This window comes from Ascaphus truei, chromosome 1, assembly GCF_040206685.1.
Source record: "Ascaphus truei isolate aAscTru1 chromosome 1, aAscTru1.hap1, whole genome shotgun sequence".
NCBI classification, from domain to species: Eukaryota; Metazoa; Chordata; class Amphibia; order Anura; family Ascaphidae; genus Ascaphus; species Ascaphus truei.
Window position 1 is genome coordinate 248,169,996 of NC_134483.1, and position 140,853 is coordinate 248,310,848.

Sequence of the window (140,853 nt, forward strand, 5' to 3'; positions counted from 1 at the left end):
TGCTGAGATGTGTGTTCAGCTGCTAGCTGTAGCTCTTCCTCCAGCGAGGCTCTGGTTATGCTCAGTGTGGCCTTCAGCTCCTCATGCTGTTCTTTGGGGACACACTGGGTACTCAAATAATCTTGCAGCATCTTTATTTTGTAGGCAGTCTGGAAACTTTCTTCCTGCAGAACTCGCTGCTTTTCTTCAGCATTCACCCATTTCTCCTTGGTGTCCTGCAGATGTGTACGCAGTTCTCGCAGCTGACTCTGCCGCATATTTTCTGCTTGTGTGCGCCGCTCCAGGGAGACACGTTCTTCTTGCAGCACTCTCTCTGCATTCTGCAGTGCTGTCTGCACATCTAACTTTTCCTGGGCCAACTGTTTCTTCTCCTCTCCTAATTCATGGAGTTTCTTATCTCCTTCACTGACTTGGACATAGAGATTCTTGCACTCTTGGGTTACAGTTTCAAACCTGATATTTAACCCTTCAAAGATTTCTCTTAATGAACATAGTTCTGTGTTGAAGTGGCAACTCTTCTCCTTAGAGGCTTCCAGCTCTGTAGTAAGCCTGTGAACCTCTTTCTGAGATGCTTCCAGTGCTGCGTCAACTTGAGCCATGAAAGTCTGGTACTGGGCAGAATCAGCGTAGGCCTTCTCCAGCTTACTTGACAAGATCAACCTGTCATTCTCCAACTGATATTTTTCTTTTTCCCAGTTACCCTCTGCTTTTTCCAGCGCTAATTGCATCCTTGACTTTTCTTCTATCAATAGCCTCTTCTCCTCTTCTGATTCATGGAGTCTTTTATCTCCTTCACTGGCTTGGACAGAGAAGTTCTTACTCATTTGGTTTATAGTTTCAAACCTACTATTTAACTCTTCGGAGGCGTCTCTCATAGAACGTATCTCTGTTTTCAAGTAGCATCTCTCCTCCCGAACGACTTCCATCTCTTTTTTGAAGTAGCAAATCTCCTCCTGGGAGACTTTAAGCTCTGTATTAAGCCTGTCAATTTCCTTCATAGAGATTTCCAGGAATTCGTTACTTTTAGAAGCGAGGCGCCGATTTTCAGCAGCATCAGCATATGCCTTCTCCAGCTCACCTGACATGACATCCAGGTCACTCTTCAACTGGTGCTTTTCTTTTTCCTGGAGAACACACTTAGCAATTGCTGAGGAAAGAAAGCTCTGTAGTGCAGCGTTGGCTTCTTGCTCCTTATCTAAACGTCCATAAAGACAATCAATCGCTTTCTATGCAGCTTGAAGCGTCTGAGTAGGGGCATCTTTCTTTTCTTCCACTATTCTTGGGATACGTCTGTGAGTTGCCTTAAGCTGCAGCATATCTCGTTCATCAAATGCAGACTCTGAGGTTAAATTTTCATTCTTAATTCCTTCTGCAACTTCCACAGTAATGCCTCCCTTCTTTTTCTTCTTCTTCTTTGCTTTGAGAAGTTCTGAAGAATCAGTGGTACTGTGTTCACATTTACTGCTCAAGACTGTTTGAGTGGGAGCCATAATTTCAGACATGGGGAAACCACACTTCCCAAGAAACCAGTAAAGAGGAAATGTGTTTTTAAAACAGAAGCATTAGAATGAACAGCAGGAATATTAGACACAGAGAGACACAAGATAGGAGAGGTGACCTTTTGAGACTTTAGCATCAGTCACAGAGATTTATAAATGCAAGGAAAAAACATAGACAGAGAAACCTGTAGTTATATCTGAATCTTTAGGCATCAGGCATAGGGATATCATATAGACCAGGGCTGCACAGCCCACGGGCTGCATGCGGCCCGCCTGGCCTCTCTGTGTGGCCCTCGATGAGATTTAAAAAAAAAAAAAAAAAACTTTGAAAAAAAAAAACTTTGAAAAAAAAAAAACTTTGAAAAAAAAAAATGGCAGCGATTCCCCGCGGTCCCGGCGCGCATGCGCAGGGCCCGGTCCCGCTCCTTGCTCCCTCTCCCTCCCCCCAACTCCCCCCCCCCCCGCTCGCAACGGGACGGAGGGGGAAGTCACAGCCAGCTGAGCTCTTCTGCGGCCGCCCCCCCCCCCCCTGATCCGAACGTGGATATGTGCAGGGGGGTGAGGTGAGGTGCAGGGGGGTGAGGTGAGGTGCAGGGGGGCGAGGTGAGGTGTAGGGGGTGAGGTGCAGGGGATGTGATGTGCAGGAGGGGGGGATGTGATGTGCAGGAGGGGGGAGGGTGATGTGCAGGAGGGGGGGGGGTGATGTGTAGGAGGGGGGGTGATGTGAGGTGCAGGGGTGATTGGAGGTGCAGGGGGTGATTGGAGGTGCAGGGGGGTGATTGGGGGTGATTGGAGGTGCAGGGGGTGATTGGAGGTGCAGGGGAGTGAGGTGCAGGGGATGTGATGTGCAGGAGGGGGGGGGTGATGTGCAGGAGGGGTGATGTGAGGTGCAGGGGGTGAGGTGCAGGGGTGATTGGAGGTGCAGGGGGGCGATTGGAGGTGCAGGGGGGTGAGGTGCAGGGGATGTGATGTGCAGGAGGGGGGGGGGTGATGTGCAGGAGGGGTGATGTGAGGTGCAGGGTGTGAGGTGCAGGGGTGATTGGAGGTGCAGGGGTGATTGGAGGTGCAGGGGGGTGATTGGAGGTGCAGGGGTGAGGTGCAGGGGATGTGATGTGCAGGAGGGGGGGGTGATGTGCAGGAGGGGTGATGTGAGGTGCAGGGGGTGAGGTGCAGGGGTGATTGGAGGTGCAGGGGTGATTGGAGGTGCAGGGGTGATTGGGGGTGAGTGGAGGTGCAGGGGGTGATTGGAGGTGCAGAGGGGTGAGGTGCAGGGGATGTGATGTGCAGGAGGGGGGGGGTGATCTGCAGGAGGGGTGATGTGAGGTGCAGGGGGTGAGGTGCAGGGGTGATTGAAGGTGCAGGGGTGATTGGGGTTGCAGGGGTGATTGGAGGTGCAGGGGGGTGATTGGGGGTGATTGGAGGTGCAGGGGGGTGATTGGAGGTGCAGGGTATGTGATGTGCAGGAGGGGGGGGGGTGATGTGAGGTGCAGGGGTGATGTGAGGTGCAGGGGGTGATTGGAGGTGCAGGGGGTGATTGGAGGTGCAGGGGGTGATTGGAGGTGCAGGGGATATGATGTGCAGGAGGGGTGATGTGAGGTGCAGGGGGTGAGGTGCAGGGGTGATTGGAGGTGCAGGAGAGAGTGATGGGAGGTGCAAGAGAGAGTGATGTGAGGTGCAGGGGGGGAGAGTGGTGTGAGGTGCAGGGGGGGAGAGTGGTGTGAGGTGCAGGGGGGGGAGAGTGGTGTGAGGTGCAGGGGGGGAGAGTGGTGTGAGGTGCAGGGGGAGAGAGTGGTGTGAGGTGCCGGGGGGGAGAGTGGTGTGAGGTGCAGGGGGGGAGAGTGGTGTGAGGTGCAGGGGGGGAGAGTGGTGTGAGGTGCAGGGGGGGGAGAGTGGTGTGAGGTGCAGGGGGGGGAGAGTGGTGTGAGGTGCAGGGTTGGGAGAGTGGTGTGAGGTGCAGGGTTGGGAGAGTGGTGTGAGGTGCAGGGGGGGGAGAGTGGTGTGAGGTGCAGGGGGGGAGAGTGGTGTGAGGTGCAGGGGGGGAGTGGTGTGAGGTGCAGGGGGGGGGAGAGTGGTGTGAAGTGCAGGGGGGGGGAGAGTGGTGTGAGGTGCAGGGGGGGGAGAGTGGTGTGAGGTGCAGGGGGGGAGAGTGGTGTGAGGTGCAGGGGGGGAGAGTGGTGTGAGGTTTAGGGGGGGGGAGAGTGGTGTGAGGTGCATGGGGGGGGAGTGGTGTGAGGTGCAGGGGGGGAGAGTGGTGTGAGGTGCAGGGGAGGGAGAGTGGTGTGAGGTGCAGGGGGGGGAGAGTGGTGTGAGGTGCAGGGGGGGAGAGTGGTGTGAGGTGCAGGGGGGGAGAGTGGTGTGAGGTGCAGGGGGGGAGAGTGGTGTGAGGTGCAGGGGGGGGAGTGGTGTGAGGTGCAGGGGGGGGAGAATGGTGTGAGGTGCAGGGGGGGGGAGTGGTGTGAGGTGCAGGGGGGGAGAGTGGTGTGAGGTGCAGGGGGGGGAGAGTGGTGTGAGGTGCAGGGGGGGGAGAAGGATGTGAGGTGCAGGGGGGTGGGATGTGTGTGGTGTGCAGGGGGAGATGGGGGTATGAGAGATAGATGGGGAGTATCGCAAAGGTTGATAGTGAGGGGTTCTGGGGGAGATATGAGGATGATGATGAGGGGTGCTGGAGGAGATATATGATGATGATGATGATGATGATGATGATTTTACCCGTGCGGCCCAATTTTTTTTTTCCTTGGAGCAGTTCGGCCCTTCTCGCTTTACGAGTTGTGCAGGCCTGATATAGACAAAGAAAACCTGCAGTTGAATCTGAAACTTTAGATATCAGGCATAGAAATATCATAGACAGCTGGAAACTAATACAGAGAAAACTTGTAGTTAGATCTGAAACTTTTGACATCGGACATAGGAATATCAGACAGAGAACCCTGCAGTCAAATCTGAAACCTTTGATATCAGGTGTAGGGATATCATATGTTGCAGAGAAACAAACTTTAGGGGAACTTGCAGGTAAACCTGAAACCTTAGAACCAATCATATGAAAAACTATAGATGCAAGAAAATCAAAGCATGCAGCAACAAAATAATGGGAGCACTTTTGTCTTTTGAAATGGGGACCCTGTGAACAGCAGTGGTCCAACCAGGGAAAGCAGTAAATCAAGGTAACCGTCTTAAATAGAAATGTCTGAAAATCTGCAGTGGCCCACCCACAATGCAGAGACAATTCTTGTCCAGGTAATGAAAGTCTGAAAATAGCAAAAACAGGTACTGCAGGGAGGGGTTTTTTTTTTTTGTAAAAGTGAATTCTTCTCAGGGAGAAAGTGGCACAAAAAACCCTGCAGAAACCTTTGCAGCAACAAAACCTTCAGGATCCCAACTGGGATTTCAAAAAACAAAAAAAAAAGTACTTATCTTCCTCCAAGCGGATGGGGTCTGCTGAAGCAGGAAGGCAGAGAATCTGTTCCAGCGAGATCCAGAAGTGGCCTTTGCTTTCTGTCACGGGAGACTCCTGTGGCGGGTAGGATCTCGGTGGCCGGAACAGCACGAGCGTAGTAGGGGTCACAAGCAGGGGTCCGAGGCAGGCGGCAGGTAGCGAAGTCAGGTACAAGCAGAGGTCCGAGGCAGGCGGCAGGTAGCGAAGTCAGGAAACAAGCAGAGGTCGGCAACGAGGAGACTGGAACAGGACAGGGGAGCAAGGACAGGTCTGGGGGCAGGGACTGAGAACAGGAACAAACAGGGACAAGCCAGATTACCAGCAAGGGCTTTTACTGTGAACAGACTTCTATAATACAGGTACAGAAACAGATCAGGAATCAGAAGCATGTGCATTAGGAGTCTGACTTCAAGCAAAGGCAAAAGCAACAGACAGGAAGCACGCTATAAAGGACAGAGACAGGAGCAACAAGAAGACAGACAGACAGACAGACAGAGGAACCCAGAGCCAACAGAAGGCAGCAGCACACCCAGTGGACAAGGAAGCTATGGCTAGGCAGGAGGTCTAGGCGACCCTGACAGCCTACCCCAACATCAGAGGCATCAACTTCTAAAGTAAACGGATGTTGGGGGTCCGGGTGAATGAGAACCGCGACGGATACAAATACTTTTTGAGAAGATCAAAAGATTGAAGGGGTCTGCTCCTTTCTTGGTTAATTCGGTCGAAGGAGCCACTAGAGAAGAAAATTTTTGGGTGAATCGACGATAATAATTAGAAAATCCAGGAAAGTGCTGGACAGCCTTGAGGGTAGTAGGTTGAGGCCAATCCAGAACTGCTCTGACCATGGCGGGATCCATGGTGAGACCAGTGTCAGATATAATATATCCCAAAAAACTGTTAATGTCTGATGGAAATTACATTTTTCGAGTTTGGCAAAAAGTCTATTTTCGCGTAACCTGAGAAGTACCTGTTTAACGTGAGAGACATGTTCCTGAATGGATTTAGAAAAAAAAAAGGATGTCGTCGAAATAGATGATTACAAAGGAGTTGAGAAGGTCTCTAAAAACTTCTTTTACAAAGTCCTGAAACACAGCTGGGGCATTGCATAGACCAAAAGGCATGACCAAGTACTCATAATGTCCGTCCCTGGTGTTGAACGCAGTCTTCCTTTCATCACCCTGGCGGATCCTGACAATATTGTAGGCACCACGTAAATCTAATTTAGAGAAGATGTTAGCTCCTTGTAATCGATCAAATAATTCAGAAATGAGAGGTAGAGGGTAACGATGGAGGAGGAAGTTCAGGTGGGGGACCCCACCAAAGATGGCGTGCCCTCCCGAGGGAATGATGACGTCACTTGCGGTGGCCACAGCGGAGCCCACCGGGAGCATCCGTCATCGCAGCTGATCAGTACCAGTCTGTCCCAGGAAGAAATGGACAGGTATCGGCAAGCGGGGAAGAATCGAGGCAACAAGAAGAGTGGTGAGCCTGCTCTGCCCAACGTCACAATGGGTCATGGCATTGCCAAGCTGTTAATTATGATACCACAACGTAAGAACACTTCCCCATTCCCTTTGCTCAAGGCCACTGCCCCTATCCCTGCCCCTGTCATGTCTCCCTCGGGGTCCCGATCGAGCCAAGGGTGGTCTGGGGAGTCACGGGACACGTCGTAGGAGTGGCCTGGGTTGGCCATGGACTGGGGGGACTGTTTTACGTCTGATGAGGGATCGGGGAGGGAAGTAATACCTGCTGTGACACCCCCAAAAATGAATCCCACTAATTATACCCATATTGTAAGGGAGAGGCCAAAACGTTATGGGACTGCCAGTCGTTCAAATACTACATCTAGTATCTCTTCTGGTGGAGAGACTGAGGGGTCTGAGACTGCATTAGCAGTAAAGAAGCAGTCCTCGAAGCATAGTACCAAGTGGTGGGCTCCGTTGTATGAGGGGTATTCTGAGTGGTTAGACCGCACCAGATTTATATTAATGCGGGGAGATGTAGTTGATCACTGGTGGGATGTGGGTGAATACTCGACTGAGGAAAGCCATGAGGAGTTAGTGAGGAGGTGGGATGAAATCCAGAAGAGAATAGTCATCCCAAAGGGATCATCTATACTATATGATCTCATTGCTCCTGAAGAACCACTGTCTTGGGTCCTGCCAGGCAAAGCAGGGAATAAGAAGCTAGTGAGGATCAGCAGGGCTGAGAGGGCCATAGTAGCGAGATATAAGCAATCTCATGGGTTGGAATATCCATATGTTCCCGAGCCTCTAATGCAGGAGATAGAGGACAATCGGGGTACCTGGCTAAGGGAAGCAGTGGAGGACTACCTCAAGTCCAAGTCTAGTTACTCTGAATGCAGAACAGAGGATAGGATATGTTATTTGATGAGGATTTGGAGTGTTGGGCGAAACATTTACATGCATAAAATGGAGTATAGACCAGAAAATGGGCCGCCTAGATCATACAGTATTACAATAATTAATCACAACGGGCGAGAGGTAAAGAAGCCTGAACCCAGACATTACTATTGAGGTTTGGATTCTCCTAGGGAGTAATCCTAGTAGTATCCTATCTGTCGTAATATGGTTCTGGATACAGTAATGCGGTTATGGTGATTAGGCATTATGTTGAATTATGTATGGTGTGTGCCAATGTATTTTTGTATTGATGATATTGTTGTTCTTGTATGTTTTGCAGTTGGCTGTTTGAAGGAAGGCTCCGCAAATTTAGGACCAAGTGGGGACCATTGGATCCACCAGAGGGAGATGGTAGCCCTGTGTAATTTTGGGGTTACATGCCTCTCTCCTCCTGTGCAATAATCACTGTTAAAAGGGCAGGTTTCTCAGAACATCCAGGGGGATCATATAATGGGTAGAGAAAACAAAACAAGATACACAAATATAAGTGCAGACGTATTGCAATAAGTGAATAGATGTGGCAGTGTCTTGGCTCATATGGCTGTACTACTCACAGGACTAAAGTGTATATATAAGCAGTTGGCAAATAGGGTTGCCACCCTTGATGGTATAAAGGCACCGGACCCCCTATCGATACTCCGTCAGCATAAACCGCATGTATAAAGAGAGAGAAAACTACATAGTGCGATCAATAATATAAACTTTATAAAAAATGAATGGGTAAAAAATGCGCACTTACAATGTGCTAATATAATAAAAGCATTGGTCACAAATTGTGAGTAGGAGTTGTCCCGAGCAGCTCACCGCCTCCCTGGGTCATCAGGCTGAATGCCACGGCACTGTATCCACGATCGGAGCCTCCCTCTGTGCGCCCGTCTGATCCTCTGACGTCACGGCTGCAGGTTAGGTTCAGCTACGGGTCGCCTCCAAGACCAAAATAGGTCTGCTGGTTTCCTCTCTGAGAGGTACTGGGGCACCATATGATCCAAAAAGCGACTTGCTACGACCTATGGAGCCGGAGTTACACAAATGCACATTAAATCATTTTTCATTTTAATACAAAAATCTCCGCTAAAAGAAATCTCAGCTTTTCACTAAATCCCCATTGAAAACAACGGGCTCCGCCGCCATGGGTTTCAATGGAGCAACTCTGCCGTTGTAGTCAATGGGGTTTCCTACCATAGACTTTCAATGGGGAACCGCCGCCATTGAAGTCTATGAGAAAATCCACAAATCTTTACAGTCGTCCATACTCCGTCTGGTTGGTCTGAGGGGGCTGGAAATAGGCATGCATTAAAGCCGGAACCTTGGCTACATGTCACCCAAATCCCATCCCTCTGGGCATTCCAGAACCGGAGATATGGACATACACATTTCAACTTTTTACACTTAGTCATTTTTTCACCATGCAGCTTTTCCCTCATTAGAATCAATGGTAAAAGCCCCGAACTTTCAAGGGGTCCATACTCCGTCGGGTTGGTCCAAGAGGGTCAAGGATGGTTCTGCAGTGATGCCGGAGCAGTGACTACAGATACCCCAAACCTTGATCCTCTGGTCCCTCCGGAACCGGAGATATGGATTCCTAAAATTCAGCATTTCACACTTAGTCATTTTTCTGAGCCGTTTCTGCCGCCGCCGGCAAAGCCTATGGCGTGACCCACTCTATCTGGTTCGACCCTTATCGGGGGTCCAGGATTCGGGGACCCGGTTGTGGTCGAGTGGGGGAAGCCTAGGAACTAGGGGCAAAAAGAATTTTATTTCTAGGGCCCCCAGAACTGTTTATTCCCACGCTAATTGACGTTGAACTTGACTCAAGTGATTTTAACTCTTTTAAAGGACATTGTTTCCGCTTTGCGGTTAAGCGGTTTGGAAGGCAGCCAACTCATTCCTGAAAAGCTCTTTCGAGGGTTTCTCCATTGAAGTCAATGAGCCCATAGACTTTCAATGGGAAACTGCCGCTCTCCCTCTCGGACGCCATCTGCTGGTCTTCTCAGGAACCGGACTTCACAGCAAGGTTCACCATTAAAAAGCATTGAGCCCTAATGGCGGCTTATGGGAACCTGCAAAATGGTGCCTGAAAAGGCGGGAAAACTTCACAAAGAGCTATAATCATTAAAGGACTATTAACCCTTGTGCTCCCGGATGGATTCTAGTGTGTGATGCAGACACTGACTAACACAGACATTACAATGGAACAGGGGAACAGGGGAAAATACAGTTACAGGTCATAACAAGGGTTAAATCACATTTCTGGACCTCAGTCCAGTTAACCCCTTGTCTCCCTGGTGCGGTCAGGAGTGGCCAAATGGGGTGCAACCCCTTTAATACCGGGCCACCCCCTTTCTCCCTCTACACTGTGCTCCCCCCTTTTTTCTGTGTTCCATTGCTACTAAGGGTCATGGATAGATTCTGTTGGGGTCCGAGTCACAGGAGGGCATCACAAGAGGACATGCATTCCAACAAGGCTGTATTATACCTTTATTCATTTACTGACTCACACCTACACCACAGAGAGATAGCGCCCGGGTACTTTTCCACCTCTGATAATCCTTGCCAGAAGACCACAGGTAGGGCTACATCGTTCCAGTCAGTTTCAGCAGCAATAGTCCTAAATTCAAGAGCATATCTGGCCACAGTGCGATTAAGTTGAGACACGTGGAAAAGAGCAGATGAAGCAGATACCTTACGGCCGGGTGTATCAAACACCGTCCGGAACTCCTTGGTGAAGGCAGAAATATCCTCGGTAAGGTCGGATCTTCGCTCCCAGATGGGAGAAGCCCAGGCAAGGGCATCATGTGTAAGGAGAGACATGATATATGCCACCTTGGCACGAGGAGAAGTGAAGCGTGAAGGATTCATTTCGAATTGTATAAAGCAAAGATGAAGGAACCCCCGGCATTCATGGGGATCACATCCATATGCGATTGGGGGTTGGTAACCGGGGTTCTTGAGAAACATGAGGAGAGGAAATGGTGGCAGACTCATGAATTGCAGGGGCAAAAAGAGAGCGAGTATCCTGAAGAGCGTGAGTGAAAGTATTAAAGTTCTCCCTCAGGGAACGCAGGTTTTGGTCACTAGCCACGATTTTCTCCTCAATACTAGCAAGGTAGCTTGCGTGTGTGCTCAGGACTCTTCCTACCTCAGCGGGGTCGAAGTTTGTTTGGCTGAGCATACTGTAACGTGTAGCTCACCACAAACGACTCAGCAATAGATCTCTTTAATAAAGCACTTCCAATGTGAAACATGTTAGAGGATTATCAGCACTACTACTTTATATTTTTTAACCAATAAATAACTTTTTGGTCACCACGTCCTAGCTTTGCTATTTTGGCTGTGTACCAGCTATTTCTATTTGGATCTTTCCCTTCATCTATTCGTGCCTGGGAGCACGAATGGCGGGAGTCATCGCAGTGAACCATGAGGAGTTTAAAAGTGAGTTCTTCAACATTATTGTGCTTTAGTTCTAAGCCAGTTGTTTTGCCTGCTTACCTTCTCCATATCTGGTGTGGATTGACAGCGTCGGTAGTTCTGCTCTTGCGGGAAACCCGCGACTGTCTCCCCCATCTGTGAATGGGGTTTGGCTTGCATATATCGTCGCATACTTTCACGATCACACACAGTGTGGATACACTGCGCTATCCGTTTATGGACTCATATGATCAGGGCCGCCAACAGAAATCATGGGGTCCAGCACATACAGGGCTGTAGCCCGACATGGGCGCCTGGCCCAACTTCCAAACTTCCAGCACCGGCAGCTCTCCCCCCCCCCAGCTCTCTCTTCCCACCCCCCACAGCTCTCTCCCCCACCGCAGCTCTCTTCTTCCCCCCCTCGGAGTGCTCTCTACCTCCTCCCTCCCCCACAGCTATCTCCCCCCCAGCAGCTCTCTTCACCCCCCCCCCCCTCGGAGTGCTCTCTACCTCCCCCCTCTCTCACAGCTATATCCCCCGCAGCAGCTCTCTTCCCGCTCTTTCCCCCCCAGCAGCTCTCTCCCCTCCTCCAGCAGCTCTCTCCCCCCCACGGAGCACGCTCTCTCTCCCTACTCCCCCACAGCTCTCCCCCCCAGCAGCTCTCTCCTCCCCTCGAGCAGCTCTCTCCTCCCCTCCAGCAGCTCTCCCCCCCAGCAGCTCTCTTCCCGCTCTCTTTCCCCCCCAGGCAGCTCTCTCCTCCCCTCCAGCAGCTCTTTCCTCCCCTCCAGCAGCTCTCTCCCCCCCAGCAGCTCTCTTCCCCCCCCTCCAGCAGATATATCTCCCCCAGATACACAAAGCCTGCCCGAGCTCTACCACCAAACATTATAAATATAAACCTGCTCTTCAGTTTTGGATGAACCTGCTACACATACACTTATTTACTGCAGTGTCCCAGGCAGAGGGTGGGGATGGAAGGGGTTAACATAGGAGTTACACATTGCCAGAAGCTCCTCCCCCTCTTTTACAGTAACATTCAGAAGGGGGAGTGGTGCAGGCCTCTATGTCAGAGTGCGGGCCTCTATGTTGGGATTCCCCCTCAGAATCCACCTCTCAAGCTCTGCCCCTTTGAGATGTGCACCTGCTCCCCCCCTGTCCCTGCTTTTACCCTCCCCCCCACCTGCTTTTTTTTCTTTCAGACACGGGTCCAGCTGCCGACAGCCCTGGCGGCCGGGCCCCCTGACTCACCGGGCCCGGGACACCAACCCCGGCAGACCCACACTGTTGGTGTATAAAGATTTAACTGGACTATCATCACTGTATTATTTGTTTGTGTGGTCTTTTGAGCATAGGATTCTGGATTTGCATTAATCCTACCCACCAATTGATATTGGAAAGTAGTATTTTTCAATGCAAATTTAGAAACAATGTAATCAAAGAGTTGAATTCTCCAGCAAATGGAAATGCAGGGTCTCTATTTAATTTTGGATCCCTAAGACCAGGAAAACTGCCAGAGTTGTCCCAATCTTCAAAAGTGGGGACAAAAACACTGTCTCAAACTACAGGCCAATCTCCCTTCTCCCAATCCTATCCAAAGTCATGGAAAAATGTGTCCACTCCCAATTAAACGATTACTATACCAAGACAAATTTCCCTAGCCAATTCCAATCTGGCTTTTGCCCCAAACACTCTACCGTAACTACCCTGCTAAACGTTGCAATGAAATCCAGTGTGGAATGGAACAGGGACAAATCACTAGTGCAATTTCCTAGATTTTGCAAAGGCTTTTGATACTGTTGATCATGCTATCCTGATTAACAAACTCCAGAGCTCTGGAATAAGGAAGCATGCTTTAAACTAGTTTCAGTCCTACCTATCATGTAGATCCAACATGCGTCCATCTCAGGCTCTAACTCCAATCCCCTGGATATCACCTGTAATGTCTCGCAAGGCTCTGTTCTGGGGCCCCTACTCTTCTCAGTGTTCATCAATGATCTTCCCACAGCTTGTAAGGAAGCTTCAATACACATGTATGCAGATGACACAATCCTATATGCACACAGCCATAGCCTCTCCGACCTTCAACACATACGTCAGTCTGACTTTTTGAGACTCGAAAACTGGATTTACCAAAACAAACTGTTTTTAAACACTGACAATACTGTAACAATGTTTTTTGGGACCAAGACTAAATTTTTAAAGCTTCTAGTGACTGAGCTCCAGATCAGAACCAACGCTTACATCACCCTAACTCCTGTTACTAGTTTTAAATACCTGGGCATATGGTTTGACTCCCACTTAACATTCGGAATGCACATTGATACCCTGACAACCTAAACCTATGCCAAACTAGGTGTACTTTACAGGAACAAATCCTCCCTAAGCCTGCTGGTCAGAAAGCGTATCGCACAGCAGAAGCTAATGCCAATTATCGGTTATGGAGACATAGTATATGGCTCGGCACCCCAAACCCACGTTAGCAAACTTGACACCCTCTACAATTCAATTTGTCGTTTTGTTCTCCAATGCAACTACAACACACATCACTGCGAAATGCTCAAAGAACTAGATTGGTGATCACTCGAGTCTAGGCGCAATGTTCCCCATTCCTGTCTTGCCTTCAAATACTTTCTGGGCAAGCTACCCATCTATCTGAACAAGCTCCTCACCTCTACCACATGCAGCACTTATTATCTGAGATCAGACTCCAAAAGACTGTTCATGGTCCCAAGGCTCAACAAAGTATCCGGCCGCTCCTCCTTCTCTTACCGTGCACCCCAAAACTGGAACAACCTACCGGAGACTCTCACATCCACCACCAGTTTAAGTTCTTTAAAAACTAAGGCTGTCTCACATTTTAATCTGGTCTGTAACTATTTCATACGCCCATAATATATATATTATCTTTAACTGTGCACGCAATGTCTTGTATATTATGTATACCCTGTTCATTTATGTAACTATATTTGTAACCATGTATTATTTCTCATTTTAACTCTATGCCCAGGACATACTTGAAAACGAGAGTAACTCTCAATGTATTACTTCCTGGTAAAACATTTTTATAAATAAATAAATTGCATATTTCAAACTAACACTTCATTAAACATGTCAATTACTGAAGTGCAGTTAATTTGGACATTGTTAAAAAAAAAAACATCAAATAAAAATCTGAGCATGCACAAGTAAGTGATACAAACACCTAATTAGAGATTGTCTTGTCAACATTTTTCATGGCTAAATCTGAACCAAGAGAAATGAGTTAGCACGCTGCAATTTGGCTATATGCCACTGGACCATCTTAAGACCATCTTAAGACCATCTTAAACTAAAAATGGATGAGGGATGCTGTCAATGTTGGCAATATGTAGTGTAGAATCACAACATTACTATATTATATATGTATGTATGTACTGTATGTAATAAAAGTGGCAAATATATCAAGAAAGCACAATGAGAAATTGATGTAGTGTGGTGCTGTCAAAATGTCAGTTTGCATCAGTTTTGAAGAAATGTTGCCATTTATATTGCTTGATACTGTACATGTGGCTATTATGATTATGTTTCCGAATCCATTGAGGTCCACCTTTGTTAAACTGGGCAATATACTCATCCTCTATTTATAGGTTGATAGATCCAGGGGTAGTCAGACAACAAAAATCCCAGTGAAACATTTGCCAGTTAAAACAATAATGGTAGACAGCACACATGAAGCAAGGTAAATATGATATCATTTGCAGGGTGCAATAAGGAACAGCGAGAGGACCCCAGTTCCTCCCAAAACAATATGTAAATACACTGAAATGTTCCAGCACTCACTGACTATTGTAAAAATGGTCAAAAACCGGAATATGCCAAAATGTGAATTTTAATGAAAAAAGTGAAATCTACAATAAACCTGGAATAATGTCACGTCAGCAGGAAATACACAAAATGGACCCTAAGAATAGTGATGTGGGGAAACTAAGAAGTGAAAGGATAAAACAATGGAAAAGTAGGAGGGAACAACAAAATAAGGGGGTGAGTGGGTGGGTAACAAGGGGGCAACATTTCAGGGTAAGAACCCCTTCCTCAGGCCTGTTCCCTCAAGTCCAAAGGGACAAAAGGTACTTCCCTAGACCCTTATAACCTACACAGACCCCCTACATAGACCCATTACCTACACAGCAAGAGAGAGAGTGAGGATAATCCAGACCCTGACCAAGGACTTTACGGTTGGACTTTGTATCTCTTGAGAATTGTATCCTCCTACTAGAATCTGGACTCATTGAACTTTTGCCTTATTCTATTTCATAGCATTTTGTGTTTGGTTGTGCTCTATATTGGGGTTATAAGGGTCTAGGGAAGTACCTTTTCAGCCCCCCCCCCCCCCTTATTTTGTTGTTCCCTCCTCCTTTCCCATTGTGGTATCCCTTCCCTTGTATAGTTTTCCCACATTACTATTCTTAGGGTCCATTTTGTGTATTTCCTGCTGACGTGACATTATTCCAGGTTTATTGTAGATTTCACTTTTTTCATTAAAATTCACATTTTGGCATATTCCGGTTTTTGACCATTTTTACAATAGTCAGTGAGTGCTGGAACATTTCAGTGTGTTTATATATTTGCCAGTTAAGTCACACATAAGGAAAAATCCTTTCCTTACGCCAGTAGGGTCAATCACAATTCTCCCTGAATCCATTCTCTTCTCATGAGCTAACATAGGTATAAAGATGTAGGCAACATTATTGCTCCAATTGTCGTACGATTACGCTTTTATGCTTGCACTAGTTTTATAATAGTTATTATAGTTTAATAAAGTCGCGACTTACAAAATTGCGCAATTAATGTGCCTTACTGTAGGTTATCGCAGGGGTGCGCAAAGTCTTGGCCCTTCGCCAACCTGCCTGTTCAGCCCCAGTGCTCGTGCCCCCCCAACCTGGTATTCAGCGTCAAATGATGCCGCAGGGTCATTTGACGCCATGGTAACGCTGCAGGGTTATTTGACACTGCGTTGCCGTGTCGACCAAGCCATCGTAGAGAAGTTTGAGTAATATAAGGCCTCGCACGGCATGTCATTTAAATGCTTTGGGGAAGAGCATGGAACCTCTGTAACCGCCGTGCCCCCTAAACTTATCGCGCACCCCCCAGGGTTATGCTGGGGGAGAGATATGATGATGATGATGATGGGTGGTGGGGGAAGATATGAGGATGATGAAGGGTGCTGGGGGAGATATGAGTGATGATGAGGGGTGCTAAGGGAGATATGATGATTATTTTACCTGTGCGGCCTGATTTTTTACAAATATGTATTGGGGGGGATGGGGTCTTATAAAAATGTATGGGGGTGGTGGGGGTCTTTTTAAAATGTATTGGCTGGGGCGGGTATTTTTATTATGTACTGCACCGACACACTTTATTCGAGCAAATACCCAGTATGTACCTGACAGATACCTGGAATGCGCCGCTCCTCACCTCTGACAAGCCCCGTTGCGTTTGCCTTCCCAGCCTGGGTTCATGCCTGGCTGACGGGCGGCTGATCTGTTAAATGATAATGATTAGGATTTAATAGGCTGCAATGCTTCGCGTGTCTACCAGATGGCATAAATTCATGAATTGTAATGCAGTATATATATATATACTGTGCAGTATTGCAGCCAGCGGGAATAAAATGCTTCAATCCCTGCCTGGAAAATACCTCAATGCACTCGGGCAGAAAACAGTCACAAACCTCAATACACCCGGGTATACCCGAATTCGTGGGACTAGCCGAGCTCGAATAAAGTGTGTTGCCAGTGTATTGTGGGTGGGGTTACATGTATTTAGGGGGGTGGGATTTTTTGGTATGTATTTTGTGGGGGGGATTGAGTGCGAGTGGGGTAATTGACGGAAGGTAGGGGCGAGTGAGAGGAGAGAGGGGGTTAGGGAGTGAGTGAGGAAAAGAGGTAGTAAGAGTGAGATGCAGTGGAGAAATACAGTTAGGTCCAGAAATAATTGGACACTGATATAAGTTTTGTTATTTTGGCTGTGTACCAAAATAAATTCAAGTTACAGTTAAGTAATGAATATGGGCTTAACGTGCAGTCTATCAGCTTTAATTTGAGGGTATTCACATCCAAATTGGAGGAAGGGTTTAGGAATTACATCTCTTTAATATGTAGCTCCCTCTTTTTCAAGGGACCAAAAGTAATTGGACAGTTGACTGAAAGCTGTTTCATGGACAGGTGTGGGCTATTCCTTCGTTATTTCATCATCAATTAAGCAGGTAAAAGGTCTGGAGTTGATTCCAGGTGTGGCATTCGCATTTGGAAGCTGTTGCTGTGAACTCACAACATGCGGTCAAAAGAGCTCTAAATGCAAGTGAAACAGGGCATCCTTCGGCTGTAAAAAAAAAAAAAAAAAAAAAATCCATCAGAGAGATACCAGGAACATTAGGAGTGGCCAAATCAACAATTTGGTACATTCTGAGGAAAAAAAAGAACGCACTGGTGAGCTCTGCAACACAAAAAGGCCTAGACGTCCACGGAAGACAACAGTGGTGGATGATCATAGGATCCTTTCTATGGTAAAGAAAAACCCCTTCACAACATCCAGCCAAGTGAAGAGCACTCTCCAGGAGGTAGGCATATCATTATCCAAGTCTACCATAAAGAGAAGACTTCACGAGAGCAAATACAGAGGGTTTACCACAAGGTGCAAATCATTCATAAGCCTCAAGAATAGAAAGGCCAGATAAGACTTTGCCAAACAATATCTAAAAAAAGCCAGCCCAGTTCTGGAACAGCATTCTTTGGACAGATGAAACTAAGATCAACCTGTACCAGAATGATGGGAAGAAAAAAGTATGGAGAAGGCTTGGAATGGCTCATGATCCAAAGCATACCACATCATCTGTAAAACACTGGGGAGGCAGTGTGATGGCATGGGCATGCATGGCTTACAATGGCACTGGGTCACTAGTGTTTATTGATGATGTGACAGAAGCCAGAAGCAGCCGGATGAATTCTGACATGTATAGGGATATATTGTCTGCTCAGATTCAGCCAAATTCAGCGAAGTTGATTGGGCGGCGCTAAACTTTACAGATGGACAATGACCCAAAACATACTGCAAAAGCAACCCAGGAGTTTTTTAAGGCAAAGAAGTGGAATATTCTGCAATGGCTGAGTCAATCACCTGATCTCAACCCGATCGAGCATGCATTTCACTTGATGAAGACAAAACTTAAGGCAGAAAGACCCACGAACAAACAACAACTGAAGACAGCTCAGTAAAGGCCTGGTAAAGCATCACAAAGGAGGAAATCCAGCGTTTGGTGATATCCATGCGTTCCAGACTTCAAGCCGTCATTGCATGCAAAGGATTCTCGACAAAGTATTACAAATGAACATTTTATTATGTGTTAATTTGTCAAATTACATTTGAGCCCCTGAAATAAGGGGACTGTGTATGAAAATGGTTGCAATTCCTAAACGTTTCATACGATATTTTTGTTCAACCCCTTGAATTAAAGCTGAAAGTCTGCACTTCTATTACATCTCTGTTGTTTCATTTCAAATCCATTGTGGTGGCGTACAGAGCCAAAATTATGAAAATTGTGTCAGTGTCCAATTATTTCCGGACCTAACTGTACATGTAAGGCGGGAGGGGGGGAGAGTGAGTGAGATGGAAGATGTAAGGCGGGAGGGGGGGAGAGTGAGTGAGATGGAGGGGAAATACATGGGTAGAGAGGGTGGAAAATAGGGTGGGTTTGTAGGGTGTGAAATGAACCTAATATGTGTCAGTCAGATAGGGGTTCCCCTAGATTTTTTTAAACACTTCAAGGGTTCCTCCAAACAAAAATGGTTGGGAATCACTGCTCTACACTCACAAAATGCACATACAACACACACAGCAGCCCCCCCCCATCTACACCCACAAACACACACTGCAGCCCCCTGTAAACTCACAAAACTGCAGACATAAACACACACAACAAAACACACTCTGTAGCCCTCTTCCACCCACACACACACACACACACTGCAGCCTCCCCTCTTCACCCCCATACACACTGCAGACACACACACACCAACAAAACTGACTGCTCCCCCCCTCTACATCCACAAAACACGTAACGCAGCCCCACCTCTACACCCACTGCATTCCCCCTGTAAACCCATACACTGCAGACACACACAAAAAATACTCTGCACCCCCCTCCACCCACAAAACACACACACAGCAGACACACAAAACACTCTGCACCCCTCCTCTACACCTGTAAAAACACACACACTGAATACACACACACTGCAGCTCCCCCTCTACACCCACAAAACACACACACAACAAAACAGACTCTGCTGCCCCCTCTACGCCCACAAAATGCACACCAAAAGAAGACACACTCACCAATAAAACACTCAACAGACACACAAACCTTTTCCCTTCACTTTCCTGTGCGGAGCTCTCTGCAGGCAAGGGGGAGGGGGAGGGGGGAGTCAGTGCCTTGCTTCTGCCTCTTGTCCAATCACCTCCCCTGTCTAAGAGCTGATCTCACTCTTTGTGAATGAGAACTGGGAGCTGATTGGCTGAAAAACTTGGCAGGGTGCCAAAAATTCTGGGCCATTACTGAATAGATAATGCCCGGAATTTTAACAGCTATATAAGTAGTAATATTAGTGGCTACATGAGGAAATGTAACTCTGAGGGATCCCTGTAACGCTATGTATAGGAAAGGACCAAATAAACAGTTTGTATGTTGTAATGTGTCATACATTACTTTTTATATTTTCATCTCTTGTGTAACTCAGCAGCTACAATGTTTTCTGATATTACTAGGGCAACATTATCTATTGTTACAGTTTACAGCTCAAACTGCTGGAAACATAGGCAACAAATTATCATAAACAGGAAATTTTTGCAAAGATCTTGCACTGCTGGGGAGGTGGGTTAAAACCTGCTATAGAAATCAAAGGATGCTTTAAAACAAAAAAATGGTATTAAGAGATTATTAAATAATTATAAAAAAAAAACCAGTCTAATACTACATTTATACTGATTTAACCCCCCACCCCCATAAGATTTCACATGTTTTGCTGCTTTAACTATTCTTAACCTTCTGCAGTGCTGGGGGTACTTGAAATACATATTTTGCTTTGTTCAGCAAATAAAGAAAATACAAGTGTAAATGGTGACATTCCTATGCTTTGAGATCAGTCAAAATGATGACTAGTTCTATTCGCTGACCATGCTCATCAACACCATTATAACATCTCTTATTAGTTTCTAATGCCATTTGTAACCATAGTAACACGTTAAAAAAGTTATGGTGGGTAAAAAAGTTGCAAAACTCCACCACCATACAGTGCACAGCAAATAAAAATACCACTTGTGGGTACAGTTGCATGTCTCAGACAGGTCTGCAACCTTATCTTTGCCCTGGCTATGCACTACCAAATTTGCACCATACATATTATTATTATTATACATGTACAGTCATAAACATGATGTGATTCAAGGAGAAAGACAGAATGTGACAAGAAGATAGAAGTCATTTTAGTGAAAAAAAACTTTGGATTGCCTCATTTTAAAGCAACCATCCCGGGTTGCATTGCTTGTTTTTTTGACACCCTGCTTCAATCCTAAAATGAGCCCCATTCATTTCAGCTCTGGTGACCACATTCTTTGAGAGATACTTACCTCTGTACGGGTACCGGTATCTGCAGCCAGGAAACTGGTGTAACTTGTCTAACAAAATTGTGGCTTTTTAATGTCCCGCATCCTGCGGACCAATAGGAAGCTGTGATGTCATCAGTTGCAGATTCCTATTGGCACGCATGACCGGGACATTTAAACTTACTCAGAAATATCGGCAGCACCTAAGGAGGTAAGTATCTCTGGAAGCAGGGGGTCCCCGGAGCTGAAATGAATGAGATCAAGTCCGGAGTCGTCGTTCTGCTTCAATCCTATACAAAATACACACAAAAAACCCAAGCAATGCAACCTGAATTGCTTCTTCAAGGCCATCCAGATTCTTCAAAATCCGTCGTTGGGTCTCGGCCAAATGGAGTCTAAAGAGACAGTTGACAGATTCAACTTCAATCCGAATCCACAAGACGTCTTTACATGAATCTTTTCCACGGAGTATAAAGAAATCGAAACAGGAGGTAGAAATACTGCCACTCCCAGCCTAAATAGTATGTAATGTATAAATGTAGCAGCAGCAGCAGCAGCAGCAGCCTCAACCAAACCTTATGTAATAATTCTTAATTTCATATGTCATACATGTTTAAAAAAAAAAAAATTCAATACCACTAAATACCACATAGTCTGCTGAGGCTGTGCAACAACACAAAAATAAGGCTTTGCAGATTCATTCCAGAATATATATATATATTCTCCATTTTGGCTTTATTTTTGTTACATAAATCATGACACGGTGTAATATGTCATGTGTTGTTGTTCATCTGATATTGTATTTACCTAATTTGTAGACCTGCTAAGGAACAGATGATTGTTATTATGTCCTGATATGTAAAACCATGGAATTCAAAGAGGGTGTACTTTCTTTTTCACATGACTGTATATTAATAGATATAACCACAGCAAACTCATGGGTTTTGTAAAAGTTACATGTCATATTGTTGGACACTTGCCAGAGAGACAAGTACTTCCCAATTAAAAAGAAGCAAAGAAAAGCTTGTTTGGGAAGTACTAAAAGAGATAAAAGGCTATGAAATCATCAAGGAGTGGATACAAATGACAATTTTTGCATGCTCCAAATTGGTATGTAAAGAATTATCCAGAAGTTGGGATAAATTACGCATTAATAATGAATTCACAGCTCTCTGCCGTCCACAAAGCATAAACAACCCCTTCCTCTCCGAACTGTATGGTTTACAAACATGTAATTGAACATTTTATACTATATTGTTTTAGTGGTATATTTCTAATGAACAGCCCACAATAATATTCAGAAAGAAATTGGCTAGAAGGAACGCATGCAATTTTTTAATGCAGTATAAAGTTATTAAGACTTAAATCGAGGAATGAAAAAATGAATTTTTATGAAGTAATCATTTTTTTCTTTTGTGAGAGATGTCGTGGGATCCTTACCCACATTCTTAACCGAGATGTGAATCATACGCCATTTTGTTTGTCCTTTTCCTTTTTTAATTATTTCCTTAACATTAGAAGGAAAATAACATAGGTTAAATTAATAAAAAAATAAACATATCTGTATGAGGTTTGGCAAAATCCTTTGCGGGTTTTCACATTCCGGTTCAGGATTTTGCTCTTGCTCGCCCTCTGTGGCTGGATCGTCCATTTTTGCTCCTGACAAATTCCTTTGAAAGGACAGCCCTGTGAGTAGGAAGTTGCAAAGTTTCAGTTCATGCTGAGTACATGCAAAGCGCTTTCCTATTGTCTTCACGTTACCAGACCTGGCTCACATACCTCGACTAACCTTTGATTTCAGCCTGCCTCAACCTCTGCATCCACACCGACTATGCAACTCTGCTGCCAGCCCTGACCTTCGGCTTATGACTCACTACTCTATGAGGACTCTGTCCCTCGGCTCAGGTCGGTTCTTTCACCTTCCTACTTCAGCCCTGCGGATCCGTTTCCTGCTTGAGACGAGCATCGTTACAATCTGACAGGGGCTAATTACCCTAGATTTAGTGGTTCTGGATTTACAGAATAAGTCTGCTTCCATTAAAGGCAAATCCATGCAGTGCGTGCATCTGCTCAACTGAATGTGAAAAGTGAATTTTTTTTTATAATGTTCAGAAAATGGCTACAGGAATAATATAAAGTACATAATGTTTAGCTTAGGGCTCTTAAACCTTTAAAGATTGACAAGTGGAAATCACCTACTGATATTTTTAGGTAGAGAATGTAAAACAAGTAATAAAAAATTCTTCTTTACTTATGGTGAACCTAAGTATCCTATTGCCACTGGATGTTGTCACTGCCAAGAGCAGAGGTCCCCAACGCAGTACTCGCAGACCCTTGGCACCCACCAAGCCTTTTGTGGGTGCCTGCGACTGACTGGCCAACCAGTTGATAATACGGCGTAGATAAGGGGTCTCCAACACATCGATCACTAGGTACTGGTAGCTCGCCGGCTGCCAGTGAGTGGCTGACCACAGTGCCGCCGACAGCTGCTGCATGCCTCTCTCATATGCTGGAAGTCAGGTACAACTTCCGAATCCGCGAGCAGGACCGGTGTGGCACTGAAGGCCTCCCCCCAAGGTAAGTCTATTTTGTTGTGTGTGCGCACACACTAATTGGTTGGTGCCCACCACTCTGTCCTGAACTCTCAAGTGTGCCCTTGGGTACAAAAAGATTGGGGACGCCTGGCCAAGAGTATTAATAGAAATACTAGACACGGTTTAGACTAAATTGAAGCAGGAAAACGTGAAATCTTATGTTTTTTTAATAAATCAGTTCTGTAGTATTAGACAATACTTACTGCATTTAAAAAACAAAGTATGATTAAAAATGACATTAAGCGTTGAATACATTTTAAAAGATCATCTGAATTCTATAGCAGGTTTTAGCCCACCTCCCAAGCAGTGCAATATCTTTGCAACACTTTCCTGTTTGTGATGATTTGTTGCCAATATTCCCAGCAGTTTGAGCTGCAAACTGTAACCATAGACAATGTTACCTTACAATATAAGGATACATTGTAGCTGCTTAGTTACAGTGACTGAAGGATTGATTGAAACTGAAAGGCAGCCATTATGTTAGTCACACTCTCAGGATCTTTTGACATTTATAAGAGGAGCACCAAACGATTGCTAGTTTAGGTGAGAATGTAGAATTATACATTGCCACAGGCTTTACATATGCAAAGAAGAAGAAGAAAAAAAAGGGGGGAATGCAGTATTGTTGCCTTGAGAGGACAAGACATCATAATGGAGGAATGGTCCATACATAACTCATAGCAGATTGATGGAAATCTAATCTCCTTTATTCGAGTCTCAGGGCAAGATTCACTAAACCTTGATATTGCTATGTTAACATAAAAAATGGGAAATCATTTTTAAAATTATCGCCATATTAACCAATAATTATTTATTCATAAATGGGCTGCGATATCTATTTGCATACCTGAAAATTGTGTTGACTCTGCGTTAAATAACGCTATCGACACAATCAAGTGTTAATGCATAGAAATCTGTGTTAATCCACAATAGTGCTGCAATTCAAGTGGTGAGGGGTCACTTTTCAACTATGGAGAAGGAATGGTTCTGTAAAGACACTGACTGGTAACAACGATACGGAGTTTGAAGCAGGGGAACCTGGTTCAATTCCCGGTGTCAGCACCTTGTGACCTTGGGCAAGTCACTTTATCTCCCTGTGCCTCAGGCACCAAAATCATAGATTGTAAACTCTACGGGGCAGGGAGTGTTTATGTAAAAATTCCTATGTGCTGTGTATCGCACACTATACGGTAATTGTGAAGCGCTTTGAGTCTCATTGGGAGGAAAGCGCAATATGAAATAAAGTTATTATTACTATTGGATACAAAACCATATGTCGGAAAATAATGTAACGCCCTGATGCCTAAGACTACCAATGCATTTCAAAGGAATACCTTTAGGTTAAAATAAAACAAAAAAACACCCTACAAATAAAACACAAAAAGCATAACATCCATATGGGCAAATATTCCGTCTTTCGTAGCCCAAGAGGCCAGCTAGACATGGGTTCAACATTATTATGAATTTCTATAATCTATTCTAGGTTGGTTAGTCTGATCTTGACATGATATATGTAGGTGATATAAATTAGTGCTATTTTTTGGCGGTAACACGATATTGCCAGGTAGCGGAGTTTAGTGAATAGCATGTGAATTCCTCGTTTGCATACGAGGCTGTTAAAAAAATATAACACCTACATATTTCTGTGGCAAAAAGCCCGTATCGCTGCTTTAACGCTTGTGATATGGCTTTAGTGAATAGAACAATAAATAAAATTGCTGTTATATACTGATGCCAATTTTTTTCCATTCAAATCGACCTTGAGTGAATTCCCCCTAGTATTGAACTAGAGAGCAGACCGTAAAAGATATATTGTGCCTTTTAGTTTGTGTCTTTGTTACACAGGGCCAGCAGTCTCAGGAGGAGTGTTCTGAGTTATAAGAGGTAAAATCATTGGCTGGGTGATCTCCAGTGATGGAGATGAAAGAAAGAGAGACAGGAGAAACTGATTAGATGCTTTGCACCACTTGGTGTGAATCAATTCCTGGCAGTGACTGCATCATGGAGAGGTTAGTAGGCAAAGTTGACTGGAGAATCTGTCCTGGGAATTTTGTTGGGGACCTCTTATTTTTGTAGAATCTGGGAGATGCGTGTTCTCTGTTGATTTGTACCCGCATGTCCGCCTTGTGCACAGTACGGATGTGCTTCTTCAGGTTGCTGGGATGCCTGCAGCCCTTCCCGCAGATCTGAGTGACAAAACATGAATACAGGAAATCATTCGCAATCAGTCACAAAAAATATAAATCTCAGAATTACAAAGGCATGGTCAAAGGACACTTGTGTACTTGTGTTTTATGGGCTTCAAATAACTTGTACAAGTTTGACAAAAGCAGGAATTTGTATGTGATACATCTGGTAAACACAGATTTTATAAAAAGAAATGCCTGTCAGATGTAAGAGGTGAAGTAAATCCCATTCAAATGACTACGTCCTGATTAATACAGTATGTAAAAACAGTGTTAACCAGTCCTTCTGTATGCAAAATGTGACAATGACCTTAAACTCTGACTGTCATAATAGTTATAGTAACTATGTATTATCAATTGTTAGGCTACACATTTATCTACAATTGTGAAATATGTCATTAATTATTGTATGAACTGCTTTTTTGAAAGTCACTATTGTTGGAATCCTACCACTGTTTATAATGACTACACATGTAAATATAGGATTTCTATTCACGTCAGTATAATTACTCAATCTTTTGCACCATATTGCATTTTCGAACTATGAGGCTAAACAATAAACCAATCTTTAGGACATGCCAATATCAATATATACAGCTGTAAACACCGGTGTGCACGTGTAATCGTTACAGGTATACTGTATGCATACAGGGTATGCTGTTTATGAAGTACAGTAGTGTTTTCTTACAAATCCTACATTTAAGGTGGCACCTGAACTTCCATTTAGAACAAGCAAAGAATTCTGCATCACAAATCGCATCCAATTTGGTATTATTAACCACTTGCTTTGCAAGGATTTTTCATGACGCGTAAAGCAGCAATACATTCAAAATCCTATTTGTTTTCTTTATAAATCCATTGCATTAGATAATACTTATTCCATTAGTTTTTATGTCCCCACCCTACATATTCCTTTTTAATGTATTAAGATATATTCAAAATCCTTTATGTATTTTTTTAATACATCAGTTGTTTAGTATTAGATAATACTTAATCCATTTTTTATTCCCATCCCCATGCACTTTAATGAGTTTGAATGTATTAAAGAAACAGAACATTTGTTTAAAAAAAAAAAAGTTTGAAGCAGAGGATCTCCGAAGCTGAACCGTGTTAATTTTAGCTCCGGGGACACCCTGCTCCATGGGATTCTTACCTCCGTAGGGGGTGCCGGTAGCAGCTCTGCAGGTTTAAAGCTCCCGGTCACGCAGGCCAATAGGAAGCCGTCACACCTTCTTATTGGTCCATGTGATGTCGGAGCTTTAAATCCGAAAGGTATAAAGAACAGGGCTCCACGGATTTTAAATACACTATTTATTGCCAACAGAATGACTTGACGTTTCAGCCACACATGGCCTTTCTCAAAAGCAGAATTTTACTTCTGCGAAAGGCCATGTGTGGCCGGAACGTCAAGTTATTCTGTTGGCAATAAATAGTGTATTTACAATCCGTGGAGCCCTGTTCTTTATACCTTTTGCTGAATATTGGATTATCACGGAGAATCCTGAACCAGGAGCACCGGTATTTGTATCTTATTTATTTGATATATTTAGGTGTGCAGCAGTTTCCTTATATCAGGAGCATAACATCCGCCATTTCGATAGCCCCACACAGCCCAGCTGGAGCTGCTACTGGTATAACCCCTATGGAGGTAAGTATCTCAGGAAGCAGGGGGTCCTCAGAGCTGAAATTCATACAGTTCAGCTCCGGGGACCCCTGCTTCAAACTTATAACACTAAAATGTAAAAAAAAAAAAAAAAAAGCAGGATTGCTGCTTAGCGCTTCCTTTGGTTGCTATAGCAACCATTAACAAAAGCACAGCACATCCTTTTTTAAATTAAGTGGCCGATCGATTACGATTTAGAGAATGTATCAATTGTCAGCTTAGGTAATTACATTTCCTCAAAGCTACATCTATTAAAACAAAAATAAATGCAAACTGTGTTGCCACTTATGGTGCTAAAGGGATTCATTGCATTAACCAGTTCTATCCAAAGCCAAGTCCAGCCCAAATTTCTTTGGCCTTCAATACTCACTTTACAACGATAGGGAAGTTCTCCAGTATGGGTCCACGTGTGGCGTTTCAGTTCAGATATGCGGTGGAACGTTTGCATGCAGAAGTCGCACTTAAATTTCTTTATGCCGCTATACAACAGAGCAGGAAGAATCATGAAAGAAAACCGTAAATATCCAAAGGGCCATTCAACTTAATGTAGAAAATGTTAAATTAAAAAAGTCTTACAGGGTTATTGCAGTTTTTCCTCGAATTATGTTATTAAACACTTTTTTTACATATAATTATCTCTCTCAAACGTTTCTAAGAACTGGGGCCTTTAGTGATAGAACATTGAAATTACCTGTATATACAATTTTGCAATCGTTGCAAAGTAATTTTTTTAATTTCTTTAGTAATCATGACGCTGTACATTTTTACATTATGGGTTACAATTACATTGGAACAGTAAATTATTTTAAATATATTCTTGTTTTGTTTGCTTTGCTACACAGCTCTTTTCCAATGAAATCTGCAAATAATACTAATGGATGAAAGGAAACAAATGGAACTAAGGAGGTGGTTTTCAATCTTTTTTTTGTTAAGGAACCCTATAATTATATTGTGAAATTCAGTGGAACCCAAACCCTCTCTAATAGCGTGTCTGAGATCAGATGCATTGTAAGGAACCCTAACTCTCTCTAATAGCGCGTCTGAGATCACAGATGCATTGTAAATTCTTCTGTAATTGGTACAATTTTCATAGAAGGGAACCAATTAGATATGCCCAGGGAACCAAAAGGTTCCTATGAACCCCTGTTGAAAAACACTGAACTAGGCACTAGTAAGGCAGACATCCAGGACAACAATGTGAGCCAATCAGGCAGCTCCATGCTTGAAAGTTGATTCCATTAGACAACTCTAGTGGCAAGGCTATGAGAAGTTCTCACAATTATTCCCCTATATCTTATTACATCTGCCTTCTGCACTGTCCTATTTATTATGATGATGCATAGAAAGCCAAAAATCACTATGGCCAAGCTATTAGTCTTTAAGGGGCACATACATTAGAAAAACAAACCTTTTCAATGACATTGGCACTGTTTAGCAAATAAGGCTTTCTTACCTAAAATACCTGGGCACATTTTAAAATGCTTTAAAAAACAATTAAAACGACTTCATGGCATGTCCATGTTTTATAAAAAGGTTATATTCCTCCTTTGACCGAAGTGTATTAATGCCAGTGTCATGTTGAAGGGGTAAGGCTGCGGCCCTGCTGCCGCTGAGTTCGCTCATGCTTGAGAGCGGTGACGTCACTAACTCTCCAAGCATGAGCGCTCGGCTGTCCTGCAATAATTTTAGAGTGGGGTGGGGGGAGGGCGTGGCTATTAAGGGAGGGGGCGTGTCCTTGGCTGGATCTGGGCTTGTGTGTCTTTGTCCCTCCATTCTCTCCTTTCTACCCTTCCCTCCTCTCCCCCTTCCATCCTCTCCAAACCTTCCCTCTCCCCCTCTCTGCTCTCACCCCCTTCAACACCTCTCCACTCCCCCCTTTCACCTCTCTCCGCTCCTCCCCCTTCCACCTCTCCACACCCGCCCCCTTCCACCGCTCTCTCCCCCTCTCCACTGCTCCCCCCCCCTCCTCTTCCACCTCTCTCCGCTCTGTCTGCTAGCCTATACTGCCTCTCTCTCCCCATTGGTCAGAGCAGGGTTTCTGCGCTCCAAATTCAAGCTCCCTTGTCTCCCAAGCGCCAAGCTTGGGAGAGCTTACGTGCCTACGCACGAGCGCACACGCCGCATGAGCGGGGCCGTGAGGATCAAGATTGCTAGAAGTAAACTCGGCAAGCGCTGCGGGCTCAGTGCTAACGTGGAAGCAGCCTTATAGTTGGGTGAGCAGAGACTTGGGAAGCGTTTGAGTTCCTCTGAGTACTCCCTTTTGTCTGTCGCGGTGTGTTTAGCAAGTGCTTGTACAGCAAGAGCCCCATCTCTCCCTCCCCATATCTTTGTCTCTCTGATAAGGACCGAGTTGGAGAAGTGTAAAGAAAACACCATATTGACAAACACTTCTCTATTCAGTGACCACTAAGAAATTAAACTCATCGATTTCTATAAAAATGAACGCAGCAAAAATCATAGCTTGTTAGATTGCTTTAGCAAAGCCGATTAGACTGTTATTCTTTACAAAGGGTGTTTCTGTCCGGCTACGTGGGATTGCATCTTCAAGGCCTGATGAAAATGTAACCTTTGGAATAATGCTAAGTTCTAGTAGCCATATTAGTCATGGAGAAATGTAGATTTATTGTAGGTTGTGATGGCTTTTATGGGACTAGCATTAGAGGTCTTCATAGAGGTACTGCAATTATTGTATAATGTTTAGAGCTTTAGAAACCTTGTAGATTTCTTGTTCAAGTGCACAGTTTCTGACTTTATCTGTACCTGCAAAAGATTTTGTGGCTCTTGTAATGCTTGACGGCTTGACCGCAGAACTCACAGAGCTGAAGCAATGGCGGTTTCCCATTGGAGGCTTCTATATGTTTCACTCGGACGTGCTGTGTCAGATCATCTGCAAAAGAATGTGACACCATGTTTTAAAGTAGACAAAAATAAAAGCGGGTAATGCACACCAAAAGGAGGTACTAAAAAGGAAAGAAAATGTAAAAAGGAGACAAACAGCAACAGGGCACTACAAATACTGAACAAAAACATACAAGTGTATTCCTTACATGGCGTCAGACCAACATTTCTGTCCATTATGGCCTTCATCAGACTCAAGGCAGTGGTGATATGGAGTGATCAACTACAAACCATACTAATTAATAAATTAAATAATCGATAATTATAATGAGTTGGTGCAAACTGTGAACTGAAAGTGAATCAGTAAAATGGCAAGCTCACTAGATAGTGTGCTCAAAGAAAATTTCACTTAAATGCACACCACTAACAATTATAATTGAACTTTTAATAGTACAGTATTACTTAAAACATATATTACCGAGTGTGAGTGTAACAGTAATTAAAAAAATCAAGATAACAATAGTGAGACGAAATACTGTACCACTAGCCCCAACTAAATAAACACTCAGATACAGTATAATACAGTACAGTATAATACTTATCAGGTGGTAGGGAGTTAGAGGTAAATTCAGCGGTGATGAAAATAACCATCAAAGAACAGAGACAGAACTCAGTAATGCACCTATAAACACAGGTGATCAAAAGACCTCCATTAATAATAATTTTTAGGTCTAATAAGGTGCAACTGATATTACATTATACCATGGACAACCCTTTATCCCAAAGGGGGGAAAGGGATATAACAGGAGCAGTGTACTGCCTTAGAGAGTGTTGATTTATATCTAGTGTAGGTGGTTAACAAAGGTGACCATAAAATGGCAACCCCCTCACACCACTAGTAAATTACATTTAGCAGTACATAACCATCCATAAATAAAAAAGGATGACCGAATTTCAAGTTTTAATCCAGACTTACAAATAAGACTGTGATTCTGTCAGCCCTGCGGCTCGACTCCGCCCCCCGGGTGCGTCACACGCCACTACCAGGAACGCGCGCGGACCCCCTTCTGCACGCACACGCCGCGTCAGTAAGGAGATTTCGGATCCCCCTCCTCGTTACGTCATCACGGCGAGCAGGCTCGCCGGCAGAGTGGACGCCGCGCTCCTCATACACACGCACGCCACGCTTCTCATGCATGCGAATGTTGCGCGCCAGGTAATGGTAAGATTGAATTCAGCTGTGTCTCACTTGGTGTCCACCCAGCGTCCTCCTATCGGTTCTCTACCTATGTGTGACATCACTACTCCTGAGGTCTCCCTATTGGCTCCTGTTCCTTTTTATGCCCAATAAGCCCTCTGCTGATTGCTAAGCATAAACTATTGTCTCTGTGTGTTGCTTGCTGCATTGATCGTTGCCTATTAGTGTGCCTTCTCTGATCTTGTTGTGACCTCTGCTTGTACCTGGACTTCTCTCATCTGCATCCCTGGACCTCGGCTTACCTCTGGGCTCCCGCTCTCTCCTCTCCTTGACCACGGCTACGGATCACGACTACTCTTCTTTCTCCAATCCCTGACCACGGCAAGTACCACGACCTACCTACGTCTCCTATCCTGACCCGGCTATATGACCCTGACTCTGCAATCTGGACCTGGTCCCTCGGTTGTAGGCGGGGGTTGTAGCCTGGTCCCTCTGCCTCGCGGTCATGTCCAGTTTGTGCTGAGTACACGTGACAGATTCAGCACGGACTCTAGTATAAGTTGATCATAGAACCCATCATAAGGTGGCGCTAAGTAGACTTAATCTACCTCCTGTCATTAATATCAAAATAGTATGGTATGATAAACTAAATCTAAATGCTCTGATTCGTAACTCAAAAACTAAAACAGCTCCATAACGGAGGCTGATGACATCACTACGTAGCCCTACGCACGTTTCCCTCCAGCAACGGAGCTTCATCAGCGACATTTTTGCAAGTAGAAGAAATCGAAACTATTTAAAAGCATACATTGCCATGGTAACGCGATCGGCAACCTCAATAGCGCTTGCGCAGATTAATACATCTAGTATCACTGTAATTATACTAATGTGCATGCTCATAACGGGATACACAGATCGCAATACAGAAACAAAAGATCGCAATACAGAAACAAATATATATAAGGAGATTCAAACCTCTTATAGTCTACAAGGTAGTCGCGCAGCCTGTATACAGCCGATCATACAGATGCATTCTGTGCATGCGCAAGGAGATAGACAACATAACACTGATGTTAGCCTGAATGCGCATGTGCAGAGAAAATCTGCAGCACTCACAAATAGAAAAAGGTTATTTATTTCTCAGTAAATCATCAGGCAGTCAGACAAGCTCCAGAGCGACGTACGTTTCAGACCACAAAGTATTTTCTCAATCCCTGCAAATAAAAGAAACAGCAAATAAAAGACATTGCATTTCAATAAAAAAAATAACAACCTAAAAAAAATACACAATGAAATAAAATACAATCCATGTTTTTCTTACTTTTTATGTCTTCACCCACCAAATCCGACTACAGCATCAACTCCTGGTCCACAATGCAATGCTCCTCTAGCAGCCACGGTCCACCGGTAAATTCTTTAGTTATTTTCTTCATCTGTAAATTATAATCCATTTGGATTTCTTCTTTATCTTCATCTGTAAACTGTAATCTAATTGGGGGGAGATGTTGTCTCTTTGGCTTCTTGGCATCAAATGAGACAAGACAGGCCTTATATACATTTGACTGATGTCACATCCTCTTAAAAAATTGGCTGCCATCACATGATACTTCTCACCAATAGGATGACACCCAATCCTATTGGTTGAAGTACCATATGATGGCTGCCATTTTTTTTAAAGAGGATGTGACATCATCCAAGGATGATGTCACATCCATAATAATAATAATAATAATAATACAAAACTGTCACATGGTACTCCAACCAATCGGATTGGCTGGAAACCATTTGTCAGTCAAATGTGAGGCCTGTTCCGTCTCATTTGATGCCAAGAAGCTGAAGAGACAAATGTCTCCCCCTAATTGGATTACAATTAACAGATGAAGATAAAGAAGAACCCCAAATGGATTACAATTTACAGATGAAGAAAAGATTTAAAGAATTTACCGGTGCACCGTGGCTGCTAGAGGAGCATTGCATTGTGGACCAGGAGGTGCTTCTGTTGCGGAGTCGGATTCGGTGGGTGAAGACATCAAAAGTAAGAAAATGTGTATTGTATTTTATTTCATTGTGTATTTATTTATTTTTTTAGGTTGGCATTTGCATTGGCATTTTTAAAAAAAAATTGAAATGCAATGTCTTATTTGCTGTTTCTTTTATTTGCAGGGTTTTTTTTTTTATTGAAATGCAATGTCTTTAATTTGCTGGGTTTTTTTTTGTTAAAGTTGAAATTGAATGTCTTATTTTTGGTTCCTTGTGTTTTAGATTGGCAGGTTGCATATTGACTGGCATAGTGGTAGCTCATGCCTATAGGGCATTGGTGTGCCACTGCGCAAATCAGTGGGTAGAGGAGGTGGGGGTACTGGGCCAGTAGTTATTTTTTTGTTGGTGCCCACTGAAGAAGAGGAAGATGAGGACGGCTTTCATCCTGGAAGAGGTAAGTAGAACTTGAATTTACTATATGCCGCTGGTTAATGTTCTGGTTATGTTTTATTTTTTTAAATGGGCAAATGAGCTATTAGCCAGATATGGATAATAGGGATTCTGCCCATTACTGTACTGTATGTGTTGGGGGGGGTGTTCAATATATTCTATTGATGGTTGTATTGTAATGTTTATTGGGGGGGGGGGGGTTAACCCTTTCATTACCATAGCGGCTACTACTATTAAGGTAATGAAGGGGTTAACCCCTACCACAACCTTCCCGGTAGACCTAACCACCAACCCTGGGGCAATTACACCCTTCAATCACCCCCTCTGCCGCAATAAACAAGGTAGTCTTGCTTAACCCCTGCATTGCCTTAGTGGTTAGCCGCTATGGTGATTCGGTCGACAACAGCCAGCTTCAGATGTGCACGCGTACACACACACACACACACACATACACACACACACACATACACACACACACACACACACACACACGTTGGCACTACTTATTTTACAATTCATTGAATAAAGTACTTTTTAATTACTGGAACTATCAGGACTACTGAACTGCTTACTGTGGAGCAGTCTGCTCTCTCATGAGTACATTCTGTTTTTTAGTGCACAATTTCACTGCCTGTATTTCTGACCTTGCAGAACTTTTTATCATTATACTATTGATGACTTTGGGATTGAGTGCATTTCAACTCCCTCTGGTTTAATTAAAATTAACAAAGAGGTAGGTAGAAACATTACAAAAAATTATGATAGTGTATAAGAAACCCCATATCAGCATTGAGAACTCTTGTTTTAGTGTCAAAGAGCATTACACACAAATGTACAATATTTATTTTTGAGTCTTGTAGCATGGATACAATTGCTGCTTTAAAGATATCTGTAGTGCAGGATTTAATTTATGCAATTTCTCCCAGCAATAGAAAAATGTCCAGTTCAATCATTTCTGAACAAGTTATTGCATTAAAAGCATTAAAGGTGTTGTTTCCCTAACAATGACTCAAAAACAGCAAGCTTGACCCTACCTGTCTTTCTAACTATCGTCCTGTATCCCTCCTGCCTTTTGCCTCTAAACACCTTGAACATCTTTTATTCTCTCGCTTGCTCCCTTTTCTCACCACCTATTCTCTCCTAGTCCCTCTTGGGACGAGCATCCAAGGTAAGAAAAGTACCCAGGGTCCCAAGGGACTTGGTTTGTGGTGCAGGATATTCCCTGGCCACCTATGTGAGGTTGCATGTGGATAGCAAGGGCATCACCTCCTCCACCCCCAGTGTGTCTAAATACACACATATAATATATAAGAGAAACAACAAAAAACAATTTGAGTCTAAACCAATCTTTCTTTGCCTAGTTTGCTCTATCTTTTTCGTGGGGTTTTACTGTTATGCCTCTGCTATTAAACACCGGGGCTTAATGAAGCTGTCGATTTAAAATTAAAAAGGAACTGCAGTCCTTGGATAAATTCCAAATATCCTGGTTGGGACGAATTACCTCAGTACAAATGAACATACTCCCCAGACTGCTCTACTGCTTTCAGACTTTCCCTGTCCGTATCCCTAACCCTGAGCTCAAAAATATACAAAGCAGGATTTTCCAGTTTATCTGGAGGGGCAAGAGACCAATGGTTCCAAGATCAGTTATGTTCGCATCAAGGGCGAGAGGGGGCCTGGGAGTCCCTGATGTGCTAAAATATTACCAAGCCACTCAACTAAAACAAGTGGTGATCTGGAATAGCGACCCAGCTGCTGGCTTGCCATTGAAACCTTTTACTCAAGACCTACATCTCTAGCCTTGGCCCTGTGGGCCCCACGGCCAAAGACCCCAGATTTGGAGGGCTTGGCCTGGGATCGATGAGGTGCATGTGGAACATTTGGATTAAAACTAAAAAGAAATATGTATTGACGTCCTCTTCCTCGCAACTAACCTCCATTTTTAATAACCCTGACTTCCCACCCGGTTGCTCCCAAAGACAATTTATCCACTTTCAAAATACAAATATTAAGATAGTAGCAGATCTCCTGGAAAAGGAAAAATCCTCTCTTACCAGGAACTTCAAAGCAAATATGAGACTCAAGAATTTCAACATTTTAAATTTCTGCAAATAAGACATTTCCTCACAACAACTTTCCATAATGCGAACTTCCCTAACTTAGCACATTTTGAAACTCTCTGTAAAAAAGGCACCTACCAGAGAGGTCTGATTTCAAGGATTTACCTGGGAATGGAATCGTCCGTAACCACACCAGACCACAATTATATGTTGAAGTGGGCAGCAGACCTGAACGTAGAGATTGATGGAGATGACAGAGGATATCTGGGAATCGGCAGCCAAAACGTCAATTTGTACAACAATTAAAGAAAATATCTACAAAATATTAATTCAGTGGGATCCAACTCCTAGTAGACTGAGCCAGATATTCCCAGGAACTCCTGATCTATGCTGGAGAGGTTGCGGCCTCAGAGGAGACATGTTCCACATTTGGTGGACATTTCCATTTATTACAAAATTTTGGCCCATGATTCAAAATTTTATTATGGATGTTACAGAAATAAGAATTCCCCTGGATCCGTTAACTTTTCTTCTGGCCAAACCGATAGAACACCTCCCTTCACCTATGAAACGGCTGATCTCTTTTATTCTGACCGCAGTAAGATGCTCCATTGCAGCAGCAAGGAAAAAAATTAACCCACCCTCTAGAAGGACTGTAGAAAAAAGATTAAACAAAGTAATGCATATGGAAAAGCTAAAAGCTCATCTGAGACAAACCATGGAAGAGATTTATTGGACATGGGACACATGGCTCTAGAATTAAAAAAAAAAATACAAAAATCATTAAGGATTAAAGATTTTATGCTATTTAATGGAAATACGGATGTCCAGACCAGCGGACAGAGGCCCACCGGGGGATGTGCTGGACAGAGAGATATGGGGATATTCCCCTCCTGCCTCCCCTCTCCCTTCCTTAACCCCATTCCTCTCCCCCTCATCTCCTCCCTCACCCCCTTCTTCCCCCCTCAATACCTTTCCTCCCCTAACCTCTCCCCTTCCCACTCTCTTTTCAACCCTGCTTCTTCCTTCTCTGTCTCCCTTATACCTCCAAACGAGATTAACACTCCCGAATACCACTAATATACAGGAAAGTGATGAGCAGCGTTAGAGCCCGTCCAAACTGCTCAGAAATATAAAGCAAAAATAATTGTTAGCTATCAAAAACATCCGCTTTAAAATGAAGAACTCTCTCCACAATCTAATTATATCTCCCTATTGCTCTCTGTGAAAGAGAGGTGTCCTGTAAAATATGTCAGACTATGCCTTATCATTGTTGTAATAATTTGTGTTTCTATGTATTAAAAATTAATTAAAAATATTGGAAAAAAAATAAATAAATCAAAGCAAGGAAGACAAATACAGTTAGGTCCGGAAATAATTGAACACTGATACAAGTTTTGTTATTTTGGCTGTGTACCAAAATATATTAAAGTTACAGTTAAATACTGAATATAGGCTTAACATGCAGGCTATCATCTTTAATTTGAGGGTATTCACATCCAAATTGGAGGAAGGGTTTAGGAATTACATCTCTTTAATATGTTGCCCCCTCTTTTTCAAGGGACCAAAAGTAATTGGACAATTGACTCAAAAGCTGTTTCATGGACAGGTGTGGGCTATTCCTTCATTATTTCATCATCAATTAAGCAGGTAAAAGTTCTGGAGTTGATTCCAGGTGTGGCATTCACATTTGGAAGCTGTTGCTGTGAACCCACAACATGCGGTCAAAGGAGCTTTCAATGCAAGTGAAACAGGGCATCCTTAGGCTGCAAAAAAAAGGAAAATCCATCAGAGAGATAGCAGGAACATTAGTAGTGGCCAAATCAACAGTTTGGTACATTCTGAGAAAAAAAGAACGCACTGGTGAGCTCTGCAACACAAAAAGGCCTGGACGTCCACGGAAAACAACAGTGGTGGATGATCGAAGGATCCTTTCGATGGTAAAGAACAACCCCTTCACAACATCCAGCCAAGTGAGGAACACTCTCCAGGAGGTAGGCATATCATTATCCAAGTCTACCATAAAGAGAAGACTTCACGAGAGCAAATACAGAGGGTTCACCACAAGGTGAAAACCATTCATAAGCCTCAAGAATAGAAAGGCCAGATTAGACTTTGCCAAAAAATGTCTAAAAAAGCCAGCCCAAATCTGGAACAGCATTCTTTGGACAGATGAAACTAAGATCAACCTGTACCAGAATGATGGGAAGAAAAATGTATGGAGAAGGCTTGGAACGGCTCATGATCCGAAGCATACCACATCATCTGTAAAACACGGTGGAGGCAGTGTGATGGCATGGGCATGCATGGCTTACAATGGCACCGGGTCACTAGTGTTTATTGATGATGTGACAGAAGACAGAAGCAGCTGGTTGAATTCTGAAGTGTATAGGGATATATTGTTTGCTCAGATTCAGCCAAATTCAGCAAAATTGATTGGACGGCGCTTCACTTTACAGATGGACAGTGACCCAAAACATACTGCGGAAGCAACCCAGGAGTTTAAGGCAAAGAAGTAGAATATTCTGCAATGGCCGAGTCAATCACCTGATCTCAACCCGATCAAGCATGCATTTCACTTGCTGAAGACAAAACTTAAGGCAGAAAGACCCATGAACAAACAACAACTGAAGACAGCTGCAGTAAAGGCATGGCAAAGCATCACAAAGGAGGAAACCCAGCGTTTGGTGATGTCTATGCGTTCCAGACTTCAAGCAGTCATTGCATGCAAAGGATTCTTGACAAAGTATTAAAAATTAACATTTTATTTATGATTGTGTTCATTTGTCCAATTATATTTGAGCCCATGAAATAAGGGGGCTGTGTATGAAAATGGTTGCAATTCCTAAACGTTTCACACAATTTTTTTGTTCAACCCCTTGAATTAAAGCTGAAAACCTGCACTTCTATTGCATTTCAGTTGTTTCATTTCAAATCCATTGTGGTGGTGTACAGAGCCAAAATTATGAAAATTGTCAGTGTCCAATTATTTCCGGACCTAACTGTAGAAGGTTAAAACACTCATATGGTGAAGAAATATATTTAAAAAAAATGTGCAGTGGGGAACTGCTCCTTAAATGAAACCAAAGATTCCAAAAGTTAATCAATTAACTCCTTTCTATCAGTCTGAGTTAAAATACCATACAATCATCAAAATCAGTGTTATTAAATGCAGGATTACTGCTAATCTAAATTGAAGACAAACATACCCAATCCTACATCCAATGTGACAAAATACATAGTTAAATATTCAATGTTGGTATTCTCACGAGTAAGGGTCATTTAGTTAAACCCTTAGGCCAAAGCATTATAAGCCTGCAGCCACGTCACGGCATGACCAGTAAGCAGGTCCTAACACTACCTGTGAAGATTCTCAGTTACATCTGCTGGAGGGAGAATTACCTTAGTGGGTCTGTCCTGCACAGGATCATGAAAAAACCTGCTACGTAAAAAGTGGGGTGAGCTTATAAACCGGCAGGAGGGGCTAATAACCTCCAACCAACTGATACCAGGTGAAAATTAAAATTAATAACACACACAATCCCAGCAATCTCTAACCCTGATAAAGCACTTTGCGCGAAACATTTCGGTGTTAGCCTCGTACCTCCGTTTTTAAACATGATGGAATAAATTGAATATTTTTCAAGCAAGTCACCCTCTCTGCTTTTAATGTGCTGGTGGTGCTTCGTAGCATTTCTTTGATTTTTCCCTGTTCCAATTTCCAAATTAGCAAACTCCGATTTCCCAAATATCCAGTCTGACGTATCGCACCAGAGCAACAAGATTAAATATCCCTACATCTGGAAGGCCAAGACATCATCCTTCTTCTCTATGAGATTGTATTCTGGCAATATTGGCCTTGTGTTTCCTGTAATGCCAAATAACATTTGTGAAATATCTACGTACTTTAGAAACATCCTTCTTCCATAAAGAAGTCTGGGGAAAAAAATCATTTTAATTAAAGCAACTCTTCCGAACAGTGATAGCGGCAATTTCATCCACCTAGATAGTTCTGCCTCGATTTTAACTATGATTGGAATATAATTAAGTTGGTATAATTGTTTGTCATTTTAAAGGAAAACAGATACTTAGCTACGCGATAATGTCCTTAGCTACTTTAAATGGTAAATTGACCCACAGAGCATACATTGTTCACCGTTTAACCAGATCTCAGATTTGGTCAAGTTAATCTTGTACCCCACAAAGGACTGAAAGTCTGTCAGAGACTGCATGATGAGGTTGACTTGTCTGTATGGATCGTGGCAAAATAGCAACATGTAATCTGCAAATAAAAGCTAGTTTAAGTTCCCTGTTTCCAATCCTTAGGCCCGAAAGTATCTCTTGTAATCAGATAGCCAATGGTTCCATAGCCAAGTCAAAGAGCAATGGTGATAGTGGGCAACCTTGTCTAGTGCCCCTGCCTAATGAAACAGACTGGGAACAAACCCTGTTGGCAAATATAGCGGATGTGGACAGGGAATAAATTGCCTTAAGCGATTCCATCACATTTCCTCCCATCCCAAACCCAGACAGTATCTGAAACAAGGGCAGCTGAAAAGTCCTGAAACAGCAGAAATCTCTTCCCCTCGAATAGCGGTTCCTTGATCTGTCTGTAAGTTCTCAGCAACGCCAATTGGTCTAGGTCTCCTGTCCACCCCTCTCTGTGCCGATTCTATGTGCCCTTTCAATTTTCAGTGGGGATTGGCGACGGTCCATTTTTAATAATTTTGGGAGTGTTTCGGAGGCAAATTCAAAAGATCTGAAGAAAAAACCCTTTTTCTGAAACGTCCAAAACTTGCAAGTTATTTCTCCGGGATCTATTTTCCAGATCGTCAATTTTCATTACCAGGTGGGAGTTTTGGTTTCTTTACGCCGTGATAGATCGATCTTGCGAAGTAGAATGATCTTCGATACCTGAAATCCTATTTTCAGTGTTGACAATTCTGGACATTTGGTCAGAGATATTCCTGCCAGTTGTGTCGTGACCTCATCGAAGTTCTTATCCATCGCAGCAACATTTTTATCTATGATCTCTGTGAGCATGATCTTGATCGCATGTTGAAGTTGCCATTTAACATAATTCGAGATCAGAAGTTGCTGGTCTATAGGGCGATCCAGGCTTTTCCCCTTTTTGAACTTTGTGGTGCTCTTTGTGGCTTGGCAGAGCCCAGTGTGGTGAGAAACTAATGTGGTAAGGAGGGACGATAGCTACACTGCTTATTTTAGTGATTTACATAATAAGAACAGTTCAGCAGAGAAGAGAGATGACCCAATATTCAACGAAAGTACATATGTGTAAGTCCCGGGCCAAAGGGATGCAGACACAGCGCGCACGGATAAATCTTCACATTTTGCAGATCTACATTTAGTTAGACTATGTCAGCTAGGTTACAAATTGTAGTTCAGGGGCAGGGGAGGTAGAACACAGTGAGAGAGACCGGATGTATAAGTGAGATATTGAGGATAATGATAAACGTTGGTCCCAGATATTATATTGAGAGCAGAAGGGAATTGCTAAAATGAGAGAGAGGGCAGATCCAGAGATTATGCTGGGAGCCAGACTAGAAAGGGTTTTGGAGATGTATCTGTTTCCTATCCAGCCCATTGGGGAGGATCCAAGTCCCACATGTAGTGCATTGAATTTTCTCTTTTCGCATTCAGAGTAACACCACTTTTTATTTACAAACTTGCTATTCTTTTTAAAGTAAATGTGATTTGTTTTAAAAGGCATCTCCCTTTCTATTTTTTACACTATGTATATTGCTTAAATCTTTGTAAAAAAAATACTCCAAAAACCTTTGCCAATGTTTAATAAAGGAAACACTACATTTTATAAGCCAGTTCAACCGCTATTTATAAAAAATATAAGAGAACACTAGATCGCAATCTACAAATCAACCTTCACCTGGTTTGTTGCAGACTGCAGGAGAAAACTCCCTGAAGCAAAGGGTTTTGGGGACTACAACTGGAATCTTGTGGATCCCCAATTTGAGGACCTTCCCTGTACTGTTTTAAAATGTACTGTATTAGAATATCTGTTCTGTTGCATAAATGGATACTGATGTATAAATAAAACGTCATTTCATTTTGTTCTAGGCTACAATGTGTAGCTCTTGCAATGTAAACAATAGCCTTCATTTATGATATGGGAAGGGGCTGTAACCTAACTCCCATGAGAGCCCAACATGAGGACAGAGAGAGGGAAGTCATGTGGAATCTTCCCCCTTTTACAATTCACATACAATTTCACAGAGAGGGAAGATTCTTTACTATGCCAAACAACATTGTCACTTAGAGCACATTAAAAGACTTGCATTCACCAGAAGTGAATATCCCAGCCTTTGACAAATGGATTGGGCAGGGGTGGAAGGTTTCTTTGTCTTCGTGACTAAATGATGTCTGTAACAAAACCCCTTTTATTTCTAATTAGAATTCACCCTTTCACCTACCAAATGTTCTTCTAAGACATCTGCAGTTCTCAGATGAACTCCCGACACTAAGCATCTTGACAGCCTGTAATTGCCTTTTTTTGCAATGCAAAATGATTATTAACTTCTCAGTTCATTACCAAAGCAAATTTAATTCTTAAATATAGCAAAGAGGGCTGCTTATAACAATGAATTATTGTTTAAAGAGGCAGGGGGAAAAAAGTAGATTACATTGTGTTAGATGTGGGAAAATAAATAGTCTTTAACCTGGACAATATTTGACTGTGTCTAATTGCCCTTTGCCATGTACAGGAAAGCTGCTTTTCTAGAGCTTTGCAGCACATTTTTTGAATGTGAAACCATTAAAATTCTGCATCTTGGGAATCGTTAGGAGGGGAACAAGTGCAGACATTAAATCAAAATCTGAGTGAATTTTAGAAGAAGTCTAAAGGATACACATTACCACAAATGTTTATTCATCTTCTGTCAAGTTCTCTCTATGAAGGAAGAACCGGCTTACATGATTTATAAAATCACAGATGCACTACTATTATATATTGTATGACGTAGTATTAATCCATGCTTCCAATACTGTTATTGCTGTATGCAGATGTAGCGTCAGATAATTATATTTCCCACCTTTATAAGGGGTTAACAACATGAAACCATACACTCATCTATGAAGAACTCATATTGGTCCCCTAAAATCAGTGGTCAAAGTGGCTTACAAAAGTACTATACCAGACTTTAAAAATGTCTGAATATTAGGAAAAAGCTACTGTACTCATGATGTTCTCAGAATGTTCTCTTTCTAAAACAGAAGGGTAACCAGATGGGTTAAACCGGACCTAATAATGTGAGAAAATAACAAAAAATGTATTAAACCACGCTCCAATGTAAATTAGTAATTAGTTGCGAGGTTATTCAAAAGTAGTGATTATGTACATTCACCTTTCATGAAATTAGTAATAAACAATATATTGTAGCAATTTTTTTTGTTTTCTTCACTTTTTGATATTTGTAGTATTGTATTTAAATAGAAAGATTATCAGGTTGTAAATGGTGCAATTTTGTCCTTTCTTTCGCTCTATACACATACATATTTTAATATAATATAGAAGTGTAACCCCCCCAATGGGATTACTAGGACGGTAAAGGGTTAACTGTGTGGGCCCACACAGAATAGCGCCTCTTTACCATCACATCGTGCAAGGGAACTAGGCAGCATCATAGCCCCTGTTCTGCCCATTGATAGTGATATCACGGCAAGATATATAAAGGGAAGAGGCTTTTAGACGATCAGATCCCAGGAGGAGTTGAAGAGGGATCTCACTGTGAATAGTGTATATAGGTTCATAAGTATAGTATATGGTAAGGATACCCTTATTTGTTTTCTAGTTAAGGACAGTACCCTGGTTAGCTAGTATCCCACAGATGTGGCACCCTAATACTCTAAAGGTTCTCAGATCGGCAGTGTATGACCAGAGGGGGTCGCAGCCCCTAGGCATATTTGGACTAGCCAATTGTCCGTAGTCGACTTTCATCCAAAAGGCCACAAGGTAGCAGTCAGTACCCAGGATGGGGAAAGTGATCGTAGACAGGTAGAGAGGAGTCTAAGCCAAACAGGGGCCCAGTGGATATGGAGCTCAACTCACACTATAGAAAAGCACCGCCTTACTGGGGCAAGATAGGGGTCGCTAGGGAAGGCATGTAAACAGTATAGCCAAAAGGATACACAAGCGGACAAACAAGATGCACTCTATATAGTCTGTGTGATTGTGTCTAATGGTTAATAAAAGGTGCTGTTTGAATGCATCAAGTTCCTGGAATCCATCATTGCTTAGCAACGCCCATCCTGCAAGAATCCAGCACCCGGAGTAAGGTAATGCCTTCTGAGTAGCCAAATAATATAGAACCCAGCCAATGCCGGTCACAAGTCCGGATGAAAAATGGGGAGTGTTGGTGCCCGTGACGACAGAACTGGAAAATTAGCCAAGACCTCAATGACTGGACAATTATGAAGCGTGAAACACTATAGAAGATGTATTGAACATCCTGCCACGGCCTCTACAACGCATCGCTCCCTACCTTGTAGAAGATGAAGCAATGTTGTTCACAGAGAATACCTACCTACAAATAATATAGACACTGGTGTAAATTCCCTAGGAGCCGGGCAGGGAATACATATACACATATCATTTGATATAAACTTTGCCTTATTTCTTAGGATGCAGCATATAGATGGTGTCCGTGTTGCAAGGATATTTAAAGAATGCAGTCACCGTTTCGATAAAGCAAGCCAACTTTTTCTTTTTATAAAGTGTGTGGGTAATCTCTCTCCCTCTCCACATTCATTGTATTTGGGAAGGAGGCTACCACCCTTTTTGGGTCAGCTTTACTTGCCCCTCCGCTACTCTTTAAGGCTCACTACCTCAGTACTCGGCAAAAACAGAGTACCTACAGAGTACAGCAGGAAACCCTTATTGTCTTGGAGTGGGGTCCTTACCTCAGGCCCTTTCTTTCTCCGTCCTCCCCCCCCCCCCCCCCCACCCCTATATGCAGAGGCATTGGGTAGCACTGAACATTACACAGCGTATATAAATATGTTCTATTTACTTTTTAAGTCATTACCATAGAACTCAGACTATAATGTTGATATTAAACCTTTGGGGGTATTTATTAAAGTCTTTCAGCTTCAAATAAATATTATATTTATTAATAAAAAAAATGAATTGCACGCAACTGTGTTTTTTCTGCAATAAATATTGTGCTACTGTTTGAGCACTGCACATAATGACATCACAGGCATGTACATATAAATGACTCGAAGTGCATAACTATGAGATTTGTGTACTTTAGAAGCCCAATATCATATTCAGATATTTATGAAACAACTGAATATGGTTTTTCAAAGCCTTGCAATTCTAGGCCCAAAAGTTTATGGATACATAGTGTTTAGCATATGTTATCATATTTTTACTGTTGATTCTGAGTCTTTTTAGAGGTTTACACCCAAATAAAGGACAGAATACAAAGTTAACTCCAAAGATGCAGTGATCAAGATCATAAAACCATTTTTTTAAAACTAAAATTACAGAGAACTTGCACAAAATGTACAGTATTTGAATAAATATTTCTGCATGATGGTAAATTTCAACAGGACTTTAAAATTGTGCATATGAAATTTGGAACCAAAATGGCATAGTCAAGTGCATTTGTGCAAGTGGGGCTGAGGCTTTAACAGGCGACACCTTAAATATGAGAGCATTACTTAAAGTAACTTACTCAAATAATAATTTAAAAAAAAGGAATTTGCAAGAGCTTATTGCCAATAGCAGCTCAAAGCCTTAGGTGGATAAAAAGTGATTAACATCATTATACAGACTTAAGCACCGACTCCCAATATCTACATGTCATACACCAATTTCCTCAACCTATCCCAACCTCTTTGTAATAATGATTATTGTTTAAATACATATACAATAATTCATTGTTCAAATTAATTTACAATGATTTACATTTGCTTAAATGCATTAGAATAAAATGAGCTTACATTAAAAAGTGGCGCTGAAATGGAACAGTGTAAATTGTATGAGTGCCACTAGAGCGCTATTCACATTAATTCGTCCAGAATAAGGCTGCGTCCATACTCCCCGCGACCGTGGTGCGAACAAAAGGCCGTACCTCAATGAGGCAGGCCATAGATTTTTCACGAGACATTTTTTCATTTTGTTGCGTGTCGGCCGGGTCACGTGCGAGGTTCAGCCAATGATGGCGAACCGCTCACGTGATGTCACGACCCCGCCTCGCCATCGCGCACGTCATTGGAATCCTACAGGCCACAGATAGCTTCTCGGAAAGGCGTGCGCAACGCAATGCGCTCCGTTGCGCGCGCATGCTATTTCCGAGGCCCAAGGTCAAATGGTGAGTGATCACAATGTGAACAGGCGTGGCAAATGCTTAAAAGTGAATAGTAATGAACCATAAGTGAGATCAATAAGATAATTGATCTGTGTAGTAAAGTGCAAAATAAGTTCACTCCTGGTCTGCAGCTCCTCACAAGGGTTAGCCCCACAACAGGAATTTAAATGGTAAAATGAAAGAGAGAGAGTACATGACTCAGAGTAGAACGATTACCATATACAAACACACATTTATATATATATATATATATATATATATATATATATATATATATATATATGTGTATCCAAGGGGTTGAGTAATGCACGTACATCAGAATAAAAAAAAAGGTATGACACACATAATACAAAGACTCAGCCTGTCTGCTGCACATAGTTGTAGTTGTAAGCGATCTCTGTTCTCCTCTGTCTTGTCCGACAAGGAAATCGGCAAATCACTATGTGAGTGTGGCGAGTCCCGGACGCGACAAATCCTCCTAGTAAGGACAGTTGCGCACCTCGATGATGTCAGTCAAGAAGTTCTCACACTTAGGCCAATACAAGAGTGCATACGTCCTGAGCAAAGTGTAGAAGGTGCACTAGGCTCTCCAGATATTTAGGAGCCACAGGACATCAGCCACTATATGCGCAGTCCAAAAAGTCCCAATTGGTATGAAACAAACACAAACCTATGTGTTTGGTGACGACGCCTCCAGCCAGTTCATCAGGGAACCAGAAATTATTTGAGGAACCACATCTTATATTACCCCAACCCACCAATGAGGCTGGATGTCAAATCATTTCGTATTCCCTGATGCGCATATAGTGGCTGATGTCCAGCTAATATCTGGAGAGCCCAATCTCCCCAGTGCACCTTTTAAACTTTGCTGAGGACGTATGCACTCTTGTATTGGCCCGAGTGTGAGAACTTCTTGACTGATGTCATCGATGTGCGCAACTGTCCTTACTGGGAGGATCTGTCACGTCCGGGACTCGCATAGTTATTTGCTGTTACCCTTGTCAGATGAGACAGAGGGGAACGGAGATCACGTACAACTACAACCTTGAATGATGAAGAAAATTGGGGGGTGCGGCAGAAGACATGGCACATCCCCTAGTACCCCTTGTAATGCACTCCAGTATGAATGAATATTATTCTGACAGCATACACAACGACTAGTAGGTTAGAATAATAATGAGTGCTTAGGCTCTGGATGAAAAAAAAAACCCTTAAGAACAGCAATATAGGAATTATTTATTTAAAAAGACTTTATTTCAATACATTTTAAAAGAAATGGGGTATGTTGACACAAAACATATATGACAAACGGCCTGTACTTACATAAAAAAAACAAACATTAAATCTAGGGATAATTCCCCCCTGATGTTGAATGTTTAGAGTCTATTAATAAAATTGGTTTTAACTCCTGGCTTATTTGTGTTATTTCACCTCTTCTCCTTTATGTATTAAAGTCTACATATCATATTGCATTGTCTCCACTAGTATTGATATGAAGTACTGTAAATAAAGTACCCCTTTAGAGCTCTAATTGAGGAGTGGTTTCACTAAAATCTTATGTACTATGACACTTTTGATGTAAAGTAGTGTTTACTAAATAGTCATGTGACCAATATTCTCCCAAAAACAGACTCTGTACAGCGATATGTTAAATTACCATAGCTAATACATATATACTGATTAGAGACAGAAAAATGTCTAAAGTGCTAGACGTTATAGTATATTTTAGCATAGAGAAAAGGTCTGCTTGCAGTCTACCATTGCTACTTTGTAGTCGAATACTGGCATCCACACAATGTATCACGGAGAGTAGCTGGTTGTACTTCGCCTCTGATCTCTTAGCTTAGCTTAACTGCCTTTTGTAAAGTTCAAGTGGGTAGTTTTGAAAATATAATATGCTTATTGTCCCTTCATTAACTTATACATAGTCAGTTGACTAATAGAGATAGATATACACACATATACACAGCTAGTAACTGATACATTCACTATGCTCCCAGCTTGTTTCATCTGGATCTGATACTTCATTTAAACTCAGGCTATTAGGTCAAGGCATCGATATTATTAACACGACTGCCCTTTTTAGTCTCCTAGTTTCCCATTTTCTGCCGAATGTGTGAGTATCACCCTGATGTTTTATCTGTGCTCCCAGCTTGTTTCAGCTGGATCTGAGCACTTAAATTGTACACACAATTTGATATAATAATCACTAAAAACAGAATACTGATGGCAGCTGTGTCACTGCACCGATATAGTGTATAGAAAATGCCTATTTTTGGTTACAAACCTTTAGCATTTGGCCTTAAGTAAGGTGTTGACTAAACGCTGGGCACTATTCGCAGCTTAATCAGAGCATCGCCGGTGGGTGCAATGATTGAGGATTCACCTGCTCAGTTCCATGCTAATTTTCTCAAATACCTAAGCACTTAGTTGGTGCACACATATTGACATAGTAATCACCTGAGCGCAAAAATACTAGTTGCAGCTGTGTTAGTGGGTCTATTGTGTATACATATAGGGTTATCTTTGAAAGCAGGCACTTTATTACATTCAGTATAAAATTAGATGTTTTTCTGAATGCTGGGCACTATTAGCAAACTAAAACGGAATACCACTGGTATGCACAGCAACTTTGAAGTCACCTGCTTAAAGCCCAGTCACTTTTTCCCATCTATATTCAAGCAAACTTCTAATTTTATCCAAAAAATTTCTTCATCAATTGCTTAGCTCACCCCTTTTGCACCTGTTTTTTGAATCAAGAATTTTTAGGCTGAGCGGGTGTTCTTTTCTCTTCCCTACAACCTTGAATGATTGCGACTGAACCGTCGACTCCACTACATGCAGCAGAGAGGCCGAGTCTGTGTACTGTGTGTGTTATACCTTTTATTCTGATCAGTGGCACAGCTAGACATGCACAGGCCCCCGGGCAAACATTTTTTCAGGGTGTGAAAGTTTGCATCCATATGAAAAAAAAGTCAGTAAAGTTAGACAGTGACAAGTAGACAATTATTCATTGGTAAACCAGGACAGGTTTATTCCTTTGACAGTTTGTACTTGAGATCCAGATCCCAAATAGAAGAAAAAAACCAGCAAACAGATAGACCTGGTTTAGAGTACCATTGCAGGTTTCTTTAAGCTGAGCAGATGGATTTCCATGTACCAGCTCTTTAAGGCCCATAATATAGTGTGCGCGCGCGCCTGTGCGAACGCACGTGTACGTGATGCATACTTTTTGTGTATATGCTGTGAGCGACAGTCTTGGAAGGTACTGTGTGTTTATCTGTGTGTGTGTGTGTGTGTGTGTGTGTGTGTGTGTGTGTGTGTGTGTGTGTGTGTGTGTGTGTGTGTGTGTGTGTGTGTGTGTGTGTGTGTGTGTGTATATGTACTTGCGTATGTAAATGTGTTTTTACCCCTGTGTTGCCAGTAACAGTTATTGAAAGTTATATGTTGTGCATATAAAACTAGTTTTTACTACAATTCTGCCACGTTAATCATCAGGCATGTTGCCTTGTTTCTATAATTGAATAGAAGTAAACAGCTCAATCTATAAATGCTAAACTCAAAATAATAATATATATGATCCCAATGTTTTGAATCTCGACCCAACCACTTAAAAGTTAGTACATACAGTATAACGGATATAAAAATGCAAAGTGACATTTTCACACGCAACCAGCCCTGGCAGGTTCAATATAGGATACGCAGCCTTTTCTAGCATGAATTAGGATGTATTTTATTTATTTTACTTTAGAAATCACACAGAAAAACTTTCTAACCAACACACACACACACTATAGCGGCGGTAGCGGCGCATAAACTTTCTTTTCCTTGATTTCTCCCCCATTGGCCGGCTCCAAGCTCACTGCCGCTCACTACCGTGCGCGGCCCTATTATAGAAAGGCTGACTCACCGCAGCAGCCAACTATAACTGCTGCGCGCGGCGCCCTCTATAGAACAGCCCCAAGGCCTCGGCCAGGTAGGGAACGGGCGTGCTGGCGCCTGTGTGCTGCGCCCTGCTCAGCCGGGCGATTCGTGCGCGCGCATCTGGGGGCGCAGCCATGACGCTGGTTCACCCTCATTGGGTAAACGTGACGCGCTTGCGAGCAGCAAATTCAAATTTAGGACCAAACCAAGTTCAGCCAACCACATAGGGGAAACATTTCAAAACATACACATATTAGACAACATAATAAACTTAGCATTACATATACAGTTTTCTACAGCAAAACATAAGTAAATATCATAAATATTAACTGTATGTTATTACTCTTGCTAAGTAAGAAGTTACTCAATTTCAGTATTACCTCCCTTTAATACCCTACAAATCGTATAATCCATCGTGTATGGTATTGCAGGAAGGAAACGCCCTTTCCTTTTTACAGATTCTGCCCAAGCAACATCACACACCAAGCCACATTAAATCCTGCTATAGTTCAGGTAAGGATTTGTTTATATTTATTATACCTGGCCATTGAGAATTAACCCCCCTTCATTCCTGCTAGAACTGCCTGCATGTGTAAAATACATTAAGACTGCGCAGCAAATAAACCATTCCTGCATTCATTTGACATCCTTCAGGACACCACATGAAAAGTTAGTAAAGTTTAAAATCCGCCACTGGGTAAAGGAGACGGTGGGATCCTCTCTGCACCCATCCACAATGGGATTCAATAGCTTTTTCTCAAATACTATTGGGCTTTTTCTCCAAAGTTGTGTAAAATTCACCATACACTTTAAATAAATCAGCATAGTAATATAAGATAATACGGACTGCAATTTTCTTCTCCCTCCTCCTCATCAGGTCCCCCTCTCTTCTCTCCCCTTCATGTCTCTATCCCTCTCTTTTCTCCCCTTCATGTCTCTATCCCTCTCTTTTCTCCCCCTCATGTCTCTATCCCTCTCTTTTCTCCCCCTCATCTCTCTATCCCTCCCTTTTCTCCCCCTCATGTCTCTATCACTCTCTTTTCTCCCCCTCATGTCTCTCCCTTCTCCCCCTCGTGTCTCTCTTCTGCCCCTCATGTATCTTTCTTTTCTGCCCCTCATGTCTTTCTTTTCCCTCTTATGTATTTCTCTAGTTTTCTCTGTGTGTTTCTTCTTTTCCACTTTCATCTCTGTTTTAACTCCCATGATTTAACCCTTCTCTCTCACCTTTGCCAGCCTGTCTCTCAGGCTGCAGCCCCACACTGCTCTACTTGAGCCCCCTCCCCCCTCCACAGAGGCTCTGCAGAGGAAGGAATTTCCCCTCTATATCTCAGGACCCTGCCCCCTGACCCAGGTCCTACCCACCTGCAGAGGAAGGGATTTCCCTCTGTGCTTCCTGCAGGGAATTGAATTAAAGTGCAGGCAGAGTGCTGGGCCCCCTAACACACCGGGCTGTCGGGGGGGAGCGGGCCCCCCAATAGGGCGGGCCCCTCCAAGAGCGCAGGCCCCCGGTCTTTGCCCTGGCTATAGCTACATACCCTATTTTGATGTACGTGCATTACTTACCCCGTATGACGATGCTCGTCTCCGATCAGGAAGTGGACCTGCAGGGCTGAGGTAGGGATGCCAATTAACCGACCAGAGCTCAGGGACAGAGTCCTGTTAGAGTATCCATGGTCTGTAAGCAGGCAGGCAGGTCAGGGAACGCGGCAGTGGTGCAGAATCCAGGCCACAGGCAAAAGGTCAGGGAAGGCGAGTTCCAAATGAACAGGGAAGCCACAGGGATAGGCAAGCAACAGGCTAGCCTCTGGAACAGGGAAGCCACAGAGATAGGCTAGCCACACGGAAGGCTCAGGAACTAGAGCCCAGGGTGGCCAGGAACACAACGAAAAGTATACAATGCTCAGGCAGGGGCTGGAAGTCACTGGCTGCTATTTAAGCCCTTGAACAGGCTTAAAGCCCTTGTAAGGGTGGGTTCCAGCCAAAGCCTGGACCCCTTAAAGTATTCCCCCCCCCCCTCCCTTCTGGAGAGACCTACGGCCAATTGGAACTTGGCTCACTCAGTGATCTTGGTGAGTTTGAATTGTTTCGGAAACATCTTGGACAGGTACAAGACTTGATGAAACCCTGGTTATTGAGTACCCTCTCTGGGGCCGAAAGCAGCGGTACTGCTAGTCTTGATACGCAGAATGCATCATAAGACGACTCAGGCACAGACACAATCCTCTTGCCGAGGTTCAGTTAGACATAGCAATCTGTGACAGTTGAGGTGATGAAATAGTGTTCTGCCGTGGGACTGGCCATCAGCAGGATGCCAGCACCTCATGGCAGGTGGGCTTGAGAATGCATCAATACAGAGACCAGGGAATCTGTGGGTAGTAAACTTGACTTGGACGTTGGAGCACCAGTCACTAAAGGGCAATCAGAAAGAAGTACACCTGTCCCCACAGCGAGAGCACAGGAAATAGGAATGGGTACATCAAGCTCTGCTGGGAAGTCTAAGAGGGGTGCATTTGTCTTTGAATGGAACGCCATTAAATCAGGAAAGGACATATCAGGTGCTGCACTGGGATCCGTAAGCAGTAAATCCGTCTTAAAAGTGGGAGCCCTCGTATCAGTAAGGACATCAGATACTGCAGAAAAATCAGTGATACTTAAACTTGTCCTTGGAATGGGAGTCTTCGAGTCCTCAATAGTTATAACAGGCACTGCAGAGCAGTCAGTGAAAGATATGCTGGTCTCTAAAATGATTGTCTGAGAATCAGCAGTGGTTGCACTAGGTACTGCAAAGGGATCAGAGAAATATACGCTTGTCTCTGAAGTGGGTGTCTGGAAAACAACAATAGGCGTACCAGATACTGTGGGGAATTTTATGGCAAGAACCTTAGAAACAAAGATGGGATTATCCAACATTGCATGGAACCCAGCAGTAAGGGTACTTGTCTTGGAAAAATCAGAACTAGGTATATTTAACCATGTGGGGATATTAGTGAAAGGTCTGCTCGTCTCTGAAGTGGATGTCTGAGAAACAACAATAGGTATACCAGATACTGTGGGAAACTTAATGGCAAGAGCCTTAGAAACAAACAGTCAAAGGGACCTCAGACATTGCAGGCAAATCAGAGAAAGGGAAACTTTACTTTAAAGCAGGAGTTTTAGCATTAATGAGAGGTATATCAAACACTACAGGAGAGTCAGAAAAAGGGGAAACTGCTTTTAAATCTGGGGCTTTATCCCTTAAAGGCAAGGAGTGGAACAGGAGTTCCCGTCAATCAGAAGAAGGAAACCGATGAGTAGTGTCCATCACAGAGCCGGAAGCAAGGAATCCAGCGACCCTCCCCGTCCTCCCGTTCCTCGTGTGACTTTCCTTGTCATTGTCTTGTGTGTCTGTCGGTATGTGTGTTATGTTATACAAAAAAGGTTTAGACAAGTAACAGAAGATAATAAGTGTAAAAAAATGTATAGACACTAGTGTTGTACCGGGTAGCGATTAAAAAAAAAAAAAAAAGGGGGTAGCGGGTACCCGGCCAAAATCAATGGTTCTACCCGGCCAAAATCAATGGTTCTACCCGGCCAAAATCAATGGTTCTACCCGGGCGGGTACCCGGTTTGACACTTATCTGCAGGGTGGCGGCGACCCTGCTGCCTGCCCCAACAGTGAGCCTCTGCTCCCGCCCGCCGCCTGCCCCAACAGTGAGCCTCCGCCCCTCCTCTGCTCCACCTCCGCCCACCCCACCTCCGCTCCCGCCCAACCTCCGCTCCACCTCCGCTCCTGCCTGGCCCACCTGCGCTCCCTCCCACTCCACCTCCGCACCTCCTCCGCTCCATCTCCGCACCTCCTCCCCTCCCACCCGCCCCACCTCCGCACCTCCTCCGCTCCCACCCGCCCCACCTGCCCCACCTCCGCTCCACCTCCGCCCCATCTCTGCTCCCGCCCAACCTCCACTCCCACCCCACCTCCGCTCCTGTGGTGCTATAGAATCCTGCTGTCCCACACAGGCTGAAAGGTAATAAGATTTTCAGCTACTCTGACATTACCTGGCGCCGGGACCACTTTTCAGTTGCCGGGTCCGAGTAGCTGGAATTGTGCCGGGTACCGGGTAATTCCGGGTACTCTGTTCACCCTTAATAGAACCTGTTATGCCTTTGAAAACGAATAAAAAATATAAAGTAAAAAAAAAAAATCTGGGGCTTTATAACTAGCAAGGGTTACAGCAGGTATTGCAGGAGAGTCAGAGAAAGGGGGACATGACTTTGAATCTGGATCCTTAGATTCAGTAATAGGGACATCAGACAGACAGTGAATCAGGAGTCTTAGAACTATCAAGGGTTACAGCACTTACTGTCGAGGAAACAGTGAGAGGTGTACTTGACCTTGAAACAGGAGCGGTGAAGAATTCATATTTTGGCTCCTGGTATACAAGGTTAGCTTGCTGAAGAGGAGGGGTAGGTGCCGACGAAGAATCAGCTGCGGGTGCAAGAAGGATTTGCAAGCTGGAGGTGATGGAAGCGATTACAGTGTCCCACCTAGTCAGGAGGGCGGAGTGCCTATCCAGGATTTGGCCCCAGAAGGATAGCACCGGCCCTACCTCAGCAGGGTCCATAGCATTATGTGATGATGCTCGTCTCTGATCAGGAAGCGGACCTGCAGGGCTGAGGTAGGGATGCCAATTAACCAACCAGAGCCCAGGGACAGAGCCCTGTTAGAGTATCTGTGGTCGGTAAGCAGGCAACGGGTCAGGGTATACGGCAGTGGTGCAGAATCCAGGCCACAGGCAAAAGGTCAGGGCAGGCAGAAGGCAGCGAGTTCGGGGTCACGGTCTAGGGGCAGCAACAGGAATTCCAAATCAATAGGGAAGCCACAGGGATAGGCATGCCACAGGGCTCAGGAACGGGGAAAGCTCAGGAATTAGAGCCCAGGGTGGCCAGGAACACAACGAAAAGTATACAATGCTCAGGCAGGGGCTGGAAGTCACTGGCTGCTCTTTAAGCCCTTGAACAGGGGCAGCCAATAAACCAAGCTGCCAGTAATCAAAATGTCCACAGCAGCCAGGTAAGGGCGGGTTCCAGCCAAAGCCTGGACCCCGTACACCCCGTTGGATTAAGAATACACTTTTGTTTATAATCATACTACACTATGTTGTTGTGCGCTCTCTCTCTCTCTTTTTACATGAAATAATATATCATATAGATGGTTATTATTTTGTAAGGGAAACTTGGCTCATAGCATTGTAAATAGAATTTGGATGCAAGAATGCCCCGTACGGAAAAGTTTACGTTTAAGTTGTTTGGTGGCTGATGAACATGGAGCTAATAGTGGTGCTATTATCTGAATTGGTTTTCATCTGCGTTAGGCCGCGTCCAGGCTTAGAGCAAGTGCGTGCGTCGCGATCAAAAGGCTCTGAGGCAGGCCATAGAACGCGCGATTGCAGAGCAGACAAAATCATTTGATTTTGACGTGCGACAGCCGGGTCACGTGAGCAGTTCAGCCAATGAGGGCGAACCAGCTTTGTGACGTCATGACCACGCCTTCCCATCACGTCTCCCCCTAGGCCACAAATCGCCTCTGCGGCAGGCGCGTAACATCACGCGCACACCTAACGTGGCCTCAACCTTAGATTTGCTCTATAAGGTTACATTTCTAGCCTTAGCAAATACAATAGCGAGCTTTGTGTAATTATTTATTTATTATTTATTAATCTATCAATGCATACACAGTAATGACTTTTGCAATGCAGTGACTTAAGGTGACAAGAGATGGCAACAATGGCAGTGCCATGACTCCTGTTCATTTAATACCATAAAGTGTGGACATTGTACACATAGCTATAGGCATGTACACAAGCATTATATTATTTGTTTACTCTCCATACTTACTTTTTACCTTGTACGCCTTATCGCACAGGCGACACTTGTGGGGTCTTGCGTCTGAATGGTAAGCGATGTGGTCATGTAACTTCTTCAGGGTGCTCAGCTCTTTCCCACACTGGTCACACTGGTAGAGCCTCCTGTCATGGTGACTTGACTGGTGTAAAGAAAGCTGGCAGCTGAAACATGCACAAAGAAGACACATAGGCATTTACTGGAGGGTGCAGAGAATATAGCCTGTATATATATATTGTTTTTCCCCCCCATTGGTTTTTAATTTTGTTTTTAAATGTATTATTGGGAAATACTACTAATACTATATCTTGTGTTAGTAATTAGCCCCAAAATAATAATTTATGGGGAGTATTAGTCCAGACTACACATGAAGAAGAGACCTGTGAGGCTACACAACAGTACAGTACATTAGTGAAGAACTCTTGCCACTCCACTCAAAGATCTCACAGCTAGAAATTAATCAGACTAAACACTTGCACCCACATGTAAAATCAACTAACAGAAGCCCGTTGACTGATTTTACTCAGATGGTTAAAAAACAATTTTATCTTTAAGAGCTTGCCTTTACTTTTCCATTTTAATACAAATTACATGTTAATATAAAATCCTCTAGTTAGTCTCTCTCTATATATATATTTTTAATATTGATGCAAAGTATTGTTACCGTATTATCTGGTATTGAGAATTGAATTAAGAATGTCTTACAACAGCAGAATTCTTAGGTAAGACCACGTAAAGCAGCACTCAAGTTTGTATTTCTTGATCTTCATCATTGTTTAGGATTGAAGCAAAGGGTCTCCAGAGCTCAACCGCATTGATTTCAACTCTAAGGACCCCTGCTTCCCGAGATACTTACCTAAGTAGGGGGTTCCAGTATCCCCTTCATGTTTAAAATATCCCTTGTCACGTGCGGTAATAGGAAGCCGCAAGGGATGATGTCACAGCTTCCTAGTAGCATGCCATTATGTTAGCCACACAGCCCCGTCGGAGCTGCTACATGAAGGAGATACCAGCACACGCTACAGAAGTAAGTAGCCGGAGCTGAAATCAACGTAGATAAAATGTTAAAAAAAAATAATACTTGTATGTCTAATGTTTAATACAAAAGTCAACAATTGTCCAAGTTTGGGCCAATATTTACTAAGCAGTGCTATTCCATAAACCGTCCAGCAACAAAAGGAGTCTTATGGAATAGCATGTAGGTCTTAATGTTTCTACAACTATTTAATTTAGGAAGTATTGATCCCACATCGCGTACTTGCAGAAAATAATTCTATACACCCCACTGTCACAGGAGACCAGGCATTTGTATTGTATGTCTTTATTTATATAGCGCCATTAATGTACATAGTGCTTCACAGTAATAATACGCGACAATCATATAAATAACAAATATAAATAACTGGTCATGGGAATAAGTACTTCAGACATAAAAGTAACATTTAGGAAGAGGAGTCCATGCTCCAAGAAGCTTACAATCTAATTGGTAGGTAGGAAGAACATACAGAGAATGTGGGAGGGCATTTTGGTAAGTGCGTCTGAAGGGGGCCAAGCTTGATGTATCGTACATATAGTATTAGCCACGGTGCTACTCATATGCTTAAGTAGGTGGGTCTTAAAGGTGGATAGAGGGGGTGCTAGTTGGGTACTGAGGGGAAGGGCATTCCAGAGGTGTGGGGCAGTCCGTGAGGAAGGTTTAAGGCGGGAGAGGGCTTTAGATACAAAGGGGGTAGAGAGAAGACATCGTTGAGAAGAATGCAAGAGTCGGGATGGCGCATAGCAAGAAATTAGGGCTGAGATATAAGGGGTGCAGAAGAGTGTAAAGCTTTAAAAGTGAGGGGGAGAATTGAGTGCGAGATGCAGGATTTGATCAGAAGCCAGGAGTCAGATTTAGGAAAGAGTAGAGTGATTCTGGCAGCAGCGTTTAGGATAGTTTGTAGGGGAGACAGGTGAGAGGCAGGAAGGCCGGACAGCAGGAGGTTACAGTAATCAAGACGGGAGAGAATGAGGGCCTGAGTCAGAGTTTTAGCAGTCGAGCAAAAGAGGAAAGGGCATATCTTTGTAATATTGCAGAGGAATAAACTACAGGTTTTAGAAACGTTTTGAACACGAGAGGAGAATGTGAGAGAGGAGTCGAGTGTGACCCCTAGGCAGCGTGCTTGGGCTACTGGGTGAATGATCGTACTTCCAACAGTAATGTGGAAGAGGTAGTAGGGCCAGGTTTTGGAGGAAGTATGAGGAGCTCTGTTTTTTCCATGTTAAGTTTAAGGCGGCGGAGGGCCATCCAGGATGATATTGCAGGGCATTTACACCTTTTTATCTGGATCATACATTGAGCAAAACAAGATAAGTGAAATAAATTGTACATTTATTCGCATGAAAAGCATACACAGTGGAACACAAACTACATAAGATAGAAACACTTACTTGGGACCTGGGGCAAGAAACTAGTCTTTCCTAGCTTAATATAACACAAAACATGAGTCTTTAGTTGACTGAGACTTAGCCAGAGATGTCCTGGAACTCAAATCAGAATGATGTTCCTGACACCACCACTCTCTTTCCTCCGGAGGTGCTGAAATCCCTTCACTGGGAGTTAGCTCCAATTGTCCTGGAACTAAATTCGGCTTGCAATCCTAGCCGCGACTACTACGTTTAGTTTGTAAAACTTGGCCGCAAAAAGCTAGACATAGAAAATATTTCGCCTCGGATTTCTGAAGCTGGTGTCTTTGCTATTTCTTTCGGAGCATCTTTTGGTCGTTTCAAATTTGCTGCTGTTCTGGTGCTTAGAATCTGATGACCGGATTGGCCGGATGACTGGATTAGGAATCATACCCGATTCCCTGGTACATTTTTGGGGTATCCAGCAACTCTGGACCCAGTCTAGCTAGGCACATTCTGACAACACTTTCTCCATAAAACCCCCCTTGAAACTCATAGCCAAGCAATCTCTGCTTGCTGCCACTCCTGGAAAGGTAAAAACACAAATTCTTTATTGTCACAATTTTACAACAAGCATGTACAATCACTGGGCTCAAGAGCGGACACTCCCGAACCCCAATACATGGATCAGAGGTAACCAAACGGTCTTAACCTTTATTGTGAGCCTGGTTACCCCTTCACCGTTACACCCACTATAATGGGTCATATAATGCCTCCTACTGACAATTCACTAATGTAAGCTGTCACACACGTTTTGACAAAATTGGAGCAAACCATTTTGATACATTGGATTATGAAGAAAAAAATTGTGTGTGACAATACTGTGTATTTTAAGTTAAACTTCTTTGTCTTGTCTCAGAAATTGTATTTGTAATGATGATGTTTTTAATTAAAAATCAAAACACAATTTTAGTGCCAAAATGCAAAGAAGTTTGACTTAGAACGCGTGTTTTAGCTATTTGCACTTCTCTATTTATAGTAACTGAATTCCTTGTGTGTGTGTCAGTCAGTGTGTGTATCGCTTTCTCGGCGTGTGTGTGTGTTATTCTCCGTGTCCTGCCCCCTCTCTCCTGACTCCCCCCAGCTCCGGCAGAGCTGCGGACATGGGGTGAGGGGGGGGTCTGTCCGGGTCCCCCCCCCCTTCCGACGGAGGTGCAGACACTGCTGTGCCTTCTGCAGGAGTAGCCCCCCTCTCCTCTTCACCCCTCTCCCTCTCCCCCTCTCTCTCCTCTTCCCCTCTCCCCTCTCCTTCCCCTCTCTCTCCTCCTCTTCCCCTCTCTCTCCTCTTCCCCCCTCTCTCTCTCCTCCTCTTCCCCCTCTCTCTCCTCCTCTTCCCCCTCTCTCTCTCCTCCTCTTCCCCCTCTCTCTCTCTCCTCTTCCCCCTCTCTCTCTCTCCTCTTCCCCCTCTCTCTCTCTCCTCTTCCCCCTCTCTCTCTCTCCTCTTCCCCCTCTCTCTCTCTCCTCTTCCCCCTCTCTCTCTCCTCTTCCCCCTCTCTCTCTCCTCCTCTTCCCCCCCCCCCTCTCTCTCTCTCCTCCCCCCACTCCTCTGAGCATCTCCCACTCGGAGCTGCAGACACGGCTGTGTGTGTCCTACTGCCAGCCGGGGGGGAGGGGTGGTGGTCTGCGTCTCACTGGGGGGGGGGGGGGGGGGTGTTCGGCGCATCACTCAGGGAGGGTGGGTGTGCGTGTCTCTCCAGCACTGCCTTCCTCCTCTCCGGTGACTCCTCCTGGTGGAAGCTGGCAACACTTATCCTCTTCTGCCAGCAGTGACGTCACTTCCGTCTCCATCAACTCCATTCACTGCCAGGCAATTTTGCTCATGTGGTAGGTGTACCCAAAGACGTTTCACTTCAAAAACAACCTAGTGCCCCTATATAGAGTTAAATTTAATGGAAGATAATGCATTATGCCCCACTCCCTCTGACTATAAAGGGCTAGTAGGAAAGTACTGGGGCTGTGGCTCTGAAACCACAGATCACTCCTGTGACATCGCTAAGGCTGAGTCCATAGAGACTCCAGCCGTGCGGATGCGCGCGGAGGTTGAGAGAATGCGGGTGCTTTCCCTGGCCTTACTTCGCGTGCCGTCTGGGGGCGGGCCAGTGATGTCATGGAGCTGGTTCGCCCTCATTGGGCAAGCCGCTCCCTTGACCGGCACTCCGCTCCCCTCAGCGCGTAAACTAAAAAATGTTTGTCTGCTACGCCTCTGCACGCCTGCGGAAGCCCCGGCCAAAGCCGCTCTCATTGCGGCAGCAGGGGCTCACTGGCAAGCGTGAGCGCGGCTCAGCGCGGACCATGGCCACGGCCTTAGGTTCGATTATGCAGGCAGCAGTGGCAGAGGCACTTCCATATCCTCTTTTTTTCCACGGCTGTGTCTCAATACACCAGAAAGATTGTAAGTGTAACAGCAGAGGCTGCATGGCACCTACAATAAAGGCTAAGCCTGCATGCTGCACTGCCTGTAAACAGGACTACCCTGCTGCAAGGTAAATGGTGGAAAGTGGTCTAGCCCTGGTTAATGTATTACTATTATTATCAGTGTGTTTATGTTAAACACTGTATAGGTTGTAGTGCAACTCATTGTATACCTGGGCCATGGACAATAGCTGTATATCAGGCATACACAGAGTCAGGTATTAGTTATTGTATGGGCCAGGTGCTGTGATCCAGGGACAATGGGAGAGTACATACTTTACGGCCAGAGTATTCTTCTGTACCCAGTAGCGAGGCCTCTAACCTTGGGGGCGGTATGGCACTGTCCTCGGGGACCGGCCTTCGGGTCCTAGCTCCATCAGCATAGTTCCTATTGGTCAGTTCCAATTTCCCACGCTCCTATGACCCACCTCTCTGAGCAGTCATTGGCACTTAGCTCCACCCCCTAGCCGGACTGGATAGTTCCGGACCCCCCTCTCGCTCGGGATTGGCTGGGCAATTAAAGAGACACTGCTCATTGGTTGGCACACAGTTCTCCACGATTATGTATGGAGACCGGTATTCTATACAAGCAGACATCAATCCGAGCTCCAGCAGTGGAAAAATGTTGGTCTCAGTGACTTGGGACTATCCTGTTTGTGGGGTTACAGACCCCTGGAGTGGTCTCCCTTTGTTACCTGGATGAAAAGACTATTGGAGACAACTAGACAAGGCAGTTGGCGGTTTTCCCTACAGAGCCTCCAGGTTTATGGACTATACCAGCAGCATTCAGGGTAAGCTCACTTCAGCACCGCCCTTCACCTAGTTAGGAGCCCCCTAAGTCCCCTTTGTATTGGGGATATTGTATGTGCAGGTGCAGGTACAGGTACTCTTAGCTTAGACTAAATTAATTTACTGTTTATTAACCTCTGTGTTCTGCCTGGTAATTACGATCCCAAGTTAGTCTGGTATACCCAGTTTGTGCTCTCTTGGGCAGGGACTTTTTTTTTTTACCCCCAATGTTGACTGATGTATTATACACTTATTTATATAATTCTACCTGTATTGTGTTCAGTATAATATTTCTGTAAAGCGCTACATACAATGGCTGGCATTAATATATCTATCTATATCTCTCTCGACAAACTGGGCAAAAACCCACTCGCTCCCCCAAAAGTCAGTCTCCCTGCCACCCAAACACTCACACCACCCTCCCCCTTCCCCCTCCCCCCCCCCCATAACACTTACCTGCGGCAGGGTCTGACTACAGGGTCTGACGGCGTGGTGCGGCCTTCTGTCTTCTCCTCTGCAAATTAATCTTTTCCCCCTGCAGCTCCAGTTAAAAAGGCCACGCGGCATCAAATGACCATGCGGCGTCACGTAACATGGCTCCGCGTGATGTCACGTAATGTCCCATTGCTATGACAACGCGACGTCATTTGACGCCAGGCCGCCCATTTTAACTGGAGCTGCAGGGGGAAAAGATGAATTTGAAGAAGACCGGGAGACACCGTCGCAGGTAAGCAGTCGACAGCGGGCAAATGCAAACGGCCGCGGCGACCGGGCGAGTGCATATGTCGACGTGTACACACACACACACACACACACACACACACACACACACACACACAACCACACAATCAAGTTCAACCTATGCTAAATTTAGACAACAGATACTTTATCCTATATCTATACTTACTTATTGATCCAGAGGAAGGCAAACAAAAAACCACAGAGTCATATCATTCAATGATATCTCATAAGGGGAAAAATAAATTCCTTCTCGACTCCAGGAATTGGCAATTGGGAAGGGGAAAGAATACCCTGCATCACTCACAGCCATCAGCCGTTCCCCCCTCCCCCTCGCTGCCACGCGAGCAGCTAAGGGAGCAGGGGGGAAAGAATACCCTGCATGAAAGTCATCGTCCACACCTCCCACCCCCCTCGAGCAGTCAAAGGAGCCGGGTACCGAGGGGAAAGAATAACACGCATCACAGCCATCAGCCGCTCCCCCTAACCCCCCCCCTCCCCCGTGCGAGCAGCCAAGGGAGCCGGGGAGGAAATAATACCACACATCACAGCTATTGTCCGCTAAATCACCTCCCCCCACCCCACGAGCATCTCCGGGGGAAGGAATACCACCGCATCACAGACATCAGCCGCTCCCTCCCCCCCCCCAATCTCCCGCCCTGCGCGAGCAGCCAAGGGAGCCGGGGACCAGGGGGAAGGAATACTCCCGCATCACAGCCATTGACCCGCTCCAATGTCCCGCCCGGGCGGGCAGACAGCCACTGGGACCGGGGGCAGGAAGCAGGGACACCGCGCAAACACCGCTCGCACACAACCCACACACCACACACACAACACACACTTTTACACTTACCCATGCAGAGAAGGAAGGGCGGTTTGATTGCTCAGCGCTGGCAGCTCCATCCCGCGTCACCGAATCAGCCAATCAGCTAGAGATATTTTTTTTTTTTTTGCAGAGCAGGGGAAATTTACTGGCCTTGAGCCAATTTCCACTCGCCAGGTGAGTGTGGGGGAATAGGTTTGTCGAACACTGGTTATCATATCCCCTCCTAGATGCCTCTTTTCTAATGTAAATAAATCTAATTTAGCTAGTCTCTCCTCATAAGTTAGATTTTTAGATTTTTAGATTTTTCATCCCCTTTATTAATTTGGTGACTCTTCTCTGCACTCTCTCTAGTTCCATAATGTCTTTTCTTGGGATTGGTGCCCAAAATTGTACTCCATATTCAAGGTGTGGTCTTTCTAATACTTTGTAAAGGAGCATAATTATGTTTACTTCCCTTCCATCCATTACCCGTTTAATGCAAGATAAGATCTTGTTTGCCTTTGCAGCTACTGCATGACTTTGGGCACTATTGCTAGGCGTGCTGTCTACAAGCACTCCTAAATCCTTCTCCATAAAGGATTCCCCCAATATATGTCCATTTAATTTGTAAGTCGCCTTTTTATTCATGCATCCCAAATGCATAACCTTACATTTATCTGTATTAAACCTCATCTGCCATTTACCTGCCCACATTTCCAGTCTCTCCGAGTCATTCTGAAGAGAAATTACATCCTGCTCTGATTCTATTACCTTACACAATTTAATATCATCAGCAAAGATGGAGACTTTGCTTTCGATCCCAACCTCAAGGTCATTAATAAACAAGTTAAAAAGCAAAGGTGCCAGTACCGATCCCTGAGGTACTCCACTCACGACTTTAGCCCAACCTGAAAAAGTTCCATTTATGACAACCCTCTGTTGTCTGTCCTTTAACCAGTTTTCAATCCAGGTGCATATATTATTACGGAGTCCAATTTTCTTTATTTTATACGCTAACCTCGTGTGAAACCGTATCAAAAGCCTTTGCAAACTCTAAGTAGACCACATAAACTGCATTATCCTGGTCTAAATTCCTACTTACCTCCTCAAAGAAACAAATAAGGTTAGTTTGGCAAGATCTATCCTTCATAAATCCATGCTGACTATTACTAATAATTTTGTTTTCCATTAGGTATTCCTGAATATTATCCCGTATTAAACCTTCAAGTAGTTTCCCTACTATTGAAGTCAGGCTTACAGGTCTGTAATTTCCCGGTTGTAATCTAGCTCCCTTTTTAAATATAGGCATCACATTTGCTTTACACCAATCTTGTGGTACTGAGCCTGTGGAAATGGAGTCCTTGAATATTAAATATAATGGTTTGGCTATTACTGAGCTTAACTCCTTGAGAACACTTGGATGTATGCCATCGGGGCCAGGTGCCTTATTTACTTTAATTTTTTCAAGTCGCTTATGAACTTCTTCCTCAGTTAACCAATTGTTCATTAATATGGAGGTTGTGGCTTCCTCCTGCGGCACTACTATTGAACTTGATTCTTCCCTGGTAAACACAGAGGCAAAGAATTTGTTTAATACCTCCACTTTTTCCTTATCTCCAATAATCTGCCTACCCATCTCACACTGAAAGAGTCATATATTTTCTTTCCTCATTTTTTTGTTATTAAGGTACTTAAAGAACTTTTTAGGGTTGACCTTACTTTCTATTGCAATCCTTTTTTCATTATCCATTTTTGCTAATTTGATTGCCCTTTTGCATTTTTTGTTACATTCCTTATAATTCTGATACGATGTCTCCGTCCCTTCTGACCTAAACAATCTAAACGCCTTCCTCTTCTTGTCCATTTCCTCCCCTACCTGTTTATTTAGCCAAATTGGTTTTGACTTATTATACCTATTACTCAAGGTTATACACTGATAAGTGTGCTTTTCTAACAATGTTTTAAAGACTGCCCATTTATCTTCTACATTTTTCCCTGCAAAAACATCATCCCATTGTATTACTACAAGATTAGACCTCAGTTTATTAAAATCTGCCTTTGTTGAACCCAAGAAATCTATTTTTTGATCATTTATTTCAAATGAGACCATGTTATGACCATGTTATGATCACTGTTACCCAAATGTTCCAGATGTTGAATATTTGTTATTACTTCTACATTGTTTGATATGACCAAATCCAATATTGCCCCTCTCCTGGTTGGTTCCTCAATAATTTGGGTCATAATTGTCTTTAAGCACCCCCAAAAACCTTTTTCCTTTTGTTGTAATGCTAATCTCATTACCCCAGTCTATGTCTGGATAATTAAAATCCCCCATTATGCAAACATGACCCAGTTTTGATGCCTTCTCCATTTGCAAAAGTATTTTAGCTTCCTCAATCTCACAGATATTTGGTGGTTTATAGCATATTCCCACAAACATTTTCTTTATACTTTTACCTCCACTGCTAATTTCTATCCACAAAGTCTCTACATTTTCATCATTCCCTTCATAAACATCATCCCTTATAATAGGTTTTAGATCCGGTTTAACATATAAACATACTCCACCTCCCCTTCTATTTGTTTGATCCTTCCGAAAAAGAGAATAACCCTCTAAATGAACTGTCCAGTCATGAGTTTTATCACACCATGTTTCAGTAATGCCGATATCATCATACTGCTCCCTTGCAGCTATTAATTCAAGCTCCCCCATTGTATCTGTCAGGCTTCTTGCATTAGCAAGCATGCATTTCAGTTTTTTTTCAGCCTGTACTATTATCTTATCTGCTCCTTCCTTTCTGCTCCCACTTGGTTTAGTCTTTAGAAGTTTTCTAGTATTATCTGTATTTACTATGGGTGTCTCACTGCTCGTCAAATTCGCACTTGCCCCCATTCTACCTCCATACCACCTTGTATCCTCCTCTATTACATTTAGTTCATTATCTGTTTCATTCCCCTCCCCCCTCCATCCTAGTTTAAAATCTCCTCCAACCTTTTTAGCATTCTCCCCCCTAGCACAGAAGATCCCTCTTCATTGAGGTGCAATCCATCCCTAGAATATAGATGGCACCTCTCAGAAAAGGAGTCCCAGTGCTCTAAAAACCCAAACTCCTCCTTCCTGCACCACTTTCTTAGCCATGCATTAACCTCCCTGATCTCTGACTGTCTCCCTGCGGTAGCGCATGGCACTGGTAGTATTTCAGAAAATACTACCTTGGAGGTCCTTGCCTTAAGCTTTTGGCCTAGATCCCTGTAATCATTTTTTAGGACCCTCCATCTTTCTCTAACTTTGTCATCTGGGCCAACATGTACCAAGACCGTTGGGTCAATCCCAGCCCCCCCCAACAATCTGTCTACCCGATCCGCAATGTGCCGAACCCGAGCACCCGGGAGACAACAAACTGTTCGGTTCATGCGGTCCTGGCAACAGATTGCCCTATCTATCTTCCTAATAATGGAGTCCCCTACCACCACAATCTTTATTTGTATCTGAGCATCCTGAGTACCCTCTGTGCTGGAGGAACTATTCCCCTGGCTGCTAGAGGAATTAGTCTCCCCCAGCCTTGCCATTTCTGCCCCAACATTCCCAATATCTTCACTCAACATGGCAAATCTATTGGGATGTGTCAGCTCAGAAACGACCTGCCTCTCCCTATTGCCCCTGCTTCCCCTTCTGTCACCCAGCTACCTACCTGCTCCTCACTAACAGCGCCACCATCTGCACCACTATCCTGCTCATTCTAGCAACTATGAAGTTTAGAAGTACTAACAGTAAACTGTACTTCAATAACTATACCTTGTTTAACCGCTTCCTTGTTCAAACTGCTTCTGGTTCTAACTGCACACACTTTAAACAACCAGCACTTCAAATCAAACACACAGATCAGTCAGTACACGCAAGCTCAGGATTCGTTAGAAGCCTTTGTTTAAATAGGGACACCCACCAGGTGTGTTAGGTTATCAATTAACTAAACCACCCACTGCAGGTGTGTTAGGCCAGCCAATTAACCAACCACACCCACTCTGACTCAGGCAGGAGAAAGGGGAAAAAAAAGTTACAGGCTTCAAATTACAGCACACTTTAAAAATAAATTAACCCATTGCACACTGTCATGTGTTGTTGTTCATCTGAGGTTGTATTTACCTAATTTTAAGACCTGCTAAGGAACAGATGATTGTTATTATGTCCTGATATGTGAAACCATAGAATTCAAAAAGAGGGTGTACTTTCTTTTTCACACAACTGTACATACATACAAAGTTTCTCATTTGGTTTGCACACCAAACTTACCTGCAGCTATTGAACAAATCCCAGAATCCTTTCGCTCTATGTTCTTAAGCTATAGGTACATATGATCTTATCGCTCTCACCTGTAGTTGAACTGTTTTTCACAGAAGTTACACTGCAGCAAGTTTACCCCTGGATCATCCTGATGATTGAGGTACTCTGAATAAGTCAACAGTAGTGCACACCGGTCACATTTATGTACCACTTCAGCATGGCTTTCTTCCCCACCCACTGTGTCCACTGCTCCTCGGCTCTGCATCCCCACTATCGTCGAATAAATGTTAGAGTTTAGTAAGGCTCCATGCATCCTCAAATCATTCAGCGTGAGAGTTCCCAAACTATCAGGGGTGTCTGGTTCGTCGCATAAATTGATGCACAGTTCTGCAGCTTCATCTTCTGCATCTTCTGAAGACGCGTCATTGTGTATTGTAATGGGCATTTGCCTGTCAAAGTCTGAACTGATGAAGGAAGTGCCCCTAGGTTCATCCACAGGACTTCCTCTACCCATAATTCCAGTTTTAGCAACTGGTTTGCTCATTAAAAAACTCCGGTTCCTAATGACAAAAGCCTCTTTGTAGAACGTTGGTCTTATGTTCATTTTGGCTTTGTCTTTCAGCTGGGCCCCCAGATCAAACCTTCTCCTATCCTCACTGTAGATTGAGTTGTTGACACTTTGAAGGTTGTCATCCCTGTTTCTCCTTAATTGCTGGCATTCCACTTCCCTCAAATCTGAAGGTCTGTCGGAAACACTGTAATCTTCCTCCTGGATGCAAATTTCTTCCTTAGGAGCAATAGTTTGTGGGCTGTTTGGAACAGTGACAACTTGTATGGTAAGTGGAAGGCTCACTTGCAGGACCTGGGCAGCCTGAATGAAGTCTTTTACGTGACAAGTAGGAATTTTGTAGGAGTATATGAAGTCCAGCAGGTGACTGAAGCCCTCCAAGGAGACGTTTTCAAGCACCAAGAACTGCTGCTTCTCGTTCCTGCTCAGGGCCGCGTAGAAGTATTCGCTGCAAGCCGAGAGAACGTTTTTGTGGGCAAGGAATATTTTACCTTCAACCATCAACGAGACGTCACAGAAAAGGCCCATGGATTTTTGCTCGTTCAGCTTCTGCAGAACAGACCAACCGTGAACTTCAGGGGACAATGGATCCATCTTGCTACCTTTGCAATCGCAAGAGAAGGCTTCAGTGCAACATCCGGAGGTCAGACACAAACAAAGGGCAACTCCTGTAAACAAAGACATTCTCCCATAAAAAAAAATGTTGGGCTTGTGTTGCTCCATGGCAGCACCATCAACTATGTTTTGCTTGTGAGGGCAAAATATTATACTCCACCTTCAGGAGAGTATAAGGGAAATGTAAACAAGATAAAAATCAAAGAGGGGTAGGTTGAGATACCAAGAAGAGTAAAAAGGTTAAGGGAAACAAAATCCAATACATAAGATAAAATATAATAATATACTAAATTAATAGATAGAACTGCCACACTTGGTTAATATTTGACTGGAGAGAAGTAATCCAGAGACATGGGCTTCTCATTAAGAGATTTTAATCAGCAATGAAATAACCAACGTTTTGACTGCCACGCAGTCTTTGTCAAGGTGAGGGCTCTAATTAATATTTGACTGACCACACTTATAGGCCACAAGAAAAAAATTTTTTAAAAAAAGAACTGTGTTATGGAATTTAGAAAGGGAATGCTTCAAAGGAAGCTTAAGTCTTTCCATACTCATTACAAACCAGATTCTCTAGTAGCCCTGAGATATCAAAGGGGAGTTGTACTCCTTTTACCTGCATACAGTATGCGTCGTGTATATTGCTGATGTTTACAGCGACATGTCAATTCTTCAGGGAGGGGGTGTTCTGCACATCAAATGTTGCTTTAACACTGAGATCCTTCCATTGCGTTGCTCACAACGTTGATGAAGGGAATCTGTAAAGTGGTTTTTGGAGGTGTGGGAGATACACCAGTGGCCTACACAAAACAACAAATATTTCTTATTTATTATATATATAAAAAAAAGTGAATGAAAACTGCAAGAAGTACACGTGTGGAATTAGTGCTATTAAACATATCTTTATTAGACTGACATTTTATCGAGGGGCAGGAAAGGAAGCGAGTGCAAAGGGAAGACTGTAAGATGTTGTGATAGCCCCCTCTCCAACCCTTTGAAGTGGGCACCAATGCTCATTTTGGTTATTGGTTTTTAACAGTTGTGCTGTTTGTTGACATAGAGCAGCTGAAGAATTGATGATATACATACTACATATACACACAGATGACATAGTATTATATATACACGTATGCCGCATTTCGAAATACAAGCATACGCACAATTTAAGACAGCAGTCGTAATTATTCTGTTTGCATGCAGTTGCATCTATACATATAAACTGTATGCATGTATCTGTACACTGGATAACGTGTATCTAAAAACAGCATGTGTCAAAATGTACACTGTGTGCATTCATGTATCTGTGCACTGTATGCATATAACTGAATACTGTATGCATATAACTGAATACTGTATGCAGACATGTCAACGCTCACTGTTTTTCTGTGAGTCTTAATGATTTAGTCACTCACTGATTTTAGTATGAGAGTTTCACAGACTTCAATGGATCCTCACTTGTTAAAACCACTACTTTTCAGTTAAGCCATTTTTTGGGGGTCCAGGACCCCAAAATCTCACTGGAGTTTGTTTAATCCTTGGGAAGTGCCAGCTTTGTGTATATTGTATGTATCCATGTATTGTGTGTGTGTGTTTAGTTGTACCCTGCATGTATATATTTCACTTAAAGAGATTATACACACACTGTATACATACATACATACATATTACTGCGTGTAGAGCCATTATAAATCTGCTACATTGTACATCTACATTGTATGTTAACAACTATTTAATTGTATGCATACATCTAATTTGCATGCGTATTATCATATATACACCCACACACCTGTATATAATTTAGCACCATACCTGTAGCATGCACGCAGTATGTAAATGTAAATATATATATATATATATATATATATATATACTGTGTATATATACACACACACATACACCTCTGCTCTCGCTACTGCTGTGGCAGCCTCGGTTCCGCTGACGACATCTCTGGTTACAGCCCTACGCTTCGCTTCGTTGTTCGAGTCTGATTAAAGCTTTGTTGAGACATTAAAAAAAAAATGCACGTCGTTTCTCTACCCGTAGAAAGGGAGCAGTCAGCAAGAGCGTCAGGGAGCGTCGCGTGCTGTGACGCAATCACGCAGCCTCCACCTCCCCGGCTCGGTGTATTCGGTGGCGGTCGCCATTTTGCTACACCCAGATCCCGCTGCGGGGACCCCCAATACTTGTCCGTGATAGGCAGCAGCATCCCGGACAGCGACCTGGGGAGGCCTGTGCGGGAGCGAGACACACAGCTGGGGTGTCATAGGTATGTGGGACTGATAAGTCTGGTGGAAGGGGAAGACGATATGTACAACTAATGCTAATGTAATACATAATGTATGTCTTCCACTGTCCTTTACAAAATGTGTGTGTGAGATATATATATATATATATATATATATATATATATATATATATATATATATATAATCACACACACACACACACACACACACTATGCATACATATTATATGTTTGCCAATACATCAGTCACGTGAATATGTCTGTTTCTGTATTGATGTGTGTGTATATGTATTGGAAGAAGGAGTAGGCACTGAGTTTGAAGCAGGGGAACCTGCTTAAATTCCCTGTGTTGCCTCTTTGTGACCTTGGGCAAGTTACTTTATCTCCCTGTGCCTCAGGCACCACAAACAGATTATAAACTCTATGGGGGGGACTGTGCCTGCAAAATGTCTCTGTAAAGTGCTCCGAAAAACTAGCAGTGCTATACAAGAACAAACAATTATATAGGTAGTTATATAGTATCTTATCAGTTAGGTAGGGGTGTAGATTTTTTCACATCCTAGTGTTGCGTAGCCGTTGTTCCGTGTTCTAATTCCATTGTGATTTTTAAGACTGTCACTTCATGGTTATTTATGTTCAAGGAATCGATTGCATTCCTTTAACTTATTATACATTGTCATGAGTTCATTGAAGCACCACAGAGGTCTATTAAAGATGATGTCCCACATAGGACAAGTTGACCAATTGGCAGTGGTAGGTCTGATGGGTTATAACTAGATGATTGACCGTTTTAAAACAATAAAAACAGATATAAGTATTTTTAAACAGAACATAGTTACAGTGGAGACTCTGAATTAGGGGATGGTGACTGTCCATCCCAGTGATAACATGGTCAGATTTATGAATGCTCCCTTTGGCCTGTAATTTACAAAGCTGTGCTATTTCATTCAACAACTCTCAGTGGTGGAAGATGCCTTGTAGCCCACTCATGAGCTGCCACGTGTCCTATGGAAGAACAACACAACTTTGTAAATATGGCCTTGATGTCTAAACTTTTAAGTAATAATTTAAAAAAAATTGTCAGATTAAACTTTTTTTACAAAGCGTTTGACAATAATTAAATGTTGTCATGGAACGCTATCAATCGCCCACTTTTATCCTATTAAACATATCACTGCTATTAGTTTAGTTTGGTCCCAGCTCAGAGACCTTTTGCGTTTTCCAAAAGGTTACACAATGTACCAGGGTTAGTCAGTGTATGACGGCTGCCACCAAAGATATTCTAAGCCCTGCAGTGTCATGGCTGCATTTTTTTGCACAGTTTGTTGCAGACACATTTGGAACCGAAGGGGTTAATGTTGGAACAAATGTGTTTTATACTCCATATTATTGCGTCCTGGTTCAGTTTATTTAGGATTATTTGTTTCTAACTCTAGAAGCCTATGTTAGTTTTGATCACATTTACCTGTAATCATAAGCAAACCAACAATGCTCAAGAAGAGTAAGATTAACTTTTTGGAAATCGGTCCCTAGTCAGCAGAATTAATTACAGAGCCGGTCAGTTTTTAAATTACGTTATTAGCAAATAGAAATCTTCATCCTTGTAGAGAAGAAATAAAAAATTGTATCTTATTTAGATACACCGCAACATTAGTTATTTTTGCACACTTAAACATATTGTTAAATTGCAGAGATGCGCAAATCTGTTCCAGTTTCATTCACAAAAGTTAGTTTAAATGTTCATGAAATTTGTGGAACAAAAAAAGTTTATTCAAAAACTTTTGCCAGCTACCAATGGCTAAAATAACACACAATTATAAATGTACTCGCATGAATGTATATAAATGTTTTGCACATCTGTATTTAAATGCATGTTTACTTGTTCCTTTACCCTTGAAAATCACATTATTCTCCTTGTTTTAACAGATGGTATCATACTCATGATCTTTCATAGTTTAATGCAGGAGCTCTTTGACTATTTGTAGGCTGTGGAGTAGATACACGGACAACACATTTTGCAGCATCCTGAAATCTGACAAATACTTGTATTACGTGGTGACAAAACTAGCTGGAGAAAGGGAAATATGAATGATTTTTGGACAGCACAGAAAAGAATGTAAAGAGAGGTTTTACAGGTGAGTGCATTTTATTCTTTCACATTATATATATAGTGTGTGTGTGTTCTCTGTAAAAGCAATCACAAACACACTTCCACGTGGCACTATACGTTTTATTAAATACAATTAAAATGTAAAAATCTATATTGTTAAACTCACAAACTAGCCTTTTTTAAATTGATCATCAAGGTATGAGTACGTTGGTTGCATCTCCAGACACTCAAGTCCACGGATGGTCAGCCTTCCTGGGTTCTCCTGTAGTTCTCTTGCTGGCGTGTACATCAATAGGGGCTACCACTTGAGTGTCCCAGGTCGTGGCTTCGTGACGTCAGAGGAAGTGTTGCTTTTAGGCATACCATTACTATGACGACCCTATGCTTTTTGCGAGTGCTAATCTCGCTTCATCTTTGGGTCTCATAGTTACATATAGTTACATAGTTACATAGTAGATGAGGTTGAAAAAAGACGTACGTCCATCAAGTTCAACCTATGCTATATTTAGACAACAGATACTTTATTCTGTATCTATACTTACTTATTGATCCAGAGGAAGGCAAACAAAAAACCCCATTAAGGGGAAAAATTAATTCCTTCCTGACTCCAAGAATTGGCAATCGAATTAATCCCTGGATCAACATCCTTCCCATGTATACTTATTTGGTATATCCCTGTATACCTTTCCCATCTACAAAGATGCCCAACCTTTTTTTGAACAAATCTATTGTATCTGCCATCACAGTCTCCATGGGTAATGAATTCCACATTTTAACTGCCCTTACTGTAAAGAACCCTTTCCTTTGTTGCTGGTGAAATTTCCTTTCCTCCAACCTGAAGGGATGGCCCCGAGTCCTTTGTACTGCCCGTGGGATGAATAGTTCTTTTGAAAGCTCCTTGTATTGTCCCTGAATATATTTGTATATAGTTATCATATCCCCTCTTAGACGCCTCTTTTCTAATGTAAATAAATCTAATTTAGCTAGCCTCTCCTCATAAGTTAGTATGTCCATCCCCTTTATTAATTTGGTGGCTCTTCTCTGCACTCTCTCTAGTTCCATAATGTCTTTTCTTAGGATTGGTGCCCAAAATTGTACTCCATATTCAAGGTGTGGTCTTACTAATGCTTTGTAAAGGGGCATAATTATGTTTACTTCCCTTCCATCCATTGCCCGTTTGATGCAAGATAAGATCTTGTTTGCCTTTGCAGCTACTGCATGACATTGGGCACTATTGCTAAGCCTGCTGTCTACAAGCACTCCTAAATCCTTCTCCATCAAGGATTCCCCCAATATATCTCCATTTAATTTGTAAATCGCCTTTTTATTCTTGTATCCCAAATGCATAACCTTACATTTATCTGTATTAAACCTCATCTCCCATTTACCTGCCCACGTTTCCAGTCTCTCCTAGTCCTTCTGAAGAGAAATTACATCCTTCTCTGATTCTATTACCTTAAACAATTTAGTATCATCAGCAAAGATGGAGACTTTGCTTTCGATCCCAACCTCAAGGTCATTAATAAACAAGTTAAAAAGCAGGGGTCCCAGTACCGATCCTTGAGGTACTCCACTCACGACTTTAGCCCAACCTGAAAAAGTTCCATTTATGACAACCCTCTGTTGTCTGTCCTTTAACCAGTTTTCAATCCAGGTGCATATATTATTACTGAGTCCAATTTTCTTTATTTTGTACACCAACCTCTTGTGTGAAACCGTATCAAAAGCCTTTGCAAAATCCAAGTAGACCACATCAACTGCATTACCCTGGTCTAAATTCCTACTTACCTCCTCAAAGAAACAAATAAGGTTAGTTTCGCAAGATCTATCCTTCATAAATCCATGCTGACTATTATTAATAATTTTGTTTTCCATTAGGTATTCCTGAATATTATCCCGTATTAAACCTTCAAGTAGTTTCCCTACTATTGAAGTCAGGCGTGCAGGTCTGTAATTCCCCGGTTGTGATCTAGCTCCCTTTTTAAATATAGACACCACATCTGCTTTACGCCAATCTTGTGGTACTGAGCCTGTGGAAATGGAGTCCTTGAATATTAAATATAATGGTTTTGCTATTACTGAGCTTAACTCCTTGAGAACTCTTGGATGTATGCCACCGGGGCCAGGTGCCTTATTTACTTTAATTTTTTCAAGTCGCTTATGAACTTCTTCCTCAGTTAACCAATTGGTCATTAATATGGAGGTTGTGGCTTCCTCCTGTGGCGCTACTATTGAACTTGATTCTTCCCTGGTAAACACAGAGGCAAGGAATTTGTTTAATACCTCTGCTTTTTCCTTATCTCCAATAATCTGCCTACCCTTCACACACTGAAAGGGTCCTATATTTTCTTTTCTCATTTTTTTGTTATTAAGGTACTTAAAGAACTTTTTAGGGTTGACCTTACTTTCTATTGCAATCCTTTTTTCATTATCCATTTTTGCTAATTTAATTGCCCTTTTGCAATTTTTGTTACATTCATTATAATTCTGATACGATGTCTCTGTCCCTTCTGACTGAAAGAATCTAAACGCCTTCCTCTTCTTGTCCATTTCCTCCCCTACCTGTTTATTTAGCCACATTGGTTTTGACTTATTTCTTTTATACCTATTACTCAAGGGTATACACTGATAAGTGTGCTTTTCTAACAATGTTTTAAAGACTGCCCATTTATCTTCTACATTTTTCCCTGCAAAAACATCATCCCATTGTATTACTACTAGATTAGACCTCAGTTTATTAAAATCTGCCTTTCTAACGTTTAAAGTCTTTGTTGAACCCAAGTAATCTGTTTTTTGATAATTTATTTCAAATGAGACCATGTTATGATCACTGTTACCCAAATGTTCCAGTACTTGAATATTTGTTATTACTTCTACATTGTTTGATATGACAAAATCCAGAACTGCCCCTCTCCTGGTTGGTTCCTCAATAATTTGGGTCATATAATTATCTTTAAGCACCCCCAAAAACCTGTTTCCTTTTGTTGTAACGCTAATCTCATTACCCCAGTCTATGTCTGGATAATTAAAATCCCCCATTATGCAAACATGACCCAGTTTTGATGCCTTCTCCATTTGCAAATGTATTTTAGCTTCCTCAATCTCACAGATATTTGGTGGTTTATAGCATATTCCCACAAACATTTTCTTTATACTTTTACCTCCACTGCTAATTTCTATCCACAAGGTCTCTACATTTTCATCATTCCCTTCATAGACATCATCCCTTATAATGGGTTTTAGATCTGGTTTAACATATAGACATACTCCACCTCCCCTTCTATTTGTTTGATCCTTCCGAAAAAGAGAATAACCCTCTAAATTAACTGTCCAGTCATGAGTTTCATCCCACCATGTTTCAGTAATGCCTATGATATCATACTGCTCCCTTGTAGCTATTAATTCAAGCTCCCCCATTTTATCTGTCAGGCTTCTTGCATTAGCAAGCATGCATTTAAGTTTTTTTTCAGCCTGTACTATTATCTTATCTGCTCCTTCCTTTCTGCGCCCACTTGGTTTAGTCTTTAGAAGTTTTCTAGTATTATCTTTATCTACTATGGGTGTCTCACTGCTCGTCAAACTCGCACTTGCCCCCATTCTACCTCCATACCACCTTGTATCCTCCTCTATTACATTTAGTTCATTATCTGTTTCATTCCCCTCCCCCCTCGCATTCGGAAGTATGTATACCCTGGGGTAATTGGCACCTTACCCACCTGATTATTAAACTAATATAATTAAATTGATTATTAAACTAATATAATTAAATGTGGAAGGTAAGGAACAATCGGGCCCACGCCAGTGGCATAGATAGAAATGCGCTGGCCCCCAGGCAACATTTTTCTCAGGGCCCCATTATAAGTGAATATATTCTGTAGATTCAGGTGTGTCCCCCCCCCCCTCCCCGCACTTGTTGGTGGCCCTGCGAGCCCCCCTCTTTTACACCTCATGTATTTCTCTATCCCCTCCCTCTATTCCCCCTTTTTCCTCTCGCACACTCTCCCTTCCACTATCACTCAGAACCCCCCACCCACACTCAATCCTCTCCTCACATTCATTTCCCCCTCCCACCTGGCCACACACACACATACAATCCCCTCCCCCCCCTGCAATACAGTAACCCCCCACAATACACAAGTTAGAATAACCACCTACACGCACACTACAATAACGTCCTCCTCCTCCCCCCCCCACACACACACACACATTGCAATAACCCCCCCCCCCCCCACGCACTCTACAATACCACACACACACACACACACACACACACACTACAATAAACCCCCAGCACTAAAAATAACCCCTCCACACATGCATAGTGCAATAGACCCCTGAGGATGAGCTCTGACTGTGCGTCTGAGGAGTAGAGGTCTGACTGAGCTGCTGTTGAGGCGTCTGATAATGTAAATATGCATAAACAGGGGGAGTAACTTGGTATATTTGCACCGGGGCAAGTTTCACCAACTGCGCATCCCCCCCCCCCCCAGCACTCTTACAGACACTGAGGCACACACAGTACACTGACAGAGCAAACTGTAACTGATAAATTTACACACAGCACTGACAGACCCAAACACACCCAGCAAATTGACACACAAATACACACAGCATACCTTCCCACAGCAGCACATAGTAACTCCTCCCCCTAATGTCGCAGGACCGGGCAGAGCTCTGCATCTCTCTGCCTCAGTTCCACCCCCAGCCTCTGCAGCCTGCTCTCTCTGCAACACCCAACCCCCCCCCCTCCCTCCCCCTCGCAGCTCCCAGCTCCCAATCCAGCTTTAATGTTGTGCTGTGAGCACTGACTGAAGCTATAAAGCCTCGGCCAGGGTGGCACTGAGCGGGCGGGCGCACTCATGCTGGCCGCTATGAAACACATTGAAGCAATGTGTGTGGCCAGCGTGAGCAAGAGCCTGCTCCTGCTCGGCGCTTAGCTGCTTGCAGAGCAAGCAAATTTGAATTTGTCGTCTGTAAGCGCGTCACGTGAGCGGTTTGCCCAATGAGGGCCAACCAGCTCCGTGACATCATGGCCGCGCCACCCTAATCGCCCCCGCGCGCGCACCTAGCCGGCCACAAATCTCCCGGCCGAGCAGGGAGGGTGACATCACCGCGCATGAGCGCCAGCGTGCCCGCTCCCTGCCTGGTTGCAGCCTAAGGCCCGGACATGTTTGCTGCGTGCTTGCAGAAGCGTGCTGACGCGCGCTCCTGCTCAGCACTGAGCCCCTACAGCCGCAATTAGAGCGGCTTTAGTAGGGGCTCACCTGCGCTTCCGCGTGCTTGCGGAAGCGCAGGTCTTGGGGGAGTTTAAAATTCCCCCGCTTGCCGACGAGACAGGCCGGTCACGTGAGCGCTCCGTGACGTCACTGGCCCGCCCCCGGCCAGTGACGCGTCCGCCCCCGGACCGCCCCCTGACGGCTGCTGAGAGCGCTTGCGGTAAGCAACCGCAAGGCCAGGGAAAGCACCCGCTTTCCCTGCGCCTCAGCGCGCCAGCAGGGACCATGGACTCGGCCTTAGTCACCGCCAGGAGTAGGCCTGCTGGCAAGTGGCTGTTAAGGGGCCCGGAGGAGGACTCCGACTTCAGTGGTCGGTCGGCTACACAGCTGGGCCAAATGTCCCGGCTCTCCGCCCCTGTCAGTGGGCTCCCCAAGAGTGCGGGCCCCCGGGCTTTGCCCTTGCTGCCTGTGCTATAGCTACGCCCCTGGCCCAGGCTCTCCAACTGTGAAGCTTCAAAGTGTAAGAATCACCTTGTAGCTGGTAGTTTAGGAGCACTCCATAAATCTCCTACATGAGATTTACCAAGGGAGATCCCTTGACAAAAAATAGTAAATAAACAGATCAGCACACTGGGAATCTATTAAAATGATATTTGAGGACAAGGTGCAAAAATACAAATTGTCAAAACATATACAAATATACTTAAAAAAACATCCATAAGAAAAACGCAAAATACCCCAAATGTAATACTTAAAAACACATGGTTGCGCAGACTGTTGCTAGCCGCTACGGTAATTAATGATTTTTTATTGATATGTGTGTTTTGATCATAGTGTACATGAGCAGAGGGTCTCCTGAGTTGAACCGCATTGGTTTCAGCCTTGGGGACCCCCTACTTCATGAGATACAGGCCCCGTTATGGGGTAACGGTATCCCCCTGCAGGAATTAAATCCTCCGGTCACGTGACGCGGGAGCTTTAAAAGCACAGGGGATACCGGGACCCCATAACGGGGCCTCATGAAGTAGGGGGTACCCGAGGCTGAAACCAATACAGTTCAGCTCAGGAGACCCTCTGCTCATGTACACTATGATCAAAATCAATATTCTTAATGTACGATCGCCTGTAAGAGCCATTCATGGATTCGCATTATGCTTTTTTTTTCAGTCAGCTATCGCGCTTTAGATTTTTAAGCATGATAGCAGGAGGAAAAAAACAGCTCGCGCGATCGGGCATGTTTTTGCCCGCACGGACCAAAATGCGCTTCACTTCTTAGTCTGGCTTCATTTTTTATCGTGGGATTACAAATCTCCCAATCGGGCAAAAAAGCTCACTGCTTGGTGAATCCCCCCCAAGAGTCAGACACACACACCCAGTCACACCCACACCCAAGGTCGCGCCCAGCGTCGCACCCACAGTCGCGCACTCAGTCACACTTGCGTGCCCCCAGTCGCACACGCACTTGCGCGCACCCAGTCGCACACACTCACGTGCGCACCCAGTCGCACACACACACTTGCGCGCTCCCAGTGGGCCACACGCACCGAGTGGCGCGCACAGCTAGTCACACGCGCGTACGCACGCACCCAGTCGCACACACCCAGTTGCACGCACGCGCACACAGTCGCATGTGCGCGCACCCAGTCACGCACCAAGACACACGCACACAGTAACACACATACACACACCCAGTAACACGCGCACACACACCAGGTCACACGCACACACACCAGGTCACACGCACACACACACACACACCAGGTCACACACACACGCACACACACACCAGGTCACACGTGCACACACACACCAGGTCACACGCACACACACACACCAGGTCACACGCACACACACACACCAGGTCACACGCACACGCACACACCAGGTCACACGCACACACACCAGGCCACACGCACACACACACACCAGGTCACACGCACACACACACACCAGGTCACACGCACACACACACACACCCTGCTGGTGTGCGCACACATGCACCCAGTGACACGCACACGCACTTAGTTGCCCGCACACCCAGTCACAAGCACACCCAGTCACACGCACACACCAGGTCACGAGCGCACACACACACACCAGGTCACGCGCGCGCACACACACACCAGGTCACGCGCGCGCGCACACACACACACACACACCAGGTCACGCGCACACACACACACACCAGGTCACACGCGCACACACGCACACCAGGTCTCGTGCGCGCGCGCACACACACCAGGTCACGCGCACGCGCACACACACACACCAGGTCACACGCACACACCAGGTCACACGCACACACACACACACCAGGTCACACGCACACACACACACCAGGTCACACGCACACACACACACACACACACCAGGTCACACGCACACGCACACACACCAGGTCACACGCGCACGCACACACACCAGGTCACACGCGCACACACACACACACACCTGGTCACACGCACACACACACACCTGGTCACACGCACACACACACACACACCAGGTCACACGCACACACACACACCAGGTCACACGCACACACACACACCAGGTCACACGCACACACACACACCAGGTCACATGCCCACACACACACCAGATCGCGCACACACACACACCAGGTCACGCGCACACACACACACCAGGTCACACGCATACACACACACCAGGTCACACGCACACACACTCGCGCGCACCCAGTGGCGCACACGCACCCCTGGTGTGCGCACACATACACCCAGTGGCGCGCGCACGCACCTAGTTGCCCGCACACCCAGTCACAAGCACACCCTGTCACACGCACACACCAGGTCACGTGCACACACACACACACCAGGTCACGCGCACGCACACACACACCAGCTCACGCGTGCGCGCGCACACACACACCAGGTCACACGCACACACCAGGTCACACGCACACACCAGGTCACACACACACACCAGGTCACACGCACACACACACACCAGGTCACACGCACACACCAGGCCACGTGCACACACACACACCAGGTCACACACACACCAGGTCACACGCACACACACACACCAGGTCACACGCGCACACACACACCAGGTCACACGCGCACACACACACCAGGTCACACGCGCACACACACACCAGGTCACACGCGCACACACACACCAGGTCACACGCGCACACACACACCAGGTCACACGCGCACACACACACCAGGTCACATGCATACACACACACACACCAGGTCGCACACACACACACACACCAGGTCGCACGCACACACACACACCAGGTCACACGCACACACACACACCAGGTCACACGCACACACACACACACCAGGTCACACGCACACACACTCGCGCGCACCCAGGGGCGCTCACGCACACGCACCCCTTTGGGGTGCGCACACGCAACCCGTTGGTGTGGGCACACACGCACCCAGTGGCGCCCGCACCTAGTTGCCCGCACACCCAGTCACAAGCACACCCAGTCACACGCACACACCAGGTCACGCGCGCACACACACACACATGTCACGCACGCGCGCACACACACACCAGGTCACGCGCACACACACATCACACGCGCGCACACACACATGTCGGTCGCACGCACACACACACACCAGGTCACACGCACACACACACACACCAGGTCACACGCACACACACACACCAGGTCACACGCACACACACACACCAGGTCACACGCACACACACACGCGCGCACCCAGGGGCGCTCACACACACGCACCCCTTTGGGGTGCGCACACGCAACCCGTTGGTGTGGGCACACACGCACCCAGTGGCGCACGCACCTAGTTGCCCGCACACCCAGTCACACGCACACACCAGGTCACGCGCGCACACACACACACATGTCACGCGCGCGCACACACACACCAGGTCGCGCGCGCACACACACACACCAGGTCGCGCGCGCACACACACACACACCAGGTCACGCGCGCGCGCACTCACACCAAGTCACGCGCGCGCGCGCACACACACACACACACACACACCAGGTCACGCGCGCGGTCACACGCGCGCGCACACACATACCAGGTCACACGTGCGCGCACACACACACACCAGGTCGCACGCGCGCACACACACACCAGGTCGCACGCGCACACACCCAAACCCAGTCATATACACACCCACACCCAGTCATATACACACCCACACCCAGTCATATACACACCCAGTCATATACACACCCACACCCAGTCATATACACACCCACACCCAGTCATATACACACACCCACACCCAGTCATATACACACACCCACACCCAGTCATATACACACACCGACACCCAGTCATATACACACACCCACACCCAGTCATATACACACCCACACCCAGTCACACATGAGGAATTCAAAGTTAGCATAAATATATTAGTGCAAAAAGCTAAAACGGGGTGTGTGCCATGTACGTCTGTTCTTAGCCACACTTCTTTGTGTTTTGTCATTGAAATTGTGTTTTGATTTTTAATTAAAAACATCACCATCACAAATACTATTTGTGTGACAAAAGACAGAAGTTTCACTTAAAATGCGCGTGCTCACACGCACACAAAATGTTTTTCTTGCAATGCAATGGACCATATTTATGAAGCAGTCTTTTGCCTTAAGTCGCCTTCCCGACCCTGAAAGACAAATTGCAGGCCATTTAAGGCAGTAATGTGTGTTCCAGTTGTTGTCTTAGGGCACCGGCTGCTTTATAAATACTGGCCAATATCTGATATGGGTGACTTGATAGTTGTGCTTGAGGGCTTGCATATATTCTTTATGATGTCATAATCCTAGCAGCCAATCAGGGAAAAGGCTTTACACAAGACAAGTTAATGCCTCTCAATTACTTGTAGCTTATTTCCACATTGCCATTGACATGTTCATTTTACATCACTGATTGTAACCTGGTGCTGCTCAAATTGTGTATGTGCTGTACCATTTCACTTTTGATAATTGATATGACATCAGGAGATGCTTAAAATTGCTGTGGAGAATAGTCCACTCCCTAAAATTATGGGAGACCCTGAACTTCAAATACAAACTAACTTCTAATGGGTCCCTGATGACGCCACTGTGGGGGAACACGGAATTCACCACAGGCCTATCCAAATATGCGTTCATGTATTGGTCAGTAGCAGGATTATCTAGAATAATAGACTTGAGTCAGAATCTCGACCGTAAAGTCAGACAGTTTGAATACTTCACCACAGAGAAAAACATCCCCAGAAGTGAGTTATTTCACTATTTACAACTACGAGCATTTTTCTCACAGACAAATCTAAATGTCTCTCTCACAAGGTTTGAGAGGCTTTGTCTAGATGGGGAGGGCCAAAAAAAGTTGATCTCTCATCTATATCCACACCGTAGTCTATTAAAATACACGGCAAAGTGGGAAATGGAGTTAAATGAAACTTTGGAAGATGACTGGGAAGAAATATTTGAGGCTGCAGCGACATGCTCAATAAATACATCTATTAAAGAAAACGCTTATAAAGTGTTATTCCCCGACATGCCCCAGGGGCTGCTGGGAGAATGCATCGTTTTTACACATGTGGTGGTCCTGCCCAAAAGTCCTGGGTTTCCGGAAAAGGGTGGCGTCATGGGCACAGCGGATCTTGGGCACAACCATCAGGCCAGATCCATGGGCCTGCCTTCTCAGTAGGCCTATGGGGACTTTGTCAGGAGTGGAGAATAAGTTGTTCACTGATATATATATATATACAAAGCCACTAGATGTGAGATGGCCTTTATATGGACAAAATATCGTCCATCTCAAATATCAAACAGAGAATCTGGTTTACTTGTGGAAAGGAGATGAAGGGCTTTCTTAATGACACATGCGCAAAATTCCAGAGGGTCTGCCAACCCTGGCTAAATCACATAGGCAGCTCTTCACTGACCGTAAATACAATCTTGCTGTAATTGAAAGCTGTATAGTGATGCTATTTTGATATAAAAAAAACAACTGGTCTGAAACTTCTCTCGGCACATTCGTTAATATGTAATCTTATCTGACTCTTGGTCCTCCCTGTCTTCCTCCCCCCCCCCCCTTTTTTTCTTTTGTATCCCCAACCCCTTCACTCTTAAGTGTAAATTTGAAAATGTCAAAAAATAAATTGAATTTTTTTTTGAGGTGGAAGAGACACAGAGAGTGATGTTATAAACCCGTTGATGGGGAAACAAAATATAAAGATAGGTAGGGACTAATTGCCCATATTTACTGAGCGCTACTCTTCCATAAGACAATTTCAGTCCCAGAAGAACCGCTAAAGTCCAAGGGAATTTAGAACCAAGAATAGAATTTAGGACTAAAAGTGCTTTTTATGATCTTTCAAAGCCAGATGACCTCCGTTCTATCAACATTGATGCAATATATATATATATATATATATATATATATATATATATATATATATATACATACATACATACATACATACATACATACATACATACATACATACATACATACAGTGTTCGACAAACCTATACATTTGGTCGCCCCGGGCGAGTGGATTTAACCCCCGGGCGAGTAAATATTGGCCCAAGCAGCACACGTTTGGTACTGTGTGGCGAGTAGATTTTTTGGTGATTTGTCAACCACTATATATATATATATATATATATATATATATATATATATATATATATATATATATATATATATATATTCAAAAATGAATAGACTATACCGTTCTGTGGCTAGCAAAATGCTTTTATTCTTGCGAGCTCTCGAGATACACTGATCTCTTCCGGCTCCAACCCAGTTGCACTAGTAATAAAGCATGATGGGAGATACTCACCATACTCCAGGCACTCACCGGATTTAAATTATTAATTGCAAATGTAATGAGTCTCTCACTCCTATTATGTTTGTATATAGATAGTGTTTTACTTTGGACCTCATTACCCTCTCTCGCTTTTTTTTTTATATACAGATGTAGCAGGCTTTATTGTTATGCAGTTTGGGGTATAGTATCACAACATATGCCATCAAACGAAAACAATGCAGCCTGCTATGTATGTATGTATGTATGTATGTATGTACGTATTCACACCTTTGTCACCATATATAACAAAACTTGTATTCTGATTCTTTTATGTTCATCTTTATTTATTTATTTTCTCTTCCCCTTAAAGGATCTCTTTGTATGGCATTTTACAATGCCCGCATGTGCGGCCATTAACTGCAGAAGCCGGCAGACCCGTGGCTGTGGAAAGTCATTTCATCGGTAAGTACTATAGATGTGACCAAAAGCAACTTGAGGAGATGAAACAGAATGACCCCTAAACAGAACAAGAGACCAAACTTCTTATTTGAACTTTTTGCTGCCAAGGTAGTTTGTACATGCATGACCAAGAGAATTTTCACATTTTTACTAAACGATTTTTATATAATAAATTGTCATGTTCAACTTTTATTTGGGGTTGGTCACAAGTGCATATTTGGTCATGTAACCTAATATGCCAGAAACAAATGCATAAATAAAGAATAATTACTACGAGGGGGAAGAAAAGTATTTATTACTGTATAAGGTTTTTATTGTGTCACGCAAACAAAATTTGAATTGTAAAGAGGTATACTATCACAGTGGATACTTTCAAAAGAAACAAAATCATACCTCAAAGACACATGTAAACAGAACATGGTCTGATACAATCACTCTTCCACAAAAGGCACACAGTATCAGAATATAGTATAATACCAGCTAAGGTCACAAGTAGGCAAATCGTATATATTGAAATCCCATCCAAAATATTGAAGAGTCCCACAGTCGCAATTGCTGGAAGAACCTGCAACTTTTCGCTTTTTCGCTCTTGCTTACTCAAGGGGTCCCAAGGATAAGTGATTGTGCTGGGCCCAGTTTTAATAATAAATATTCTTTAAAAGCAGCAGTACCCCACACCCCCCAACAAAAATAAAGGTATGTTTCTTTTTCCAGGGCTTGCAAGGAAAAACAAACCGTGGGATTCACTAGGCGCTGAAGTGGGGTATCGCACCCTGAGGGTTCAATATCCTGCATCCCGCGTTAGTGAATCTCCCCCAAAATTGGCTGCGGGTCACCGAATCAGAAGCTGCAAGTCATCTCATGATGTCACAGCTTTTTTTTGCCTGCTAGAGTGAGGCTAACCCCGGATAAGCATTATTTTAAGGGAATTTCAAAATATTGAAGAAAACCAGGAAGCCACACTGAGTGCCCACGTTAGGCTGTCTTTTTTTCCCTTGTGTATTGCTTATTTGAAAAAATTGTGCAATCTGTCGTGTATGAGAGTGGGTAACACAGAAGTATTGATTTTATATCCCCCGATCTGTGAATGAATGTTTCTGGTGTCTATGGTGCAGGCAGTATTATTTGTCCGCTGTCCCAGCACTGCTTCTCATGACTTACTTGTCCCATGGCATTTCTTCCGAGTTGGAAAGATTAGACATCATTAACGTTACAACAAGCAACTGCTTTTAGGTTTCCTCACGGACGACCAGATGTTTTGAAGAAATGGGTGACGAACATGAGACGTGATATATTTAAGCCATCCTCAAAGGCCGTGCTGTGCTCAGATCATTTTGAGGAGTTCTGTTTTGATAGGACTGGTCAGACTATCCGACTCCGGACAGATGCCGTGCCAACCATGTTTACATTTCCGGAAAGAATGAAAAAGGTACCGGTGTATTCTTGTGCTATTTGCTTATCGGAAGCACAGAGTGTAGTCTGAATAGGTTGGACCATTTAAGTGCTTTTATTAAATCTACTAAAGAGATTGATGTGAATGCAGTTTTGATGCATTGATTAGCTTGTACTACAAGGGTTACAAAGTTGTACTGTCCATTTCCGAAAAGCCTCTTCATCACTGCAGTTTACCTACAGAGTTATTAAACGGCAGACATGGGAATAAATTGAACTGCCATCAATTTCAATATCTCATTCTTGACTGAGTGCCCTAAATTGGTCACAGGTCAGAGTAGCTGCAACTCCATTCCATGTTTTTTACATTATCTTATCTCTCCTCCTCATCTAGATCGCCATTACAAATTCAACCTGGTTTCTTTATATGTAAAACTAAAAGCAGGAATCCCTCTTAGCCATTTTCCCCCCTGTTTTACCTTTTGTGCAAAGGCAGGGGTGAGGGGCTCCGGCTCCGCGAACTGTGGTGTTTCTCCGACCTTTTGAAGACCACCCCAAGCTCTTTTTTTTCCAAATACACCACGTTTAAGAACGTGGCTGCTGGGTCTGCAAACCAACCGAAAGCTTTCTATTGAGTTACTCTGTGGTCATATTTGTACTTCCTGCTCTATGCCAGCAAAATTATAAAAAAGGCAATATTTCAGGAACGGTGGGTCCCCCTGAGCTGAACTGCATTCCCTCGACCTCCATGGACCCCCTGGTTCCCAAAATATTACACTATTTCATTTTGGCAGTTTTACAAAAAGGTAACTGCTAAAAACATTTTTTCTTCAGAGAAAAATCTCATCAAATTTGTTAAAAAGGTGCTTACTTTTCAGGTACCATAATTAATGTAGTAATCCCCCAACTATTATTTATTTATTTTTTTATACCTTGTATTTGTTTTAGCAGAATGGCGATGCTCTATTTTTAGGAACTCACCCACTCCTTCCCTTTTATCCTCCGCCCTGGTTCCTGAGTTATTTACGTTTTGCCAGGTGTGTTCCTAGTTCATTTTGCGAAATCAATATGGCTGCCATCCAAGCCTCACTTCCACGGGCCAATAGGAAGTGGCAATGTGATCAGTGCGTGACATTGTGGCTTCCTATTGGACGCATGTGGCGGCCATCTTCGGTTTTATGTTCACTTCACGGGTACCTAAAAAGGTGAATATCTCGGGAACCGTGTGGTTATCGGAGCTAGTAATAGAGCTGTTCAGCTCCATGGGACCCCCTGTTTTCGATTCTGTAAAAATGAAATGCCTAATAAATGGGGGGTGGGGAAGGGTTGCTACTTTTAAGGTACATATGTGAGTTTACAAGAATTCTGCAGTTTGAAAAAATGTTGTGGTTTTTTTTTTATGTTTCTAAAATTGCATGTTTTGGCTAATATAATAACAAAGTGCACATATCTAGTGTTTTTATAATACTTATATTTTTGCAGCCAGTAGCTTTTCAGCATTGTGACCTGGACATTTTATATTTTCATAGCCATGATTCTTGTTTGAATAGTTTTTGTACCGTGTCTCTCGCCTTTAGGTACTCTCTCCTCTTTTCCTAAGAACCCCAAACACTCTGCTACTTTACCTTCTTGACGTGTTTCCTCTACTATTCACCATATCACCATATTTATTTATTTTTTGCCCCTTTTTTAAAATCAATGTTTCTTCTGTCAAGTAAGTTACTTCCAGCAAACGGGGAATGGGAAAAAGGGAACGGCGATATCGGGCATGGTGCAGCATACATCACTTGGTGCTATGTGTCCCTTTTCAGGATAGAAAGCTGTACAATCCTGTTCCTGCGCAGCAAGATACCAAGGAGCAGCAAGATATCAAGGAGCAGCCTCCCTCTCCACCTCTACCATCTTCCGATGAGATAATAACAATGCAGGAGCCTGTTGAAAAATGTGTGACAGCGGAGCACGATTATTGTATCACAGACAGTCCACGGGCTCTGAAAAGGAGGCTTGATGAAGCCCTGAGCACTCTGAACAGTGTGAAACGGAGGCTGAAAGTCACCCAGCAAAAGTTCAGAAAGCTAAAGTTCAAGGTTCAGTCTCTAGAATGAACTGAAGATCCTGTGTAGGGAAAAGGACTTCACATGAAAAGCTTTTTATATATATATATATATATATATATATATATATATATATATATATATATATAATCTCGTATGTAAAAATCCATAATTTGCAGCCTTCTTTGCTTTAGCTGTGTTTATATGTCTGAAATTGGCTCCCTATTCACATTATGTACATATGAATATATATATATATACCGTGTGTGTACACACACGCACAATTGTTTAAAGCCAATGACATGCAAATATACAAAGGGCCCCTGTTATAGCAAACTTAAAGAACCAATTGCCCCTTTTAGGTATTATTTTCTCCGTATTGATTAATGTTGGGAGGGGGGTTGGGGGGGGGGGCGATGACTTTGGAGCTGACCTGCACTGCTTTAAGCTCTGGGGACCTCCCAGTTGCCGAGATTGATGCCAATTTGGGAAATCTAAATGGCTTCCAAATCGGCCTTGGTCCCATGGCCCAATGAAGCAGGAACACCCTTTTTTTTTTTTATTTTTTATTATAAATCCCAGAAATAAAGGAGACTGTATCTGATATTTTCCTATACTCTTGACAAAATTTAGACAAGAACTGGTCTTTACTAGAATAGTAATTGCCCCTATTAAACCCAGGTTGCATTTCTTGATATCTCTTTGTTATAGGATTGAAGCAGTGGGTCTCAAGTGCCGAACCCCAATAATTTCCGCTCCGTGAACCCCCTGCTTCCCGAGATACCTTCGTAGGTGCTGCATAGTTTAAATGTCCAGGTCACACGGGCCAATAGGAAACTGCAACAGATGACGTCTGTGCTTCCTATTGGCCTGTGTGACTGACGGTCATCACGGAGAGGTCTGATAGCGCCAGGCCGTCGGTACACATAACAGCGGGTCACCCATATACTGAGTCTGCCCAGACTCCGCCCACTGGGCATGTGCCTTGGTCCTAATGACTGTGAGGTATCTCGCTCGGGCAAGGGCAAAAAGGTGCTCAAAAACATCCACTACCATTTGTAGCCTCACTTTACCAGGACTGTAGCATCACCCCACAGAACAAGTAGAGGTCCCACTACAAGAGCCACGCTCCTATACCCAGGATACCCCCCACCCAATTCTGGGAACACTGACCCAGGCTACACCCTGGGAATCCTAGCCTGACTTTGTTAGGAGGGTAGCTACCCCCCAGAGCAACTAGGGACCCCCCCCCCCCCCCCAAGAGCCACGGTCTTATGCCCGGGATACTGGCCATGCACGCCTGGGGTCACGGACCCAGACTACACCCTGGGAATCCTACCCTGAACTCACTAGTGGGTAGCGTCTGAGCAAATATCCCAATATACCGCAGGTCACAAGTTACACAAACCAGGTGGGCTAACACTCCGTCATGAGAATGGAGCGATTTGAACAAGGGTTTAATCTAGGGAGTGCAGTACACAAAATATACACACAGTCAGCATCAGTAAATTAAAGGGGAGGGTATTATAAATGACAGAGTTAATCTTTTTGACACTTGCAAGGGGTCAGTTTCACGTGGGGAAGCAAGAATAAAGTCTTTGGCATGGTGCCACAGAGAGCTCACAGCATGTAAAATGTCTTCTCCCGGTGAGTCTCAACTGACAGGCTAAGCTAGCTCTTTTTAGGAAATTGGCTCCATTCAAGCCTATGGAAGTTCGCTGCACCAATCAGGGACTTGTTGCTAGGGCCCAATCAGGGGACTGTATCATGCTGACCTCATAGCCCTGCTCTAGGGTAGGGGGCGGGGCTTGTAGCGGGCCCCTGCGCAGGGAGTGGGAGATGCTGGAGTCTGGGAGAGGTATTAAATACATCAAATATCCAAACAGCGCTCAAATGTACAACAATTTACCAATGATAATTGAATGTTCAAGGCTAAAACAAAGCCTAAAAGTCCAAATCAGGGGGAGTGCTTCTTCAAGAGTACTCCCAAACTCTCATGAAATAGAAGAAAAAACTGTAGAAATGAGAAGAGCACAACAAACACCCATCTAACTTGGGAATGATTCCCACTCACATTCTTAGGTGCTGCATTCAGCACTAGGACTCAGCGTTTTATTGTTTCAGTCGTCAGGTTCTGTGTGGGGCTTCTCCTGGCAGCTCCTGTGTATTTCCTCACTCCTTTCCAGCCGGTGCCTCTGTCCAGGGAGAGGGAGGTGCTGGGGTCTGGGAAAGTGGTGCTGGGGTATGGGAGGGGGGCTGGGGCAGCCCCCTCCGTCACAGCCTGCAAGACATTTAAATGTCGCCATTATGTTAGGCACAGAAATTCCCTGGCTGTAGAGATCCCTACGAAGGTAAATATCTCTGGAAGCAGGGGGTCCTCAGAGCTGAAATAAATGGGGTTCAGCTCCAGAGACCCACTTCACTCCTATAACCATAGAAGAAACAAGCAATACAACCTGCTTTAAGTGCATATTCCCCTCTGAAAACATGTATTTATTATAGCAGAGGTTATAGTAGAGTATCCTGCAAAGTCTTGCAACACACTAGTGGGTCAATAAGATGATAAACAAAATGAGTGGATGAGATAACTTCACAGGTTTGTATCAATTTTTTTAAGTATTTTTTTTATTTCATTCATTTGTTTTTCAGAAGTCACTGTTTTTACAGAAACGTAGATGTAGGTAACACCAGCTGCAGTCACATTGTTTGCCTTTGTATTTAAGACCATGTTTTTGACAATGAGTAAGAAGATTCAGGGCTCAGCACCGCCCTTAACAGATGAACAAACCATGTATTATTGATAAGGGCTATGCTAAGCCCTGCAATGTTCTTGCTCATTGTCAAAAACATATCTTGAATAAAGAATTATAACGAAACAAAAACTGCCTGTAAACTGTTATGTTGTTCCCGGGAAATGGTCTGCTTTACATGATATAATAAATAACCAAAAAATGTGACCGTGTGGCTAAATATAAGTAATTAAACATGGTATAGATTGCCACCATGCGGTCTGGAACTATGGGTGTGGGGGGTGCTGCAGTCCCCTTACATGATGGTAATGTATGTATGTTAGGGATTTTGTATGTACAGCACCCCCATCCAAAAAATAGTTCCTGCACTCCGGGGTGCCACTGATAATCCTAATTACCTTATATAACATGGTCTCATTTTTATGTTTTGTTCAAACCGCGTGCTCTGTATCTGTCAGTTCTGTGTACAAGACACTTCTACTGTAAAGGCGGCTTTTCAGCTTTGCTGAATGGAGCACTGATTTGTTCAACTCCCAGCAGCCCTGATTCATAATAGGTTATAGGCCATATTTACCAAGCAGGGCTGACCTGTAAGGCACCCCGTGGTCCATTCAAAGGAATTATGATTTAGCACTGCTTCGTATATATGGCTCTATGTACCACACATCAAAAAGTATTTCCTGGCTTCTGCCCAATAAGTATAAAACAGATTCGCTGTAAATGTGTTTATATATTTATATTATGTATGTATTTTGTCATCATTTTGATGAACTGTTTTAAACTTTGGCTATCTTGTTTTTCTTCTCTAATATGGATTAAATCCTTGAAGCAGTCAATCATTTCACAACATGCTTGTATTTCAAATTGAAAGAAAGGGAGGAAAAATGTTTTCATTGTTTTGAGGAAGACCAGACGTTTCCTCTGAATTCTGTATTATTATTATTTTGTTTAATTTATTGCTTCACCTGTTTCACCAAAAGTGCTTTTGGTACTTTTTACATTTTTAGCTTTTCTATCTCCTTTGCATTTTAAGAGATGCACTAATATGAGTTTTTTTAATTAAACCTGATTGGTGCACTACCGTATGGACCTTTAATGGGAGTTCGCGTGTGATGGTATCCTCGATGGGCGCTATTGCAGTTTAATGAATAACCCTCATAAGTGTTGCAAATAAATATGTTCACTCGGGCTGGTGTGATATATAGCACACATTATCATGCATTGTGATCAGGTTGCTTTTTAGCTCATGTTTATCTATGTGACCTGACATTTACTGCAGATCAATATGTTGCTAACTCCATTAAGCAGCGAATAGATTAACTCTGTATTTGGTTTTATATTTGGGTTTTCTGTCTCTGTTTGGCCCGTTGTCTGGGGGCTTGGTAGCTTTCTCAGATATTTTTTTTTTTCCCCTTCATTTGAAAGAAACTGAACTCTGCTCCAACTCTGGGAAGCTTCACAGCATATTGAATAGGAGGCATTGTCCCCTATTCATTTTTAGGATATGTGGGATAAAGCACAGTTATTGATGCAGTAACATTCATTTGAATAGTGAGGTTTCTCATTTAAATAAATTTATAAAAATATATATATATATATATATCCTATATAACACCTGTGTACAGACACATTACTTCAATAAATGAACCCTTTCACTCAAGGAGGGCATGTCCGGCAAACCTCAACGTGGAGCCTCAAATGAAATGGGCGAGTCCACCCGTAAACAAGCGCTTAATACAATAACCGTCTAAAAGAATTTTAACAGAACTTACAAAAATATTGTTTTTAAAGTTGCATGGTAATGAAATAAAAAAAAGTACAGTAGGAGTCACTTGCTCACTAAAAGGAGAAACCAAACCAACATGACGTTCCACACGGCATCACACGCCAAGCCACTACCAGTAACGGGGCACAGGCGGTTTTCCGAAGTTACCACAAACAATGGGAACTCAACCAACAAATGAATCTCTACAGCTAAACAGAAGCAAAGGTTGAGGATTTCTCATCGGTAATGTTCTTTGGCTGGTATACTGTAGCTCAGTATAGTATAGTGTAACTCACTGCAGGATAGGATTCACTGCATCAACATTTCCATTTTGTTTATAAGCCCTTAAGAAATGACTTATTAAGCACTATTTTGTTATACTTTTTGAATTGGGCATTTTGAGTGGGACTGCACCATTATAATTATCCTTAATCACATGTATTATCAGGACTGGAACATTTAAATGCCAGAGAAACTTACCCTTTTAGGATTCTGGGTATTTGGCTCCCATAGTTCAGGTTATCCCGTGCCATGAGGGGGCTTTTTCCATGGTATTGAAAGCTGTCTAATGCCACCCGGCCTGTCCCTGTGACCTCACATTTAAACGAGGTTAGTGCCTAAGTCTAAGTGTTTACAAGAAAAATCAGCATATTCTAAGCTTCAGTAAGTTATAAGGTGAGGTTCTAGTTTACTATAGCCAAAATGCACTGCTAGCTTGCGTTCTTTGTTGGCAAATATTGCAAAATGTATTCTGTTTGGACTGCGCTCTTGTCTGTCAATGGTTAACATAAGTAATTCAACGTGATTGTAGATAGAATTATTTGATCGCCTTCGTTTAAATAAACATGAAGAAATCATTTGAAACTAAATGTGTTCCTTTTAATATACCAATAAATGCACTTTGAATTTTCACTCTGTATATTAAGTTGCTTTAGAATCAAACATTAGTGCAAATTGTTATGCCGTTACAATATGCATTGTAAAGGTCTTGCATTGGTCAAAGTATTGTTGCCATTAATTGGTGCCATGATGCATTGACTATTTAAAAGGATTTTGCTGCGTTGTCTCATGGTGACATTTGCCCAAGCGCGAGGACTGATTCTTGTGTATTAATCTTTCACTTGTGCCTTTTCTTTTCTTTTTTTTTTTTACTTTAATTTCAAGTCAATTTATTCCCTGAAGGATTTATATTACTAATATAATTCATTATTCTTGTGAACGAAAAAAGCTGCCCTAGTCTTATATCCAGGCCAACCCTTGTTCTACTGCTATTTGCCCCCAATGTCCAAGCATTACTGAGAATAATATGCCATGATCAAAATGTGTGTGTTTTTTTTTTACTTTACAATTTATCAGTCTAATTGACTTATTTACAACGATGTAATCACCCTTAAAGTAACTATCTTACTTATTTATATCTTGTGAACATGTAATATGCAACGTTTCTCGTCGGGAACACCACATGTAAGCTGATCAGCTGCTTAAGGTACTGTTTGATGGCGCCATAATTAGGGACAAAAGACAGAGCAAAGGCCTGTGGCTTTTTTGTTTGTTTGTTTTTTCACCATGGGAATGTTAAGTTACAGTAGAATTATTCAAAATACTGATACTTATCTAATTTGTTTGAATGTGCCAATTGTCAACATTTAACCTAAACTTCAAATACAAATATAGGATGAATATGTCCGCTGACTAAGTTTGGAAAAAAACACATAAAACGGGAGCAAGGGATTAGATAATGAATAATAATAAATATGAATATATATATATATATATATATATATGTGTGTGTGCAATCTTGACCAGTGGGGGTAGGGAAACTAGCACAAATGATCACAGAGCCTGATAAAGCCGTGGCATCGGCGAAACATGTTGCTCATACACTGAAGGAAGTTTGTCCCATTGAAGCCTCTGCAGCTGACCGAGTGTGCTGTGTTCAAAGATCTCCTGCATGATCCTGTATTCCGGACGCGGCGTCTAGGATCCTATATGCTGCATTGCACACAGTCAGTGGTATTGCTGATTTGGGCTGTTGTACATGTGAGTTTTGTTGTTATATATGTGTGAATAAATGCACTTTTTTCCACTATTGAACACATCTCATATACATCTTATTGGGATCACGTGGGTGTGAGCTGTGTCTGGCACCTGGAGGAATATCATTACTGAAGGGATAGAGATCTCTGGATCCACTTTAAAGGAACACAAACCCCTCGTTGTGTATGTACTTTCACATGCCCGTGTGAGTATTGGGATATTACTAGCATTTTTCACTCTAAACCTCCCCTGGCTGATCCCCCTGCTATATTGCGAAAGTATTTCGTCTAATCTTTTGCTCCCTATACATTGTGTATATGACATTGGGAGGATCTGAGGACCATCTGGACTAGGATTTCCATAGAAAAATCAAAAGCAAAGACAAGTAAAGACAGACAAGTAAAGATACCTTCTGTTGTATATTTACTTACACATGGCCGTGTGAGTAGTAACATCCTATATTTGTGCTATTTTCCCTACCCCCACTGGTCGAGATTGCATATATATATTCATATTTATTATTATTCATTATCTAATCATTTGCTCCCCCTTTTTATGTGTTTTTTTCTGTATGTACAGTACGAAGGGTCTTGGTTAGATCCTATTGGGGTTGCAGCAGACTGGGATCTACATTCTAGCCCTCATTCTCCCTTTTGCAAGGGGAGGGCAGCTAGATTCGTAGTTACGGTAATATTGTGTTATTTTCTTTTGTTTCTGATTTAGTTCTTTCTGATTTAGTCCTTTATACGAGTTAGCGCCCGAGTTCTTTTTTGTTTTATGCTAACTAAGTTTAAGAGGTTGAACTTGATAGACCCTTTTTTTTTTTTTCAACCTCATCTACTACATATTAAACATGCCACTGTCCTTATTCACTATTGTACTAATTAGGACTTCCCCTTTAATTGCCAGTTAATGCCCTACTGGAGAAGTGATTACAATTGTTATTAGTACAAAGGCCCAAATTGAGCTCCATTAAATCGGGGCAAATAACGTTATGTTACCAAAAGCAGGAATGGACATTATTTTACGTGTTTAACGCCGATTCTAAGCGCTCACGCACAGGGCCCTCATTACCTCTGTAGCTATGCATGTCCGTCCTTATTTGTATGTAACTGTTTATGTAATATACAAAACTCTGTACCACCATTGTAGCTTCCTATGTGCATAAATAACCTCAATTAGCATAGCCTTCTCATATTATTTCGGGATACGGTTACCTTTATCTTCAAATAACGTGCTGTTATTTAGGTCTTTGCGTTACTCCCAGCCAGGCACTGAATAGCCCTTTTGGAAGAGAGGACCGGGAAATGTCCCTGGGAAATATGCATTTTCAGTAACATATTCAAAAATGTACTATTTAAATAAGTAAAACTGACTTCACTTTACGGTATTCTCTTTAACGCATAAGCATTACTATGAACATGTCATTCATTTAGGTTAACACCACGTTAATTAGCCTAACTGAGCTTAGTGTATCTGGGCCAAAGAGTGTAAATGCAGACATTGTCTTGGGGCGCTTGTGGATACAGTGTGAAGTGTGTATTGCTGGCAGCATCTGTGTCAAACGACTATATTTTAAACTTTTACAGATATCCTTTACTCCTTTTAGAGAACATCTTGAATAAGAGGCATTGTAGATTAAAGTTTGTGGGGCACTACAAAGTAGATGCAGGTCGACCTGTTACTTTAATTGTAAAGCAAAAGGAACAGACTGGTGTATGCATCCAATTCATCAGCTTTAAAAAAAACATGACATTGTGTTACTTTTTCTAACAGCAGTTGTGAGTTGTCCAGATGTTCCTACCATCATAACTTAAGGCAGCAACACCCCCATACCCTCTTCTATTAGTAGAACGGGGGAGGGGAGGTCCAGCAGAGCATAGCCCTGATGCTTCCTCCTCTGGGCCACACGGTTGCCATCCATTTAACTTTTGCGTTACAAATATTGGCGCAGGGTCACCAATAGAAAGCTGCAATGTCATCCCTCCCGATGTCGTGTTCCTTGCACCCATATAGTTGTCTCTGGCAATTATTGGTGCGCTGGGAAATGTACAGTTTACATGCAGCAGTTATAAGCTTATCACCAACCCAGGGATCCATGGAACTCCTACAACAACCAAGGATATATAAAAATAAATGTTTTTTTTCTTTCAGTTTTAAATTGTCTGTTTTTTCCTATATAATAAATAAACATTAAACATCACATTGCAGTTGACTATCCCTTTGTGCTATTTATACGACACAGATCAACTGTACCCTGTTTACTACTGAAGAATAAAAAATAAAGTATTATTTGTATATCTATTTTGTTTTGATGTCTGTGTAGGGGCATTCTTGAGGAATCTACACAGTACTTGTACATTTGAAGGGTTTTAATTGTTTAAAAATGTTAAATGTATGAAATATCTTCCTATGTAAAATTATGTCCAAGTGATTATGTGATTTTTAAAAGTGAATTTTTAAAAAATGGAGCTTGTGCTTAAATTAATTATAGCATTATTTGCTTTAAAATGATTTAAAGTGATATTTCAGTTCAGTACTTAGTTTTGTTCTTCTGGTGTGAGAAGGACTTGACAATCACATTGATTTCCCCCGTTCAACAGTTCAACTGTAAGTTAATACAGTATCTAAATGTATAGGGCATATTTACAACTATGTCAAAGGACTCTTACGCTCTTACTTTCCATGATGCCATATTCCCTTTTATGCCAAAAGTGCTTCCGAATTCAACCCTTTTGCAGCCAGAAGGGCTGTTGCAGGCCCCTTGGCATGGAAAGGGGCATGTTTAATGACGTTTCAAATTTAAAACGAGCATCCTAACTCTGATATTGCTGTAATCTTCGAAGTTGTAGTAACTAATAAATAGAAGTAAATACTGTAGTCATGAAGCAAGTTCTATAAGCAATGTACTTTTTCTTTTTTGGTACAAATAGTTTTATTGAGTTTTCAATAGGGGAGAGGGTGAGGGGGAAACATCACATCACTCACAAACTACTGTACTGGTTTATAATTTCAAAACACTTAAAACAGCATTGTTAATACAGCTAAACCCCGTTATAACGCGCCTCGTTATACCGCGATTCGGTTATAACGCGGTTTTCCCGTGGCTCCCGTTTTAAAAAAAAAAAAAAAAAAAAAATTTTTAATTTTTTTTTTTTGCACACTGCACACACTGCACACACTCTGCACACACACTGCTCATTGCTCACACTGCACACACTGACACACTGCACACACACTGCACACTGCACACACACTGCTCATTGCTCACACTGCACACACTGACACACTACACACAGCACACACACTGCTCATTGCTCACACTGCACACACTGACACACTGCACACACACTGCACACTGCACACACACTGCACACTGCACACACACTGCACACTGCACACACACTGCACACACACTGCACACTGCACACACACTGCTCACACTGCACACACTGACACACTGCACACACACTGCACACTGCTCATTGCTCACACTGCACACACTGACACACTGCACACAGACTGCTCATTGCTCACACTGCACACACACTGCACACTGCACACTGCACACACACTGCTCACACTGCACACACTGACACACTGCACACACACACTGCTCATTGCTCACACTGCACACACTGACACACTGCACACACACTGCTCATTGCACACACTGACACACTGCACACACACTGCACACACTGACACACTGCACACACACTGCTCATTGCTCACACTGCACACACACTGCACACTGCACACACACTGCACACTGCACACACTTACACACACTCACACACACTCACACACACTCACACACACTCTCACACATTCAGACACTTACACACACTTAGACACTCACACACTCACACACACTTACACACACTCACAGACTGCACACACACTCCTCATTGCTCACACTGCACACACTGACACACTGCACACACACTGCACACTGCACACACACTGCTCATTGCTCACACTGCACACACTGCACACACACTGCACACACACTGCACACTGCACACACACTGCTCATTGCTCACACTGCACACACTGACACACTGCACACACACTGCACACACACTGCACACTGCACACACACTGCACACACTTACAGACACTCACACACACTCACACACACTCACACACACTCACAGACACTTACACACACACTCAGACACTTACACACACTTACACACACTTAGACACTCACAGACACTCACACACACTTACACACACTCACAGACACTTACACACACTTACACACACACTCAGACACTTACACACACTCACAGACACTTACACACACTCACACCCACATACACACACCCATATACACACACACACTTTCTCTCCCATATATACATACACACACACACTCTCTCACTCTACACAGACGGGGGTGGGGTCGGAGCAGAGGAAAGGCCGCGACCAGCACCACCACCCGCTCCCCCCCCTCCTCCCGCGCAGGCAGCGGGAGCGCCAGGGACAGCGGTGGGGAGAAGAAACCCCCCGCTACCACCTCCATGCAGGCAGCGGGAGCACCGGGCACGTGGAGGGATCAGAGGTAAGCGGGGACCGGAGGGACATCCCCGCTCCCATCTCCTTCCCCTGCGGGCTGTCCTGCGGTGACAGGGGTAAGCGGGGAGCGGAGGGACATGCCCGCTCCCATCTCCTGCCCCGCGGCCTGTCACGCGGTGACAGGGGGAAGCGGGGACCGGAGGGACATCCCCGCTCCCATCTCCTGCCCCGCGGCCTGTCCCGCGGTGACAGGGGGAAGCGGGGAGCGGAGGGACATGCCCGCTCCCATCTCCTGTCCCGCGGGATGAATCTGCATTAAAGCGGCGGCCATTTTTTTTTCGCGACCCCGTTAGTAACGCGGTGGTCTCGGGGTTGACCCCGAGACCCGCGTTATAACGGGGTTTAGCTGTATCTACAACTACCAATCAACATCATTGGATAATCTCAGCACATTTGCAGATGAATAGTAGTGGCTTTAGGGGTCGACTTTTTTTTTCCCCCCAAACTTTTTTATTGGGTAGATACACAGTTACATGTATACAAGTGACAACATTCTGCATCCCAATACATTACACCATTTTCAAGTTTTGTGGAAGAAGGGCAAGGCAACTTGCCCATAAGGAGCACTTCCCAAGAAGGGGAAGCTTAGTATAGTTCCGAAGTAGGGGGAGGAAGGGAGGGAACCTGTAGGGGGGGGGGAAGGGAGGGGTAGGAGGGGGGGGGGAGTATACCTTCTGGGCGGCCTGCGTCCCAGATATTAGAGCTGCTAGACCTTCAAGGGGGGGGATTCCTGTTTTGACCCGAGGGGGACCCCTGTCCTATAGTGTCAGCCACGGTTCCCACACCCTTTCGAATGGTTTAGTTTTTTGCTTTAGGTAGGCCGTAAGCTTTTCTATAAGCATCACTTCGTTGATTCTTTTTTTTATCATTCCCTTAGTAGGGGGGGCTACCTTCTTCCAGGAAGACGCTATTTCACACCTCGCCGCTGTGAGGATAAAGGAGATCAATTTCCTAGTTGGACGACCAATTTCCTCAGTTGGTCTGGCCAGTAGGTAGGTCAGTGGCTCAATGGGTAACTCGAGGTCTGGGACCTCTTTTATTAAATTTTGGACCGTAGTCCAATATTTCTTAATTTCTGGACATGTCCACCATATATGGACCATGTCCCCCCTTTGACCACAGCCTCTCCAGCACAGATCCGATGCCAGAGGGTAGATTTGTTTTAGTCTCGCTGGCGTAAGGTACCAGTAGAAGAGTACCTTATAAATATTTTCCTCTGTGGTGGTGCAGATAGATGTCTCTGCGGCCGCTCCCCAGATTTCTTCCCAGTCTTCCTCCTCAATAGGCATGTTGTATCGGATACACGTGTATATCCTGTCAGGTGCGTCAGAATGAATGAAAACAACCGCTGTATGGAAGATAAAATCTATGAAACATGAATGGCAACTGGCCCAGCTCTGGGCACTATAGGTTGCATAACTCACGGTTTGGAGGTTGAACGTCTTGTTGCAGTGCTCAGTGGCAGTGATGTACTGCTTCACCGCCAACCCTGTAGTGACTGAAAGGTCACATGGGGCGGTCAAGTGACCGGCGGTGGTGTCCTGCAGTGAGAACGAAGTGGGGGGATGCCCGGTGTAGTGGCTCAGATCGGCGGCTCGTCTGAATCAGGCACCGCTACTCCCGGCGTGATGATGACGTCACGCACGGCTGTCACCTGACCGGCGATGATCTCCTCCGTGTGCAGCGATGGTCCGGCGTGCATAGGCAATAAACATAAGAGTAAACTCCTCCAACAGCAGTCAGAGCAATAGCGAAGCACAGCCGTGAATAAACAGGGTATGGACTTGGGTGGTGACTAGAAAAAAATTATTAGAACAGACATGTGTAGCTGATGGATCCTTTGACGCGTTTCAGCCCTCAGGCCTTTGTCAAAAAGTGATCCATCAGTGTGGGGAGTACATAGATATAGGCTGATATTAACACAAGACACCTGTGTCTGATAAAAACCAGGTGAGGCGGGTAATACTCCAATTATCTATGTGACAGGGATAATAAAAACAACAAAAGGTATGCCAGCTTTGCAATGCTATATAATAGTTATAACATATGTATATACTTGATAAACATAAATATAAGCATGATGTTAACAGGCATAACAATGAAATAAAACATAAAAGTTACAACAGTCTGATAGAAATAATGTTATTCAATAATATAAAAAGTAAACATCTCAGATACCTAAAATATGGATGTTGGTAACAAGACAATGTCAAGTGGGGATTGCATAAATTGTAAGTAGTGGGGAAGGGAGAATGGAGAGAAGGTGAGGGGAAGGGAAAGGGAAAGGGGGGGAGGGGGAAGAGGGGAGGGGGGGTTGGGGAGGGGGGTGAGGAATGGGTAGAGGAAAGGAAGGGGGAGGGAGGAGGAGGAAAGGGGTGATATGGAATGGAAGGGGGGAAGGACGACAGGAGGTGGGGAATGAAGTAATGAATATGGTTAATCATGTAAGAAATGTTGGAGTTTCTTTTAGATTTTTTGGCATTGCACACATCCCCATACACATCAGAGGGGGAGATAGACTAAACAGTCTCAATAAAATGGAGATGCAATGGATTTTTCAGTTAGACACCTTGCAACCCCATGGACTTAATGTAGATTGGGAACTCCAACATTTCTTACATGATGAATATGGTTAATTACTTAATTCCCCACCTCCTGTCGTCCTTCCCCCCTTCCATTCCATATCACCCCTTTCCTCCTCCCCCCTCCCCCTTCCTTTCCTCTACCCGTTCCTCACCCCCCTCCCCAACCCCCCCCCTCCCCTCTTCCCCCTCCCCCCCTTTCCCTTTCCCTTCCCCTCACCTTCTCTCCATTCTCCCTTCCCCACTACTTACAATTTATGCAATCCCCACTTGACATTGTCTTGTTACCAACATCCATATTTTAGGTATCTGAGATGTTTACTTTTTATATTATTGAATAACATTATTTCTATCAGACTGTTGTAACTTTTGTGTTTTATTTCATTGTTATGCCTGTTAACATCATGCTTGTATTTATGTTTATCAAGTATATACATATGTTATAACTATTATATAGCATTGCAAAGCTGGCATACCTTTTGTTGTTTTTATTATCCCTGTCACATAGATAATTGGAGTATTACCCGCCTCACCTGGTTTTTATCAGGCACAGGTGTCTTGTGTTAATATCAGCCTATATCTATGTACTCCCCACACTGATGGATCACTTTTTGACAAATCCCTGAGGGCTGAAACGCGTCAAAGGATCCATCAGCTACACATGTCTGTTCTAATACATTTTTTCTAGTCACCACCCAAGTCCATACCCTGTTTATTCACGGCTGTGCTTCGCTATTGCTCTGACTGCTGTTGGAGGAGTTTACACTTCCTCCTCAATAGTAATATTTAGGTCAGCGGCCCATTTAAGCATGTACTCATGCTGAGGAGGTCCCTCCCTTGTTTCCATTTCCGAGTAGATCTTGGAGATTAGTCCCCTGTGATCTGAATCGGGCTTGCATAATCTCGAATCTAGTGGGAAAGGGGAATTCCGGGTTTGGAGATACCTTTTGGGCGAAGTGTCTGATTTTGGAGGTGGTGATATAAATTAAACTAAAACATATACTAAGCGCTCAACCTATTAACCTAACTTAACAATCCACTATAGTGATATATAAGTGCTCTAGATGTTGGATCTTCCTTACAAGAAACAACAATACAAAGAAAATGAATCCTACAGACTAATTGGTAGACTGAGAAAGCGGCTGCCTAAGGATTAGAAAAAACAAAACCTATCCACAAGGAATGTACAACAATGGTATACAGACAAAAAACAAAACAAACAATAAACAAATAAGTCCTTGGCGCACTATCTGGTATATAACCTGACAGAAATGAAGTCCAAATGTCCTTGATGATAAGGATATTAAATCCGAAATCCAATCACGCTCGAGGTCCTTAGAGGTAGTTGAATCAGATCTGTGATGGTATAGAAAACAAAACAACCATTGCGCAGTACTTCTGGTCAAACATCAACTCCCCCACCGTTGCCAGCTACTTACTTAAAAATAGATTTAAAAGGGCCTCAAAAGGTATCTTTGACTTCTTTCCCTGTTGTCTGATCTCAGCTCCGTTGCCAGGCGAGATGCCCCCTCCGCTCAGATATAACCCTCTCACCAGCACAACACCGGAAAGTAAGATCCGAGTCGGAGATCCGAGTCGCGGCCACGAAGCGGGGATTCAAGCCAAGGCTCACCTCCATCTGCAGCATCCCGACACCCTCTCACGCAAGCGGACGGCACGTTGTATCCTGTGCATAGGGACTATAGACATGTGAGTGCATTGTTGTATAGCCCTGTAGTTTTTATTAAATTGTTACGGTATCATACCATTGGCCTCTATATTTCCTGATTTGGAGGTACTTAAATGCATCCAAATTCGGGATCTTATATTTTGCTTTCAGGTCTCGATAGCTTAGAAGACTTCCTAGACACATGATGTCCATCAATGTCTTTATTCCTTTTGACTTTAGTTGGTCAAACTGTTTTGATGCACACCCCGGGGGGAATTTAGGATTATCAAATATTGGTGTAAATTGTGATCCCGCGGAGGTGAGCTTATATTAGAGTATAGTTTTTAGCCAGACTTCCCATGTGTGTCTTGCCGTTCTTAATTTAAATTTTCGCGGTGGTATATCTCCTCTTTCCATACTCCATAGGCATGCTGGCAGAGAAGGCATTTTAGCGTAGAATGTTTCTATTAGGAGCCAGCATCTTTGGGTTGGATCTGCATTCCATAGTACAGCTTGCTTTAATTGAGCAGCTTGATAATATTTTTGGATATCTGGGACTCCCATGCCCCCTCTCCCCCGTGGTGACAACAGAACTGAGCGGGCTACTCTGGGTCTTTTGCTTTGCCAAATAAAATGGAACATCCTGTTTTGGATGTTTTTAAGCTCTGAGCCGGGGACATGGACCGGGAGGGTTTGAAAAAAATACAGTAATCTTGGGAGTATATTCATTTTTAGAGATATCATCCTTCCAATCCACGATATCTGGTAACCTTCCCATTTGCTCAAATCCTTTTTGATTTTGTCAAAGAGAGCTGGGTAGTTACATTGATATAGTGACTGGTAGTCCTTTGATACATTCACTCCCAGATATTTAAGAGAAAGAGATGGGGGAGCAAAGGTGGGAGGGTGAAATGGAATAACAGTGTTGTACAGGTACTGTTGGACTCTGAAGCAAATAAAGGTGGGGTTTTAAAGTGTGCAATAAATCTTAACACTCACACGGCCTCGTGCAAATGCTGTCGCATCAAGGTATCTTTGGGTCTTCTCTTCTCTGTCTTGTAAGTTCGTTCTCCGCTTCGCGTCTGCGCTTTTCTTCTCTTTCTTCCTTGGTGTGGTATCACCCTCGGGATAAATGAATACACATATGAGCAGAAAGCAATCAACAATAATTATGATGCTATCAATGGAAAAAACCGGGGTTATAATATACTACAAACACTCACAGGGGCATGTGTGGGTGCACTCTTTGGGGTGGCTTCTTTGGACTCCAGGGGTCAGTCCCGCTTCTCCAATAGAGTTATTAAAGGTCTAAGGTCAAAACACAATTCAGTGTCAAGTGAAGGGAAATAAATAACAGGTGTGGCAGGACGGCCTCGCCGCGGGGTCAGTAAGGCGCTTGACATGATGGGAAACTTTAAACACTAGTGGTTTATTAGCCACAACCAAAATAAGTATGGGTGCACTGTCCCTTTAAGAAACTACTTTCTTGCAAATTAAAGCCTAGTCCCGTTAGGGACACTAACTCACTTCTTGAGCCCTTACTAACAAGACAGCCAGCTTATCTGGTCATGCCCAAAACATGCTACACAAAGGTTAACCGATATGTATAAGAATAAAGTCTTATCTGTATAGCAGCTCTAGCAGCAAACAGGAACACGGTTCCGGGGAGCAGGCTTTGTCCAGCCACGCAGCAATCTGTATCTTTATCTTTACCCTGGGTTGGGGTCCCAGCTGGTCCCAGCAGCAGAGCTCCTCGCAGGACTGCGGGACCAGAGCAGCAGCAGCTGCTACGGCTTCCAAGCCGGGAGAGTTCTCTCCACCTTCCTGTGGAAAAACAAGCTCTCTCTGTGTGTGTCACTTCCTGCTTTTAAACCTGCAGTCTCTCAGGCCTCCTGCTTAATTAGGCTGCAGGTGTGCTTCCTTCTGTCTGAGGAGATTAACACTCTGTGAACTGGCTGCAGCGTCTCTCAATTCACTATTCCAGCCTACTGAGTCAGTGACTCTGTCACATATCCCTTTCCCCAGCGAAACATTGTCCTGTGGAGCGGCCCGTGCACCATTTTTTTAAACGAGTCCCATGGTGTAAAGCCTTCCTTCTTTCTTTCTCCATCAGAAGTGGCCCCTTCACCTTCTGTTTCAACAGTCTGTGCTGTGTCTCCCATTACATTTTCTGTAGGAGAGGTCTCTATAGACTCATCAGGAGAAGAGTGCGAACTGTCTCCTCCATCTACCTCTGCAGGATCACGAGACTCCAATGAGACAGGTACTTGTTCTGTCACATACTCTGCCCTGGTCTCTTCTTCCTTCTTTCCTTTATGCTTCTTGCCTGAAAGCTTCTTTAAACCAGATCCAGTGAAAAGCTTCCTTAGAGGGCTACCTTGAAGCTTAGCCTTCTCTTGTGAAGACAGTAACTCCGCTTCAGTGGTGATGGCTTCTGGCCTTTCTCCATCAGCGTATTTTTAGTGTTGGTTTTCACCTCATTTATCTTTATAACTTCAATTTGGGTGGGGGTCTTATCAACCCTAAGTGCACCCCATGATGCCGCTCTATTACCGTCGGCAGACTCGTAGGCTTGGGCCTTTCTTTCTTGTCCCTTTAATTTACTCCGTTGGGAGTGTTGCTGGATAACATGTGATGTCTTTCTCATCTTATTTTCCAACTGAGCGGTGTCCAACATAGCCACATGCTCAGTCTTTAGGGCCTCGAGTATCTCGTCCAGGTCACGCTTTTGTTTCTCCGCCAACTTGCGGCCAGCACGCTCAGACTCCAGGTCCTTCCTCAGGTCATGAAGCTGTCCTTCTGCATATCTTTTTTCACTCAGTGCCGCTGCCAGTTCATCCTCTTTGGCGTTGAGTCGCGACTCCCCATCTCTTAGCATGTTCAGCGCAAGGCTTAAATCTGTTTCTTTTCCTCTACTTCTGACCTGCAATTGCCTGTGCTCCTCCCAGACCATGTCCAGCTCCAGCTGCAGTCGGTCCCTCTCATTAGCCGTGTCGTCCAGCAGCCTGTGGGTATCAGCCATCTCGATTTCATAGCGCAATGTCAGGCAAGCCACCTGACGGACGGTCACCTCCTCCCTCTCGGCGAGTTGTATTTTGTGCTCAGCAATCTGCGTCTGCAGCTCCTCAATTTGATCCTGCAAATCCCCTCTCAGGGCCTTCACCTCTTCCCGGTGCTTGCTCTGGGCTTGCGTCAGCGCCGCCTTCATCTTTTGGAGCTCTGTAGTTTTTGTCGCCAGTATCGCCGCTGCTTCTGTTTTCCAGGCTTCTTTCTCCTTGGCATACTGACTCATGGAGATGGAGTTGCCTCTCTGCTTCTCCAGCTCTTGCTCCAGTCTCTGGACCTTTTCGCGCTCCCTCTCACACAGAATCACCTGGCTTTCAAGCTCCGCCCCCAGCGATGCTCTTGTGGCGTACAGCGTGGCCCTCAGCTCCTCATGCTGTTCTGTGGGGACATACTGGGTACTCAGCCGTTCCTGTAGCACTTGCTGCTTCTCCTTGGCCGCTTGCAGACTTGCATGTAGCTCTTGCAGCTGGCTCTGCTTGTGTGTGCTGCTCCAGGGAGACACGTTGCATCCTCTCTGCATTCTGCAGTGCTTCCTGCACCTCTAATTTTTCTTGCGCCAATTGCGCCTTCACTTTCTGCGCTTGGTGAAGCTTCTCAGTCCCATCACTGATCTGACCGGTCAGGTTTAAAACCTCTTCTTTCAGGTTTATATTCTCCATTTTCACAGTCTCTATATCCCTTAGGACCGTCTCATTGGCTTTCTTCAAAGTACCCAGCTCTGTTTTGAGCGCGCTAGCTTCTTGGTGAGAAACTTCTAAGTCTTTGATAAAGTTTTGCACATCTCTCTGGGACATCTGATAGCACAGTCTCCAGTCAGGACTTGTTCTCTCTGATTCCATGTTAGCAATTGCGGTGTTGGCTTTATTCAAGCTTGTCGTCAGCTCCTCCAACTCACTCCGCAAGAGTTGCTCTGTTTTCTTTAAAGCCGCATACTCTTGTATAGCTGGGAGTATACACCTCTGTACCTCTGCATTAGCTTCTCGCTCCCTATTCAATTGTTTCTGCAAAACATCATAATCACGGTGGGCAGTTTGGAGTGCAGAAATTAAGGCCTCTTTTCCCTGGATCAAGGATTCAGCTTCCCTTTGCTCCTCCTTTTCCTTTGCCACCGTTCCTGTGACAATTCTGCCCATCACTCCGGTCTGCAGCACATCTCGGTGGCTTGCTGACGCCTGTTGTCCTGATATCGCAGGCTCAAGTGGTTCGGTCACTTCCTCTGTGACTTGAGAAATATTTTTATTTTTCTTCTTTCTCTTTGTTTTATTAGTTCCAAAGACATCAGTGGTACTGGGCACACACACACTGGACACTTTTGCAGCTTCCATCTGCGGGTTCGTCTCTCTTCTCGGGGCCACATATGTGTCGTCATCATAATTATCATCGTAAGGCCTGAAGTGACACTGTTTTGTATGTTTATGTACATTGCAAAACTGACACTTGATGGCGGCCATTTTAAAACCCCGTTTTTTTTTGTTTTTTTCACACCCGACGAGGCAGACTTTGCACAACACACGTAAGTTGTACAAGCTTTACAATCTTTGAACCTTCTGGGTTCTTCTTAGGGCAACTTCTTTGCAAAAATCCATTTTCACTTTCTTTTTTACCAGACAGGGCAAACTTTACCTCACAGCACTTGCTAGCTGCAAATTCACTCACTTCAGCAAAAGGCATTAGCTTTACACAGCAATCCTTTCATACCCGACGGGGCAAAATTTACACTCAGCGCTTGCTAGCAGTAACTTCCATGCTTCAGCAAAAATCATTTTTTTTTCCGCTTGAGTTCAGTGTCTCAACACATCTTCATCTACTGACCCCCAGAGGCGTAACATCCCACTTCTGACACCACATGTGGCAGGACGGCCTCGCGGCGGGGTCAGTAAGGCGCTTGACATGATGGGAAACTTTAAACACTAGTGGTTTATTAGCCACAACCAAAATAAGTATGGGTGCACTGTCCCTTTAAGAAACTACTTTCTTGCAAATTAAAGCCTAGTCCCGTTAGGGACACTAACTCACTTCTTGAGCCCTTACTAACAAGACAGCCAGCTTATCTGGTCATGCCCAAAACATGCTACACAAAGGTTAACCGATATGTATAAGAATAAAGTCTTATCTGTATAGCAGCTCCAGCAGCAAACGGGAACACGGCTTCCCGTGTCCCACTCCCGACGGTGGCTGTCTTACTACGGAGCCTGAGGAAGCCCAAAAGGGCGAAACGCGTAGCTCAAAATCCCCCAGTTGTTTTGAACCTTTGCAGCCACCGTCGGGAGTGGGACACGGGAAGCGCAGCGCTACATCCGGACGCGGAGGGAGGTTGCTGCAATACCACGAGTCCTGCATTATATTCCCCAAAGACTGGCTTTTTACCTTCTCCACAGCGCAGCTCACTGGTTGAGTTAGCGGTGGTGTTTTTATGTTCTTTTGATGTGTTTGAAATAAAAAAAATTGACTTTGACCATCTGGGTTTAAAACCTTCTTGTATAACCCTGGAGTGAGAAATCACCAACCCACCCCACTTTGATCTCCGATCCGGGGACTACAGGAGGAGCAACAAAGATACCATTCCAAGTGTGTACTCACACTTGGCCGTGTGAGTAGCAATACCCTGTTATTTATTTCCCTTCACTTGACACTGAATTGTGTTTTGACCTTAGACCTTTAATAACTCTATTGGAGAAGCGGGACTGACCCCTGGAGTCCAAAGAAGCCACCCCAAAGAGTGCACCCACACATGCCCGTGTGAGTGTTTGTAGTATATTATAACCCCGTTTTTTTCCCTTGATAACATCATAATTATTGTTGATTGCTTTCTGCTCATATGTGTATTCATTTATCCCGAGGGTGATACCACACCAAGGAAGAAAGAGAAGAAAGCGCAGACGCGAAGCGGAGAACGAACTTACAAGACAGAGAAGAGAAGACCCAAAGATACCTTGATGCGACAGCATTTGCACGAGGCCGTGTGAGTGTTAAGATTTATTGCACACTTTAAAACCCCACCTTTATTTGCTTCAGAGTCCAACAGTACCTGTACAACACTGTTATTCCATTTCACCCTCCCACCTGTGCTCCCCCATCTCTTTCTCTTGTTTTCCTCCACTCATAAGGATCCTGGGTAGATCCTTGTTTGGGGTTTGAGTCACAGGAGGAGAAAAAGAAGCAGAGGGCCACCTTACCTACTTTTAAGGTTGCTATTTTACATCTATCCCGCACTTATTATATACACAGGTAGCGCCCGGGTATTTTGTTTTTCATTAACTCCCAGATATTTGATGTATAAAGGGCTCCACTTATATGCAAAATTTATTTTAATTAATTTCACTTCTGGCTCTGTTAGGCTGAGATTTAGGGCCTCCGATTTATCACTATTAATTTTGTATCCTGATATGCCCCCAAAGTCCTCAAGCTCCTTTTGGAGGTTGGGAAGGGAGGTCTGGGGCTTGGTTAGCGTTAAAATGATATCATCGGCGAACAGGGAAATTTTGTAATTTGTTTTTCCAATCGTTATGCCCTGGATATTTATGTTATTTCGAATTTTAGCCGCCAAAGGTTCTATGGTGAGAGCAAAGAGGAGGGGGGACAGGGGGCAACCCTGTCTCGTACCATTTCATATTTGGAATCTCTCCGAGTTTCCTCCTGGCAGTTTTACCATTGCTGATGGATTCTGGTACAGCGCCTTTACTCCTTCTAGGTATGTGTCTTTGAAGCCGAATTTCTCCAACGTTTTGGTAAGAAAAAGCCAATCGATTTTATCAAATGCCTTCTCTGCATCTAAACTTAGTAACATTGCCTTGGAGTTTGTAAGATGGACGTGTTCAATAATGTTAAAGATCTTTCTGGTATTGTCTGAGGCTTGACGCCCTAGGACAAACCCTACCTGATCAATGTTTATTAATCTTGGCAGAATGGGGTTCAGCCGATTCGCCAGGATTTTACTATAAAGTTTCAGGTCGTTGTTTAGAAGTGAGATGGGTCTGTAGCTTCCGCACTGTGTTGGGTCTCTCCCTTCTTTATGGATAATGGCTAAGTTAGCTAGAGACATTGATGAGGGGATAGGGTTCCCTTCCAGGAATGAATTAAACAGGCTCAGCAAGTGTGGGGTTAAGATTGGGAGAAACCTTTTGTAATAGGTATTGGAGAAGCCATCTGGGCCTGGTGCTTTGGATATTTTAGAGGCCTTTACTGCGGATATCAGTTCTTCTTTAGTGATTTTGGAGTTGAGGTGGGAATTTTCTTCCTCCGTCAACGTGGGGAGATCACAGTCAGCCAGGTAGCTTAAGATTGCTTCCGACCTTGCCGACTCTGAGGCCCCCTTTTGAGTCTTCAAATTGTAAAGTTTAGTATAAAATTTAGTGAATTCGTCCGCTATTTTCTTCTCATTGTATAGCACCTCCCCAGACCTACTTATGATCGCCGTGATCTGGGATCTCTTTTGTACGCCTCTTAATTTAGAAGCTAGCAATCTATCGACCTTGTTACCCTTGTCGTAATATCTCTGGTTTGTCCATTTGAGGGCTTTTTCCACCCTTTCTAGTTGGATGCTTTTTTAATTCATTTCTAGTGGAGGTCAGTGCTTTATATATTATTTTTGAGGGGTTAATTTTATGTTGTTGTTCCAAATTGGTTATTTTTTCTGTCAGATCTTTTATTATTTTTGCCCTAATTTTTTTCTTATGGGAGGCAATTGAGATAAAAATTACCTGTGATTGCTGCTTTATGGGCTTCCCATAGTATAGCGGGTGATGAGACCGTACCACAGTTGTTAATGAAGTACTCCTTCAGGGCCTTTTTGATCTTCCTCTCCACCTCTGGACAATTTAATAGTGTGTAATTTAACTTCCAATTATAGGAAAATGTTTTTACAAAGAGGAAAGATAGAGTTAAGGTGACTGGCGCATGGTCTGACCAGGTTGTTGGGCTTATGTCTGAACCTGTGGAGGCATCTAAGATGTTCCTGGATCCCAGGAAGTAATCAATGCGGGAATAGGTCTGGTGAGGTGCCGAGAAGAATGTATAGTCTCTTTGGCCCTGATGTTGGGTTCTCCATATATCCATTAAGGAAAATTCCTTAAGTATCTCTCTGAATCTCTTCCCCTTGCTTAAGGATTGGGGCGGGTGTGGTCGGCCTGGGGTGAGTGATTTGTCTTCTATTGGGTTGAGCACCATGTTCAGGTCTCCTCCCACTATCACTGATGACAAGTATTTTGGGTCTAAATCCTCTAATACTTTTTTCAGGAATACTGTCTGGTTTTCATTTGAGCAAAACAAGAAAAAACACAAAAGCGCACCAAGATGAGAGATAGATATTGTATTAGCAACAAATAATAAAATTAGTAACTTACATATAAAATTTCTTTAATAATCCCCGATTCTGGTGTCTATCACAGGAGTAGGGCATCACATAGGAAGTATGAAGGCTAATCTCAGTTCTGAGAGATCAGACCCGCGCGCTGGGGCTGTCTCTGTTCACTCTCCTGTCCTCCACGTGTGGTAGCGTGGTGCAGAGTGTAGCACACATGTGCAGGAACCGGGGCCTTCAATAGGTGTCCTTAGGATGCCTGTCCGTTTTTGATAGCATAGAAACGATCGGAAATAAGCAGGAACGGTACACTTGAGTGTGTACTGGTGGTGGGTAGTAAAACCGCCAGCCACAACAGTCGCGACGCGTTTCGTTTAACAAAGTAAACTTCTTCAGGATATATATATCGCCTGAAGAAGTTTACTTTGTTAAACGAAACGCGTCGCGACTGTTGTGGCTGGCGGTTTTACTACCCACCACCAGTACACACTCAAGTGTACCGTTCCTGCTTATTTCCGATCGTTTCTATGCTATCAAAAACGGACAGGCATCCTAAGGACACCTATTGAAGGCCCCGGTTCCTGCACATGTGTGCTACACTCTGCACCACGCTACCACACGTGGAGGACAGGAGAGTGAACAGAGACAGCCCCAGCGCGCGGGTCTGATCTCTCAGAACTGAGATTAGCCTTCATACTTCCTATGTGATGCCCTACTCCTGTGATAGACACCAGAATCGGGGATTATTAAAGAAATTTTATATGTAAGTTACTAATTTTATTATTTGTTGCTAATACAATATCTATCTCTCATCTTGGTGCGCTTTTGTGTTTTTTCTTGTTTTGCTGATATTGGTATCACCATCGGGGTTCCGGTGGAGACCACATTTGGAGGTGGGGGAGACACCTCATAAACACAGAAGCAGCAAGAGAACTGAGAGGGACCAACACTCCAAGTTTAAAGAGCCAGAGCGCGGACTGAACTTTTCATTACTGGTTTTCATTTGGGGCATATAGGTTGACTAGAACGATTTCCGTACCCGAGAGTGTACCATACACCACCAGAAATCTACCCTCTGGATCTGTTACTGTTTTTGTTAAATTGAACAGGGTTCCTTGACGGACTAGAATTGCCACTCCCCTTTTTTTACTGCTAAATGAGGAATGAAACCCCAAGGGGAATGCATTTTGGAATGTTTTGGGCGAATCTTGAGATGTAAAATGCGTCTCCTGGAGGAAAATGATATCTCCGCCAGACTTCTTCATTTCTTGAAGAGCCAATCGTCTTTTTCTATTGTTTTGTAGGCCTTTTACATTAAGAGAGACCAATTTGATTGCGGATTTGCTAGCCATAGGGGCTTTTATCAGCAAAGTTTTTTAGGGCCTCACTTTTCCCAACAGCGAGGGCCTGCCTTAGTGCTTCATTTATATCCTTTAGGATGTGGGGCCGTGCATCCGGGCCAGGGTCGCCCCCCCAGGGGCAAGGGGGAGGGAGGAAGGACGGGGGAGGGTAGGGAGGAGGGGTTCCTGCTGGGACAGCATCAGCAGGGGGGTGTGGGAAAGGAAAAGAAAGAAACTAGGCTTCTGAGTGGCCTAGTAAAGGTAGAAACCGGTAGTCTACTAGCCGGTTGTTGGGCTTAAGGCCCTTGGGAGGTGGTTCCGGGTCTGTCGCCTCTCAGGCTGGGCAGGAGGGCATGGACCCTTACTTGTTTTTGTCCATTACACCATTGGGTGCTGGTTTAGGGGTTTAGGTTGGAAGGGAGGGGGGAGGGGGGAGGGAGTGCAGAGGGAGAGAGGGGGTTGGAGTGCAGAGGGAGAGGGGGGAGGGAAGTGGGAGGGAAGTGGGGGGGGAGTGGGGGAGGGGAGGGGTGCCTATTTGTGTGGGCCGGGAGGAGGCAATCATCAAACATTCTATAACAGCATATCAGCAGATAGGAGTTAAATGTTCAGGTAGCAGACAGCGGCAGTGCTGGGAACTTTTCAACATCCCCTCTTTGGGGTCACAGTATCATACATCACTTATAATCCAACCTGTAACGACGGTACAGGGGATCTCCAATTTGTCCAGCAGGTGGCGCCCACCATTCAACAGTTGCATGTGTGCTTTCAACGCTTACTTTGATTTTCCCAAATCTAATTATTTTACTGGTCGCTTGGGGGGGGGGGCAGTCAGGGGGGGGAAGGGAGAGGTGCTAGGGGAGGAGGGGCGGGGGGAGGAGGGGCGGGGGATGGGGGGGAGTGCCTAGGGAAAAAGGGGGGGAGTGCAGGGGGAGAGGGGGGGAGTGCAGGGGGATAGGGGGGGGGGGAGTGCAGGGGGATAGGGGGGGGGCGCTGCTTACTTGTGCTGATTAATAAAGGTTAGCCAGCGGATCCTATGCCCCTGACATATTAGCTCTCTCTAACACTGCTAGGAGTTTATGTGTACCGGGAGGGGAAATCAATAGCGTTGGGAGTTTTTAATCTTTCTTATCTGGGACTGCACCTTGCCGTCTATGTTTCCCTTTTGACCCACTGTGCCAATATCCTATTGTTTGCCCAGTAGATGGAGCATCTCAAAGTACGCTTGTATGTGCTTATTTCCCTCTTCAAGCCAAATTGGGCCTAACGACCTGTGTGTTTGGCCTCTTTCCCATGTACCCTATATCTGTATTGCTAGGATGGGCTGTGGTGTGTGTATTGTATTGTATGTCTTTATTTATATAGCGCCATTAGTGTACATAGCGCTTCACAGTAGTAATACATGTGGTAATCAAATAAATAACAGATAATATAAATAACAGATCATGGGAATAAGTGCTTTAGACATAAAAGTAACATTTCAGAAGAGGAGTCCCTGCCCCGAGGAGCTTACAGTCTAATTGGTAGGTAGGGATAACGTACAGAGACAGTAGGAGGGAGTTCTGGTAAGTGCGTCTGCAGGGGGCCAAGCATTATGTATCGTGTTTAGAATATCCACAGTGCTATTCATATGCTTCTTTAAGCAAGTGTGTCTTAAGGTGGGTCTTAAAGGTGGATAGAGAGGGTGCTAGTCGGGTACTGAGGGGAAGGGCATTCCAGAGGTGTGGGGCAGTCAGTGAAAAAGGTTTAAGGCGGGAGAGGGCTTTAGATACAAAGGGGGTAGAAAGAAGACATCCTTGAGAAGAACGCAAGAGTCTGGATGGTGCATACCGAGAAATTAGGGATGAGATGTAAGGAGGGGCAGAAGAATGTAAAGCTTTAAAAGTGAGGAGAAGAATGGAGTGTGAGATGCGGGATTTGATCGGAAGCCAGGAGAGGGATTTCATGAGGGGAGATGCTGAGACAGATCTAGGAAAGAGTAGAGTGATTCTGGCAGCAGCATTTAGGATAGATTGTAGGGTAGACAGGTGAGAGGCAGGAAGGCCGGACAGCAGGAGGTTACAGTAATCAAGACGGGAGAGAATGAGGGCCTGAGTCAGAGTTTTAGCAGTCGAACAACAGAGGAAAGGGCGTATCTTAGTTATATTGCGGAGGAAAAAGCGACAAGTTTTAGAAATGTTTTGAATGTGAGGGGCGAATGTGAGAGAGGAGTCGAATGTGACCCCTAGGCAGCGTGCTTGGGCTACTGGGTGAATGATTGTAGTTCCAACAGTAATGTGGAAGGAGGTAGTAGGGCCAGGTTTGGGAGGAAGTATGAGGAGCTCTGTTTTAGCCATGTTGAGTTTAAGGCGTCGGAGGGCCATCCAGGATGATATAGCAGAGAGACATTCAGAAACTTTGGTTTGTACAGCAGGTGTAAGGTCAGGTGTTGAAAAGTATATTTGTGTGTCGTCGGCATAGAGGTGATAATTAAACCCAAAAGATGTTATTAGGTCACCTAGAGAGAGTGTGTACAGAGAAAAGAGAAGAGGTCCCAGGACAGAGCCCTGGGGTACCCCCACAGAGAGATCAATAGAGGAGGAGGAGGTATTAGAAGAAGAGACACTAAAAGTACGATGGGAGAGGTAGGATGAGATCCAGGATAGAGCTTTGTTCCGAATACCTAGAGTATGGAGAATGTGGAGGAGAAGAGGGTGGTACACGGTGTCAAATGCTGCAGAGAGGTCGAGTAATATGAGCAGAGTGTAATAACCTCTGTCTTTGGCAGCATGGAGGTCGTCAGTTATTTTAGTGAGGGCTGTTTCGGTGGAGTGAGCAGTGCGGAAGCCAGATTGTAGAGGGTCTAGGAGAGAATAGGTGTTGAGAAAATGGAGCAAGCGAGAGAATACAAGACGTTCAAGTAGTTTAGAGGCAAAAGGCAGGAGGGAGACAGGTCGATAGTTAGAAAGACAGGTAGGGTCAAGCTTGCTGTTTTTGAGTAATGGTATGACTGTTGCATGTGTGAAGGAGGATGGAAAGGTTCCAGAGCAGAGGGAGGAGTTAAAAATGTGTGTAAGCGTAGGGATTATAGTAGGAGCTAGAGGTTTTAGGAGATGGGAGGGAATGGGGTCAAGAGGGCAAGTGGTAGAGGGAGAAGAGGAGATCAACAGCGACACATGCTCCTCTGAGACAGTGGATAAAGACTCAAGGAAGGAAGGAGGAGAGTTAGGAAGATGTGTAGGATGGGGGGAAGAAACAGAGGGGATGTTCTGCCGTATGGATTCCACCTTTTCCTTAAAATAGTCAGCAAAGTCCTGAGCGGAGATGGAGGAAGGAGAGGCAGATGAGGGTGGTTTGAGTAGAGTATCAAAGACAGAGAACAGTCGGCGTGGGTTAGACTTGTGCATGTTGATTAGTGCAGAAAAGTAGGCTTGTTTAGCTTGCGAGAGGGCAGAGTTGAAACAGGATAGCATAAATTTGTAGTGAAGGAAGTCTGTGAGAGTGTGAGACTTCCTCCAGAGGCGTTCAGAGGAACGAGTGGAGGAACGCAGCATGCGCGTGTGGGAATTTAGCCAGGGTCTAGGGTTAGAAGGGCGAGGGCGGCAGAGAGAAAGCGGGGCATGTAGATCAAGAGACGAGGACAAGACAGAGTTGTACTTTCTGACCAGGTTGTCAGGGTCTGTAGCAGAGCTGAGAGAGGAGAGGGAGGAGTGTAAAGTGGACTCAAAGTCAGGTAAGTGAATAGAGCGCAGGTTTCTGCAGAACCGGGGGGTAGATGGAGGTGGAGAAGGGGAGAAGCGAGATAAAGAGAATGAGATGAGATGATGGTCAGAGAGAGGAAAAGGGGAAATGGAGAAATCAGAGAGAGAGAAGTTTTTAGTGAAAACCAGGTCTAAGTAGTGGCCATCCTTGTGGGTGCTGGCTGCAGTCCACTGTTGAAGGCCAAAAGAAGAGGTAAGAGAAAGAAAGCGGGAAGCCCAAGAGAGAGAGGGGTCATCAATGTGGCAATTGAAGTCCACAAGGAGAAGAACAGGGGAGTCTGAGGAGAGGAAGAAAGAGAGCCAGGATTCAAAGTGAGAGAGAAAGGCAGAAGGGGGATGAGTAGAGGTAGGTGGGCGATAGATGACCGCCACATGAACAGGGAGAGGAGAGAAGATCTGGACAGTGTGAGCCTCAAAGGAGGGAAAAGCAAGAGAGGGGGGAATAGGAAGGGTTCGGTAACGGCAGACAGAGGAGAGCAGGAGCCCCACGCCTCCACCCCTGCCATCAGGGCGCGGAGTGTGGGAGAAGGAAAGGCCACCATAGGAGAGGGCAGCTTCCAGAGCAGAGTCAGACTGAGTGAGCCAGGTCTCAGTTATAGCAAAGAGAAGCAGGGAGTGAGAGAGAAAGAAGTCATGTACAGAGAGGAACTTGTTAGAAAGAGAGCGTGCGTTCCAAAGGGCACAGGAGAAAGGGAGAGAGGAGGGAGGGTGGCAGGGGATGGGTATGAGGTTGGAGGGGTTGACACCAGAAGGAGTAGAAGTTGCATGTGGGAGGCGAGGACGAGAGCAAGTTGAAATAAGACAGGGACCAGGATTGGGAGAGATATCCCCAGAAGCAAGGAGGAGAAGCATGGATAGAAAGAGGATGTGTGAGGAGGATTTGTAGGGGTGTTTTTTAGTGCAGGGGATATAGCTGTGTAGTGTCAGAGGACGCAGGTAAGAAAGGAGTTCATGTGAACAGAGAAGTGGTGAAGGAAGGAGAGATGGAGATATATGAATAGAGTTAGAGACATACTGAGGCTGGTAAAAAGAAGTGCATAATTTGAGAAGAAGTGAAGTCACAGCAAATATAAATGGTAAAGGCAGCATCACAGCAGTAATGATGCAGTCTGGTATTGATGATATCCTCCTTTCCAGCGTAGTTCAAATGCAGGAATCAGGGCCAGATGGGGTGTCCACTTCTTCCTCACTTCTTTTGTCCTTCCTTTTAAACTTCAGTTGTTCAATAGTCATGCCACTTATCATCGGCCACTTGGATATGGGCTGCAAGCAGACTAGCTGTTCTGACTGGGTTTATATAGGCCTAAAAAGTCACCTGACAATGTTGTTCTGTCTGCTTAATTAGCACATCTGAGGCACATTCAAACAAATGGTGTGTCCCTTTGCCTACTTCTCTGCTCAACTAGGGAGCTATTGGGTTCCAAATAGAGCATTACATTTTGCTTTATGCGTCCTTTTAGCATCCAAAAGGGGGAGAGGAAAGGGGGAGGGGGCCTTGGTGGGGCTGTGCAGGAGCCTCCTGTGGTTCTGTGGTGTCGCTGTTCTGGGCTCTCCCCTACTGATCTTTGGGTCAGGGGGGGGGGTCGTTCGGGCGGGTGGGGGGAGGGTAGTGTGTCTGTGTCATGTATCAGGTTTCGGTGGGAACAAAGAAACACCCTCCCGCCACCCCCCCAAAGTCCCCACAAACCCGCCACCGTCTCTCGATCATCCGAGCTGTTCAGGTGCCGGTCTCGATACTCCTCGGGATACTCGAGAGTCCCCAAGTGTGTCCCCAGCCGGGGAGCTGTTACTCCCGGACAGGAGCTCGGTAGCTGGATTCGCCATCCTGCTCGATGTTCCGTCGGAGGGTTCCTCAAGTCAGCTGGTGGGCTCGGGAGATCGCACAACGGCTCCCCCTCTCGCGAGAAGGGAGCCGGTGAGCGGTACACGTGGCGGTCGTTCTCCGGGGAAGTCGCATCGATGCTCCGTCCCCGGAAAGGGGGGCTGATCTCGACAGCTCTCCGCTCCAGGAATCCAGGGGTCCAGTGGTAAGTCCGTTATTTATTTAATTACTTCTCTCTCGTCGTCCTTTGCTGGAGGGCGGCGAGTCTCTCATATGCTCTGGCCGGGCCGTCTCTTTCCTCCTCATGGCCCCGTTGTTGGGAGGCCGACATCCACGATGAGGGGGGGTCAGGCCTAGCGCTTGGGCGAACGGCAACATGTCCTCGGGGTGCTTCATTGTGAAGAACCGTCCCCCTTTGTTCACAATGAGCTTGAATGGGAAGCCCCATCTGTATTTAACATCCTTCTCTCGTAAGAAGGAGGTAAGGGGTTTCAGCTCTTTGCGCCGGATCACAGTCATTCGTGAGAGGTTGCTGAACAGTTGGATGGTGTCATCCTGGAAGACGAGGGGCTCTATCTCTCGGCTGGCATTTAGGATTCTTTCTTTAGCTGAATAGCTATGCAGCCTCACGATGATATCCCTTCTTCTTTTGGGGTCATCCGACTTGGGCCCTAGAGCTCGGTGGGCCCTATCGATTTCAAGGTCTCTCTCTGGTATTTCCTTGCAGATCATAGTAAACAACTCCAGGAGGTAAGCCTTTATTTGTGTGGGGGAGATCGTTTCGGGGGCATTTCTAATTCGAATGTTTTGTCTTCTATCCCGATTTTCTTGCTCTTCTTGGCTCTCCCTTAGGGCCTCGATCTCCTCTTTCAGGCGGGTTATTTCCTCCTCCGTTGCCGTCTGCCGGTTCAGAGCTCCCTCCACCTTAGTCTCTGTTTCAGTCGTTCTGGTTGATAGTGAAGAGATTTCTTCTCTTATGCCCCTCACTGCTTCCTTAATGTCGGTCTGCAGGGACAAATGCAGTTTGTCATGCATAGAGGCTAAGAGTTCTTCCATAACTTCCCGTGTTAAGGGTTCTCTTGCTTCTGAAAGCTCCCTGCCCTGGTTTCGGGTTACCGAGGCGTCCGGCGGGCCTCGTGCTCCGCCGCCATCTTGCCTCTTAGCCGGCTCCTCCGTTTTTTTCTGGGACGGAGAGAAGTAGTTTGATACTCCTTGGGGCTGTTGCTTCTTCCCCTTTGAGGACATTCCAGGGGTGCTTGGCTCTGCTTAGGAGTCGAAGTGGGGGAGAATTTCTCGGTTTTTGGTGTTTATTCTGCTATTTTATGCGGTCGGGTCCACGGAGCTCCTCACTCACACAGCCATCTCTGGTGACGTCACCGGAAGTCGCCAGGGGTCGACTTTTTAATACCCACCTCTAGTTGACTATTCCCTAAGGATTTATTTGGATGGCCTAGTTCTCCTGACTTTTAGGCATTTATCCAAGGCTTCCAAATCGTAAAAAATGAACTCATTCTATGGCGCAGGAGGGCTGTCAGACTCTCCATCCTCATAACCTAATTTATTCTCCTCTCAAGCATACGTTTTGGGGGAGTATTCTGATTCTTCCAATATACTGAGATCAAACATCTTGCGAGAGATCAATTTTTTTATTATTGTGATCAATGTCCTCTATTGGTTTGCCTAGGACTATAATTAATGGGTCCCATGGAATGAGCAGATAATAGCCAAGAAATGTAGGTCGATGATGGTGCAATGGTAACAAAGATCTACTGTGATGATCAGCTCAGTCCACTCTAAGGGCCTCATGCAGTAAGCGGCGGAAAGGCACTTCTCGCCCGTTTCCCGCCAAAAATGCCTACCCCTATTCAGTAAGGGGCGAGAATAAAAAAAACGCCAGTTTTGTTGGCGGTTTTTTTTTTTTTCCGTCAATGGCGAGACGAGAAGGCACTTTCCGCCTAAAATAGACACATTTTCCGCCACGCTGTATTCTAGTGGTGGCGAGTAGCTTAGCAGCGCTATTCGCCACTATAGAATGGCGTTTTTATGCCGAATCAGCCACGGCAAAAAAAGTTGGCTAGTTGATGGTGAGAGGCTGCTGATGAGCGGCGGATCGGCACTTAGAAAAAAAATTGGCCTTTTTCCTGGCTGGGATTGATGCCGGGGGTCTCCTGAGGTGATACCATTAATACCAGCACCGGAGCCCCCCGGCATGCATCCGAGGCAGGAAAAATGCTTTTAAAGGCCACTTCTTTACCTTAGCGGCTCACCGCTAAGGCATTGAAGGGGTTAAGCCGCCGTGCCAGCTTTATTGTGGGTAGCGGGGGTGGGTGATGGGGGTATTTTCCCCTTGTTGTTTGTTTAGGGCTTGCGGGGGGGTTGCGGGTGCGCTTAACCCCTTCATGACCGTAGTGGTTAATACCGCTACGGTCATGAAGGGGTTAAACCCTCCCGCTACCCACCCGCAAGCCCTAAACAAACCACCGTTGGGGCTAATACCCCCTTCACCCACCCCCGCTACCCACAATAAAAATAAAACACACAAAACAGCCCCACACTAACTAAATAAATATATAAATATATATATATATATATATATATTATATATATATATATATATATATATATATATATATATATATATATATAACACCAACAACACCTATACCCCCCTAATTATTCACACATGATGAACCAATATACAAATAAATGTCTCGGGGTTAACAAAAACATGCTCCAATATAAATACCACTTATCCCTAACATCCTCAATGAAATACAATGCTATTTCCTAAACAAATCAAATGTAATCATCCAATCTAAAGCATCAAATTCCAATCCAAAGCCTCAAATGCCACTTAAAACATTGCATTTACATTGTATACTAGAGCCAATCAGAGTTGGGATGGAGTTCCCACGCTCTGATTGGCTACCGTACCATGTGAGGCCGGCCATGTTTCTTTTCATGACATCATCTTAAAGGCAATTGAAGCAAAGCCATTCTGATTGGCTGTGCTTTCATTGCCTTTAAGTGACGTCATCGTTTTTTTTTGTATCGGCCAAAACACATGGTCGTGGAAACCATGACGAAAATGTGACGTCATAGGCCTTTAAAAGCCTATGTCGTCTCATTTTTAAGCCACACGCCAAGGAGGAAGGACCTCCCGAAGAAGAAGAAGACCAGGGCGTGGCAGCAGACGGGAAGAAGACCCCGGAAGAAGATAGAAGAAATTAGAATACAGATGAAGATGGATTACAAGTAGAAGACCTGTGGATTGTTTTGTTTTATTATTTTAATGTTTATTATTTTATGGGTTCCTGTTCGTGGATTGGTTCGTGAGTAAGCTGTTCAATGGGAGTCGGTGAGTGGGTCAAGTAATGGTAAGTGAACTAAAGAAATGTTTTTAATATTACTTTTTATTTTTTGCTTTTTACATGTGTTTTTTTTATTGTACATCATTTCTTGCCACTGTATGTATTTATATATGTATGTCTAGAGAGATATATACATACAGGGTAAGAAATTATAGTGTTTGAAAAGCTTGATTTGCACTATGTTAAATGATTTTGGCTATGCTGCTATGCATAGATGTGTGTTCAATGTATTTTATAATTAGATAGATGCAATTTTTGGGCTTGTATACTGTACTTTAGGTCATGGTGAGGATTGCATTTGTATATTTTAATATTTGGTGTCCTATTTTGTATGATGGTACCTTGTTCTCTTTAACGGTTGCTATAGTTAATTGTGTAATTGGTATGGATGGTATTTTAATTGTTTTGGGATGTAATTAATGTATGCAAATTGATTGATGGTGAATTTCTTGGATTACATAGTATACTTCTTTTGATGTAATGGTATTTTCTTTGGAATATTGTATTGTTAACATTGATTTGCTGCGTCTACATGTTGCTTACATTTTATGCAGCATGTAATCAATGTAAATGCAATGTTTTAAGTGGCATTTGAGGCTTTGGATTGGAATTTGATGCTTTAGATTGGATGATTACATTTGATTTGTTTAGGAAATAGCATTGTATTTCATTGAGAATGTTAGGGATAAGTGGTATTTATATTGGAGCATGTTTTTGTTAACCCTGAGACATTTATTTGTATATTGGTTCATCATGTGTGTGTGTGTATGTATATATATATATATATAATTTTTTATTTTATTGTAATGTTTTTTTTCATGATGAAGCCACTGTACGAAGGAATGCGTGAAGGGTGGGTATGTGGCCATGATGGCTTAACCCCTTAATTACCTTTGCGGTTAGTATCCGATAAGGTGATTAAGGGGTTCATTGATATGTGAATGTCATTGCAATGTATTGGCTATGTTTTATTTTGGCAACGGACCACAAGGATGATGCTGGCGACGGGGCCTTCTTATTGATGAGGTCAGTAGAATTTTCTTTATTTTACTATGCTAGTTAATGTGTTTAATAATGGCCAAATAATGTATTATCCCTATCTGGATAATAGTTATTTGGCACATTATTGTACTTACTGTACAGTATGTGTTGGGGTGGGGGGAGGGGGTATTGGCCCCAAGGGTATGTGGGTAGGCCTCCCTTGTGGGTAGTAGGTGAGGGTGGTTAGGCCTCACGGGGTGGGGGGGTAGTGGGGTAGGGTATGTGGGTGATGGTGGGTTAACCCCTTAATGACTGTAGCGGTTATTAACCGCTTAGGTGATTAAGGGGTTAGGGGACATTACATTGGATGTTTTTATTCTTGTTTCTGTTTTGCAGAAGCGGATGGGGCATGGGCAGGATGAAGATGAGGATGGCCTTCATCGTGGCTGCCGGACATGGGTGAGTGCTATATGCATTTAATGTATTTACTGTTCTTTATGTATTTTAAATGGGCACATTCACTATTATCCATTTGTGGATAATAGTAATGTTGCCCATGACTGTATTGTATGTTGTGTATTACAATGTTTATTGGGGGCAATTGTCCCCAATAAACATGCTATTATGCGTTAACCCCTTCATTGCCTTAGCGGCTATCCGCTATGGTAATGAAGCAGCATTAATGTATTTTAATAATATTGTGCGGGAGCAGGGGGTCCCCTGAGCTGAACCGCATTGATTTTTGGCTCAGAGACCCCCTGGTTCCCGAGTTACAGGTCCTGGTTTGGGGCATCGGTTACAGTGTCGACGCCATCTTTATTGCGGGCACGTAGCGTATGGGACGCTATAAACATGGCGGCGACATTGCCCATCCGATCACACATACCGGGGCCTGTAACTCGGGAAGCAGGGGGTCCCTGGTCCACAAAGCAATGCGGTTCAGCTCAGGGGACCTCCTGCTCACTGTACAGTATTATTAAAAATATATTCATGCTGCTTCGTTACCATAGCAGATAGCCGCAAAGGTAAGGAATGAGTGTTTATTGATATGTGTGTTTTATTCATAGTGTAGATGTGCAGAGGGTCTCCGGAGCTGAACCGCTTTGGTTTTAGGTCCGGGGACCCCTGCTTCCCGAGATACAGGCCCCTTTATGGGGTGCCGGTATCCCTCTGCTTTGTTTACATTCCGCGGTCACGTGATCGGGACCTTTAAATGCAGAGGGATACCGGCACCTCATAAAGGGGTCTGTATCTCGGGAAGCAGGGGGTCCCTGGACCTGAAACCAATGCGGCTCAGTTCCAGAGACCCCCTGCACATGTACACTATGAATAAAATTGTATATAAAATAATTTTTAATATGCCGATTATTCTGGAGGCCAGGGTCATGTGTAAGATGATTAGCCCAGATAGTCTCAACTCGGCCCTCTTTTCAAAGCACGACAAGTTCTGTATCTTTTCTTTACTTTATTTGGGGAAAGCAGCATAAAAGACAGGCACTTGTGAAGAGATGTTGGTGTTTAGATAGTGTCTCTCTGTGGGTGCTTTGTAGTTAAGGACAGGTGAAAAGGGTAATCCTGCCACTAGAGCAGTTACAGGGTACTCACTCATCCATGTGGTGATGGTGGAAAAGGAAGTCCCAATGTATGCTGGGTAGCAAGATAGCCTGGGGACAGACCATCTGTGGGCAGAGCAGAGGGGGAGAAAGCAGACTAGCCCATTTGGGAGAAAGGCTGGGGTTGCTATAGCAACTCACTGAAATGTGTAGGGAAACCACAACATGTAGCAATAATGTTGCATTTCTGATACAGCAAGCTGCTGGGACAGGGGAAATAACACTGTGTCTATCACACGGGCACTGTGTGTGCACAGAGCAAAACACATGCAGCTGGAACTGAGAAACTGACAGGCAGAACTGCAAGGAAGGGGGGGGGGGTGAAACAGAAATGTAGTTCTTGTTCCATGACACCGATGTTTGCGCCGAGAGAGCAACGGATCTCTCTCTGCTGCAAACACAACTCGCAGGGGACGGCTTCTCGGCAGCTTCTCGCCAGGCAGCCGTCTCGCCACCGGTTACTCGCCATTATATCAAATGGTGGTGGCGCATTCATTCGCCAGGGATTCGCCCCTTACAGCATACAGCGAGTTTAACACGCCAAAAACATGGCTAATTGCAAAACTGGCTAATGCATTTTTTTCGCTGCTTAGTGCATAGACCCCTAAGTGGGCAAAGTCTGGATATAGAAATGCAGCTGTGTTGCAATAAAAAGGTTAATGACCAATGAACTTGACTGAAGAGTCCAAGCCCGAATGCATTCATTTTAACTGAAGTAGTGCAATAATTAACTCTTATACTGACAGAATTTTCAGACAAAGCACCATTCCAGCCAAATTCCAATATATCAAGAGTCATGTTTTTTTGTGATTAAAGTACCACCATCATGGCTCTTGCTTGAACACTTTTTAAAGTTTTTTTTTTAATTTAGAATTGAAGCAGGGGGTCTCCAGAACTAAACCCCATTAATGTCACCTCCAAAGTAGATGCCAGTAGCTGCTCAGGCTGAGCAAGCCGGGCTTTCACGTTTGAAGCTCCCGCTTCATATGGGCCAACAGGAAGCCACACCGATGAGGTTGTGGTTTCCAATTTGCCTGCAGGATGGACATATTGTGAGCCCTGGTAGCCAAGTGGAGCTACCTAATTCGCAGGTAAGTATCTTCGGAAGCAGGGGCTCCCCAGAGCTAAAATTAATGCGGTTCAGCTCCGGAGACCCCTTGCTTACAAAAGTTAAAATAAATAATTTAAATAAATGTAAAAAATATATATATATATAAATAAATCGCAACAACATTTGCAGCCTTGGATTGCCTCTTGAACATATGCTGCACAGCAGTTAAATTTGCATTGACTTGTTTGATGCCTTTTACGTGTTTCGTTGGAGCATATATATTTATGTGTTGTGTATGTAAATCATAAAATGACGTAATTCACAACATATTTCCAATTCATGGGCCGAAGATTTGAATTAGAGAATGTATGCAGGACAGCCTCATGGTAGGATCAGAAAGAGTCCACACAGTGTATTTGAAGCTTTAACAACCCTTCTGTGGTTTATTTCCCCACATTCAAACCAAAGTATTGTAAGCACACTGTCCATTTAAGCCTTAAATTTTAAGGCATAACCCTATCATAATAACAAAACCTACTCCACAGTACGGATGCTACAATGTTTCAATGCGCTGGCTTTTTTTTCCAGCACAGAACCGCATGCGTTGCGCGGCCATGAGGCGGGGTCACCAGGGGACAAAATCCAGTCGCCCCTGATTGGATTTGTCGAGCGATATATATATATATATATATATATATATATATATATATATATATATATAGCGTGCGTCTCTACCTTCCCCTGTCATGTAAGTTCTAATAAGATGTAGACAGTGACAGGCTATCCTATGGGGTTTTCCCCCTCCTCATGCTCACTTCCTGAGTGACAGAAGTGGTGGTGCATGTGCTGGGACCTCCCTCTTTGAGCTACAGGAAGAAAATGCCTAAATTATAGCTTGAAGGTCAGCCCCTCAGGTGTGAGACCTTGAGTTAGTTCCATCCTGCCCATGCATGGGGTAGGATGTGTTGGAGAACATCTCCTCCCGGCTGGGAGTGAGACGTGCTCAGCCCCTCATGGGCTGAACACATAACATAATCCAGCTAGGCCTCACCATTATCCGCAGACCAGTACCAACCAGAAGCCAGGGATCTACCCTATCAATTTGAGCATACGCTGCAATATCACCAGCTGTGGCTGCTGAAATAAAGAACTGTCTGTATGGAGAGAGGTAGAGTGATTAAGGATTGTCATAACGGGGACTCCCTTCAAGCATTGCTGAAGCCCCCTATGTCTGGAGGTACTGACACCACGAAGTGAAGAACCAGAGGGATCCCTAAAGGTCTGTCCTGTACCCCCACACTATCGCGGGAAACTCATCTCTCCTGTACCCAGCAGGTAACCAGCACTACACCAAGTAGTCGCATAGCCATAATCTCCAGGGGGGAGAGAAACATGTGATATATATATATATATATATATATATATATATATATATATATATATATATATATATATATATAGATATATACAAAAAAAAGAGGTCCACAACATGCTTCAGAGCAACGTACGTTTCGGACCGTCAAGGTCCTTTCTCAAGCTCTCAAAGAGACGTACATTGCTCTGGAGCATGTTGGTTGCCTGATGTTTTATTAAAATATCATTCTTCATTTGAGTGTGCTGTGGACATCTTTTTTGTATATATACTGGACTGATTAGTGTTCACTGTCCATCTGCGTGCACCTTAATTTCTGTTAAGTATATACCCGCCTTTTTTTTCTTGGTTTATAGTCTGATGTTTGTGTGCACCCACCATATTTTTGTATATATATATCATCGAATTATCGCGAGACTTGGCAAGTGAGTTGAAATCCACAGCACAAGCGGCGGACAGCAGACGGCGTCTTCCATGATTGTGCGAACAGATCTTGCGGCGAATTGTTCCAGTATTGCAGCTAAAGATAGGATTTTTAATCCTGAAATGCCTGTTTTTCTGTGCTTGCTGTGTGTGAAACTGAATATACATACTTCACTATTTTGGCTATTACTCTCATTTTTTAGATAATACCCGATTCCAGATTCTTTTTCGATTGGACTTTTTTCATAGCATCATATCCAATTAGTGTTTATTATTATAAACATTGTGTGCGGTGGTTTGCGCCTTTTGTTTCTATTCCCTGTATACATATTTGGAATTGTGTGTGTCCTACACATTGTGGCAGCATCCATCAGCACAATAATTACCCTGTTTAAACTTTGTATTTGCTCACCTTTCTCCCTTTTGTATACAGTTAGGTCCGGAAATAATTGGACACTGACACAATTTTCATAATTTTGGCTCTGTACGCCACCACAATGGATTTGAAATGAAACAACCGAAATGGAATAGAAGTGCAGACTTTCAGCTTTAATTCAAGGGGTTGAACAAAAATATCGTATGAAACGTTTAGGAATTGCAACCATTTTCATACACAGTCCCTTCATTTCAGGGGCTCAAATGTAATTGGACAAATTAACACAATCATAAATAAAATGTTAATTTTTAATACTTTGTCAAGAATCCTTTGCAGGCAATGACTGCTTGAAGTCTGGAACGCATGGACATCACCAAACGCTGTTTTTTCTCCTCTGTGATGCTTTGGGAGGCCTTTACTGCAGCTGTCTTCAGTTGTTGTTTGTTCGTGGGTCTTTCTACCTTAAGTTTTGTCTTCAGCAAGTGAAATGCATGCTCGATCGGGTTGAGATCAGGTGATTGACTCGGCCATTGCAGAATATTCCACTTCTTTGCCTTAAAAAACTCCTGGGTTGCTTTCGCAGTATGTTTTGAGTCATTGTCAATCTGTAAAGTGAAAAAAAATATATATATATTTTTTTGAAACCATTGTATGTCCGTGTCTAGGGGCAATCTGATTGGTCCGTCGGCCTGTCACTCAGCCTCCGGCCAATCAGATTGCTCCCTTGGCCCGCCCGCCCCCGCACACCTCTCATTGGTCACACTCACCAGCCACTGACACCGCTACCCACAGGCATCGCCGCCCGCTCCTCGGCGCCGTCGCCTCACCTGCAGGAGGGACCCCCCACATGCCTTCTGCAGCTCTCCGGGCTCAGCTCTCCGTGCAGCTCCCCCACCTCTCTCCCTCCACATGCCCTCTGTGCTGCTCCCCCCCTCTCTCCCTCCACATGCCCTCTGTGCTCTCCGTGCAGCTCCCCCCCCTCTCTCCCTCCACATGCCCTCTGTGCATCTCCCCCCCCCTGTCTCCCTCCACTTGCCCTCTGTGCTCTCCGTCCGGCTCCCTTCCGATCCCCGCCCCTCCCTCAGATGACTTGAGCTGGGGTGCGACTCCCCCGGGCTGCAGGAGGAAGCTGCTGCCGGCTGTATGCTATAAGGTAAGCAGCTCCCCCCCCCCCCCCCCCACACATTCCCTCCTCTCCGGCCTCATCCCTCCGCCCGTCCCTCCTCCAACACACACATGTAGATACACACACACACATGTAGACACACACACACACACACGTAGACACACACACACACGTAGACACACACACACATGTAGACACACACACACACACACACGTAGACACACACACACATGTAGAAACACACACACACGTAGACACACACACATGTAGACACACACATGTACACACACACACACATGTAGACACACACACACATGTAGACACACACATACACACACACACACATGTAGACACACACACACACACGTAGACACACACACACGTAGACACACACATACACACATGTAGACACACACATACACACACACATGTAGACATACATACACACACACACATGTAGACACACACACATGTTGACACACACACACGTAGACACACACATACATACACACATGTAGACACACACACACATACACACATGTAGACACACACACACGTAGACACACACACACATGTAGACACACACATACACACACACACACATGTAGACACATACACACACACACACACACATGTAGACACACACACACACACACATATGTAGACACACACACATGTAGACACACACACACGTAGACACACACACACACACACGTAGACACACACACGTAGACACACACACACGTAGACACACACACACACGTAGACACACACACACACACACATAGACACACATGTAGACACACCCACACACATGTATACACACACACATACACACTCACATGTATACACACACACGTATCCACACTCACATGTATACACACATACATGTATACACACACATGTATACACACACACACATGTATACACACGTGTATATATATACACACACACACGTGTATACACACACTTACGTGTGCACACACACTTACGTGTACACACACACACACACACACACACACACATATATATATACACACACACACACACACACACTATCCCCAGCACCACCACATCAGCACACCAGCATTCTCTGTCCCCCGCCATTCCCAGCCCCCATCAGCACCCACACATCAGCACTTTCGCACCTCCCCCATCGCCACACCCACATCAACACCAAACCCTCCCAAATCAGCACCCCGATACAATCGCCATCAGTACAGCCACAGCAGCAGTACCACCGCACACCGCCATGGGCCGCGTGGACCACTCCCCACCCAACCACCCAAATGCCACCCCCACACCACAAACATCCCGGGCAACGCCGGGGCTCTCAGCTAGTATATATATATAATAAAATTAATCAAACAATAAATGAATGAAAACAATGAAACATGACCCAATTATTGTCCCATACCCCTGAGAATTCCACCTTTAAATTCCAAAAAGGACTATCTGTCGCCCATATAAATATTCGGAGCCTGCTGCCCAAACTGGACGAACTAAGGGCATGGTACCTTATGCATAAACCCAAAGCCATTGTTCTTACAGAAACATGGCTAACCCCTAAAACCCCTGATGCAAATATCGCCATTCAGGGATACACCATTTCTAGGAGAGATAGGTCAAAGAGAGGAGGAGGGGTGTTATTTTATATTGCAGACACCTTACAATTTACACTGTTAAATTGCCTCCCAAGCCCACCCTCTTTTGAAATTCTAGTTGGCAAAATCTGCCTCCCTTTTCTAAGCCCATCTTGCATGCTTGCATCTACCGCCACCCTAAAGCCCTCTACAATCCCTGACTGATATCACCCAGTTTCTTGGCTCCATTTCCTCTCTGAATGAGAAGAGTGAGCTGCTAGTTCTTGGGGATTTCAACTTCAATTGGCTTGACCCTAAAAACCACAAAATCCAGATACAACTCAAGTCACTTAACCTATCGCAACTCATTTCCCAACCCACACGGATAAACCTGAAATCGCATAACCATTCCTTGCTAGACTGGATTCTCTCCTCAAACCCCAGCAGAATCCAGTCCTCTGGCATCCTTCCTGATATTTTCAGTGACCATGCAATAGTGTAATGTGTAAGAAAAATTAAACCGCCCCATTCAAGTCCTAAAGTTCTCCTCACTAGAACATTTAAAAACTTTAACACACAACAGTTTCTGGGTGACCTTACCAACTGCCCATGGCACAGAATCGATTTAATTCCCGACCCTGATTCTGAGCTCGAATATTTCCAATCCGAGTTCTTAAAACTCTGCGATACCCATTGCTCCACTACGCAAAATAAGGGTACGGGGGGGCCCACCTTCCATGGGTTACAACTGACCTTATACACTGGCGACACACTTTATTCGAGCTCGGCTAGTCCCACGAATTCGGGTATACCCGGGTGTATTGAGGTTTGTGACTGTTTTCTGCCCGAGTGCATTGAGGTATTTTCCAAGCAGGGATTGAAGCATTTTATTCCCGCTGGCTGCAATACTGCACAGTATATATATATATACTGCATTACAATTCATGAATTTATGCCATCTGGTAGACACGCGAAGCATTGCAGCCTATTAAATCCTAATCATTATGATTTAACAGATCAGCCGCCCGTCAGCCAGGCATGAACCCAGGCTGGGAAGGCAAACGCAACGGGGCTTGTCAGAGGTGAGGAGCGGCGCATTCCAGGTATCTGCCAGGTACATACTGGGTATTTGCTCGAATAAAGTGTGTCGGTGCAGTAGCACTCTACCAGTTCAGGGATACCTTGTGGAAAAGCTACAAAGTAACTGGTACTACCAAGGATCTCAATCACTACAGATGCCTACGGAACATGTGCACAAGGCAAACAAGGCACACAAAAGCACAATATTACGCTGAAAATCTCCACCAGAATACATCAAACCTAACTAACTGTTGATAACCTTCCAGCTAACTTCTGGAAGGTTATCAACAATATATTCCAGCCTTCTAACCATCAACAACCAAGTAATATCACCAAGGGGTTTTTTACTCTGACAAACCTCACTGACATTGCAAATGCATTCAATGATTACTTTGTGTGGTGTGCCACTAACTTATTAGCGAAACGCAGCCCAAACCACAAACCTGAATCTCATCCTGGGAGTACCCACATAGCCCCACTCCCTCCCAACACTGCCCACAACTTTCAATTTGGCCCAGTATCCGAAGAGGAGATTACACAAGCGCTCCTCAAATTAAAACTAAGCAGCCAATGTGAACCTGACTTACTACAATCTAGGTTACTACGACTTGGTGCCCCAGCCATTACCAAACCAATTGCTTCCATATTCAACTCTATCCTGTCTGCAGGCCATATCCCTAAGACCTGGAAAACTGCCAGAGTTGTCCCAATCTTCAAAAGTGGGGACAAAAACACTGTCTCAAACTACAGGCCAATCTCACTTCTCCCAATACTATCCAAAGTCATTGAAAAATGTGTCCACTCCCAATTAAGCGATTACTATACCAAGACAAATTTCCCTAGCCAATTCCAATCTGGCTTTCACCGCAAACACTCCACCGTAACTACCCTGCTAAAAGTTTGCAATGAAATCCAGTGTGGAATGGAACGGGGACAACTCACTGGTGCAGTATTCCTAGATTTTGCAAAGGCTTTTGACACAGTTGATCATGTTATCCTGCTTTACAAACTCCAGAGCTCTGGAATAGGGAAGCATGCTTTAAACTGGTTTCAGTCCTACCTATCAGGTAGATCTCAACATGTGTCCATCTCAGGCTCTAACTCCAACCCCCTGGATATCACCTGTGGTGTCCCGCAAGGCTCTGTTCTGGGTCCCCTACTCTTCTCAGTGTTCATCAATGATCTTCCCACAACTTTTAAGGAAGCCTCAATACAAATGTAATACACAATCCTATATGCACACAGCCATAGCCTCTCTGACCTTCAACACATACTTCAGTCTGACTTTTTGAGACTCGAAAACTGAATTTCCCACAACAAACTGTTTTTAAACACTAACAAGACTGTAACAATGGTATTTGGGACCAAGACTACATTTTTAAAGCTTCCAGCGACTGAGCTCCAGATTAGAACCAACACTAACACCACCCTAACTCCTGTTACTAGTTTTAAATACCTGGGCATATGGTTTGACTCCCACTTAACATCCGGAATGCACATTGATACCCTGACAACCAAGACCTATGCCAAACTAGGTGTATTTTACAGGAACAAATCCTCCCTCATGCCTAGGATATAGTAAAATCAGCATCGCTGAGGCGGGCTGAGCTGCGCTGAACAGATGCACAAAGCCCCTGCATCTGTAATCATCGCGGCTATAGTTCCTCCCTCCGCATGCTTACTGATGCGTGTGGAGGCTGAGAAAATCAGAAGAGACAGGCAAGTTTGAAATGTTGCCACTTGGGGGAGAGGAGGAGCGGTCACGTGACCGCTCCCATCCAATGGGGCTGCAGCTGGCATTTTTACTACTGTGTCGGAGCCACCAGACAGAGTAAAGGCAGCACAGAGGTGTGTGTGTGTTGTGTGTGTGTTATATATATGTGTGTGTGTGTGTGTGTGTGTGTGTGTGTGTGTGTGTGTGTGTGTGTGTGTGTGTGTGTGTGTGTGTGTGTGTGTTATATATATGTGTGTGTGTGTGGTGTATATATGTTTGTGGTGTATATATATATATATATATGTGTGGTATATATATATATATATGTGTGGTGTATATATATATATATGTGTGGTATATATATATATATGTGTGGTGTATATATATATGTGTGGTGTGTATATATATATATATATATATATATATATATGTGTGTGTGTGTGTGTGTGTGTGTGTGTGTGTGTGTGTGTGTGTGTGTGTGTGTGTGTGTGTGTGTGTGTGTGTGTGTGTATATATATATATATATACTGTATATAGTATGTATATATATGTATATGGTGTATGTGTATGTATATATTTATCAAAGTTGCACAATGTTAATAAATAATTTATTCTCACATGTCTTTTTTTTTTAATTTTTAAAATATTATATAATATTCACACACACACACATATACACACACACACAGGTTCCCCAGTGACACACAAACACACAGACCACTTCAAAGTGACACACACAGTTACCCAATCACACACACACTGACAGCTACCAAGTGACACACACACACAGTGGTACCCGCCTCCCAAGCGCGCTTGCTGTCTCCTCTGCCAGGACAGCAAAAAGCTCCTGGTAGAGTGAGCGGCAGCAAGCAGCAGCGAGCAGCAGCACCAAAGTCTTTACTTTGTCCCAGGCCTCAGTCTCCAGGTCAGAAAGCGTATCGCACAGCAGATGCTAATGCCAATTATTGACTATTTATTTATTTTTATTTGTTTATTTATTTATAAAATGTTTTACCAGGAAGTAATACATTGAGAGTTACCTCTCGTTTTCAAGTATGTCCTGGGCATAGTTAATATGACAAATAATACATGGTTACAAATACAGTTACATAAATGAACAGGGTATACATTATATACAATACATTGCATGCACAATGGAGACATAGTATATGGCTCGGCACCTCAAACCCACCTTAGCAAACTTGACACCCTCTTCAATTCAATTTGTCGTTTTGTTCTCCAATGCAACTACAACATACATCACTGCGAAATGCTCAAACTAGATTGATCATCACTCGAGTCTAGGCGCAAAGTTCACCTTTCCTGTCTTGCCTTCAAATTCTTTATGGGCAAGCTACCCAGCTACCTGAACAAGCTCCTCGCCCCTACCACATGCAGCACTTATCATCTGAGATCAGACTCCAAAAGACTGTTCATGGTCCCAAGGCTCAACAAAGTATCTGGCAGTTCCTCCTCTTACCATGCACCCTAAAACTGGAACAACCTACCGGAGACTCTCACATCCACCAGCAGTTTAAGTTCTTTAAAATCTAAGGCTGTCTCGCATTTTAATCTGGTCTGTAACTGTTTCATACGCCCATAATATATATTTTCTTTAACTGTGCAGGCAATGTCTTGTATATAATGTATACCCTGTTCATTTATGTAACTGTTTTTGTAACCATGTACTATTTGTCTTAACTCTGTGCCCTGGACATACTTGAAAACGAGAGGTAACTCTCAATGTATTACTTCCTGGTAAAATATTTTATAAATAAATAAATAAAATATTGCAGAAAAAGTTACAAAAAATGTTGCAGCTCCCAATCGACATTGATGCTGTTGGGGCTAAGAGTATCCAGACGGAATATCCAGGACATTTCTTTTTGATTAAGGTAATGCAACCTGTCACCACCCCTAATGGATGAAACAACTAGCTCAATGCCCATAAATCGAAAAAATTTCAAGACCACCTTTACTACACTGTAAAAAATGCCTTGAGACTGGATGATTTCATTCCCCATTTCTAATCAGGCAGATATGCTCCATTATGCGTTGCTTTAAAGGCCTAATGGTCCTACCTACATAGCCCATAGAGCAGCCACAGTGAATATAATAAACAACAAACTGGTTTTTGCAATTAATAAAAGATCTTATTGTATACAGTGTGCCAGTTTTTTCTTCTTTGATTGTTTTAGTCGAATGGGCATATTTACAGATAGAACACCGACTACATTGGTAAAATCCAGTGGTAGCTTTCAAAAAACTTTTCCTAGTAGACTTATCATTAGATGAAAATAAACTTGGAGATAATCGTGTACCCAAAGTATTCGCTTTAGAAAAAACAAACCTAGGGCCATTCTTAATAAAGGGGAGTAAATCCTTATCTAAGGTTAAAACACCCTAATGACGATTAATAATGGTTTTAATTTCATAGGATTGTCTACTAAATTTAGTGATGAAAAGTGGTGTCTCTGGTTGGCCATTAGCAAACCTCTTATGTCTTAAGCCTTTCTTTTTGGATCCCTCTCCACACTTAGCAATTAATTCCTTGCGATCAGAAGACCAAGCGTGATCAAAGGCCTTTTGTAACACGGGCCGTTGATAACCAGTTTGTTCGAATCTGTCTAACCTTTACTTGGAGCGGAACAGGAACGTTTAATAGCTGGAGCACAGCCTCCTAAGACCACGTAGGCCTGAAATGTCTGTCATTTTATTTTTGAGGGCAGAATAAAGCAGAACCGTCTTTTAAGGAGTGCTGTGAACAATCTTTTCTTCGTATAAAAATACACACACACACCTATACATTCACACATTCATTGTTTGTCTCCTCTGTGCTCCCTTTTCTTTTTGTCGCTTTCCCCATGCCCCTTTGTCTTTTAGTTTATCCTCTCTGTGCCCCCTTGTGTGATTTGTCTCTTTCTGTCTTTGTGCCTCTTGTGTGTCTTTCTCTCTCTGTCCTCACTTGTTTTGCTGACCCACCCTGTTCCTTCTTTGATTGGTACTTGCCTCCCCCCTCTGTCCTGCTCTCCACTCCATTTTCTGATTGGTCTTCTCTGTTCCTCTGTCTCATCCCCTAACTCTTCTGATTGATCCTTTCTTCTTATGTCATTTTTATTCCTCCACTGAGTGCCATAAATGCAGGAACTGAGTTCCGGCGTGTTCCTGCTCCACTCTAGCCTTGGTCGCAATATAGGACTATGGAGGTTATTCATTAAACTGCTGATCTGCAAAACTATCACACAGAAACTCGCATGAAAGTCAATGGGAGGTTACGTGCAGTAGGGCTCTAATCGGCACAATCACAGTTTAATTAACCCCCAATATCATTTTGTTTTGTGTTATTTAGGACCATAAAAAAAATGGGACTTCAGAACTTAGATATATATATATATATATATATGTGTGTATAATTTTACAAAGTACAGACGTAGCCAATGTTATTGCACCCATTATCGTGCGACACTAAATTGCATGATTGCCTGGCTCTATTTAAATAAATTGAAAATCACACAATAACACATTAAGTCTCGCGCCAGCGTTAATGCAGTATTATGAAATAACAAGCGCAATAGCTTTGGCTACATCTGTTTGGCACTGATACAATACGTGATCTACAAATTGTTGTAATTCTTGACTGGTACAAAGCTTTTACATATCATCAATATTTTTATGTTTACGTCCAGTGAAAACATTCATAGCTAAAACTGGATGAAATGTTTAGAAAACGAGAGCAACTTTCATTGGAAGAGCTTTATGCATTCAATTATCTTTTGTGATACTGCCAACGTTTATTAAAATCAATAATTGTTCACCAAATTATTTCACTGGTCCTGGTTTTCAGCACTTGTGTCTCAGAAACCTTTGCAAATTCCTTCACTTGATACATACCCCCAAAATGTACATTGTGGAATATCCATATGAGCCATAATATGTCCAATATTCACTCATTAGACATAGTAAATGGTGCTTTGTGCAATTATTTAGTTTTATTTATTTGAATAAATGGTGAAATGATCATGTGAAGGCTGACGGCATTGCATTTACAGTGCCAGAACTGCCTATGCTGAGCATTAGGAGAGCTTGTTTTATCACAAGCAACCTTGTGTTTAACATGTGTAAAATGTAATCATTTAATTGTTCATTATTAAGAAGGTGCCCATAAGGGTGTTTATGTCAATTGTTTGTGATATGCTTCTACATGGATGCCTGGCACGGTATTAATCACAGAGACGGCATTGTTCATAATCTAATCTCTTCAAACACATGCCAGAAGAAAACTCCAGTGGTAGATCCATAATTACAGAATTCAGACACTCCGTGCTACAAAGCTGGTGCAGATGCCCATTACTTTCAAACACTCTATAATAATGAATATTGAAATGTCTTTTGGGTGTTGCCTGCTGCATGATATCCAAATATTACCAATCACAACGCTGTTATCTCTACGTATGTTCATTTCAGATGTTATAAGGCATGTAAATATACACTTCTAACAAACAAAAAGAGAAGGATGAATGTGGAAAATGAAATGGCTATACTATGGCCTTTAAACTCCTTTAATTGAGACTATTTCCATTATGTTCAACTTACATGTTACCAATGTAAGTGTAACCCTCCCCCCCCCCTCCCCCTTTGAGATTACTACGGCCTTAAGGGGTTAACTGTGTGGGCCCACACAGAACAACGCCCTTTCCCCATCACATGGTGTTAAGGTGGGAGACGTTAACCCCGCCCCTTCTGACTGGAGACAGTGACATCACAGTGGGATATAAATAGTGAAGGGGATGCTTCTGGAACTCAGATCCCAGGAGGAGTTGAAGAAGATCAATCTCAATGTGAATATTTATATGGGTTCCTATGTTTAGGATAGGGTAAGGTCACTTTTATTGCTGTCTAGTTAGGGAGAGTACCCTGTTAGATAGCGTCTGACAGATCTGATCCCAGACTCTTCTCAAGGTTCAAAGAGACAGCCCATGCCCAGAGAGGGCTCCCCAAACCACAGCCCCAGCCATAGTTGGACAAGCCCTATTGACTTTTATCCAGAAGGCCACGTGGTGTAGGCTGACCCAAGATGGGGAAGCTAATCACAGAGGGAATAGTACCAGGCCCAGTAGGGGCCTCGCGGACATGGACCACTACCAGCGCTATGGAACAGAAGGAATCTATATGTAACATAAGACCAATTAACCCTCAGCGCCATTCTAGCAGGCCAAGATAGGGACAGCTAGGGAAGGCATACAAACAGTATAGCCAAAAGGACACCCAATTGGATATACAAGATAACAAATATGAGACTGTGTCTAAAGGATAATAAAGCTACTGTTTGATTGAATAAAGTTTCTGGCGCCCATCACTGCTTACCACCGCCCAGCCTGCATGAAGCCTCTATCCTGAATAAGGTAATGCATTCTGAAAAGCCCTAACACAGACACTGATGTAAACTCCCTAAGAGCCAGGCAGCGAGGGTCACAGTTAGAACAATATAGTACTATCAGCAGCAATCAAGCAATTTAAAATCTAGAGCTTAAAGTGTATCCCAAATGTTGTCTTGTGTCATACATACATTGAAAAGAAAGGGTTTTCATCTATACCAAATAGTCAAAACATTTTGCTCAACATACTATACGACGGCTTAAACTGCACTATTGATCCAAAACTAGGTCAGAATTTTTGGTTAAAGTTTTTAAGGAAGAAAAGTGACACACAGTGCTCATTTGCATGTCATTACCCAGAATCCTTGGCTGCAGTGGAAGCATTTTAGGCTAAGAGATCAGGGTAAAGACAGGTTTGTGCACCTGTCTGAGACGTGAATGTGCTCACAAGTGGTCATTTTATTTGCTGTACACTGTACGGTGGAGGTTTTTCCCCCACTTTTTTATTCACAATAACTTACTTTGTGTCCAAGGAAGAAAAGCATGAAAACAAATGTATTAAAAACATATAAGACCCTATTCAATGTGCTGTGATGATATCTTCCATATGCTGGAGACAATTTTAGCCCCTTTCTTTTTATTAGAGCTGATTGTTTTCTCCATCAGTGAGAAAATGTCTTCACAACATATTGAAGATGGATCATAGGCCTATTATAAATAGTACCCCCTTTTAGCTTAATTAATTTGAGTATACAGTGGTGTGAAAAAGAAAGTACACTCTTGTTGAATTCTATGGTTTTACATATCAGGACATAATAACAATCATCTGTTCCTTAGCAGGTCTTAAAATTAGGTAAATACAACCTCAGATGAACAACACATGACATATTACCCCATACACCGTAAGGGTGTACTTTCTTTTTCACACCACTGTATATGACTACTTCCTACTATTATTAGTATATGCATATATATTTAGTAGGGAGCCACCAGAGAAAAACAAAGTCACATAAATAAATAAATAAAGTAAAAAATATTTTTTTTTATAAAAAGAAGGTATTTCTTAAAAGCACTATACTGGAGGGAAAAGAACCCCATTGGACGAGAGCACTCTATCAAAGGTAAAGGGCACATAGACAACCTGGTTGAAAATAATGTTTAAATTGGTATTACAGGAGGGACAAGACGATGCCCATTGATATGATTGTAGCGATGAAGGGGGGGTTGGGGTTACACCCCAGCTGGCCACCCCTGTAATAATGTGTATTTCTGTTTTTATGCCCCTGCCTCAGTACAAAATGTATGTCACCAATTACATGTGTATTTCTCCCCTTACAGTGTATGCACCAAACCCATACACTTGGTTCAGGTCGGGAGGGAAAGGGTTAATGGTGTTTATATATTTATGGCCCTTTGTTCCCCTTCCCGCCTTTTCAATCCCCATTTGCAGCCTGTCCCATAGGTCGCCATTGGAGCTCCATGAAAGCCTATGGAGATTTCAAGGGTTTTGGCCCGATATCAGAGAAGACCAGCAGATGGCGCCCGAGAGGATGAGCGGAACTTCTCCATTGAAATGAATGGCGTAATATCTTTCAATGGGGATTCCTCGAGTTCGCTCTCCAAGAACGAGTTGGCTGCCGGCCAAACCGCAATCCCCGAAAGCAGATACAATTTCGATGAAAGAGCCTTTGAACACTAAAGTGCCG

The 140,853-nt window shown here is 44.0% G+C and overlaps 2 protein-coding genes across 3 annotated transcripts; one reads left to right on the top strand and one right to left on the bottom strand.

Moving 5' to 3' along the window:
- Window positions 1-23,144: 23,144 nt before the first annotated feature.
- Window positions 23,145-70,163, bottom strand: LOC142496158 (uncharacterized). The gene is made up of 7 exons (XM_075602637.1): window positions 69,985-70,163; window positions 68,792-68,975; window positions 67,082-68,228; window positions 55,516-55,685; window positions 29,603-29,729; window positions 27,213-27,321; window positions 23,145-25,179 (listed from the first exon to the last, which is right to left on the bottom strand). The coding sequence occupies exons 3-7, from the start codon at window positions 68,152-68,154 to the stop codon at window positions 24,943-24,945; spliced, it is 1,716 nt and encodes a 571-aa protein (XP_075458752.1). The 5' UTR covers window positions 68,155-68,228; window positions 68,792-68,975; window positions 69,985-70,163; the 3' UTR covers window positions 23,145-24,942.
- A 111-nt stretch (window positions 70,164-70,274) lies between these two features.
- LOC142496167 (THAP domain-containing protein 1-like) lies at window positions 70,275-92,017 on the top strand. Of its 2 annotated transcripts, none has more exons than XM_075602648.1 (5): window positions 70,275-70,441; window positions 72,347-72,555; window positions 84,897-84,988; window positions 86,219-86,414; window positions 88,189-92,017. In XM_075602648.1, exons 3-5 carry the CDS (start codon window positions 84,921-84,923, stop codon window positions 88,480-88,482), a joined length of 558 nt encoding a protein of 185 aa, XP_075458763.1. In that variant the 5' UTR covers window positions 70,275-70,441; window positions 72,347-72,555; window positions 84,897-84,920; the 3' UTR covers window positions 88,483-92,017. The 2 variants fall into 2 exon arrangements, with proteins under 2 accessions (XP_075458763.1, XP_075458771.1); XM_075602656.1 differs by having other exon boundaries at window positions 72,406-72,555.
- Window positions 92,018-140,853: the final 48,836 nt, after the last annotated feature.

Bases quoted from the DNA above. Each gene is read 5' to 3' on its own strand.
- LOC142496158 (XM_075602637.1), bottom strand. From the start codon at position 68,154: ATGGATCCATTGTCCCCTGAAGTTCACGGTTGGTCTGTTCTGCAGAAG. The intron at 27,322-29,602 runs GTACAGATAAAG...TCTGTTGTATAG, and splicing joins AGCCACAAAATCTTTTGCAG to CGGCATAAAGAAATTTAAGT. The intron at 25,180-27,212 runs GTGAGTATTGAA...TTTGTCACTCAG, and splicing joins AACTTCCCTATCGTTGTAAA to ATCTGCGGGAAGGGCTGCAG.
- LOC142496167 (XM_075602648.1), top strand. From the start codon at position 84,921: ATGCCCGCATGTGCGGCCATTAACTGCAGAAGCCGGCAGACCCGTGGC. The intron at 84,989-86,218 runs GTAAGTACTATA...AACTGCTTTTAG, and splicing joins TGTGGAAAGTCATTTCATCG to GTTTCCTCACGGACGACCAG. The intron at 86,415-88,188 runs GTACCGGTGTAT...GTCCCTTTTCAG, and splicing joins TTCCGGAAAGAATGAAAAAG to GATAGAAAGCTGTACAATCC.